The following is a 132,852-nucleotide window of genomic DNA, read 5'->3' as shown; positions in this document are numbered from 1 at the left end:
GGCCAATAAGAGGACGAATTGAGAGTCAGGGGGAGGGGAAGGGAGGTCTAGCGGCAGGGCCCCTGAACTTGAGCTTACCGGGTGGGCGACCGGGGTCTCAGCTAACTGAATCCTGAGTTTCCTGCCCTTCTTTCCCAGTGTCTAAGCAGTTTCTAGAGAGAACCCCCCTCCCAAACTGAGAGAAAGGCAGAGGGTGCCGTCTTCTGAGATGACGAAGGGGCCAGGTTGGTCCCAGGATAGACAGAGACAGCTGTGAGATGGGGGAAGGGAGAGAGACAGGTCGCAAATCCAGGGTGTGGAAATAGCCCTCCTGCCATTCTCCCCAATCTGCTCCAGCACAGGTTGCTTAAAAGATGCCATTGCTACTTTTAAAAAAACGGTTGGGGGACGGGAATGATCTGAAAAACATCCCAAAATGAAATTGGCTGGAACAGAAGTAGCCCCTCCCCTCACCCTTAGAGCTACACTTGCTCCCTAACCCAAACAACTGGGAGGTGGGTGGGGTGCTAAACCCAGAAGAGCTCAAGCACTTGTCTTCCAGAGGCTTTGGTGCCAAATCCTCCTGGCTCCAGGCCTGGACCAGGAATATGCTCAGAAAGGAAACTCAGTTTCTCACAGCTGAGACACAGGGGGATGGGCGGGGAAACACAGGCCTCCCTAGGCTCAGCGGCTTATACCAGGGTCAGTTCAGGGGCCAAATCTGCCATTCCCACTCCCAGGGACCCTGGGGAGTATACATATCCTCAACCCCTAAGCACCCTACCCAGCAGTGACAGTGGCTCATTCCAGCCTTTTCACACAGCAACAGCAAGGAGTCCTTGTCTGGGATTTTAAAGTCATTTTTATTAATCCAACAGTACAAAAGACCCCCCCACCACCACGGCATTCTGCCATCACTTTCTTCCAAAAAGTAGTGGAGTGAGAGGGCGAGAGGGAGCAGATCCAGGTAAAGACACTCCCCTAGGAGCCATTTTACAAAATGCGGAGCGGGGGAAGACAACACAAAAATAGCAACAGATAAATGGGGCAAACAGAACCACAAACCCAAGAGGTGAGCAGCAGGGTGGCGGGCGGGGGGGGTTGCCATCTACACTGTTTTAGTGTGGGGGACACTGGGAACGATGCCCAGAGGCTGCTCTCTCCTTCCGGCCTCGAAGGTGGTCAGCTCCACCAGAGCAGGGTCTTCTCTCCTCATGCCAGGAAATGAGAGAAGTGGGGGTAGGGGACCACTAGGTCTTTGCCACTATACCTCGAGCCGGGGAACCCCTAACTTCTCTGAGGAGGGCCTGCTTTCCCCACCCCATGGAGGAATGTATGCATGAACCAAAAAGGAGAACGAGCAGCGCTAAGGTCCTCATCAGGCCCCAGGCCCGTCTCTGGCAGGCAGTGCTCAAAAAATAAAAAAGGACAAATAAAGCCCAGTGTAGGCCTTTGGCTGAGAGGAATGAGAATTGCTAATCACCAGGCCCAAGATATGAAAGAATAGCAGAGAAGCAACAATCTCCAGGCTCCTCTGCCTTTTGAGTACCATGGCAATGAGGATGCCGTCACATCCCCTACCCACAGGCTGTGACAGGGCCTCACCTGGATCCTTTTGTCAGGGAAGAAATGAGGTATAAGGGCTCTGCGCCTTTTCAAGCTTTCCTTCAATCAAGCCAGGAAGGCAGGGGAATAAGGGCACCGAAAGTTGAAGAACACACGGAGTATAATGTGCAACAGATGGGCTAGGGGAGGAGGGTACCACCAAAATCCAGACTTTCAGGACAGCCCAAACTTCAAATATTCTGGTCTGTCAGATAACATATCCCAATTTTTGGCAAAAATATGGTCATTAGGAGAAAAGCACAAGAGAGGCTGAGAAAGGACCAGTGACTTTGGTATGAGGAAGATATGTCCTGACAGCATCTCTCACCTACTGTCTTGAAGCCCCAAGTCACCAAGAAACTGCCATAACCAGGAACTCTCCTGCTTCTTCAGGCTATTTGGTTCTCTGAGGGGGGAGGAGTTGGGTAAGTCTTGGAGGAAGCAAAGGAGTGGGTAGAAAAAGGGGAAAACCCCCATTTATTCCCTAAAGCTGTCTCCCAGAGCCCATAAAAGGGCTATTGCAGGGATGGCAAGACCCCAATTCCTCTGGCCAGAAACCTTTAACACTTGACTCCAAAAACTAAGGCTGGAGCTGTGGGGCTCGGTAGGGGTGTTAGGCACAGGTGTTAGGGGCATCCATCATCAGCAGAGGGAACACCCCTGCCCTCCGGATCTTCCTCCAGCCCCTTTTCTCTTGCAGCCACACTCCTGGGCCTCCAGAAACAGCCACAAAATGGCTCTGCTCAGCAGGGCTTTGGTTTCCTGGATCTCTGTAGATCTCAACATGTAAGTTTCCCAAAACAGTGAGCAATCCAGGCTCTTCTGCCTGCCCACCTCAATTCCTTTTCTGCTCCCAGGAGCAACTGTTTCTGCCCCATGGGGATGGAAAACCAGTGGAAACAAGGACCAAGAGCCAGACATCAAAAAAATCACCCTGGAAGAGCAGGGAGAGACATGTGCACTTCCCTGGGCCACTTCGCCAGCATCACCCATCGTTAGCAGCCACCAGCTGCCCCATGCCCTCGCGGATGTAGACAGACTGGATCTCCTTGGTCTTGAGGCAGAGATCACAGGCCCAGACGGCAGAAGCTTCAGTAGTCAGTAGCCCATAGGCGCTCTCAGTCATGCCTGTGCACTCACGGTGGAACCACTTCTGGCAGGAGGCCTCACACAGAATGGCATCCTGGTCATCATTCACCTCACTCCGACAGGCACCACATGGGTACACCAAGCCTGGGGGAGGCTGGGGCCCAGAGCCCCCACCTGCCTTGCCAGGGGGTGCCAAGCTGTTGGCATCTGGAGTGCCCCCACCCCGCCCACTACTGTTTGGGGGGAAACTGGGCTGGTTCCCATTAACAGCAGCAGCTGGGGAGCCTGAGTGGGGTTCCTGGGGAAAAGCAGTAGGAGCAGGTGGATTCAAGGGCTTCCCCCCATCCTCACCACCAGGGCCAGGAAAGCCAGGGTCCGGACCAGGAAAGGGACTTGTGTTAGGCGGCAGGCTGGGAAGCCCCTGACCAGGTCTCTGAAGAGGAGAAGGGCCGAAAGGAGCCCCTGGCTGAGCAAATCGTTGGGACAGAGAAGGTGGGCCCAACTCTGCTCTGGGAGGCTGTCCCATGGTGGGTGAGATCATGGGACCAAATCCCCCAACTGGGCCCGGCATCATCTGCCCGCTGGGAGGACTAAAGTTTTGACCTAGAGGCTGGTTGAAGGGTTGGCTGGGAAAATTCATGTTGCCTGGGGGTGGGTAGCCAGGGCCCTGGGGGGCCATGTTGAAAGCAGGGCCCATAGGATTGGGAGGGAAGGGGGGCGGCTGTCGACGAAGTGGCTGGGGGCCCCCTCCAACTCCAGTGCCATAGCCTGGGGGTACCTGGCCCGCCATGCCCCCCTGCACGCGGAAGCCTCCAAAGGGCACAGGACTGCCAAGGAATGGAGGGGCACCCCCCACCTTGGGGGCTCCGAAGTCATCTTCAAAAGGGTTGGATGCAACCAGGTGATCCACCATGGGAGTCGGGGGTGGTGCAAACTCCGTCAGATGTGAGTATGCAGGGCCCTAATGAGAAACAGTTGAAGGAAAGAGGGTCATGGAGGGAAACACAGAACTAAACTAAGAGAGCACTACCAACACAATACACATTTTGGAGGCTGATACTGGGCAGCTCAGGCCTAAAATCAATATGGACCACAGGCTGGGTGCAGCGGCTCACGCCTGTAATCCCAGCACTTTGGGAGGTGGAGGCGGGCAGATCACTAGGTCAGGAGATTGAGACCATCCTGGCTAACACGGCGAAACCCCGTCCCTACCAAAAATACAAAAAAATTAGCCAGGTGTGGTGGTGGGCGCCTGTAGTACCAGCTACTCGGGAGACTGAGGCAGGAGAATGGTGTGAACCCGGGAGGCAGAGCTTGCAGTGAGCCAAGATCACGCCACTGCACTCCAGCCTGGGCGACAGAGCAAGACTCTGTCTCAAAAAAAATAAAAAATAAAAAAATATATGGACCACAGGCCGGGCACAGTGGCTCACACCTGACTTTGGGAAGCCGAGGCAGGAGGATCCCTTGAGCCTAGGAGTTTGAACCCAGCCTAGGCAACACAGCAACTCTGTTACTGCCAAAAAAAAAAAAAAAGCCAAGAGAAAGAGGGTGGAGAGTGGAACCAGCATAGTGCAGTAACTGTGTTTTAAAAACGGGCAGAACTAGAATGGAATCCCAGCTCTGACCGTGAAAAACAACCTCAAGACTGTGGAGCACGTATTTAACATTTTTAACCCCCAGATTTCTCGTCGTAAAATAAGGATAATGCCTATCTCCCCCAAACTGTTAAAAGCACGTTAGCACAATCCCTGGCACTAAAAAAAGGCTCAGAAAGTGGAAGGTGTTATCATCATGAGGAAACCAGGACAGGAAACACGGAGAAGACTGGAACCCTGGGTGGTAAGAACTTTGGTCGAATCATCTCTTAGGAGAGAATACTTTCCCCTAAATTTGTTATAAGGTTCAGGGAAAGAACAAGAAACAAAACAAGAAAGACAGTTTTCTCTCTCCTCCCTGCAGCTGATGCAAGATACAAACAGATACTGGAATGGCAGAGTAGACAGTGTGCCGCCAAGGGGCTGCCGGGAACCACCCCCACCACCAACAACCATTCACCTGAGTATTTGACTTCCTTCGCTTCTTTTCTGGGCTCTTCATTTGCAGACCTGGAAGAGCGGCAAAAGGAAGACGCAGACAAGTTTCCCTGAGGTTTCCCCAACCTCTTTTCTCTCAGCCATGCTCTGAGGAACTCCTTTAACGTCAATACATACTTGCTTATTTATTCATCAAATGCTAACAAGGAGTGCAATATGAAAAATAGATTGTGAAAATGATCATACTCTCAGCTATGTCTTCCTTTAAATGAGAGATATCCCATCTTTCGATATCCTCAAGCTCCAAGTGACTACTGAATTCCATGTGGCTCCAAACTCTAGTGTCCTCAATGTGTGACACCTGTCCCCAACTCCTGAAGGATTACACCCACCCATCCTTTTCACCTGAGCCTCCCTTCAAGCCCTTCAGCCTGTGAAACGCCCCCCTCCCACCATCCCTCCCCTCTGAGGTTCCCAAGTCCTGGGCTTCTTCAGCCCCCGCCCCTCGCAGCGCTCTCACCGGCCTTGCCCTGCTTCCTCCCGGTGCTGGGCGGCGCAGGGGGCGGTGCGGGGCCGCCACCTCCCTCCAGCTTGTCCGGTGGGGGCGGCGCCGAGGCGGCCATGGAGTGGGGGACCGGGGTTAGCGGCGGCGGCGGGGGATGGAGGCGCCCTCGGGCTGCACCATCGCCCAGAAGGGGAGTCAGGGGCAGCACAGGCCCCCAAGCTGCAGCAACCTCAAAGTACGACGACAGCAAAGCGCCCAGCCGCGGCGCGAAATGCGCGCTCTCTCCAGACTCGCCGCCAGCCAGCGGCGGCAGCAACCGGAACCGGAACTCGGCGCGGCCACCACCACTAAGCCCGGCGGGGAGGGGGAGCAAGGACCGGACGAGACTCTACGCCAGAAAACAGGCGGCAGGCGAGGGGCGAGGCTTACCACGGCACCACGCGAGTGGAGAGGGTCGTTTCCGCTAGCGGCGGCCCACACCAGCTCACCGAGGGGCGGCGGAGCGCGGCCCTGCTGCCGGACCGTACCATCCCGGGCGGTGGAGCCACCGCGGAGGGGCGCGCGCGAGCCGAGGGCGCGCCCGGGAGGTCCAGGTAGCCCGGAGGCCGGCGTTGTGGCGCCGGGGAGTCCCGGCTCCTGCCTGGACGCACCCGGAGCCAGCCCCCGCCCCCCGGACACAACATCCTCATGGGGACGGTGGCGCGACACGCCCCACTCTGCCGCGCCCAAACTCCGCAGACCCCCAGCTTCCCTCGGCGGCCGCGACCTTCTGCCTCACTGCTGTGTCGCTAAGGGCCCGCGGCGTACACAATAGGTTTCCCAGGATTAAGAGGCAGAGGTAGAAGAAATAACGGACTTTAATGAAGAGTTTTCCCTTTGGTATAAGTGAGACCCGTGGAAACATCCAAACAGCAAAAGGAGTCCAGGATGAAAATGGTCAACTGTCCCTTATCCACAAGGCCAAAAGAGGGGGGCGGCTTGCTGTGGTGTGGCCACCCCGGGCCTACGCTGGGCCGGGCCTGTAGAAGGTACTCAGGAACTGCAGGTTTTGCATTTCCCATCCATGAAACTGACAGGCATTCGAGCTGACTTCTGCCTCTCAGTCTCGCGGTAAGAGACCCAAGTTTTTCTAGTCCTAGATGGAAATAAATTTCATCTGCCTCAGGTCTCTGGTATAAAAGGTGCGATCCCAGTTACCTCACAGGCCTGGGCGAGGAAAATGCCAAGAGCTGTAAAAGGGCTTGGAAAAGTCAAAAAGGTGATGTATAAATGTAATAATTGATTACCATTTTGTGCTCGAGAATAAGCCATGGAAAACAAAATAGGAAAGTAAGTCTACAGCCCTAAAATATATGCATATAAAACTTTAAAAGAATGCAGTTCCAACTCTACAGATGGTATCTGGGGATTGTCTACTGCTTTAGAGTCTCAATGTCCTTTTTCCCACCTCCACAAAATCCACCTGGGAGAGTGAACTGTACAAGAGGCCCAAATTCAGTCCCCCCCACCCCACCCTCCCAGAAAGGGAGGCAGGGCAGAGGCTCCAAGAAGGGCTACACTTTGGCTGTAGAGTACAATAGGCATGCAACATGGGAGGGCAGGCCTTATGAAATGTATATACAGACCCCTTGGGGTGAGGGGCCCCGGCCAGGAGGCACTGAGCAAGGGAGGATCCATCTCCCCCCTGGCCGGGAGGGGGGCTCTGGGGCAATCTCTAAGGGTTGCATATCCCCAGGGAGAGGGGACAGCTGCCACTCCTGCCTCTGTCATCCCAACCCAAACCGGAGAGAGTGCTGAGCAAGAAGACAGGTCCCAGAAGCCAAGAGGGTGTTGGCATCCCTGTCATTGAACTCAGGGGCCCAAGAACTCTGCATAAAATATCATCAGACCTAAGAGATAGTCAAAGGCACAAAGTTTAAACATGGGGGGGTGGGGGTGTTGAGAAGGGTCTGGGATACCCTGAAGCCCAGAAGTGTGATTTGTTCCCCCTTGTCCAAAAGGGTGACTGTTCCACTGGGCCTGTCACCACAGGACATTTTCCATGACAAGCACTCACTTTCTTGGGGAAAGGGCATCAGGTTGGCACAGGAAAGGCCCAGGTGGAGGGCCACTCTGTACATTAATACTTTGGTGATTAATGTTTGGGGAGAGGCAGGATTCTCCCCCAGGCTTCTGACTCAAACCCTCAAACCCTCTCACTTAGCTGGATATGAAACCCAGAGTCCACACTACTCCCAGCTCTGACACAAGGCCAAGCCCACAGAACACTCCCAAATGAGGTCCCAAGACTTAGGGAATAGGGTGGAAGGGATTGGAGGGCATCTTCTGGAAGAGAGCTCTGGGGCAGATCACAGTTTCCGCTCCACAGGTTGCTGTAGACACAGTTCGCTGCCCGCAGAGATGATGGGCAAGTGATTGTCCATATGGTAGCTGATGAGGTGACTGACACTCTCAAAGCGGTGATCCTTAGTCCGAACCTGGGAGGGTGGGAAGGAAGAAGATCAATTCAGGTGAAGAGTCAAATAAGACCTCAGCCTCCAAGGTGGAAGAGGGTAAAACAGACAAGAGGCTTGAAGAAGGAGAAAAAAATGGTAGGGGAGAGTGTGGCCTATCAGTCCTGATCATTGAGGTTTCTCTAGAAAGAAACAGTTGCAGAAATAGGTCAGTGAAGTGGGAAAAGGCAAAGGTGACATCAGCCCTGAAAGAGTGAAGCTGAGAGCTATATACCCTTTTCTTGACCTGGAGAAAGTTGGCATGTCTCAGAAGAGTATACACAGTGCAAAAAAAGATGTGGAGGCTGGGCATGGTGGCTCATGCCTGTAATCCCAGCACTCTGGGAGGCTATGGGAGGCAGATCACTTGAGCCCAGGAGTTCAAGAACAGCTTGGGCAACATGGCGAAACCCCATCTCAACAACAACAACAACAAAAATACAAAAATTAGCCGGGTGTGCCACCACACCCCAGCCTGGGTGACAAAGCAAAACCGTATCTCAAAAAAAATAAAAGAAAAAGAGGAAAGGAGGCTGAGATTGCTGTAGAAAACAGACAGAAGTTTGTTTCTAGACAGGGTCTCTGTCACCCAGGCTAGAGTGCAATGGCGCAGTCATGGCTCACTGTAACGTCGAACTCCTGGGCTCAAGCCTCAGCCTCCTGGGTAGGTAGGACTACAGGCATGTGTCACCATTCCTGACTAATTTTTTGTTTTTTTATTTTTCTAGAGACAAGGTCTTGCTATGTTGCCTAGGCTGGTCTCGAACTCCTGGCCTCAAGCAATCCTCCCACCTCAGCTTCCCAAAATGTTGGGATTACAGGCATGAGCCACCACACCTGGCTAAACAAGGAAAGTTCTGAAGAGCAGTGAGGCAGTGCAGATAAGAGAAAGCACGGTGGTCTGACTCCTGAGTCTGGGGAGCTGGAGAAGCCCTTGGATCTTCTTACAAAAGGAAACTTGCAGTGTCTAGCCTTTAACCATGTGACATTGGGCATCACAACCTCTTCAGGGTGGTTTCCTTATTTGTAAAAATGGGCACAGATGAGATGACTGCCTTCTAGCTCTGATAAGGCTTGGGGATTTGAGGACGGTCCAGGACCGTATTTGTTTTGTTTTGTTTTTTTAGACAGTCTCACTCTGTCACCCAGGCTGGAGTGCAGTGGTGCGATCTCAGCTCATTGCAACCTCTGCCTCCTGGTTCAAGCAATTCTCCTGCCTCAACTCCTGAATAGCTGGGACTACAGGTGCCCACCACCACACCTAGCTAATTTTTGTATTTTTAGTAGAGATGGGGTTTCACCATATTGGTCAGGCTGGTCTCAAACTCCTGACCTCAGGTGATTCACCCGCCTCAGCTTCCCAAAGTGCTGGGATTACAGGTGTGAGCCACCACGCCCAGCCCTATAGTGCCAGGACTATAAAGAATATAGTTCAGGCTAAGGGATGAGCCCCTGGAGGAAGATGCCAGACACCCTAAAGAGCAAGAGACGCCCACAGAGAGCTGCCCAGCGGGAATGTCTAGAAAGCAATGAGGGAAGGAACAGGGATACACTGTAGGATACTGTACCTTCCCTTCTGCCACCCCTCACCCACACCTCTGCCACACTCACCACACCCTCAGGGTCCACCAGTAGCAGATGCTTCGGCTGCCCACTCTGCAAGCCAGTGAGCACATACTGGCCAGGTGTGGTCGTGCTCTCCCGCACCAGGAAGTCCCCGTTAAGCTGCAGCAGTGCCTCAGCCTCCCGCCGACTCAGCTTCCCATGGAACCAGGGCTCCCCTCGGAGCTGCTCAGCCATGGACACTGACTGGGGAGGTGGAGGCACCCGAAGAGCATCTTCAAAGGGCTCTGGAAGTGTAGACGGAGGGTGAGGGAAAGTAGCGGACACAACACACACCCAAGACCCAGACTTCAGGGAAGGGAAGTCAGGAAGGAAAGAGCAGATAGGCAGGAGAAGGGCCAGACCCAAGTAGAAAGGTGGGGATGCAGAGAGGAAAGACAAGCACTCACTCATATCAAACAGGTCACGGGGTGCACTGCCATTGACAGCAGGATTGGGGAGCCCAGCACCACCCACTGCTTGCCGGACCTTGTCTAGGTTCTGGACGTTGACATAGGAGGGATCGTCAAAGAGCTCTCTGCCTGCTGAGGAAAGAGAGGTTCTACAGTGATCCCCAACCCTGCCTCCAACACTCCCTGGCTCTGTCCATCTCAGCTCCCTTCATACCTGGACAGGATGGTGGAGGTGGCATCTGTTTTCGGACTTCTGGATCTCCCCCAACAGGGTGTCCTACAGGCTGCAGGGATAAAAATAAGGTGAGACCAGAAGCCCTAAACAACCACTCCCACCCTAGGCCCAGCCCACCTCCATCCAAGCAGCTTACCAGTGTAGCTCCCAAGTGGCTAGGGGTCTGGGCACTGGGTGCAGTGGATCGAGCAGCCCCTGGAGCAGCTCCTTCCCGAAGCCTCATGTCTACCACCCCCCCCAGGGGGGGTTCCTTCCCCGGGAAGTCATTATAGTACTGATGGTCAGCTGGCTCTTCCTCCTCCTCATCCCACGCTGAGCCATCAAAGCCAGCCATCCTGAGGGACAGGACAGTGAAGGTGTAGCTATAAATGTGTGGTGGGCAGGAGGAGGGGAGGAGGGAATAGAACAGCAGCCATCTATTGGGTATTTACTATGGATTAGGCCTGAGGCTGAGTGTTTTATATACATAATCATTTCATTCTCCTGGCAACCCCATAAGGTAGGTATTGTTTCCTTCCCCAATTTTACATATGAGGAAAATGAGGGTCAGAGGTGAAAAGATTTGCCCGTCTCACAACTAAAAGGTGGCTAAGCTCAGATTTAAATTCAGGTTTGACTTTAAAGCTCGTCCCCTTGGCCAGGTGCAATGGCTCACGCCTATAATCCCAACGCTTTCAGAGGCCAAGGAGGGAGGGCTGTTTGAGCCTAGGAGTTCAAGACCAGCCAGGGCAACATAGCGAGACCTTATCTCTACCAAAATAAAACTGCTACTACTCAGCCACGTGTGGTGGCATGTACCTGTGGTCCCATCTACTCAGGAGGCTAAGGTGGGAGGATCACTCAAGCCCAGGATATGGAGGCTACATTGAGCTGTGATTGCACCACTGAACTCCAGCCTGGGCTACAGAGCAAGGCTCTGTCTCAAAATAAATAAGTAATGCTCTTGCTCTTGATCTCTGTGCTCTCTCCCAACAAGGAAGGGAAGCACTATGGTGTGTGTGTGTGTGTGTGTGTGGTGTGTGTGTGTGTGGCAGCAGGGAGGCGCTCCAGCTCCAGAACATTTTTACCTCTCCTAAATATTCGATCCCTGCTGGCTCCACTGCTTATCCCTCAAGGCCTGAGGTGGGAAAGATTGTAATCTCAGGGAAAAGAGATATCCTCCCAAACCCAAAGTCTTGATGGCTTCTAGAGGCAGGAAAACACAGAATGCCAAGTAGAGAAATGAGCAAGAAAGAGAAATGGGAATAGAAAAATCCCACCTAGCCAGAGAGAGATGTAACTTGGAGGCCCCGGACTACAGCTCCACCATGAGCAAACAAGAAAAGCTGGCCCTGCGGCAAGCAGTGCCTCAAAAGCCTTTCCTCCTGAACCACAGGAAACAGAAGAATAGCAGGAAGTGGGAAGCAGAGGCACACAGGTTATTCCCTCCCTGAACCTCTCAGCTCAAGTGTTGGAAGAACAGCCCTCCTTTCCCAATCCTGGTCTCAAAAGCTGCTCCACACTCTCCCCACCTGCTCACCTGTCATGAGGGGTGACCAGTTTGGGTGGGTTCCTGAGGTATTGTTTGAAGCGCAACTCGAAGGCCTGGCCAATGGTGCTGATGACATCCTGGGCAAGCCCTTCGGGACACTCCAGAATGTGGCAGGCTGCGGGCACAGCAGAGGCTGTCAGTGAGTTGAGCCCACTGGGAGGAGGCACAGTCGGGGGCCCTCATCTTCCTCGGCAGGAACCCCCACTTAGATCTACTTAGAGTGGGTACAGATGACCCCAGGTCCTACTCACCTCTTCAAACAGCCAGACCCACCCAGTGCTCCCCACCATGCCTCACCTCTCTGATTCACAGGGTCTTTGGCAACGTAGGCGACATACTCGGCTGTGTCCTGGGGAGGAAGGTCAGAAAATTTTACAGTTCCACTTTACTCCTGACCCCTAAAACCCAGTCCTTTTCAGATATCCCCACAGTCCTAGCACCCCCACTTCTCTAATCAATGTCTTCCCAATCCCTAGCCCCTTGCTCTTCTCCCACCACCTTTGCTCTGTTCCCCAACTCACCGGATCCCCTCCGGATGCAAATGAGATAGATTGCATGTGGTGGTTGGCGATGATCTGAGAATTAGGGCAGGGGATGGAGAAGGAAGGGAATGCCATGTGTCAGGCAGCCTCAGGGCCCAGAACCCTGGTGCCCCAGTCTCATTCTCTGGGTTCCTTATCCCATATCCTCATTTCCTCCTTCCCTACTGGTCTTCTGCTCTCAAGCCCTCTTCCTAGTTTTTGGCCTCCTAACTAGATCTCCCCTTAGCACCCCCATCAGTGTTTCTGGTCCGCTTGCCCACCTCCACCAACCTGTTTGCAGTCTGCGGCCATGAGGTTGAGGCTGCTGGTAGAGACGGTGAGAGTGATTGGCATTCCAGCAAATTTCAGGTTACTCCTCCCCAGGATAGAGCTGAGCGGGCGGCTACAGGGCTAAGGTAGGGCCCAGGGTCTTAGAAGGTGAGGGTTCCCAGCACAGACAAACCATACTCTTGTCTCCTGGCCCTCTCCCCACATGCCCCACACTTGCCTCCTCACTGTCCCTCCACATTTCCCAGCAGCATCCCTATCCCCAAGGACCCCAAGTACCTTTCTCCTCCTTGTCGCCCCCTTAGCACCCGGCACAGCCTCACACACCAGACTGATGGCCTCCCTGGGGAAAGAGGGGTACTCAGACCCAGCGCCTGCCTGCCTGCCTCCCACCCAACTGGGGCTGCCACAGAGCTGGGGGAGGGGAAAGCCAGGCCAGACTCCCAGGGCACTCCAGGCTCTTTGTCGTGGTGGATTGAATTAAGGGCCTTTAATATTTGATGACACTGAGAGGCCGCTTCCTGGCTGATTGGGTTAGGGCCTCAATGGGTATAGCCCCACCCCCTTCCAGCTACCAAATGTCCCATTCCCTTCCCAAAGGCAGCAGCAACCTTCCATCTACCCCCATTTGCTACTCCAGCTCCACCTGCCAGCCGCTTCTGCTACCTTCCCCACAACTCCCAAGGCTGGACAGGTAAGGAGGATCTGGGCCAGCGGAGCCTCCTTTCAGTAAAAGGCAGAATCACTATCCCACCTTTCTCTCAATCCCCTTTGCTACCCAAAGATCAGCCCCAACCAGCAGTACCCAAGTGACCCACTCCCCTCCGCCCTTTCCCATGGCCTCACTAATCCCAGGAATCCCACAGTCCACTCCCTCCCCACTAACCTGGTAACCTGAGTCCGGGTGTTGAAGTCCAGGGCACGCATTGACTGAAGGACCTCCACACAGCCCATGTACTAAGGGGAGGGAGGAGAGCACAGCAGGTCAGCCGCTCCCTGACCCCAGTCCCTTCACAAAGGGCCCTAGGACTTTGCCCATATGGTCCCTAAGAGAAGTAAAGAGGAAGAAGTTCTGCCCACTTCCCGTGTCTACATCCCACAACCAAGGTGAAAGACAACAGGGAACGAGGAGAGAAAGAAAAGCCAGGCTAGAAGGACCTCACGCACTGGGGAGAGAGTTTGGAGGGGACCGACAGGCACTGACTGGGATGGAGCGACAACTCCAGAAGGCGGGAGAAGAATGGAGGAAAGGATCAAGAAGTCACTCCTTCCAACACTTATTAAGAGCTTCTGCCATGGTGGGCATTGTGCTAAGCATGGCAGGGTGGGGGTGGGGGAGTCAAAAGAAGGAAGGGGGCCCAGGCAGAGCTGGAAGGGAAGGGGCTACAGAATTGGGGAAGGGATGGGAAGGGTTTAGGAAATAGAACACTGAAACAGGGTTGTTGGGGAACAGCAGGAAAAAAGAATTCCAGCCAAGCTGGAGTGAGCAGAAGAACTGGAGGGGTCTGGGAGGGAATGGAAAGGAGGATGTTCACTCACCCGAACCAAGTAGGAAACCCCGGGTCCCATGACTTTGTCGTTGGGATGCAGCCAGCCCCGCGTGGGCTTATTGACAAAGCTCCCGTGGCGGGTCCACTCCTCGCCCCCCAGCTGGCCCCCTTCCACCCGAGTCCTGCGCCCGCCGCCTCCACTCAGCTTGTTCATGTCCTGGAGGAGGGGTAGGGGGCCTGAGTCTGGCATGGCTGCCCCTACGATCCCCTCCCCATCATCGGCTGCCCTTCCTGGCTCCCCCTTAGACCCTGGGCGCCCCCCAGCCGGGTTGGCCAGCCTCAGGTTGCTCATCCGGGGGAAGAAGGAGCACAGAGTAGTGGGACTATCGTCCCCAGGCAGAGGAGGCAGGATGGGCCCCAGGGATGAAGCTGATGGGGAAGGCAGCTCCTCCGGGGGGGTGGACCCTGAAGCCCCCTCCTCCAGCGATGACAGAGACTCATTCCGGAGTGGATTGTACTTGGGCTTGGGGGGCAGAAGATCCATAGCTGAGGTGAGAGGGGGCTGCTGCCCGGCCTGGCCCCCCTGCCAGTTTGGGCAAGGGGGCCAGGCAGGGGGTATCCCCAGGCCCTTAGCCTGGTCGGACCTCCGTGGCCCAGGAGTCACAGAAGTCCTGGGGAGGGAGAGGGACAAGTGGCTTCCGCTCCCCAGCTCAGACCCAGACAGTTTCGGGCCCCATCCCCGCCCAACGTGGAGCCTCTTCTCTGGCTGAGAAGAGAACAGGCTGGACCCAGAGCTGCCTGGCTCCTCCCCAGGGGCGGAGAGCTAAAGGGAGAGACCAATCACGAGGACAGTGCTGACTCACAGGCTCAGAGGGGCTGAGCCCCCACCCCGCCCCAACCTCGGACTGGAGCAGGGGGTAGGGCTATCCAAGCTCTTCTCCCCTGCCCTACACAAACAACTAGTAATCTGGGGAGAAGGAACGTGGGGGTGGGAGGGAAGCTTGGAGGAGTTGGATGGAAAGAAAGGAGATAGGAGGTCTGGGTCACTCGAAACCGGACACAGGCAGGCCAAAGGGGGCAGGAAGTCAGGCTAGAGTAGAGGGGAATGAGGGAGGAAAGAGAGGCAGCTGCGGGTGGAAAAGGGAGGAGATCTCAGAGCTCAGCATTTCCCTTCCTGTTCTGGTTGGACACTCGAATTCCCCACCCTCCAGCCCAGGCCACCCCCAACCACTACCCCATACAGTAAGCCTGGGCCATTAGCATCCTCTGCTGAGACAGCTGTGGACTGGAGCTGGCGAAGTGGGGATGGGAAGGAAGTGGTCCCAATGGATGCAAAGCAGGGTCAAGAGGAGAAGCAAAGTTGGTGAAAAAAGGGGAATAAAGTCCAACCTGGATGGTACATCAGGAAGCTACCAGGCAAGACGGGAACAAGAGGACATGCTGGTCACGGCTTGTTCTCTAGGTATGCCATCTACCACACCAAGACTGACGGCTCATAGCCAAGCACTGTCCTCTCCCCTTTCCACAGGCCTTGTTAACACAGCACACTGTCAAGGGTGAGAATGAGGGAATCAGGTCCCCACTCCCACTCCAAACCACCCCAATTCATATCCCTCCTCTTACAGGGCCCTAAGCCCCACCAAAGAGCACAGTGTCCCTCACACCAGGGGAAGAAACAGTTCTCCAAGAGAAGTAGAAACGACAAGCTAGGAAGGGACAGAGAGATCAGAAGACACATCTGTGTCAATAAGGACAGGAGAAAAAATAAGTAAGTACAGGAGAAAGGGGTGTCAGGAGAAGATGGGTTGAAGCTGGACACAGGGAACAAGTCCCAAACTCATTCCTGCCACCCACGGCTTCCTGCCACTGCTCTTCTGGAGAATGCCATAGGCAAAGCTGGAAAGCGACCAAAAAAAAAAAAGAAAAAGAAAAAGAAAAAGCAAGTTAAAGATACATATTCCCACCGGGCACGGTGGCTCACACTCACACCTGTAATCCCAGCACTTTGGGAGGCTGAGGCGGGTGGATCACCTGAAATCAGAAGTTTGAGACCAGCCTAGTCAACATGGTGAAACCCCATCTCTACTAAAACTACAAAAATTAGCTGGGCATGGTGGTGAGCACCTGTAATCCCAGCTCGGGAGGCTGAGGCAGGAGAATCGCTTGAACCCAGGAGGTGGAGGTTGCAGTGAGCTGAGATCGCGCCATTGCACTCCAGCCTGGGTGACAAGAGCAAAACTCTGCCTCAAAAAAAAAAAAAAAATACGTATTCACTCAAGCTCATCTTGGAATTACCCTTAGATTTACTTCAGAGGATTAAAATATAGATAGATAATTATCCTGATTAACAACATTAACACTTGAAGTGTGTTAGATACTGTACTTAACTCTTAAATCTCCCCTTAGTGCTCATTCCAGAAGAGCTTTGTCACTGTCAGCCAATCCTGAGAAGGAATTTTATCACTTCTTTTCCAGCCAGCTCTCAGGCAGAGAGAATGAGGAAAGGATTCCACCATAGCCTCACACCCCCAAAACACACAAACACACACTAGGATGTCCTCATCTGTTGAGATGATGTTCTGTGGGAGCCTGCAGTATCCAGAGCCAGGGAAGGACCAACGGGTGTGGGCGTTTGGAAGAAAAGAAAGAAGTATGACTGTTGAAATGTGCATGGGGAGAAAGGAGATTGCCTACTGGAAGTCCAGGTAATTGGGTGTAGGGAAAAAGCTGTGTGTGGCTTCTCAGCCCAACTGGGAGGAGGGGAGGGGGGTGGGAAGTGGCAGGAAATGGCGAAAGCCTCAGGAATGTTTCCAGCAGGGAAGGCTGGGCAAACGGGGCCAGGAGGAATGCCCAGACAAGAACTCTGGTTAGGGGGAGGGGAAGAGACAGAGAAGCAGCAACTGAACTGTCCCTTAAAAAAAAAGAAAAAAATCAAACAACAAAAAGGGCACTATTATATACCCCCACTCCAAACCACCGGTTTTCTGGTAGAAAACTTGCTCCTGTCACACCCACATGCCACACACCAACAAATCCATGGTCCTATCCACTTATGGATAGGTAGGCCTAGAGCTACTTCTGGGATGGAGTTGGTCCTGGGAAGGGAAGGCCAGGAGATGAGGCTGGGAGTCTGACAGCAAGTCTCTCTCCCTCTTGTGCCAAACCCTAAGTTCAGGCCCTTCAAATAGTTCTACACTTGGAGGAGGTTAAGAAAGAGGAAAATGGGGCCGGGCGCGGTGGCTCACGCCTGTAATCCCAGCACTTAAGGAGGCTGAGAGGGGTGGATCACCTGAGGTCAGGAGTTCGAGGCTAGCCTAGTCAACATGGTGAAACCCCCTCTCTACTAAAAATAAAAAAATTAGCCGGGCGTGGTGGCGGGCGCCTATAATCCCAGCTACTCGGGAGGCTGAGGCAGGAGAATCACTTGAACCCAGGAGGCGGAGGTTGCGGTGAGTCGAGATCGCACAATTGCACTCCAGCCTGGGCAACAAGAGCGAAACTCCGTCTCAAAAAAAAACAAAAAGAAAGGAAAACGGCTGCCTTTAATATCACTCTTCACAGTCAGAGATGGGAACTTTGACTTCCCACCTGGGGGAGCACGAGAGTGCTCGGAAAACTGATCCCAAAGCCCAAAAAAAGACAAAGGACAGGAAAATATAAGCAGGTGGAGTTTCAGGGATTGACGACAAGGCTTTTCAGCTTATGACCCAGGTCCCACAAAGCCCGTAAAGGGGTGTGGTCCCCTAGGACGCGAACTTTAGACTTCTATACGGGGAGGCTTTCTGGACAGTCAGACACGGATTACGAACGGGGCGTGGCTTCGGAGGGGCGGAGCCCCGAAGAGGCGTGGCTTCAACAAATTCGAATCGTTCTTTGAGGTGCAGGGTTTTGCCCTTTTGGGAGATAGGCTTTTTGACAGGAGTTAGCGGAGGATCGTTGCTAGGAGGCGGAGTTTCGGGGAATGGAAGGAGTAACGAAAGGTTTCACGTAGTAGGGCTTGGAACGTGTCTGGGGGTGGGACTTACAGGAAAACTGGGCGACAGGGTGGGGTCGGAGACAAAAAATAAAAATCAAGTCGGGGTTCGGGGGAGCCCCCTGAAGTTGGGAGGTGGGACTTCCGGGGAGAGGGGTCTCAGGGGCGGGACTTATAAATGAAGACCGGAAGTGGGGTCCCGGGAGAGGGGTTCCGGAGTGGAAGAGTCAGTCACCTAAGGAGAAAAAAGTCAAGACTCACCAGGGCCTCATGGAGTCTCCGCACCGCACCGCGGGCCGATTTGGTTCCGGATCACGCCACTGCCAGCTTAGGTTACCGCTCCAACTTTCTCCCCCGGCCCTGCCTCCCTGGAGAAACTTTATTACACTCACTTCCGGCCTCACTAACCCCCTGACCCTCTACCTCAGCGTCCCTCCTTCACGCTTCCCACTTTCCCGAGTTAGCCAATGGCAGCGCGAAATCGCGCACAGAGGCAATGGTGGCCAATAAGACGCCTACTTTTGATCCACGCTCGTTCTTGAGAAACGTAAGAACTGTCCTCCAATAAGGACCCAAGAGAAGTAAATCTAAGCCAATCGGAGGCTTGAAAGTACAGCTGTCCCGCCTTGAACCAAACGGACCAATAGGAAGTGCGGGCGGCGTGTTTGAAAGCGAGGCCAAAGTGGGTGGGAGCGCGTGCTGCTGGGAGTTGCTTGGAGGTTGGCGGCGCGGGGCTGAAGGCTAGCAAACCGAGCGATCATGTCGCACAAACAAATTTACTATTCGGACAAATACGACGACGAGGAGTTTGAGTATCGGTTAGTGCTGGCGCGGGGGCAACAGCGAGGTCGTGAGCTTTGACCGCTGAGGGCACAAACAATTAGTAACAGGAACTGAGGCGATAGAATTGGCGCATGCGTACGAGATGTGAACGGCAAGGGTGTGATATTGGTGGAAGGCGTAATGCGCATGTGCGGAGGTGGGAGCCTCTCAAAACAATAAAGTGGCTGCGAATTTGGAGTCGGCCCTCAGTTGAGAGGAGGGAGTGGTGGGCGTGGTTAGAGTACTGACCACCCACACCCATGAGGGTTTCTGGATCATTCTCTGAACTTTATTGGGCAAACTTAACTTGCCTTGTAGAAACTGTTTGTTTCACAGTAATCCTGTGGAATCCAGTGAGAGAACGTAGCAAAAGCGGAGCTGGGAGTTTCCTCGCGTCCCTAATGCGAGAGTAGCGCTGAGAGAGTTGAATATTGCTTATTAACTCGTGAAAAAGACAAGGGGCGTGGTTGTCTGGCTTGTGTTAGGAAAGGGACCGCTTGGGACTGCAATGGAATAAAACTGGCTAGGAGCATTGAGAAAATACTTAATATGGGTCTAATAGATGCCCTTTATCAAAGGAAACAGTTACGGAATACTTAACAGGTTTCAGGTGTTCTGCTAAAATGCAAGGATAACACATGGTCTCTGCTGTTCACAAACTTAAAACTGTGAGTGGTACCGACGGACACCAGAAAGGTGATAACACCCTTTGCTAGGAGCCATTACAGGATGTGATGGGAGCACACGAGACTTGATAAGGAGAGGGAACTGGCGACCCGAAGGCTGGAGCTTCCTAGCTGTGCGCGGGGGTTGGGGTGGGGCTAGAAAGTCAGTCCCCTACATTTGCTAACTCCAGGACGCCCCCCACAACCCCACCCTTCGAGAATCCCTGCCGCCACCGCCTTGGAGGCTGACTTCTTTCTTTCGTTCGGTCTTCTTCCCTGGGCTTGGTGTGGGGGCGGGGGAGTGTCCTAAGGGCCAATTCAGTGTGATGACTCTTTCACCACCATTGAAAACGAAACTAGTATTAAACTACGCGTGTTTTCATTTATATGTCGGAAATGAGAACACTGGGACAGAAAGAGGGGAAGAATAGACGTTGGGGCCTACTTGAGGGAGAAGGTTGGGAGGAGGGAGAGGTTCAGGAAAAAAAAAAAAACTGTCGGGTACTATGCTTAGTACCTGGGTCATAAAAGAATCTGTACACCAAACCCCCGAGTCAGGAGCTTACCTATATAACAAACCTGCACATGTACCCTTGAACATGAAACTTAAAATACTGAGAGGAAAAAAAAAGGAAGAGGGAAAGTTGGGGAAAGCTTCCTAGAGGACAGAGCCTGAGATGAGACTCTAAGAAAAAGGTATGTGGGAGAAAGCACCTCTTGACTGAAATTGTTTAGAAGACACTGGATAGCCATCTGCCAAGGGTGGGGATGATGGAATCCTGGCACTGGATACAGCATTCGGGTTTGATAAATTTCAAGTGCATAATCTAGATTGGGAATAAAGGAAGACACAGGACTCCAAAATGTTGGCATTATGCTAATCTATATTATAATAATTAAGACCGCTTCCTGGTTTGTTACCTTGTCTCCTCAGTTGGAGAACATAAAATGAAAACTTGCTTTTCTTGTCTCTTCACCCAGCCTAGTTCAGGGCTTTAGGTCTTCAGAGAACTCGATGTGCATTGACAAATATATAATCATCTTTATACCAAGACGACTCCAGATCCTCTTTGATATAATTAACTGACTTTTCCTCAGCTGTTTTCCTCTACATCTGAACTAAACTAACTTAAAACTGTATGTGCGTATAAGAGATTTGCAGAGCTGGGAAGGAATCACCATTTCATCCCCTAGAAGATGAAACTTTTAACTTGACAGTGGCATTTTGGTTTAAGAGGGGTTTTTTGGTCTATGTATTGAAGCCAGATTTCGTGCCAGGGTGGTGTTAGAATGTGAGCTGTTTTCATATATTTGGACTAGAATTTTTTCTTTTAGGAGAATGGGGGGGAACCACTGTTACTAGCACAGAGGGAGAACTTAGTACATTTTCACTGAGCATGATGAAGACTATCTGGGTTAGTTTGAGTCACATCAGGGTAATAATTTCTTTGCCATGAAGGGAGACTTATCCTTGGTTAGAAAAGCACGGAATTTCCCAAAAAAAGTCTCAAGGTACATCCCTCCAGAGTTAGGAAGATAAGATTCAGGATAGATTTTTTTTTGTTTTAAGAGACAAGGCCTTGCTTTCTTGCCCAGACTGGAGTACATGGCTCTTCACAGGCACAACCATTGTGCACTGCAGCCCTTTTGTCTTTTTTTTTTTTTTCTTTTTGAGACGGAATCGCACTCTGTCGCCCAGATCTCAGCTTACTACAATCTCCGCCTCCTGGACTCAAGGGATTCTCTCCTGCCTCAGCCTCCCGAATAGCTGGGATTACAGGTGCATGCCACCACACCCAGCTCTTTTTTGTATTTTTAGTAGAGACGGGGTTTCACGTTGTTGGTCAGGCTGGTCTCAAACTCTTGACCTTAAGTGATCCACCCACCTCAGCCTCCCAAAATGCTGGGATTACAGGCGTGAGCCACTGCCCCTGGCCTATTTCTTCTGTATTTTAATCAAAGATTTCAAACTTCATACTGTATCTCTGTCAAACTCCTGGGTTCATATTACTCTCCTGCCTCAGCCTCCCGAGTAGCTGGGACTATAGGTATGTGCCACCATGCCTGGCTTAGATTTTAAAGGATAAGATATTTCATTTCATCCTTTGTGATGACTTGTCCACACAGTACTCCATAAAAGGCGTTTCCTCTCCACAAAATAACTTCTCTTCCTTCCTTCTAATTATTAACACTGTGTGCTCCGTGGGGCTCCCATTATATTGTAGCCAATCAACTAGAAGACTATAAGGGCCATGAAGGCAGAGAAAATGTGCCTGGAACTTAAGTGCTTATTCACTGGAATTATTCACTAATTTGTATTTTTCATATACTCTCGGAATTTATATAACATAGCCTGTATTTCTAGCTGCTGCTACCCCACAATAAAATTATATAAACTCTGACATCAGAAACTAGTTTTTCTTTCCTTTCTTGGCCTTGTAAACAGGCACTTGTCTGAGACTGTATCTGGTACTAACATAAATTCCTCACTTTCCCGTTTCTGTTACAGACATGTCATGCTGCCCAAGGACATAGCCAAGCTGGTCCCTAAAACCCATTTGATGTCTGAATCTGAATGGAGGAATCTTGGCGTTCAGCAGAGTCAGGGATGGGTCCATTATATGATCCATGAGCCAGGTCAGTGCACTGACTAAAAACAACCATATAGAACTGCTACACTGAGAGAATGAAGGAATAAGATTGTATAACCCAAATAGGGAGATAGGAAATAGTTTACTGGTTTCTTCCCCCTCTAGTCATGGATTTAAAAAAAAAAAAAAAAAAAAAGCTAGTGACCAAAAATAAGATTAAAGTATCTGGGAAGTTCAGAGACAACCTGTCACTAAAAAAAACTCCTGTAATCTTCCATTCAATCAGAGGGTATTCTTTTTAAGGCTACATATAGCCTGGTCATAGCCCCTGCCTCATTCTCCATCAGAAAACATTCTTGGATGTATTCCAAATAAGCAAAGGAAAGTATATTTATTGATAAAACACCAGACACCCAGCTGCCAGGCAAAACTTAATAAAGGACACCCTGGGGCTGTATAAACATAGCAAAAGAACTGATATTAACAATTCTGTACTTGGCAGACAGTCCAGACTTCTGGGTCTGCTTCTCAAGGCCATATGCTTAAGTCTTTATTTAGTTATAAAGATCTGAGTGGGTGATAGCTGGGGAGATGGTAGTGGAATACACTATATGTTGTACATAGAATGGTGTGCGCTTGTCTCTTAGATTTCCCTCACTCTTTCAGAACCTCACATCTTGCTGTTCCGGCGCCCACTACCCAAGAAGCCAAAGAAATGAAGCTGGCAAGCTACTTTTCAGCCTCAAGCTTTACACAGCTGTCCTTACTTCCTAACATCTTTCTGATAATATTATTATGTTGCCTTCTTGTTTCTCACTTTGATATTTAAAAGATGTTCAATACACTGTTTGAATGTGCTGGTAACTGCTTTGCTTCTTGAGTAGAGCCACCACCACCATAGCCCAGCCAGATGAGTGCTCTGTGGACCCACAGCCTCAGCTGAGTGTGACCCCAGAAGCCATGATGTGCTCTGTATCCAGAACACACTTGGCAGATGGAGGAAGCATCTGAGTTTGAGACCATGGCTGTTACAGAGATCATGTAAACTTGCTGTTTTTGTTTTTTTCCTGCCGGGTGTTGTATGTATGGTGACTTGTGGATTTATGTTTCAATGTACTGGAAACTTTCCATTTTATTCAAGAAATCTGTTCATGTTAAAAGCCTTGATTAAAGAGGAAGTTTTTATAATCTAATGCTGTAATTGTAAGGGTTTTTTTCCCCTCACTCAGGGTGAGCATCATCAATATCATGGTTCTAATTACATGCCCTTCAGTTTGATAATGAAGCTCAGCTCTTTGCTGATAATGAGGTTTATTTTAACATTCAGATAACTCATTTTTAATCTACTTTAAGCAGACTTGCTGTCAAACATCTACTGAAACATATTTCACTCTTAACTGGCCCGAGGTAGAGGTTATATAGGGACAACTTCATCTCATCCAAACAAATGAACTGCTTCCTACAGTCTGGGTACTGCCTTTAACATAGTCCCAATATTTGAATGGCACACACGGGTAAAAGGATGCTTGTGTGTCCCAATTCCTAATAGGAATAATAGGCACACCTATGACCTATTCACTGTGCCCCTCGGTTGGGGGAGGTTTTCAGCTGTTCTTAACTTTGGTTGGGCATTGGAATCACCTGGGGAGCTTTACAAGTACTGATGCCTGCCTGAGTCGTTCTTAAGGATTCTTAATTGGTCTGGAGCGTGGACTGGGGGTAAAAATTTCAGGCATCTTATGCAGGTAGATAAAGAAGTAAACTTTGAGAAAACAGGTGCAAAATGTAGCTGTTTAAGAAAACATTCCAGGCTGGGCATGATGGCTCACGCCTGTAATCTCAACACTTTGGGAAGCTAAGGAGGGCAGATCACTTGAGGTCAGGAGTTCGAAACCAGCCTGGCCAACATGGTGAAACCCCATCTCTACTAAAACTACAAAATTAGCCGGGCATGGTGGCACATGCCTATAATCCCAGCGACTCGGGAGGCCAAGGTAGGAGAATCGCTTGAACCTGGGAGGCAGAGGTTGTAGTAAGCCAAGATCACGCCATTGCGCTTCAGCCTGGGCAACAAGAGTGAAACTGTGTCTTCAAAAAAATAAAAATAAATTAGCCGGGCATGGTGTGTGCCTGTAATCCCTGCTACTCAGGAGACTGAGGCGAGAGGATCGCTTGAACCCGAGAGGCAGAGGTGGCAGTGAGCCAAAATCACACCACTGCACTCAGCCTGGGCGACAGAAGCTGTCTCAATTAAAAAAAGCATTCCACAGAATAATAACTTCCCCTTTAGTCTAACAAAGTAGTAGTACTAAGTAAGGATATTAATCTCCCTCATTTTTTCTGTCTTCCATCCACTTATTCCTAAAATAGCAGGCATCAACATCGGGAAAACTCATTAGAAATGCAAATTATTGGCCGGGCACGGTGGCTCAAGCCTGTAATCCCAGCACTTTGGGAGGCCGAGACGGGCGGATCACGAGGTCAGGAGATCGAGACCATCCTGGCTAATACGGTGAAACCCTGTCTCTACTTAAAAAATACAAAAAACTAGCCGGGCGACGAGGCGGGCGCCTGTAGTCCCAGCTACTCGGGAGGCTGAGGCAGGAGAATGGCGTAAACCCGGGAGGCGGAGCTTGCAGTGAGCTGAGATCCGGCCACTGCACTCCAGCCTGGGTGGCAGAGCAAGACTCCGTCTCAAAAAAAAAAAAAAAAAAAAAGAAATGCAAATTATTGGGCTCCAACCTAGACCTAGTGAATCCTAAACCCAGGGTTGGACACCACAATGTTTTAACACAAGCTCTCCGACTGATTCTGATGTACACTTAAGCTTGAGAATCCACTGGGAAAATACTAGAACAGACTTGGTATTCTGTTTTGGGAGGGGATCAAATATCAACTGTATTACTAATAAAGATATTGGAACATGTGGTTTAGTAGGCAAGTGGAATTCCTGTTTTGCCCCTTTTTTTTTTTCAAAGAGCTGACTTTTTATAATAGAAAGAAATGAGGGCCAAGTACGGGGACTCACACCTGTAATCCCAATACTTTAGGAGGCCAAGGCAGGGAATCACTTGAGCCCAGGAGTTCAAGACCAGCCTGTGCAACATGACCAAACTCCGTCTCTACTCAAAATACAAAAATTAGCCAGGCATGGTGGGGCGCCCCTGTGGTCCAGCTACTCTGGAGTCTGAGATGGGAGGATCTCTTGAGCCCAGGTCAAGGCTGCAGTGAATGGTGCTTGTGCCACTGCACTCCAGCCTGAGCAACAGAGACTGATTCAAAAAAGGGGGGGGGGGCTTATTACTTGAAAGAATGGTATAGACGTCTGATCACCTGAATCTACCATTCACTGTGTTTTGCGATTGTGTGGCAAATCTTCACCTTTTTGAGCCTGTTCCTCGTCTGTAAAATTAGCATGATATCTATCTTACAGGGGTTTTTTTGTTTCTTTTTGATGGAGTCTCGCTGTCGCCCAGGCTGGACTGCAGTGACACAATCTCGGCTCACTGAAAGCTCCGCCTTCCAGGTTTACGCCATTCTGCCTCAGCGCCCCGAGTAGCTGGGACTACAGGCGCCCGTCACCACGCCCGGCCAATTTTTTGTGTTTTTAGTAGAGACGGGGTGTCTCCATGTTGGTCAGGCTGGTCTCCAACTCCTGACCTCAGGTGATCTGCCCGCCTCGGCCTCCCAAAGTGCTGGGACAAGGTGTGGTTTAGCAGTCCTACAAAGAATGAATTTGGCCGGGCGCGGTGGCTCACGCCTGTAATTACAGCACTTTGGGCGGCCGAGGCGGGTGGATCATGAGGTCAGGAGATCGAGACCATCCTGGCTATCACGGTGAGAACCCGTCTCTACTAAAAATAAAATATATATACACACAAAAAAAATTAGCCGTGCGTGGTGGCGGGCGCCTGTAGTCCCAGCTACTCGGGAGGCTGAGGCAGGAAAATGGCATGAATCCGGGAGGCGGAGTTTGCAGTGAGCCGAGATCGCGCCACTGCACTCCAGCCTGGGTGACAGACCGAGACTCCGCCTCAAAAATCAACAAGAATGAATTCAGGCCCTTACCATTCAAAATGTAGTCCACAGAGCAGTGGGATCACCATCACATGGGAACTAGCTAAATGCAGATCTCAGGCCCCACCCAAACCTACTGAATCAATCTGCATATGAGAAGATCCCCAGATTATTACTGGAAAAAAGTTTAAGATGCACGTTTGGGCCAAAGGCAACTGAAATGGGGCTAAGCTCGGATGATGTCAGCATCCAGAGTAAACATGTAAGGCACCCCCTATTCGCTGCCTCATTTGCACCTACAAGACCAATAACTGGGAAAGGTGTTATATGAACTAAGCACCATCTGGAGCAAGGTGGAGGAAGAGAGTTTTTGGATTCTTTCTTGTCAAAGAATTTTAAGTAATTAGTCTTGTCTATTATACTAGAGATAAGTTAAGGTTCCACACACCAAAAGCTCACCTACTCCAGGGTCTTCGTACCCGACAGACAATGGTGATAACAGACAATGGTGATAATCTTTCTCCGTGTCCCTCCAACTTCTGCTACAAAATAAGATCCTTGCTCACTCCAGTAAAGGCCCTTAGCCTAGTGTTAGAGTCACAGTGAATGAAAATAGCTTAAACCATGGCTAACTGACCCATTAAATAAAACAAAGCAACATATGCATAACAATAATTTGAATCCAGCAACAGAAACACCCCTAGGACCTTACATCACCTCCAACCACTGCTCCTTTCGCGCCCTAAACTCCCGAGGTCCCGCCCCCGACCGTGGGCTAAGGTCCGGCCCCCGTATTTCCGGGTGAGGGGTGGCCACGTGATTGTCGCCTATAACAATCAGGCCCTGCTCTCACCCACTGGCTAAAACCTGAGAGCGACAGTTGAATACACCAATGGGACCCTGGAAGAGTCTAAGCGACAGCCAAAATCACCACTCAATGTCAGCTAAGTGTGAGTAAGGCGGGACTTTAAGTACGGAAGCTGCCCCGGGACATGAGGAAAGGAACAAGGGAAAGACCCGGTGAAGGGCAGAACAGGCAGGTGAGTCAGTAATCTGAAGCTTGGTGGGAAGAAAGGATTCAGGGCTAGAAAGGGTGCAGAAGCCTGAAGTAGAAAAAGACGGGATTTTGGTCCGGGGGTGGAGAGAGCGAATGCCTTGAAAAGGGCCAAGGCCAAGGGTAACGTAGACATTTAAAGGGGCAGATGCCCCGAAGAGACATTTAAAAGGGTACAGATGCCCAAGATAGAGCAGACACTTGAGGAGACCAGCTCAGCAAACGGAAGACACTTAAAGCGGTAGGTTCTCAAGAGAGAAGGAGTTTTTAAGACTAGAGTTAAGGTTAGAAGACATTTAAAAGGGCATGGGTTGGGATTGGGGAACGCGTTTATTAAAGAGGCAGGAATAAAGGAGTCGCTTGTCAAGGATCTGGTTAGAGAAGACTGGGGTCTTCCTCTAAGAAGGAACGTGCACGCCTGCTCTCCCCCATTGTCCTTTCTGGCTTCTCCAGGTTCCCTCGACCCAGGACCCCCTGTTCCCAGGCTATGGCCCCCAGTGCCCTGTAGACCTGGCGGGCCGCCTGTGCTTGCGACCCCTATTTGGGGGTCTGGGTGGCTACTGGAGGGCCTTGCAGAGGGGCAGAGAAGGCAGGACCATGACATCTAGGGCCTCTGAACTTTCCCCGGGGCGCAACGTGACGGCTGGCATCATCATTGTTGGAGATGAGATCCTTAAGGTGTGTCTGGGACAGAAAAGGGAGGAGGGCGCCGCGTTCTCTTGTCCTTAAGGGCCTGCTGCACATCCCTCAATGGAGGGAGATGAGGCAGGGTGGGAGCCTCCTTGCTGCAGCAGGATCCTGAAGTGGATCCAGCATATTGGAGGAAAATTAACCCTCATTCTTTGAATTACTCTACTGAAAAACTTGTAGCAAAGTCCCTACAATTTTTCAACCTGAGAGCTGATTGAAGAAAAATAAAAATAGAAAGGTCATTGAAATTTACCAAGCAGTATGGTAGAGGGCAGAGGGGCTACACAACAATGACAGGAAGCCCCTTGAGTAGAGGAGGTACAGGTGTATGTATTGTATATTTAAGAGTTTTACTCAGCCTTTTTGGAAATGACTCAAGGTACTCAGCATAGTGGATAAGTGAGCTAGAAGGAAGGTACTAGGAGGGATGAATCCCTTTTGAATGATCAGGAAAGTCTTACTAGAGGACATAGCAGATGACAAGGGTTTTTTTGTTTTTGAGACAGGATTTTGCTCTGTCACCTAGGCTGGAATGCAGTGGCACAGTCACAGCTCACTGAAGCCTCCATTTCCAGGGTCAAGCAGTCCTCCTGCCTCAGCCTCTGAAGTTGCTATGACTACAGGTGTTAGCCACCACACCTGGCTAATTTATTTTTATTTTTTTGCAGAAACAGGGTCTCACTGTGTTGCCCAGGCTGGTCTCAAACTCCTGGGCTCAAGTGATCCTCCCACACCTCGTCCTCCCAAAGTGCTGGGATTACAGGTATGAACCGCTGAGCTTGGCCAAATGTCAAGTTTTAATAGTAATCTTTTTTAATATTCTTTGTAAATTTGTCTTTTTTTTTAAGATAGCATCTCACTCTGTTGCCCAGGCTGGAGTGCATTGGTGGAATCTCAGCTGATTGCATCTCTACCTCTCGTGTTCAAGCAGTTCTCATGCCTCAGCCACCCAAGTAATTGGGATTACAGGCATGAGCCACTGCACTCAGCCTTAATAGACCCTTTTTTTTTTTTTTTTAATTTTTGGTAGGGACGGACAGGATTTCGCCATGTTGGCCAGGCTGGTCTTGAAGTCCTGACCTCAAGTGATCCACCCACCTCAGCCTCCCAAAATGTTGGGATTACAGGCATGAGCCACCGCACCCAGCCCTGACCCCCTATTTTTATTTATTTTTGTATGTGTGTGAGACAGAGTTTTGCTCCTGTTGCTGAGGCTGGAGTGCAAATGGTTGCTCACTGCAACCTCTGCCTCCTAGGTTGAAGCAATTCTCTCACCTCAGCCTCCCGAGTACCTGAGATTACAGGCACCTGCCAGCACGCCTGTCTAATTTTTGTATTTTTAGTAGAGACAGGATTTCACCATTTTGGCCAGGGTGATGACCCTTATATTTTAAGTGCCTACTAGAGCCTGGCAGTGTGCTACATATATGTGATTTTACTAATCTTCACAACAACCCTACGAAGTTGGCACTTTTTTTCTTTTTTAAAATTTTATTTTTCTGTGTGTGTTTGTTTTATAAATGGGGTTCTCACAATGTTAAACAGGCCAGCCTCAAGCAATTCTCCCACCTCAGCCTCCCAAAGTGATGGGTTTACAGGCATAAGCCATCTTGCCCAGCCTTTTTTTTTTTTTTTTTTTTTTTCTGAGGCAGAGTCTCACTCTGTCGCCCGGGCTGGAGTGCGGTGGCTGGATCTCAGCTCACTGCAAGCTCCGCCTTCCGGGTTTACGCCATTCTCCTGCCTCAGCCTCCCAAGTAGCTGGGACTACAGGCGCCCGCCACTTCGCCCGGCTAGTTTTTGTATTTTTAGTAGAGACGGGTTTTCACCGTGTTAGCCAGGATGGTCTCGATCTCCTGACCTCGTGATCCGCCCGTCTCGGCCTCCCAAAGTGCTGGGATTACAGGCTTGAGCCACCGTGCCCGGCCATTTTTTTTTTTTTTTTTTTTTTTTTTTGAGACAAAATCTCACTGTCACCCAGGCTAGAGCTAATTTTTTGTATTTTTGTGTAGAAACAGGGTTTCACCATGTTCCAGGCTGGTCTGGAACACCTAGGCTCAAGCAGTCCTCCCACCTCAGCCTCCCAAAATGCTGGGATTACAGGCATGAGCCACCACACCTGGTCGGCAAAAAAGCCCAATTAATAATTAAACTGAGGGTCAGAGAGGTTGAGAAACCTCCCCAGGGTTACATACCTAGGACGTTATAGAGATGGGATTCCAGCCTAATGCCTGATAATCTCTTACTCCAAAACACAGACCCTTTTTTTTTTCCTTTGGTGACAGGGTCCCTATCACCCAGGCTGGAGTACAGTGGCATGATCTCGGCTCACCGCAGTCTCTGCCCACCGGGCTCAAGCAGTCCACCCACTTCAGCCTCCCAAGTAGCTGGGACTACAGGCATGTGCCACCACGCCCGGCTAGTTTTTGTATTTCTTTGTAGAGATGGGGTTTTACCATATTGTGCCAATTGGTCTTGAACTTCTGAGCTCAAGCAAGCCACCCCGCTTAGCCTCCCAAAGGGCTGGAATTACAGGCATGAGCCACCACGCCCGGCCATCAGAACACAAACCCTTAACCACTAAACCCATTGTAGACAATTAGAGGGAGATGGGGCTGGAAAAGAAGATAGGGTGTACACCACAGACAGCCCCAAATAACTCTGCAAAGGAATTTGAACTTTATTCTGTATACAGTTGGAAACAACAAATGGCTTTTGAGTCCAAGAGTGATGCAATCACAGTGACGCATTAATAAAGGTTACTGAGGAGACAGAGCAGAGCACTGTGGCTGGAGGCTGGGAGCCTGGCCAGGAAGCTGTCGCCATTGTCCAGGTAAAAGGTGCTAAGGACCTGCTTGGTGGCAGTGGGGACAGAAAGAAGAAAGCAGGCCAGGCGTGGTGGCTCACACCTGTAATTCCAGCACTTTGGGAGGCTGAGGCGGGAGGATCACTTGAGACCAGGAATTCAACACCAGCCTGGGCAACATGGCAACACCCCATTTCCACAAAAAAAAATTAAAATGAGCTGAGTGTGGTGGCACGCACCTGTAGTCCCAGCTACTCGGAAGGCTGAGGTGGCCCTTGAGCCCAGGAGGTTGAGACTGCAGTGAGTTGTGATTGAGCCACTATACTCCAGCCTGGGTGACAGAGACCCAGATTTAAAAACAAACAAATGGATTTTCCCACTCTTGTGTCCAGTCCAGGCCCCTCAGCAGCCTGAGGTGGTGTCCTTCAAAGAGCAGAGCACTGCATCATCAGGTGGATGCAGCCATCATCTCCAACCCCCTGCCCTTCATCCCTACAGTACTGACGGCCTCATCCTCCCCTTCAACCCCCAGGGACACACTCAGGACACCAACACCTTCTTTCTGTGCCGGACACTGCGCTCCCTAGGGGTCCAGGTTTGCCGAGTCTCAGTTGTACCTGATGAGGTAGCCACCATTGCAGCTGAGGTCACCTCTTTCTCCAACCGCTTCACCCATGTCCTCACAGCAGGGGGCATCGGCCCCACTCATGATGATGTGACCTTTGAGGCAGTGGCACAGGCCTTTGGGGATGAGCTGAAGCCACACCCTGAGCTGGAAGCAGCCACCAAAGCCCTAGGAGGGGAAGGCTGGGAGAAGCTGTCATTGGTGCCCTCCTCTGCCCGCCTGCATTACGGCACAGATCCTCGCACTGGTCATCCCTTCAGATTCCCACTGGTCTCCGTCCGAAATGTCTACCTCTTCCCAGGCATTCCAGAGTTGCTGCAGCGGGTGCTGGAGGGGCTGAAGGGACTGTTCCAAAACCCAGCTGTTCATTTCTACTCAAAGGAGCTGTATGTGGCTGCTGATGAAGCCTCCATTGCCCCCATTCTGGCTGAGGCCCAGGCCCACTTTGGACGTAGGCTTGGCCTGGGTTCCTACCCTGACTGGGGCAGCAACTACTATCAGGTGAAGCTGACTCTAGACTCAGAGGAAGAAGGACCCCTGGAGGAATGCCTGGCCTACCTGACTACCCGTTTGCCCCAGGGATCGCTGGTCCCCTACATGCCCAACGCCGTGGAGCAGGCCAGTGAGGCTGTATACAAACTCGCTGAATCAGGTAGGGACCTTATGGAGGAGGGGCAGTATGCCCAAAGCCATTGGTGCCACCCCAGATCTCAGTAATGCAGGGGCTGTTGGGTGCTTCCTGCAAATCCCGGAGAGGGCAGAAGATAGCTTCTGTTAATTCATTATTCTTCCAATAAACGTTGATTGAGTACCTACTTTTATCAGCACTGTGCTAGGTGTTGGGGATATGGCCCAAAAGGATAACGTATGCCCTGCTCTTGTGGACCAGTGTTTTAACAAGAAAGATGGACATTAAACAGGTGATCCTGCATGGGGTGATGAAGGGAGTGATCTCCCACAGCAGGGAGATCAGCCTTGATCTGGGGTCAGAGAAGGCCAAGTGACACAAACTGAGCGATAAAGAGGATTTGGTCCAGTAGGTGGGCAAGAGCCAACAGTATGAATGATAGCCTGCAAGGAAGCGGCATGGGGTTTAGGGGACTGGAAGGAAGCCCACACCCCACACCCCCTGCTACGGAGGAATGACACTGAGGCTACCGTGAGGTGTGGCTGGGTGGCAGATGGCAGGTCAGGGGCCAACTCTGCAGGGCCTAGTGAGCAGCATGAAGGAGTTTGGACTTTATCCTCGGACAACTGGGAAGATATCGAAGGGTTTAAGCAAGGGCAGCATGCCTTCACTCCCCTTTGATAGCCATATGTGTCCATCTGATGCCCTGTTCCCTGCCTGCTTGGCAGGGTCTTCTCTGGGGGAAAAGGTGGCAGGTGCCCTACAGACCATTGAGACCGCCCTGGCTCAGTACAGCCTCACCCAGCTCTGTGTGGGCTTCAACGGGGGCAAAGACTGCACCGCCCTCCTGCACCTCTTCCATGCAGCTGTGCAGAGGTGAGCCTGCCCCCTGGGAGACAAGACCCCTGATCTGTTTCTCCAGTTCCACATCCCAGAAAGCAAGGGGAAAGGGGGTGTATAGGTGGAGTTCAAGAGGGAGATAGTCTTGGTGACCTCTCAGTTCCATTCTCCCACCATATTGAGCATATGATATGTGCCTGGCCTTGTGTATGGATGTGCAGGCCACTATCCCTGACCACAGGGAGGTCACAGTCCACTGGGGAGATGGGAGATTTACATACCTGAACCAGGGATGCGTGCTTAGATTTGAGAGGTGAAAGGTCAGAGTGGGCTTCCCAGAGGAAGTGGGTCTAATGGATGGAAAGGACAAGGAAAAGGGAGACGGGGTGGGAGTCTGTTCTAGGGGCCAAACAGAACAGTAAGCTGTTTCAGGAGAGCCATTTCCCTGTCCATGCTGGCAAGCCTGTGGATTCTTCCCCCTCCACAGGAAATTACCTGACGTTCCAAACCCCCTCCAGATCCTGTATATCCGCAGCATCTCCCCTTTCCCTGAGCTGGAACAATTTCTACAGGACACTATCAAGAGGTACTAGGGGCCTGGAGGTTTGGGCTCCAAGAGAAGCTTGACAGAGCCCACTCCCGACCCCTACTTCTGTTTCTTCCTAAGGTATAATCTGCAGATGTTGGAAGCTGAGGGCAGCATGAAGCAGGCCCTGGGTGAACTGCAGGCACGGCACCCCCAGCTGGAGGCTGTCCTGATGGGCACCCGCCGGACTGACCCCTACTCCTGTAGCCTCTGCCCTTTCAGCCCCACTGACCCAGGCTGGCCTGTGTTCATGCGCATCAACCCACTGCTGGTAATGGGGAAGAGGGTTGATCGCCTTCAGTCTCACATGCCCCATCAGTCACTGCACCCTAGCTCACTTGTAGTAGTCGGGAGGCTAGAGCCTGGAACCTAGATGAAGGGGCCTCATCATCCAAGTAAGGCAGTGCTATCTGTTCATTCATCCTTTTGACCAATATTTATTGAGCCCAAATTCAGTAGCAGGCATTATGCTTCCTACTGTGGACAGAACAGTGACTTAGACCTGTGCTGTCTAATATAGCCACTAATTATTTATTTATACTTAAATTTTAATTAATTAGAATGAAATACTTATGACTAAAAACCACTGAATTATATACTTTAAAAGGATGAATTTGACAACATGTGGATACCTCAATTTTTCAAATTAAGTACAATTAAAAATTCAGTTCTGGCTGGGCGCGTGGCTTACGCCTGTAATCTCAGCACTTTGAGAGGCCGAGGTGGGCGGATCATTTGAGGACAGGAGTTCGAGACCATCCTGGCCAACATGGTGAAACCCCGTCTCTACTAAAAATACAAAAAATTAGCCAGGCGTGGCCAGGCGCCGTGGCTCACACGTATAATCCCAGCACTTTGGGAGGCCGAGGTGGGCGGATCACAAGGTCAGGAGATCGAGACCATCCTGGCTAACAGGGTGAAACCCCGTCTCTACTAAAAATACAAAAAATTAGCCAGGCGTGGCCAGGCGCCGTGGCTCACACGTATAATCCCAGCACTTTGGGAGGCCGAGGTGGGCGGATCACAAGGTCAGGAGATCGAGACCATCCTGGCTAACAGGGTGAAACCCCGTCTCTACTAAAAATAGAAAAAATTAGTTGTGCATGGTGGCGGGTGCCTGTAGTCCCAGCTACTCAGGAGGCTGAGGCAGGAGAATGGCGTGAACCTGGGAGGCAGAGCTTCCAGTGAGCTGAGGTCGCACCACTGCACTCCAGCCTGGGCAACAGAGCAAGACTCTGTCTCAAAAAAAAAAAAAGGCCAGGCATGGTGGCATGCACCTGTAGTCCTAGCTACTCGGGAGGCTAAGGCAGGAGAATTGCTTGAACCCAGGAGGCGGAGGTTGCAGTGAGCTGAGATGGCACCACTGCACTGCAGCCTGGGCAACAGAGCAAGACTATCTCAAAAAAAAAAAAAAAAATTGCAGGCCGGGTGTAGTGGCTCATACCTGTAATCCCTGTACTTTGGGAGGCCGAGGCAGGTGGATCGCCTGAGGTCAGGAGATCAAGAGCAGCCTGACCAAGATGATGAAACCCCGTATCTACTAAAAATACAAAAATTAGCGGGACGTGGTGGCAGGCACCTGTAATCCCAGCTACTTAGGAGGCTGAGGTAGGAGAATCACTTGAGCCTGGGAGGCAGAGGTTGCAGTGAGCCTAGATGGCACCGCTATACTCCAGCCTAGGCAACAGAGTGAGACTCCGTCCAAAAAAAAATACAGTACTTTAGTACTTGTACTAGCCACATTTCAAATGACCACCATATTAGACAGTAGAGATATAGAACATTTCCATCATCACAGAAAGTTCTGGCCAGGCACAGTGGCTCACACCTGTAATTCCAGCACTTTGGGAGTCCAAGGTGGGCTGATCAATGCCTGTAGTCCTAGCTACTCAGGCTGAGGCAGGAAGATCGCTTGAGCCAGGGAATTCAAGGCTGCAGTGAGCCATGATCATGCCAGTGCACTACAGCCTGGGCAACAGAAAAGACCTGTCTAAAAAAAAAAAAAAAAATAGGGCAGGGCACGGTGGCTCACGCCTGTAATCCCAGCACTTTGGGAGGCCGAGGCAGGTGGATCATGAAGTCAGGAGATCGAGACCATCCTGGCAAACATGGTGAAACCCCTTCTCTACAAAAAATACAAAAAGTTAACCAGGCATGGTGGCTGGCGCCTGTAGTCCCAACTACTCAGGAGGCTGAGGCAGGAGAATGGCATGAACCCGGGAGGCAGAGGTTGCAGTGAGCTGAGACCGCGCCACTGCACCCCAGCCTGGGCGACAGAGCAAAACTCCGTCTCAAAAAATAAATAAATAGACAGACATGGTCTCTGCCTGTCCTCCTGGAGCTCCACCCTTGCAGTAGAGGGTGGTTCACGAATGGAAAGCAGAGAGTGGAGAAGATGAAGTCCTTATCTTTCCCTTTGCATACATAGAGCAAGCTATACCAGAGAATCAGATGGCAAGCCCTCCGTCAGAGGCCAAGGGAGCAGAAGAGCCATCGATGGGCTCCTTCCCAGGACAGCAGGGGTAGAAGTGGGAGAGGGGAGCATTTGTGACTATTCTATTACTCTGACCTCCCAGGACTGGACCTACAGAGACATCTGGGACTTTCTGCGTCAGCTGTTTGTCCCATACTGTATCCTGTATGACCGAGGGTAAGGGTATTAGGGGAAGGGAATGGGTAAGGGAGTTTTTAGGGTGCTGGAATAGGGAGGGCCAGTAGGATTGCACACCCTACCACATGCTTGCCCTCCACCCTCCCTGCTCCAGATACACATCACTGGGGAGTCGGGAGAATACTGTGCAGAACCCGGCTTTGAAGTGCCTGAGCCCAGGAGGACACCTCACGTACCGTCCAGCCTACCTACTGGAGAACGAAGAAGAGGAGCGAAACTCCCGCACATGACCTCCCACCCTAGGAGGAAGGGAAGGACACTGTTCTAGGGTATAACCTGGCAATAAACCATGCCTCTCACTGTGCCTGTTGCTCTAGCTGTGTCTTCCTGCTCCAGAGGATGGGAGAAGCAGAATTGGGTCAAATGCTGCCAGCTCTGACTGGCTGTGCTCACTTTAAGGGGCCCAGGGGTGGGGCAGAACAGGCTGGAAAGGAGCTCTCACTGATGGTTCTCAATGTCAGCCTCAGCAGGAGCCCACCAGAGGGCAGAAGCAGGAGTTGTGCCAACCACTGGGAAAAGGGCAATCAGGCAGGGCAACACCCGGGCTGGAAGAGGGGAAGCTGCCTTGGCCTGGCTGTGGAGGATGAAAGATGGAGTTGCCAGGCCCTCCCTCCCACTAACCCCACCCTCCCATCCCTGTCTAGAGGGGCTGACTCAGCCTGTTCCCAGGCCTAGAACCTTCCCTTTGCTAAACCCTGGATCCTTTGTCTCTGTAGTCATGAGGCTGAAGGGGGTGGGGACAGTGTTGATAAAAGGCACTAGAGGCAGCTCCCACACCCTTCCTCAGAACTGCTGCCCACATGCAGCCCCGGACACAGCCCCTAGCCCAAACCCTACCTTTCTTCCTCGGAGGGGCCCCTCAAGACACTGGGCTGCAGGTGCCTGTCATTAAGATGGGCACAGGGTGGGAGGGCTTCCAGCGGACCCTGAAGGAAGTCGCCTACATCCTCTTCTGCTGCTGGTGTATCAAGGAACTGCTGGATTAATGGTGGCAGGGAACTGCCTCCTCTCCCCACCAGCACCATGGCTGGCATCGCTCAGGTGGGCAGAGTAGAGTAAACAGGAGGCATAGCTGCAGCTTCTGTGGCAGAGCTTGCCTCAGCTTCTCATTCTCTTATTTAGCCCCCAGCCCAATTGCCTTCAAGACTCCTGAGGCCAGCTGTGCTTGACCAAGGATGGGCCATAAACAATGAGTAAAGAGTGAAGTGTGGATCCTGCTTTGAGCTGTGTCATCTGGCGGCCCTGCCTCATCTCTGAGCCTCCTCCATTCCCAACCCCTGCCTCTGGGGAACCTCTGGTGGGCAGGAGCTTGGACTGATCTGGCTAGGACCCCAGTAAGATTGTGGCAAGACCTGGCACTCCTCCAAGCTTGGCACAGTGGGCCCACCAGCTCAGATGGTTGATCCACTATACTCTCATAGTACCAAGAATGGACTGTCCCCTAAGATAACTGTTTGAGAATCACTGAATTATAAATATAATCCACAGGCCTTGAGGCCCAAGATTCTAAATGTCTAAAGGGGAATCAGAAAAAGTCAGCACTAGAAGGGTCTGAGAGCCAGGGTGCAGACCAGGGAGGGAAGGAGCTTGTCCTAAATAGAACCAAGACTGAAAGCCAGGTTTTCTGACTCACTGGTTCCTGAGTGGGGAGGGTGGAAGACAGTCCAGGTTCCTCTCAATCTGTGGGTAAGGAGGGGACCCAGCTTGAGTAGGGTCTTCATCTGTGAGGCCAAGGGTGTATGGAAACCCAGAGGACCCAGCCCTTTCCCAAATAGAAGACCTGCCCAGGCAGCTTCCTGCCTCTGAGGATCTTGGGGAAAGCACTGAGCTGAGGCTAGTCCCCAGCTCCTGTAGGAAGTAGAACGGCATGAGCTACAAGAGCTCCCAGCTCACATACAAAGCTACAAGAGAAAGGCACCTGTGTGGCCACATGGGTCCCCCAGGCTTATCATGGCACAGCCCTATCAGGACATAAGCAGACAGACTGAGCAGAATTGGCTCTTGACTTCCTCTTGGTAGCCACAGCTGGCATTTTCCAGGAGTTGCTCCAGTGGTGGAGGCACATCAGCCACGTGCGTCATCCTGCTCATGGGGCGCTTATGCTTACTGATGCGCCCACCCACAGCCCCCACACCTCAGAGCCAGCCATGGGACTGCTCAGTATTTCCCTGGGATCCCTACCCAGCATTCTCTGTCCCCTCTTAGGGCTCAGTTATCATCCCCCAGCCCTTTGTCACTTGGGGCACTGGTAGATAGGGCCCTCTTCCTCCCTGCCTGGGACCAGCTCTTCCTCAGCGTTCTTGTTAGTTAACTCTTGTTTTTGTTTTTTTTTTTCTAGGTTCTTTTTGTAAAGGTGATATATGCCCACAGTAAAGAACTTTAGGCCAGGCTGGGTACGATGGCTCACACCTGTAATCCCGGCACTTTGGGAAGCAGAGGCGGGCGGATCACCTGAGGTCAGGAGTTCTAGACCAGCCTGGCCAACATGGTGAAACCGCATTTCTACTAAAAATAATCAGCTGAGCAAGGTGGTGAGTGCCTGTAATCCCAGCTACTTGGGAGGCTGAGGCAGGAGAATCACTTGAACCTGGGAGGCAGAGGTTGCAGTGAGCCAAGATCATGCCACTGCACTCCAGCCTAGAGGACAAGAGTGAAACTCCATCACAAAAAAAAAAAAAAGGCTGGGTGCAGTGGCTCCCAGCACTTGGGGAGGCTGAGGCAGGTGGATCACTTGAGGTCAGGAGTTTGAGACCAGCCTGGCCAGCATGGTGAAACCCCATCTCTACTGAAAATACAAAAAAAAAAAAAAAAATTAGCCAGACGTAATGGCGCATGCCTGTAGTCCCAGCTACCTGGGAGGCTGAGGCAGGAGAATGACTTGAATCCGGGAGGTGGAGGTTGCAGTGAGCCAAGATTGCACCACTGCACTCCAGCCTGGGTGACAGAGCAAGACTTCGTCTTAAAAAAAAAAAAAAAAAAGAACTCTAATAGTTGAAAGTCTCCTGGTCTATCCCCCAGTCCCTTAGTGCTGCCCCTGGAGGCAACCATGGTTACCAGTTTCTTGGAGAACATTCCAGTCTATGCATAGACTGCATCTTCATTCATTCAACAAATATTGAGTTATTCAGTGTATACTGTATATCAGTGTGGGTCTTTGGATACAGCAGTGAACAAAACAGATCCTTGTACTTGTGAAGCTTACATTTTAGGGGGCGGACAGGACAAACTAGAAACATTTTTTAAAGTATGTATATGTTATTAGATGACAGGCACTATAGGAAAAAAAAGTGGAAATCGAGCTGGCGTTGGGAATGGGTCATAGAGAGCCTAAGAATTTGAGCTTTATGCTGAGTGAAATGAGGAACTATTGCAGGATGTTGAGCATGAAATGAGTTTTTTTATTTAAAAGGCTCAAGCTGGCTGCTGTGTTGAGAACAGAATTCAGGGGAGCAAAGGCAGAATACGAGTGACCTATTAGGAGGTAACGGCACAATATAGGCCAGACATGTTGGTGGTCTCGGACCAGGTTTATAGCAAAAGCAGTAGTGAGGGGTGGCTGGATTCTGGATATATTACTCTTCCTAGTTAGTTAACATACTCTCCACATTGTTCTGCACTTTGCTGCTTTTCCTTTGATAAACCTTGGACAGGATTCAGGATCCCACATCAACACATGGAGAGCTTGTCCATTCTTTTTTACAGCAGCCTAGTCTCTACAGTACTCTAACTTGAGCTTATTTCTTATCTCTGGCAGGTCAGTGCATCTTTTTTTTTTTTTTTTTGAGACAGATTCTTACTCTGGCACCCAGGCTGGAGTTCAATGGTGCAACCTCAGCTCACTGCAACCTCCGTCTCCCGGGTTCAAGTGATTTTCCTTTGTCAGCCTCCTGAGTAGCTGGGATTACAGGAATGCACCACCATGTCCTGCTAATTTCAATTTTTTTTTTTGAGACAGAGTCTCGCTCTGTCACCCAGGCTGGAGTGCAGGGACATGATCTCGGCTCACTGCAAGCTCTGCCTCTGGGGTTCATGCCATTCTCCTGCCTCAGCCTCCTGAGTAGCTGGGACTACAGGCGCCCGCCCCCACACCTGGCTAATTTTTTGTATTTTTAGTAGAGATGTGGTTTCACCGTGTTAGCTAGGATGGTCTTGATCTCCTGACCTCCTGATCTACCCACCTCGGCCTCCCAAAATGCTGGGATTACAGGCGTGAGCCACCACGCCCAGCCAATTTTGATATTTTTAGTAGAGACAGGGTTTCACCATGTTGGCCAGGCTGGTCTCGAACTCCTGACTTCAAGTGATCCTCCCACCTCAGCCTCCCAATGTGCTGGGATTACAAGCATGAGCCACCGTGCCCGGCCTCAGTGCATCTCTTTAGGCATCCACAAAATGCAGCTTAGTGCTCTTAGCTGGTCCATTGAGAGGCTCTTACCTGGTCCCAATGATGGGAGTAGTCAGAATTTACCTTCCCACGAATCTGGGGCTCTTTCTTCCCCCTCAGAGCCTGTACCCTATTTGGCCAGCTCCAGCCCTTCCTTCCCCGACTCAGGCCCTGGCCTACTGCCTTCTTTTCCTTTCTTAGGCCTCACTCCCCGCAAGCGGGGCAGTGCCTCGAGGTGGATCCTGGAGTCTGAGGTCTGAGCTCAAGGGCCTTTGCCAGGGGAGGGGAAGTCTGGCAGAGACCACTGGGGAAGTGGTGGGTAGAGGAAGGCAGAGTCCAGGGCTGTGGCCTGTGGTGAGATGGCTGATAGAGAGCAGCAGGGGGAGTGAGACTGCCAGTGGCCCAAGGAGAATGTGAGTGGGAAAGAGGGCTTTGACAGTGTAAAGACTGGAGAATAACAGAAACCTCAGATACCATTCAGAGAGCCCTTTTCACAATACAGAGTGCTTTGGGCACCACGGAAGTCCACTTCAGCAATTATCCCATGTTAACATGAAGGAAATAGGCCCAAAGAGGTGAAATGATTCACCCAAGGACATACACAGCACACTGCAGTAAAGGAGTCATTTAGCGAACCCAGATTTTCAGATCACCAACTCACTGCTTCTCCTAATGAGCCTGCCTTCCTCTTCTGAGCTGCTGTTGCATGCAGATGGTGGCCAAAGTGGCCTGAAGGCAGGGCCATGCAAGCAAAAGCATGGAGGGTACCACCACCCCACTCTGCACCCACTCCATGCCACTTCCCACCTCAGCCCTAAGCTCCCTGTTCTCAGCCCATTTGGAGGTTTCAGCTGCAGCCCTTTCACCTAATCTACACAGGCCAAGAGATCTTTCCTGGCCCAGGGCTGCCTACTCTGTGGCTGTTCCCCCACAAGTGTCTCTCCCCAACTAGGGCAACTCAGGTTTTGAGTGTCCAAACTACTCCCTCAGGAACTCAAGTGGAGTGAGGTGGGAGGGAGGTGAAGGAGACAGGGTACAAAATATTAGGTTGGTGCAAAAGTAATTGCGGTCTTTGCCATTAAAACCTCGCATACCCCTCGGTGCCCTCTAATGGTCACAGGGGGTGGGGGAATGGGTGGAGTAGGAATGGAGACAGGAGGGACCAGCTGGATGTGACCCCCAAGTACAACAGCAAGAGGAGAAGCCTGATATCCAGGATTCCCGGCGGATTACATCGGATACAGGACCCTCGTTGGCATGCGAGAAACAGGTGCAGGAGAGGGATCACAGCCCAAGGGTCTGAGGAGCGGTGGGCAATAAATTGGGTATCACAGCAATAATCTGGCGGTGGGGAGGCGTGGGTGGGTGGGGGTGTCCCACGTTTTCCCAACACCAACAGGCCGGCAGAAAGGAGGATGTGGCAATCATTTCACTGACAGCGCCAGAGCGCAGGCCCACCCCCAAGGGCATAGGTTTTGTTTTGTTTTGTTTTGTTTTCTGAGACGGAGTTTCGCTCTTGTTGCCCAGACTGGAGTGCAATGGCGCGATCTCAGCTCACGGCAACCTCCACCTCCCAGGTTCAAGCAATTCTCCTGCTTCAGCCTCCCGAGTAGCTGGGATTACAGGCGTGTGCCACCACGACTGGCTAATTTTTGTATTTTTACTAGAGACGGGGTTTCACCATGTTGGTCAAGCTGGTCTCCAACTCCTGACCTCAGGTGTTCCACCCGTCTCCGCCTCCCGAAGTGCTGAGATTACAGGCGAGAGCCACCGCGCCCGGCATGGGCATAGGCTCTTACTTACATCCTATTTACATCTCTCTTGCATGTGAGTTATTTTCCCCCACCCACTTTCTCAGTTACTCTCAGACTCTAGAGTGTTCGCCAGCCTTGGAGCGTACTCGTTCCTCCAGCCATTCTCCGGCCTTAGTTCCTTTCCATCATTCGCCTTCAGCCCTTCGCCTACCCCAGCTTCAAAGAAGCGACCATACCTCCTAGCTGGCTGGGTTCGAGGAGCCGGGGACCTGCGCCTCCTGGTGGCTGATCGGAGGGAGGCTGAGCGCAGAGGGGTTCTCTCGCCTTCTCCGGGACGTGGAGTTTTGGAAAATGTTCTCCTGAGCTTCCTGAAGCTAAATTTACCTCCCCCGGCCTTGGGGGGCGCAGAGATCCCGGCGGCGATTAGCGCTGCGCGGCAGCCGGCTCCAACCCAGAGGCCCGGAATAGGCGCGGAGTTATAAATAGTGCCACCCGCAGGTGTTGGGGGGAGTCGGCGGGAGGGGGGTACCCCTGGCGGCCACGGCCCCTTCAGGTGGGTTGGGCGGTCGCGGTGGGAGCGCTGGGGGGCGGGGGGCGTGGGGGGTCTGCGGTCTGAGCGCCCCCAGCGGTTTCCTGGGTGGCGGGTTTTTCGAAGGAAGCGGAGGCAGTCGAGGATCGGGGGGAGCAGCGGGGAAGAGGTGGGCGCCGGGCGCAGGCTGACGCTCCGCTTGCAGCTCAGTTTCCCACATTCCGAAACAGTCCCCCAGACCCACTCATGCAGGACCCCGCCCAGGCAAAGCCTCGCCTTTCTCGCCACCTGAAGGCCTCTTTCCCCCAGGTTCCGCAAGCATCTAACTTCTATGCTTCTACCCTTTGGCGCACGTGGCCCAGTCAGTCCGGGCACCTGGCCCTCACTCCGAGTGGCTGTTCCCAGCCCCAGGTATTCAGTCCTCCCACTCGGGGCTTTCATCCCTCTCTTAGGGTAAACACTTCCTTCTCTGAGTATTTGTCCAACTCGTGCTACTCTCCCCAAATATTAAGGTCTAGCTGGTCACCTAAAAATTTAAGTCTTAACGTGAGGATCTGGGACGCTCCCCTATCCCCAGGCGGCCCCTGCAGGCCCCTCACTTGCCCTCCAGCTCCCAGTTCCATTCTGGGCCTGGTGGCGGGGCGGGGGCGGCCGGCCCCTGGGGCCTAGCAGGGGCTTCATGGGAGGGGGCGGGGCCCCCAGTCAGCGTTTCTCTACCGCCGCTGTTTCGGTCGTTTGGCGTGGTTAGGGGGTGGGGTAAGAGGGAATTTCAAGTAGGGGTTCCCCACTCCGATTTCTGAGTAAGGAGGGGAGCTATTTGCACCAGGAGAAAAAAAGAGATATGGGAAGGTGGGCGTCACTGAGGAACTAACTGAGGGTTCCAGGACTATTGGGAATGAGGTGGGGAGTGGCAATCTAGCCGCACAAAGATAAGTCATGTTCAGCCAGACGCAGAACGCGACCCTCAGGGGGGAAGTTGGGCGAGGCAAGCCTGAGAAACTGGGCACCTTTCGAGTTTCTGTACCCAAAGGCTGGTGCCAGGGAGCCCGCCCTGATATTGCCTCTGGAAGCCCTGGCCCTGCCCTCCCCGGGCCACGTTCCCACCCCCGTCCCCCGCCCCCCGCCCCCTTTCTTTGGCTATCCCCCTTCCTCCCCAAAGCAGCCCCCTCTCCATTTCACTTGTGGCACTGCCGCCTAGCTCCTAGCACAGCCCTTCGCCAGGCCTGCACTGGAACGGCTGGAGTAGGAAGGGGAAAACCCCGGCCTGGACCCCACCGGCTCCCGGCCCCTCGGGACCAGAATCTGTCCGGCGGGGCTGAGAAGAAAACCCGGAGCAGTGACCGGCCTCGGGACCCAAGGGGGTCAGGGACGCTAGGAAAACCCGGAGCGGATTACTCGAGCCAGAGCGCCCCATGCCTGCAGCTACCTCCTCCTTCCTATAGCTCCCCTAATTCTCCAGTGAGATAATGTCTGGGGTGGGGGGCTGTTTGGTTTGGCCTGAGCCCTCAGGGGCGCCTCACACTTTCCGCCCCTGGCTGGGGCGCAGGGCAGCGGCCCCGAGGCTGAGTCACGGCCCGGCGCGGAGAGGGAGAGAGGGAGAAAGAGGGAGGGAGGGACCTGGACTCCGCCCCTCATGCGCGGGGATCCCGGGTCAGCCCGGGTGAGGGCCAGGGCCCCCCTGGCGCCGCCCATTGTGGTCCAACAGGTTGAGCTGGTGTCCCGAGGAGCCACCTGCTGGAAAGGGAGGGAGGCCCCCTGCGAAGGGGGGTTGGGAAGGGAAAGCGAGTCCGACCCGGTTCGGCCTGGCTTGTCGCGGGGGAGCCAAACCTGGCCCTAGGTAGCCTGATTTGATTCCGTTTGACACTAGTAGGAGGGGCTCTTTGGGGTACGCAGCTCCGCAGGCTCTGTCGGAAACATCCTTCACCCGCTACCTTTCTCAGTTGGGGGGCTCCCAAGTATTTATACCGGTCCTCCCCAAAACCTACACATAACACACATCCCAAAACATCCAGGCACCCCTCGCCACCTGGGTCTCTGAGCGAATCCATGTCAAGATATCCCTCCTCAGTGGAGACTCAGTTTCTCCACTTAGGGAACCCGCGGGATGGAGTTGGGGAGCAAAAGCGTGAGCGCGCCCCCTCCCCCTTCGCAGACTGGGCCCCTCCCCTCCGACAATGCCAAGGCCGCAGCGGGCACTGGCGACAGCACAGAGGCTGCTTGCCCAGGGCGCCCTTCCCTCCCCGCGGGGACCGTCACGCGTGGGGAGGGACGCAGGGCGCCCGCAGACTCAACTCCCCGGCTCCCTCCGAGAGGGGGTGGAGCGTAGGGGCCGGAGCTGAAGGCCTGGTGGCTCCCCCTCCCCCTCCCTTGTAGGTCCCTGACCTGATTATAGCCCCTCACGGGACCCCCTCCCTCAAGACCCTAAGTCCCCAATTCACTCCCACCCAGCCTATCCCTAACCTCTCATACCCTTCCCTCCTGAGGTCCTGACCCTGCAGAAGCCCCTCTTGGAGGAGAGGGAGCCCCTGTAGGGGGTGCTTGGTTCCCTGGCCGCTGCGGACACTGCCCCCTCCCCCCCTCCTCTCCAGGTTCCAGGCCAGCCCCTCGGCTCCGCCCCCTCCCTGGACGAAAGCAAGGCGAGACCCACTGGAGATGAGCGGGTATTCAGGCCAATGGGCGGACAGGGCGGTGGCGTGCAGGGGGCGGGCAGAGCAGCGGCAAAGGGCTGGATGGGGGCCTGGGGCGGAGTTTGAGTTAAGGTGGACTGGGAGAGATAGGGGCAGGAGAAAGGGGGGGAGAGAGGGACCGCGGCAGGTGAAGGGAGACAGAGAGAAGGAAAGAAGGAGGGAAAGGAGGAGGGTGGAAAAGGCTAGGAGAGCTAAGTAAGAGTTTGGAGGAAGGGGGCAAAAAAGGAGGGAGGGACCCATCTGCGCTCTGCAGGGACTGGCTGGACGAAGGGGTTGAAGTTTATGTCCTTATTGGGCGGAGGGAGGGGGACCTGGGGGGGCGGGTGAAAAACAGGAAGTGACCGAGGGTGTTGCTAAGTGTGGGGGGGGAGTTTGGGGGGTGGTAGGGGCGGGGGGAGGGAGGGGAGGGATGGGGGGAAAGCAAGCAGGAGGACAGGTGAGACAGCAGGACAGGTGAGGCGGGCCTCAGGGGGGGCGGGTGGGAGCCAGGTGAATGTACGGCTGTTGGCGGCCGAGGGGGGGCGGGCGGCAGGAGGAGGCAGAGGGCGGCGGAGGAGGAGCCCCCCAGCAGCGAGCGGCGAGCAACTGACCGCGGCCTTCTGACCAGGACCGGAGCAGGGCCCCAAGCCCCCGGGCCTGGTGGGGGACGCGCTTCTTCCCACACCCCGAGCCTCAGCAGCTCCAGCCAGCGGACCCGACGGCTGAGAGGTGAGTGTACCCCACTTTTGTCTCCTGGCTCGGGGTTCACTAGACTCGAGACTACTGCAGTGTCCTTCGTCCGTCCTGTAAGTGGGACCCCCACATACACACGCATGCAGATCAGATTCCCACCACTCCCCTTCCCTGTGCTTTCCCAACACCCCGGGTTTCTGAAATTGGTTTTAATTGGGAGGAAAGACAGAGAAGGAACTGCGGATGCCCCCCAACCCTGGGCGGAGGGTCCCCAGAAACTTTCTGTGCACTTCTCCTGGGATCAGACAGACAGGCGGCTTCGGGATGGAGAGGGGGTGAGGCGACGCTGAGCATTTCCCCAGTCTCCTTCGTGACTTTAGGGGGAGACCCCAGACCGGACCGAGTTGAGGGAATGGAAACGCTGACGGACTCTAACTAGGACAACGCGCACCCCCCCACCCCGCGCCCCCTGGCGCGGTGGGTTGGCCCCAGGCCAGTTGCATGGGGGTTGGGGGGGCGCAGGAGGAGCCGCTGCTTGGGGGAAAGTTACCGGCTGGACTACGGTTTCTTGCGCTTCCAGAGCCGCGCTCTCTCCAGCGGTAGCGGGGCTCAGCAACAACCTCCGAACCGACATAGAAGGACCTCTCTCTCCCCTGCCCCTCAATCCCACTCCCTTCCTTCAGGCTCCAGTACCGCCGCTACCTTTTCCACGCCAGCTCATGCCCCCAGAACCCGAGAGCCAGGGCGGGTGACTAGGAAGAATTCTCCTACCTACCACCCGTCCCCCCACCGGCGCCGGCGCACCTGCCCCAGCCCAGAGTGGGGGTCGCTACTGTGTTGTTGTAGAACCTACAGAGTGCGCCTGGCAGAAGGCTGCCATTCAAAGGGGTGGGGGGCGCTGCTTTCAATTTCCAGCTTTCTCTCCCTCCTCCCACCCCATCCCAAGTAAGAGAGCGACGTGTCCCGGCCAGAGCGAGGTGGGGGCGGGAGTGGGGGGGCGGCGTGGGCAGCGGGTTGTGCCCGGACACGTGCCTGCCCAGGCGCCCCGGCCCTGCTGGTGTTTAGAGAGAGGGCGGGTCCCCTGCCCCCCGCCCCGCACAACCCCCACGTATCAAAGGGCGGCTGAGACGTGGTGAGACCTCGGGGCGCCCTGGGGGGCGGGGGGGCGGGGAGCCTGGGTCCGGAGCAGGGGAGGGGCAGAGGCGCGGGTGCTAGCTGACCCACAGGAAACGAGCGCTGCTGACCTAGTTTGGGACACCGGAAGTGGGTGCTGGGGAGAGGGGGAGACCGGCAGGCTGTCCTGGCTTCCGGGCCAGGTGGAGGGTGTTCTTGAATTGACCCCCGCCCGAATGCCTTGGAGACCCCTAGCTGCAGCCGAGAACGGGAATGAGTCAGCGCAGCTATTCCTCCTTCCCCCAACTTATTCCTGGAGGAGGGAGACCGCTTATCAGGGGCGGGGGATCCAGATTGGGCTGTGAGGGGTTAAACCAGGATGGGAACTGTCTGTTCCCTAAGGGAGTATGTGTGAGTGCGGGGATGAGGCCTGGAGGATTATGGGGTTGCCTCCTGCTGCCCTACACACACCAACTGGTTTGGTCACCCCTGTACCCGCCTGGCACTGCTGGGAGAGCTGGCATGAAGTGGGCATCAGGTTGGGGAGGAGAGAGTGGGCATAAGGAGTGTTGCGCTGCACTAGAGAGGGACATACTTGTGACTATGTCTGCATGGTAGTTAGTGTTTCTCCTTAGCGGTAACTGGGGAGAAGGGCAGGGGGCTCCCCCTGGAGCAGCTGATGAAACAAGGAGAAATCTCTGTCAGTGCCTCTGTCCCTGGCCCCGGGGACCCCAGCTCCCGCAGCGTGCCTCTGTTACATGGTTGCTGTGGGCACAACACAACTAGCTGGCACCCCCAGACACTGTCCCCTCCCTTGGGTACCACACACCCCCAGCCTTGGCACAGGGGTCAAAAAGGGGTTAATACCACCAGAATGGGGCTCTGGGGAAGAAAGAAGGCAGTGCCCACTAGGCTCAGGTGTCAAGGAGACAGGCGTGCTCTAATGGGACTCTCATCACTACTCAGCCCTGGCTGATGTAGACCCCAGTATCTGGAAGACGGGTGCTGTCCCCTTCTTCTTCCCCATGGTGCCCCCTGGCACCCAGGGCCCCCAGCTCCTCCTTGGCCTAGTGCCTGCCCAGGGAGGGCGCGGCGGGCAGCGGGGGCTGGGCTAACAATGCACCATCAGGCCCTTTGTGTGCCTGCACTTGGCACCCTGGGGAAGGGTGGGGGAGGGGGCCCAGCAGGCATGGGGGGCGGAGCGCTCTGGGGTGGGGACAGTGAAGGCTGGGGGAGAGAAGCAGAGAATCAAAGCAGGTGGGGAGGAAAGGGAAGTAGGTCAGATAGGATGCCAGCCCCCCATTCCAAGCCAAGGCTGAGAAAACCAGCCCCTGATCCTATGGCTGCCTGGATGGCATCAGACTGAGGGACAGCCTAGGACTGGGCATTTCAGGTCAGAAGTCACTGCCCAGGGGACTGCTCAGATGGAGGAGGTTTGGCCTGGTACTGCCCCCTTCTTAATGGCTAAGAGACCCAATTCTTCTGGCCCAAGACCAAGGTCCCAAGATGAGTAGTGAATGGGCTCCAGGCAGGGCACTGCCCTCTGACAGAAGCCTCTGGGCCTGCTGCGGGGCTTCCTGCTTCTGTCCCGCTTGGCTCCCTGACCTTCCTGAGAGTTAAGACTGCCCTGACACCAGGCCTTAGGGCCTATGCCTGTTTTGGCCTAGGGCAGGAGAGAACAGTGGGGGAGGAAGGTGGGGACAGGCAGATGGATAGGACCCTGGCATGGGGTGTGCCCGCCCTGGCCTCTTCCCCCTCCTTGTGCTGAGTAAACTCGTGAGTAAACTTGACGTTTTGCCCGGACAGTTTGAAGTTGCCTCGCTGCCCCCTCCCCCCCACCTCTTGCCAACATAGAAGCAGCCAGGCGCCAAGGCGGGCCTGGGGGACTGGGAGGTAGGGGATAGAGCTGCTGTCATCCACCATCAAGTGTTTGGTGGGGTGGGGACAAGAAAGACCCCCACACCCAGCCAGGCCCAGGTCTTGGCAAGAATCTTGGCTGGGGCCTGCAAGCATCTGTCCCAGAGCCTTGGGGAGCCCAGGAGAAGTGACTTCAAAGCAGGTCCTCTGCCCACTTCTGACCTCCACCCCTACTAGGGAAAGGCACCCAGCTACCACCTGGCCCCCTGAATTGCCATCTTTAATATTCACTGGCACAGGGACAAAGCTACCTTTAACAAATTCCCCGGGGAGACCAGAGAGGGCTGCCCTCTTCATCCTGTCCCACAGCTTAGGATGGACATCTTAGCCCTCTCTTCCCTGAGGCCTCCAGATGCCATGGTTCTGCTCTGGAGGATAGCATTGTCATTTGCCAGCACTTGCCCTGACTACACCTGGCCTAACCCCACATATACTTCTACCATATTCACCATCAGGCCTAGCTCTGATCTCCCCAAGCCCCTTCCTTTGCCTGCTATCCTCCCCAGAACCAGTCAGCCTTCAGAGCTTCCCAGTCAGCAAATACCTATGCCAGATTCAAGGTTTGAAGGTGCCCCAGGCAAAAGAGGGCTAATGGCAGGCAAAAGAAACAGTGATCCCCCATAAATATATCAATTCGCTATCTTTTGACATCACTGATTCCTCTTCTTCCTCCTAGGCCAACAGAATGACATGGGGAAATGCCATCCCAGTCCCTGACAGGCCTCAGAGTGGGGCTCCCCCAGGCCTTTACTTTCGACCTCATGTCTCTGGCTTCAATTTCCTTCCTGTTTCCACCGTCCCCCCAACTCCTCCCCACCCATATGCCCCTTTCAACAGACATCCTCTCCTCCTTCCTTCCTCCTTTCCTCCCCCTTTGCCTGGGAGCAGGGGTCCTCTTTCCTCCACCATGGACATCCTAGCCTTTTACCTCTCCTTAAACCTAGTCCCCTTGGAGATTCATGACCAGGTCATCTGCCCTTCCCACCCATCAGCAAGGCTCTGGGGAAGAGGAGAACCCAGGGCTTCTCAAGGGGTACTACAACTCCCAAGGTACATACAAAGCAATTGTGGTGCACACTGGGAGTTGTAGTCCTTGAGCTCTCAATTTGGCTGAGTCTGGAAGTGTTTCTCGATGAGGGTGAAAACCAGAACTGGGATGGGTTGGAATGTGGGTACCCTCTGCATCCCCCCACTTTATTCTTGCTATTGCATTGCCATGGGATGCCATGTACCTATGACTGACATCCATCTCCCTTGCTGAGACATGCTACCCGTCCTCACCTTAGGGCCCCACCCAAAAGATGCCCACACCCTGCCCTGCTGTCCCTGGCAGGGGTGAAACAGAGGGGCCCCATGAACTCCCTCCCTGCCCCCTGCCCTCTAGGCTGGTTCCCTCCCTTTATGGGGATCAAAGGGCAGAGAGCAGCCCCACCCCACTCCCTCGCAGGCTGCAGGCACTAGGGCTCTCAGGAATTGCAGGGACTTTGGTGCCCAAGCAAATGCTTGGGCAGGGGGAATGCCGGGAGGTTGGCACCTGGTGGTAGGGAGAGACACTGGCCCCCACCCTGGGGTGTGGAGCCTTCATTAACTGCTCACAGGGCTGTCCCTTGCCTCCTAGGCTCTCCCTGTGTAGGCCCTGACCAGTGTGCTACCTCTTGAGGGGGCGGCTTGAGAACAGGGTCTTAGGCCTTATCTGTAGGGCCTAGGGACCTGGGCCCGTCAGACTGGCACCAAGGCACAGGGTGACCCTCCCCCACCTCAGGCCCACAGTTGGCATGGGGCGCTGGGAGCAGGGGGGTAGGAGGGAGAGGAGGGCAGGACTGCCAGCATCCTGGTGGGTAGGTGCCAACCGGGCCGGGAGCTGGTGAGGGGCAGCAGGCCAGCGGCATTGAGCCAGCAGCTGTTGGGGGAAAGGGGAGGGGATACTTTAGGGGGCATTTCTATGGTACCCCCAAGCCTAGCAGGACTTGGGATGGCCTAGTGTCTGGGGGACACTAGGGCACTCCTCATTCCAGGAATAAGGGACCCCAGGAGTTGTTTAAGTGAAACTTGGTGGCCCATCCATGTCTGGGCTCAGAGCCCTCCTGAGTTGCCCCTCAGGCCCAGGCGGGTCCCACCCAACCGGCCAGGGTGGCAGCAGCTTGCGCAAGGGATGGGGCTAGGCACTTCCCAGCAGATGCCCCCTCCCGGCTCCTTCCTCTTTCGGTGCCCACAGCTCCCCCAATCTGTCTATCCCCCTCAGGCCAGCTCTGTTCCCCCTGATCCCCCTGGCTATTGGGGGCTGGCATGAGCGCTGCCCCCTGGCCTGGTTGGCAGGGGTTGGTGCCCAGGCGAGGAACTGTGGTATGTGAGTGGGTTTGGGGTGAGGCTATGGGGAGGGCGGGGTACCGCCTTGCCCAGCCCCTGAGGGCCCCAGCCCAGTACAAGGTAGGGAGAATTCGGCCAGCTCCCAGGGGGACTGAGGAGCCTGCTGGGGTCTAGAGGGCCTCCTTGTGGTCCCCATCCCACATATTCTGAGGGGCTGGGACCCAGGCACCTGTCACCCCTGGCACTGACTGTCCAGGGTTCCCCTCCTCCCTCTTCTGGCCACTGCTGCCTCTGTCCCCTCCCCTCCCTTCTTCCTTCTCCTGGTCCCACCTCCAGTAGCCTCTCCCATTGCTCCTCCTCATCTCTGTCCTCCTGGACTGTCCCAGCTCCTACCTTTCCTACCCCTCACCTTTTTCCTCTTTTAGGACTGAGTAAGGACAGGAGCGGGTGGGTTCTGCTGGGGCTTCAGGCACCACAGGCAGAGACTCTGGGCCCTCTCCCACGCCGCCAGCCCTCCGGTAACCCCTCCCTCCAAGCTGGGGGGAGGGGGGACAGCACCCAGAGGGTTAAGGCTGTAGGGGGGAGGGGCTGGGCCAGGTCGTGGGCGGCCCCTTTGAAGGAGGGAGCTGGAGCGGGGAACAGCCACCCTACCTCCCCCCAAGCCTGGCCCTCCCCCACCTGTCCCAACCTGCTGCCCCCAGGGGCCAGGAGGAGTTGCCGCCAGGCCCCTCAGCATTCAGGTGAGTAGGCCCTGCTCTGGCTTGGGAGATCAGGCCCCAGGGGGGCTTGGAGGCCTAGAATTAGCCAAGGGTCAGAGGACTGAAAAACAGGCCAGGAAGAGGGTGCCCAGACTTCACCAGAGCGTTTAGGGAACTGAGGGCTTGAGAAGCGGGAATGTGGGGAGGCTTCAGTGTCTAAGGGGACCCGAGCGGATCGGGAGAGGCAGAAGAGCAGCCTATAGGGACTGAGTGATTGCTGGGCCAGGCCAGAAGGCTGGTCAGGCTGGCAGAGAGCCGGGCTCCGGAGATCGGGCTGGGGTGTCCTCTGGGGCTGGGGGGCTCAGGTTTCTGCTGGCGGCTTGGCGGGTGTGGGGTTACCAGCCAGCTCGGTTACCCAGCTGGAGACACTAGGCTGGGGGGAGGGGGTGGGCACAGGGCAGACCCTGGCACCTTGTGCGGTCTCCTCAGGCCCTAAGGGGAGCTGGCACTGTCCAGGCAGACCCTGCTGAGAATCCTGATGGCCAGAGTCTGTCCAAGTGGACAATTGCCTGGTCCAGGGTGGGCACCCTCCGGGGAAAGTCCAGCAGCTCCAGGGCTGGAAACTCTGACGGGCAGAGAGGCACAGGTTGTCCCTCCACCCCCACCCCACATCCGCTCTCGCTGCAAACCCCCCTCCACCACTCATTCTCCCCAACTGCCTCCCAAATTTTGGTCCCCTGCTTCATCCAAAAGTGGGGCGTGGATGCCCTAAACTCAACCATCTTTTGGCAAGACCAGGTGTTGGGCAGGCCTGGCCCCTGATTTAATTCCTCTGCCTCTCTCCACTCCTCACATGCCTGGGGAGAAAGGAAGGGATGCTCGAAGCAAGGGGCCAATGGAGAAAGTGGAGAGGTTTGAGCAAGAGAGAACCAAGGGGAAGAGAAAGGAGAGGCGGGGACAGTTCCTGGGAGGAGGCCTAGGGACACTGATGTGGTGGAGAGGGTGCGGAGTTCAAGGAGGGCTGAAGGAAGGAATGCAAAGGGTGGACTTGAGGAGGGAAGACAAGGGTCGAAGGAGGCAATGAGGGGACAGAACAAGGAGGCCAAGAGAAGGGCAAGATTGAGGGCTGGCTGATGGCAGGGAATACCCAAAGGTAGTGGTGCGAAGGCTGGGAGGGTTGCCCCCATTCCTTCCTCCGCCATCTTTTATCTCCCTCATATTTCCCTTGATGGAGACTAAGGGGCTATGGGCAAGGGCTTGTGTCATGGAAAGAAAATGTAGGGAAGCATTAAGGTCTACCTCATTTCAGGAGCCCCAGAACCAGGACTGGGGGATTTGGAGCTGGGCAGAGACTTAACCCCCACAGCACCGGGAAGCAGCCAACTCCCCTCGCCTCCTTCCCCCTTCGTGGCTTGCGGTCTCTCTTCCCCGCCTCGGCCCCCAGGAAGTGTGAGTGCTGGGGGTGGTGAGGTTAGGAGGGGAAGCGTCATATGGGGGATGGGGAAGGCATGCACAAGCTTGGAGGGGCTGGGGTGGGGAGAGAAGAGCTCCATAAATGTCAGAGCATCCCTGGGCAAAGAACCTCTTCTTTGAAACTCTTCTAGTCCTCATGTGAGAAGAGGCTCAGCCCCTTTACCTTCCCTCCCCAACTGGGCAATCCAGATGGCTTCGGCCCCTGGGCCCCAGAGGCCCTGAGAAGTGGTGGAGGAAGCTGGAGAATAAGGATTCCTGGGTCCCTGAGGACTTTGGACTGGCTGTCCAATTTCCCCACCCCCCTGGTCCAGATGCAGGCCAAAGCCCTGGCTTCGTGCAAACTTAGTTCCAAAAAAACAGGAAGAGAACCTGAGGCTGGAGTTGGGGTGGGGGTTGGAGGGAGAAAGGAGACAGAAGTAAGGGGGAGGGGTGGCCAGCCAAGGCACCAGGAGCATTAGCAAGAGCCTCAGGTTCTCCATCATCCCTGGCAGGAAGATGTTACAGCCTGGTCCTCATCCTCCCTCACCCCAAGCTGCTGCTCCTGGAGAAGCCTGGCCAGGCCCCTCTCAGGCTCCCTGGCAGAGCCTAGAGGTAGGGGCCTTGGAACCTGGGGAGGGGGGGCTCTGTGTGCCCGTGTCTCAGGCCCATATCTATTTTCTCCGCCGCTAATCCTGGTTCTGCCTGCTGCCCCCCACACTAAGCCTCACTCCCCTAATCCCCAGGGTGGGGAAAGGGGGGCCAGCTTTACTCAGCTGCCCTGTTCAGGGCCTCCTATCCCTGCCCTTCGGCTGGCGCAAGCCAGCAGTGTTGGCCCTAGTGGCCCCCAGCCCTGCACTGGACCCTGCCTGAGGTCAGCACCTGGAAAGAGTTCCCGTCTCCCTTTTCTTTCCAAGACCGGGCCAGTGGCCTCCACCTTTTGGTTCCTTGGTGCTGGACATACCCTGCCAGGTGCCCTTGAGCACTGAAGGGTAGGTGATAGGCACTCCCACCTTTACCCCCTCCCAACTTTCTCACCCTGAAGTCTTCCCCCAACCAAAGATAGGGCAGGCTTGACTCAGGGCCCAGTTTCAAGAGAGCTGCCCACCGGCTTGGCCGGTCTAGCAGGCCTGACAGTGAGGGGAGCCTGGGGGGGTGGCGGGAAAGAGGGGAGTGATGGGGCGGGGCCCCCAGTTCTTCCCCCTACCAGGCAAACAGACCAAACAGACCTTGCCCGGTTCCCTGGCACAGCTGCACCCCCAACCACCACACACGCCCATGCCCACAAGGTCTTAGCAAGAGGGGGCATGCCAGACTGGGTGGGGATGGGCCGCCTTCATGGGGCGTCAGGGGACTGGGCCCTCTGGGATGCAGAGGTGGGAAAGGTGCCCAAGGTAGGGTGGGCACCCTGGCACCAGTGCCCTACCCTGGCAGAAAGAAAGGGGATGCCTTCGCCCCACCCATCCCTCCCAGATGATGGGCCTAGGAGGGCCCCTTGGCCTGGTTGGCACCACCATAGCTCCAGGTGGCACCTATATTGGCATGGGTGCTAGAGCCTTGGGTAAGGGTTAGGGGAGTTTCCCAGAAGCTAGAGAACCTTATGAACACCCTCTCCTTCCCACGCATGTCCTCTGCCTCTCCCCCTCTTTCACTGCTACCTCTTGGCCATGGGCATTGGATTTGGGCCTAAGGAGTTAAACACCCACCCTTGCCCAATCCCTGTGTGAGTTGCGTGGTGAACGAGCCTGAGCCTGTGACCTGACAGTGAGGTCAGCCAATCAGCGCCCCCACCACACCAAGTTGCCACGGAGACTGGCCCTGGGGTGGGAGAAAGGAGGCGGGCTTAGCAGCGGGAATGGGTGGGGTGGGCAGGGAAGGAGGGAGAGGGATGGGGTGAGCCACATGCCTGCCAGTGCCCAGCTCCCAGCCAATGGACAGCGAGGACAGCCCCACCCATCCCCCTTAGGAAGGACAGGATCCACTTGGGCCCAGGAGGGTGCCTACTGCTGCTTAAGTGGCTACAGCCACTGTTGCTGCTGCTCCTCCTGCTGCTGCTGCCCACCTGGTTTTTGTTTGTTCCCAAGTCTGGGGGCCATTTGCCACTTGTACCATTTGTAAAGTACAGTCAGGAGGATTAAAGGGAGCAGGGAGAGCTCTCAGATGGCTTGGTTCCTAGGGAGAGAAGTGGTTTGAGGACTTAAGGTGGAAACAGGTGGGCTATCTAAGGGTGCCTAGGTGTGGCTTACAAGCAAAGATGGACATGCGGGTGCTGCTCACCTAAGGTTTCTGTGCAGGAGCCCTGGCCTTGCAATGAAGGGGGCAGGCAGGGAGGCAGACACAGAGAATGCAGTTCTTGTCTCCTAAAGAGAAAATTTGTGGCTTAACTCCCCCATTCATTCCCCCACCCCCCCCAAAAAAACCTTTCCCCATCAATGGCCAGGGCTGAACAGCTGCTGACGTGGCAGAGGGGACACTGACAAAATGTCAGTGGGACTTGCCCTAAGGATCAATAGGGGTAGTCTTTAATATTACATATGAGGAACAGGCCTCCTCAGGAAAGGAAGTGACTTATCCAAAGTCATGTAGCTAGTAGTAGCCTGGTTCCCTCAGGGTGATTTGAGGGAGGGAGGCTGACCTGTCCCCAAGTAGTTTTCTTAACAGAGGCCATCTGTATAGTGGAATCTGACCTCAGGCTAGGCCAAGGCCAGAACACTTATTGAATCCCCACTGCGTATCAGGCACTGTGCCATATTTGGTCTCATTTAACCCTCACCACAACCCTAGGAGTCAGGTGGAATTATCCTATATTACAGACGAGGAAGGCGGCTCGGAGATTAAATCACTTGTTTAAGGTCATGGAGCTAACTGGTGGCAGAGACAGGATTCAAACTCAAACCTGGCTGACTCCAGAGCCCAGCTCTTTCCAGGCCCCAGCACTGTCTCCAGTTGCTCCAGACCCACAAAATGTCAGGGCTGAAGGGCTGAGCCATTGGGGCCACTACTTCCACCCCGTCCTTGCACAGCTGAGGAAATGGAAGCACAGAGAGAAATGACTTTCCCAAGGTCATTCAGCAAGATAGTAGCAGAGCCAGGATTTAAAGCAGGTCTCACCCCCTTCCAGGCCGCAACCCCTGCCCACACCTCTGCCAGCCTTGGGATGGCTGGCTGCTCTGCACCCACCTCCTGTGGCTGGGCGTTGGAGGATAAAGGATAGAGAGCAGGACCAAGGCCCTCTGGAGATGTGGCTCTCCTGGAATACGGAGAGAGGGGTGGCAGTAGCTAAGGGGGAGTTGGGGGGTGGGACTGGAACTTGGCCTATTGGCAGTGGGGGAGGGGGCGGGGGCGATGCTTATCTGTGCGGGGCAGGAAGCAACCGCGCCAGCCAGTGACACCCCAGCAAAGGGTGGCTGCTCCTTGGCCCCATGGGGGAGGGGAGGATGTGGGGGGAGGGATGCTGGGAGCTGTGTTTCCCGTTTGGCCTCAAGAAGCGGGGGATCTAGAAGGGGAGATGAACCTTTGGTAGCCAGGGGATGGGCACGAGGAGGAAGAGGATGATGCTTGGAAGCTGCCTTCTCTTGTTTGCATATGTTTTACAGTGTCCTAGCCGCTTTGGAGAGAGATAACTTGAGTTAAAGCACCTGTCGGTGCCTGGCCTCCAGCAGATCTTGGTCCAGTGTGAGTCTGAACTCTCTCATTGGCCTCTCCCCAGGTTATGAGGAGGTTTCACTACAAAGACCGTTACCTCACTTTTCAAATGACTGAGGCCAGCTGCCAGTACCACCCCCGGTCCTTCAGCCAGTTCTTTATGAAGCCTGAACCAGGACCCAGGCATCTTAGCTCCCAGTCCACTGCTCCTTCCAAAGAGATGGGGAAGGGGGCAGGTGACACAGATGGACCTCTATGAAAAGGCCAGAAAGGCAGGGCTCCTGCTGCCACAGAGGCAGAATAGAATAGTGTAGTGGTTAGGAACAAGGACCGGGCCCACTGCCTGAGTTCGAACACTGTTCTGCACTTAAGTTGGAAAATCACTTCACCTGTCTGAACCTCAGTTTCCTTGTCTGTGAAACGATGATCATACTTCGGAGGGTTTTGGAAGATGAAATGAGTGTAAAGTACTCAGAAGGGTGACTGGCATGTAGTCATCCTTCAATAAGTATTGGCTAAAGTTGGTCCTCTTTCCCCAGACCCCTATGGGCTGAGCACTTTTAACCTCCCCTCTGTTTGACTCTGCAGGAGAAGATGGGGAGCCCCGAGGATGACCTGATTGGGATTCCATTCCCGGACCACAGCAGTGAGCTCCTGAGCTGCCTCAATGAGCAGCGCCAGCTGGGCCACCTATGTGACCTCACCATCCGGACGCAGGGCCTTGAATACCGCACCCACAGGGCTGTGCTAGCTGCCTGTAGCCACTACTTCAAGAAGCTATTCACTGAGGGCGGTGGCGGAGCTGTCATGGGGGCTGGGGGCAGCGGGACGACCGCTGGGGGAGCAGGGGCAGGCGTGTGTGAGCTGGACTTTGTAGGGCCAGAGGCACTAGGCGCCCTCCTTGAATTTGCCTATACAGCCACACTGACCACCAGCAGCGCCAACATGCCAGCTGTGCTCCAGGCTGCCCGCCTGCTGGAGATCCCGTGTGTCATCGCTGCTTGCATGGAGATTCTGCAGGGCAGTGGGCTAGAAGCTCCCAGCCCAGACGAGGATGACTGTGAGCGAGCCCGCCAGTATCTACAGGCCTTTGCCACAGCCACAGCCTCTGGAGTTCCCAATGGTGAAGAGAGTCCTCCACAGGTGGCCCTCCCACCACCTCCACCACCGCCACCTCGGCCTGTTGCCCGCCGCAGCCGCAAGCCCCGGAAAGCTTTCCTGCAAACCAAGGGGGCCAGAGCAAACCACCTAGTCCCTGAGGTGCCCGCAGTACCCGCCCATCCCTTGACCTATGAGGAGGAGGAGGTGGCGGGTAGAGTGGGCAGCAGTGGGGGCAGTGGGCTGGGGGACAGCTACAGCCCTCCCACAGGAACCGCCTCCCCTCCTGAGGGGCCCCAGGGCTACGAACCCTGTGAGGGTGAGGAAGAAGAAGAGGAGCTGGTATATCCCCCAGCCTATGGGCTGGCGCAGGGTGGCGGGCCCCCGCTGTCCCCAGAGGAGCTGGGCTCAGATGAGGATGCCATCGATCCTGACCTGATGGCCTACCTAAGCTCCCTGCACCAGGACAACCTGGCACCAGGCCTGGACGGCCAAGACAAGCTGGTGCGCAAACGCCGCTCCCAGATGCCTCAGGAGTGTCCTGTCTGCCACAAGATCATCCATGGGGCAGGCAAACTGCCTCGCCACATGAGGACCCACACAGGCGAGAAGCCCTTTGCCTGCGAGGTCTGCGGTGTTCGATTCACCCGGTGAGCAGCAAGTGGGGAAGGGCCTGGCAGGGGCCGTCGGTAGGGGACAGGGTGGGAGGAGAGGGGGAAGGAGTTAGGAGACCCGAGGTGGAGGTAGGTGGTCATGGAGGGACTGGGACATGAGTGGGTTACTGGAATGAGGAGAGCAGAATAAAACAAGCCAGCGGGGGGTGGGTCTGGAGCATGAAGGATTTGGTGCCCAGGAGGGCAGTGCTGGAAGCAGAAGAGTGGATAATGGCAAGGCCTAGTTAAGCTAGAGGTAAGCCAGCAGGGTATCCTGGGGCAATAGTGGGGTAACAAATGGTGAGGGACAGGGATGGGACAAGGCCAGGGTGGTATGACCAGAAGGAGCCAGGGATCCCATCCTGAACACCTCCCTGCCCCTCACCCCTGCCTGTGCCAGGAACGACAAGCTGAAGATCCACATGCGGAAGCACACGGGAGAGCGCCCCTACTCGTGCCCGCATTGCCCAGCCCGCTTCCTGCACAGCTACGACCTCAAGAACCACATGCACCTGCATACGGGGGACCGGCCCTATGAGTGCCACCTGTGCCACAAGGCTTTCGCCAAGGAGGACCACCTGCAGCGCCACCTCAAAGGCCAGAACTGCCTGGAGGTGCGCACCCGACGGCGCCGCAAGGACGATGCACCACCCCACTACCCGCCACCCTCTACCGCTGCTGCATCCCCCGCTGGCCTCGACCTCTCCAATGGCCACCTGGACACCTTCCGCCTCTCTCTAGCTCGATTCTGGGAGCAGTCAGCCCCCACCGGGCCCCCGGTCTCTACCCCGGGGCCCCCTGATGACGATGAGGAGGAAGGGGCACCCACCACCCCCCAGGCTGAAGGTGCCATGGAGTCCTCTTAAAGAGGGACGAGGGCCAGGCTGAAGCAGCACAAGGCCGGGGACACCCATGCCAAGCAGTGGGAGCACGCAGGACAGACACAGCAGGGGTCTGGGGCACGGAGCCTTGCTGGTGTCAGCATCAGCCCTTCCTCCCAGAGCCCTCATTCCAATTCCAAGCTAAGAAGGTATTGGGGCAGAGGCTCCCCAAATTGGGGTGATCCCCCAAGGAGTGATACATATATTGTGTATATATTTACAGCTCTATTGTAAAAGTGGGGTCCCTGTCCCCAGCTGCTCCTGGGGAGTAGAAGCAATAATGTATTTCTGATTTGTGGGTCCCACTTCGGCTATGCGGGTTTCTAGGGGGTGGGGGCTTGGGACCAAAGCCTTGCCCCGCCCCTATGCCCCTTGGGGGTTTTGGCTGTGTAAGGGGGTGAAGGACTGCCCCTCCCTTCCGAGACCCCTCCTTCCTGGTTTCTGTTCCTTTTTCCTGGCAGTGAATTATGCAAAGGGGGCCGGCGAAGGAAGGGTAGGTGGGGGAAAGCCAGGTGGAAGCTTGAAAGACTGGGGGACTGGGCCTGTAAGGAAGGAGCCATCCCAGTCCCCCTCCGCCCTGCTCCCGGCGCTGAGTCATGGGGTCGCGGAGAAGAAGGGGGCAGGGTGGCCCGATTGGCTCGCCCGCCCCTGGGGGCAGTGGAGAGGGGCCCCGCCCAGCTAGGGGAGCCGCTCCGTTCCACTCCCCTCCCTGTCCCTCCCTCCCCGCGGCCCTGGGCAGGGAATGTCTTGTTCCCGCCGCTCCCTCCCCGGGGCCAGAGGGCAGGGCGGGCCGGGCGGCGTCCTACCCTCTTCTCCTCCTCCCCATCTCCTCCCCGCCCAGGTGCGAGCCGGAGCCGCCGCCACCGCTGCCGCCCCTGACTCACGCCGCCCCCGGGCTGGCGCAGCGAAGGGTGTGGGACAGGGTGAGGGGTTGGAAGAGCCTTGTGGAGAGCGGGCGAGCCGGCGCCATCTGGCGGCCATGCCCTGAGCGGGCGAGCGCCCCCCGCGGCCACTGGAGCGAGCTGTCTTTACTCTCCTCAGCCACCCCAGCTGGTGAGCGGCGCCCCCCTTGTCAAGGCAGTGGGCACAGAACTTCTCGCTTGGCCGCAGGGAAAGGGGCTGCGGACCTGTGGGAAAGTGATCCCCTTCCCAGATCCTTGCCAGCTGGGCTTCCTGTCAGGCAGGGGAGAATAATCCCCTCACTCTTCTCTTAGGATTGAATCCACCCCCATTCTGTACATAGCCTCTTCTGTTGGTCTTGTTGAAATCTAGTTTCAGATTTTTAACTACCCAATTCTGCTGGGGGTGGGGGACACCCCCCCTTCCTCGCTGGGTGCTGGACCCCTTTTGCAGCCTGGGCTCTGCCTTGCACTATTTCCCCTTCCTGGCCTGACGGCTCCTCCCCCTCCTTAAAAGGGGCAGGTTCAGGGGCCCGGTGCTCTTCCTCCCTTCCATGCACCCCCATGCCCATTTGCACAGCTGCCCAGGTACCCCTAACAGTGGGGAGGGGTCACAGGGAGGGGGTAGCGGGACCAGTCCCTGTATCTATTTAAAAAGTGATGATGTAATATATTGGGGTGGCGGGGAGGTCGGGTTGTCCTGGGCCTCATCTTAGCATTTCAGGTGATGGGGGGAGCCCAGGGCTGGGGAGACCTGGGGCCCAGCCCCAGAGAGTGGGGACAATGTGGCCTCCTTTCTCCCTACTTTCGGCTTTCCCAGTCAGTGCCTTAGGGGGAGAGGCACTCCCCCCCTCCTATTCCCTTCCCCCCATCCCAACCCCCCCACCAAGGGTGTAAGCGACAGGAAGAAATAATAATAATTTAAGATTCACACTTGTGTCCACTTTTGGTTTATTTGGGGGGTGGGTGGGAAGGATCAGGAAGAGAGGGAGGTGAGAGAGGGACTGAGGGTTCTGAAGCTGGAGTGGGGGCTGCTTTGGGGGTGGAGGATGTCTCAGGTGGTCTGTGGGGCTCAGGGCTGGTGAGAATGCTAATAAGCTGATGGGCTTCAGGTAAGGGCTGCTGCCCGTGCTTCCTCTGCTGAGGCCCCTTCTCCTCATCCAGGTCACTAGTGAGGAGAGGAAGGGGGTGGCCGGATCACCCACCTTCTGTCTTCACAGGTGCATCCCTGCCCCCTGCCCTGCCCCATCTGTTCAGATCCAGCTCCTGTTCTTTATGAGGAACTCCTGCTCTCTCAGACCCACGAGGCGTACCAGCCCATGGCTGTAGATATTTTCTGATTTTAGGCTGATGCTGAGCAGGGGCAGTGACTTGCCTGAGGCCACATGGCTAGGAAGGGCAGAACCACTAGTGACCTCAGTGGTCACACCTGCTCAAGGCTCAAGCTGTCCCCTCTGCTGACCCAGCTTATCCTTTCACTGGGCCCTCTAGAACCTCTGAAAAGAAAGCTTTGCTTCCCCTTCAACCTATCCACTCATCACGACCTCCACCACCCCATTCACACTGGAATGTGCCCAGTGGACAGTTTTCTTTGCAGTCCTCCCAAGAGGAGGCAGCTTAACCTTCTCAAACCCAGCTGGCCCCTAGTGATTTTTGCAAAGCCCCTGGCTGCCACGACAGCTATACCACCAGTGCTGTGGCTGTCTCCTCAGGCCTGCCAGACACCTGCCACATCTGTTTAAGATGCCGGCTCTGGACTCCTGCTGTTTGTATGGTCCTACAACCTCCTCATTAGAGGACCCATCCAATTTTCTGGCCTCTCAATCCCTAACCTCCTTGGTCCTATTGACTGTCATCTCTGTTCCCACTCAGACGTCCTCCTCAGCGTTGGCCCTTCACTGGATTCATTCCAGAGTTCTTCCCTGGCCATGGCCCCCTCTCTGAGCCCCTCCTGTTCAGGCAGCTCTCCCTCCTGGCCACTGCCCCTGTTCTAACACGTCATCAAGACAGACCCTGGGCTGCCCCCAGGAGCCTTAGCCCCTCCTCTTCCCCAGTCATCTCAGACACTCTTACCAAAGACACCTCAATTCTCACTCCATCTTGTCCTCCTGACCTGCCCAGAAAAAGCCCTCCACCCGTGAATCCTATTCATGGCTACCACATGTGCCAGAGAAAATCACATAACCAAGCGCACTGGAGCAATCATTACAGGTTACGGCTTCCAGCATCATCTGGGCCTTTGACGCTACCTGGAAATCCCTTAACCTCCCCAGTCGGCTTCTTTGCACACTTGCCACTGTAGGTCTTTCAACCTCTACCACCCACTCCTTGAAATCTTTATTCCACTCCCAGCCGCCTGCTCTGCTCTCTCAGCAGGTGCTCTTGCCTCCTCCTCCCCAGAGAGAAGCAAGGCCACCAGGGTGGAGTGGGCTTAGCTGCTCAGGGGAAAGTATACTCTCCCCCTCTGCCTCTGCCAGCCTGCTCCTTTCTAAGGCAGGCCACCTGGTCCACCTGGCCCTGGAACCCAAACCTCCCTCCCCAACGCTCTTTTACACTGCCTAAATGCTTAAATCTTCCTGTCCTTAGATCTAGAAAACGCTTTTAGTGCTGACTCCCCTTCAAGCTACTTTCTTGCTCTGTGAAGCTAACTCTGTCTCTCTCTTCACCATCAAGCTTACATTTTTTCAAACTACAGCACTCATTAGATTAAAAGCATGATCAAACTCCTGGCAACAGTGATGCAGGAGCCACATACCATATTTCTGAGTCCTTTTATTATGTATGTATGTATGTATGTATGTATGTATGTATGTATGTATTTAGAGACGGAGTCTCTCTCTGTCACCCAGGCTGGAGTGCAGTGGCGCGATCTCGGCTCACTGCAACTTCCGCCTCCTGGGTTCAAGTGATTCTCCTGCCTCAGCCTCCCAAGTAGCTGGGATTACAGGCACCTGCCACCATGCCTAATTTTTTGTATTTTTAGTAGAGACAAGGTTTTACCATGTTGGCCAGGCTGGTCTCAAACTCCTGACCTCAAGTGATCCACCTGCCTCAGCCTCCCAAAGTGCTAGGATTATAGGCACGAGCCACCGCGCCCGGCCTTTCTGAGTCTTCTTTACCTGACAGCCCTCAACCCATCATGACAGATCCAGTTTTGGTCTTCCCGATGCCATGAAAAACATTCCCACAAGCCACTCCGGTGATTTCCTAACTGCCTGTCACCTGTCTTCACATGATCCTACTTGATTTCTTTTTTTTTTTTTTAATCTTCTCAGTTTTTGAGACTAGGTCTTGTACTATTGTCCAGGCTGGAGTACAATGGCACGATCTTGGCTCACTGCAGTCTCGGCCTCCCTGGCTCAGTGATCCCTCCCACCTTAGCCTCCTGAGTAGCTGGGACTAAAGATGTATGTCACCATGTCCAGCTAATTTTTATATTATTATTTATTTATTTATTTATTGAGACCAATCCTCCCTCTGTCGCCCACGCTAAAATGCAGTGGCACAGTCTTAGCTCAATGCAACTTCTGCCTCCCAGGTTCAAGCAATTCTCCTGCCTCAGCCTCCTGAGTAGCTGGGACTACAGGTGTGTGCCACCATGCCTGGCTAATTTTTGTAGTTTTAGTAGAGATGGGGTTTCACTATGTTAGCCAGGCTGGTGTCGAACTCCTGACTTTAAGTGATCCTCCCGCCTCAGCCTCCCAAAGTGCTGGGATTACAGGCGTGAGCCACCATGCCCTGCCAAGTTTTTGTATTTTTAGTAGAGATGGGATTTTGCCATGTTGCCCAGGCTGGTCTCAAACTCTTGGACTCAAGAGATCGGCCCACCTGGGCCTCCCAAATTGCTGAAATTACAGGTGTGAGCCACTGTGCCCATCCCCCCACTTGATTTCATAAGTTTGCCTCTCCTGCTTTCTTGAGCCTCTCCCCTCCCTGTCCCCTCCCACTCTCCTGCCATGCCCTCTGCCAGGATGATCTAGCTCATCCTCTCTCTTACAGGCTCTTGCTCAACAACCCCCCAAAAATGTACCTCCAGCCCGGAGCCCTGCCCTTTTCTAACTACCCCCCTGGGCATCTCCAGCTGGATGCCCTACAGACACCTCAAAGATCTCAAACTGGGCCAGTCGTCTTTTACCAGAACCTGTTTATCTTCGTGCCCTAACACCTGCCCAGGCCCAAGCATAGAAATCCCAGTCACACTCAGCACCTCAGTCCTGAGGCCATCACGAACTTCTCCTAGACTAAGACAAGCTCCTCTCTGACCTCCCTGCTCCTGCCCAACCTCCACTCTGCCTTCTTCGTTTATGGTCTTAAAAGACAAATATGAGCATATCACTTTCCAACCTCAGCTTTTCAAATGACAAGTTAAGGTTCTTGCCCCTCTCTTCCCACCTTGACTTCCAACCTCATCTCCCAGCATTCTCTGAGGTCTCTACCCAGTCACACCCATCCCTTGTGCTCTACCCTTCTGAATGCCTCACATTCTCCAAACCCACACAGGCCTCCCCTTGGAATGCTTTCCTCTACTTCTCAGCCTAACAAACCACCAAGTTGCACCCAAAATCCAGCCCATGGCCAGGCACCATGGCTCATGCCTATAATCCCATAATCCCAGCACTTTGGAAGGCCAAGGCGAGAGGATGGTTTGAGCTCAGGAGTTTGAGACCAGCCTGGGCAACATAGTGAGACCCCCATCTCTACAAAATAATAATAATAATAAAATAATAATAAGCCAGGCATGGTGGTGTGCCTGACGTCCCAGCTACCCAGGAGACTGAGGTGGGAGGATCACTTGAGCCCAGGAGGTTGAGGTTGCAGTAAACTGGGATTGCGCCACTGCATTCCAGCCTGGGTGACAGAGTGAGACCCTGTCTCAAAACAAAACAAAACAAAACAAAAATCCAGCTCATTTATCACCTCTTCTATGAAGCCTTCATTAATATGTCCCTTTTCCCAAATTGGCTGTTGTGTCCTCTGTGCTGTCCAGAGTGTACTTCGCTCCTTTATCAGGGTACTGTCCACCCTGTTATCTAATCGATGCCACTCTCCCCAAGGGCACGGTGAGCTCCTCCAGGGCCATGGTGCTAACACAGAGCAGCCGCTTGGCAAACCTCAGTTACTTCTCCTCCCCTCATGTCTCTCTCAAGCCCTGGCAAAGGTCCAGACACGCAGGAAGGCCTTTGTAAATGGAACAGAACCTGCTTAGGCCTCACAGTTCCCAGGTGCCAACTCCTGCTTCCTGCTTACCTGGACTCGGAAGTGGACTCCATTGAGAGGCTCCTGCCGAGTATTCTTGGAGCTGTTGCTGCAGTAACCATGCCTGCTCAGGGTCCTTCCGTTGAGCTGCAGCCAGCCATAGCTGAGGGCCCTCCTCATCGCTGGAGTCCCTGGAGAAGACTCTCATCTCAGTGGCCCGCAGACATCCTGGGGGAAGGGTGGCTACTTCCACTGCCCCTACAGACTCCAGCCACCCCATGTCACTGAAAGACTCACAGCTCCAGGTCTAGGTCGCCCTGGTAGGAGAGGGGAGATGCACACACAGAGCAGGTATTGTCCAGGAGGCGGAAGCAAGTGAGGCAGTAGCGACCTGGCGGAGGCCAGGGGAAATGGAGGTGAACCCGAGCTCACCCACCCACCCTCTGTGCTTCCTGGCTGCCAGCCCCTGCCTCCCCTCACACCCCTGGAGGAACCATCCTTGTCAAGGGGTGCACACTAGGGAACTGCTGCAATGCCACTTGCACATAAATCCTATTCATAAATACCTGGGAGAATAAAGGCAAGCATGGAGAAAATGAGCTACCTGAGGGCTCTGTGTAAACGAGAACATGCATAGTAATGAAGGGAGGGGCACAAAAGGTGAGGTACAAGAGAAGTCCATCAAGGAAGGACCACAGTGGATTGTCATATGCAAGTGGGGTAAGTCTGAGCAGGGAGAGGCACACGCCCCAGGGGGTCTCACCTTGGCAGCCCGGGGTACTGCAGGACACAAGGTTCTCCATGTCTCCCTCATCCTGGGGCTGCCCACAGCCCAGGCAGTAGGCCTGATGCAGCCAAAAGGGGCTGACAAATGGACCTAGGCAAGGGCACCTGAGAAAGGGGTCACAGACACTAAGTAGGCCAGACCAGCCAGCTTAAGCCTCCCCACTCCAGCACCAACCTCCAAATGGCAGGGAGGACTTCCTGACTTCCTGCAGTACATCCTCCATCCCTCTGACTTCAGCAGCAACCTCTCCATGTCTCTGCCTTCCTTCCTCCCTTCACTCCTCACCCCTAAGAATTCCCATCTCTCACGGCGTTAAGGGCATGCAATGGGCATCCTCTTCAACCAAATCTCTTGACACTTAGAGAGGACAGAAATCCATTCTGACTCCTGGCTCTTTTTCTTTCCCCTCTTGCCCCACCCCTATAGGAAAGACAGTGGCCTCACCGACTGGCCAGCTCTAGGAAGGCACTTCTGTGGCCCTGGTCAGCTGCCCGCCGCCTCACTGACCGGTGCAGGGCAGCCAACAGATTGGTTCGGCGGCTCAGAAGTATGTTGTACAGGTAGGAGATCCTCTCCTGGTGCGGGGAGATCAGGGATGGGGTCCCACTTGACCCTGTTTTGTCTGCCTGGAATGCCCTCTGAGCCCATCTCCACTCCCTACCTTTTCCTTCTGTCCAACTCCTATGAATCCCTCTAAGTTTGGCTCAAATGCCCTTTCCTCTGGGAAGTCTTCTGGACTTGCCCAGGTGGAGTTACCACTCTCTCCTCTGGTTTTCCATAACACTTTTATTCATTCCTAAATAAAAGTGCTTTTTAAATTACAATGTCTTATTAAAAGCTTGTCTGGCCGGGTACAGTGGCTCACGCCTGTAATCCCAGCACTTTGGGAGGCCGAGGTGGGCGGATCACCTGAGGTCGGGAGTTCAAGACCAGCCTGACCAACATGGAGAAATGCTATCTCTACTAAAAATACAAAATTAGCTGGGATGGTGGCACATGTCTCCACCAGTTACTCGGGAGGCTGAGGCAAGAGAATCACTTGAACCCGGGAGGTGGAGGGTGCGGTGAGCTGAGATCACGCCATTGCACTCCAGCCTGGGCAATAAGAGCGAAACTCCGTCTCAAAAAAAAAAAAAAAAAAAAGGAAAGAAAAAAAAGCTTGTCTGGCCTGCCTCGAGTCTGTGAGCTCCAGACTGTGTCTGGTTCATCTTGGCATCCTTGGAGACCAGCATAGAGATAGGGGAATATAGTAGATGCTCAGTAAATGATTAGTAAATGAGTAAACCAATGGTGAGGGTTTTTTGTTTGTTTGTTTTGTTTTGTTTTTTGAGATGGAGTCTTGTTCTATGGCCAGACTGGAGTGCAGTGGCGCAATCTCTGCTCACTGCAACCTCCACCTTCCGGGTTCAAGTGATTCTCCTGCCTCAGCCTCCCGAGTAGCTGGGACAACAGGCACGCGCCACCACGCCCAGCTAATTTTTGTACTTTTAGTAGAGACAGGGTTTCACCATGTTGGCCAGGATGGTCTCGATCTCTTGACCTTGTGATCTGCCCTCCTCAGCCTCCTAAAGTGCTGGGATTACAGGCGTGAGCCACTGCGCCTGGCCCCAATGGTGAGTTTTTAATTATACCTCAACATGCCAACACTGCCCCCACTATGGTTTTTGTTTTGTTTTGTTGAGACAGGGTCTCACTCCATTGCCAGGCTGGAGTGCAGTGGTGCAATCATAGCTCACTACAGCCTTGAACTCCTGGGCTCAAGCGATCCTCCCTAGTAGCTGGGACTATAGGCACACATCACCATGCCTGGCGGTTTTTTTTCCTTTTCTTTTTTTTTTTCTAGAGACAGAGGCTCACTTTGTTGCCCAAACGGTCTCTAACTCCTTGCCTCAAGCAGTCCTCCTGCCTCGGCCTTCCAAAGTGCTGGGATTACGGGTGTGAGCCATGGCACCAGCTCCACTCTCCAACTCTCCCCCATCTCTCATTCCCCACCCCCCCAACGCCCCTGTGATTATAACAAAACTTTGGAGGTAAATGCTGTCTCAGGAAGCCCCACTCCAGAGGCACCATTTCTCCCAGCCCCATCTTGGGTCCAGAAGTCTGCAGTAGGCCGGGCGCGGTGGCTCAAGCCTGTAATCCCAGCACTTTGGGAGGCCGAGACGGGCGGATCACGAGGTCAGGAGATCGAGACCATCCTGGCTAACACTGTGAAACCCCGTCTCTAGTAAAAAAAAAAAAATACAAAAAACTAGCCGGGCGAGGTGGCGGGCGCCTGTAGTCCCAGCTACTCCAGAGGCTGAGGCAGGAGAATGGCGTAAACCCGGGAGGCGGAGCTTGCAGTGAGCTGAGATCCAGCCACTGCACTCCAGCCTGGGCAACAGAGCGAGACTCCGTCTCAAAAAAAAAAAAAAAAAAAAAAAAAGTCTGCAGTCCAGGTCATTTGCTTTGGAGTTCAACCAGAGGAGAGAGGGCTGGGGCTGCTGAAGGAATTCAGTTCCCAAAGCCAAAACAGCCAGCCACTAGCTAAGCCCCTGGGGAGGGGGCAGGGCCTAGCTCCCAGCCCTGGACCCCTCACCTGCTCCCGGGATGGGTAGTAGGAGGCACAGATGACTCGCCGCAGCCGGCTGACATAGCTGCCAAACAGGGTGACGAAGAAGCATAGGCCATACATGACGCCTGGGAGCACAGCAGCCAGTCAGCCTCACCAGCAGGCACAGGTGCCAGCCCACCCCTGATGCCCCCCAAACCCTCAGCAGTCTGCACCCCTCATTTCTCGCATGGTGTCCACTCCCCCAGGGCCCTCAGGGTGTGGTTGATACCAATGACTATGTAGCCAGTGCTGTCCGGCTCCGAGGGACGAAGGAGACAACGCCGGGACAAAATACTGATGTTGCCTTGCTGCAGGACATCAAATGCTGACACCAGGTCACGATAAATATTCCCAGCATAGCCAGTCCCTTCCACAGTTATAGACACCAACACAGGACCTGGCACAAAGACACTGTGTGAGTGACACTCATGGCAGTTGCTAAGCAGAAAAGCCCACACCTTCTGGAATGAGGAAAGTGGAGCAGCGCAGGTCATAGGATGACTCAGACCCTCGGCTGGGGGCCTCTGATGCCTCAGGCACCCTCATGGTGCCCTGGGGCCTGACCTCAGTTCTGGCTCCTAGGACTGGCCCCATGGTCCAGCTGGGTGGTACTGGTGTCTGGTCTTCCTATCCAAGCCACCACATCTAAAATGACCTTAATGGTCAGTGAGTCCACCCCGCTGTCCTCCATGACCACCCAGAAGCATTTATTTATTTATTTATTTTCATTTTTTGAGACAGGGTTTCACTTTGTCACCCAGGCTGGAGTGCAGTGGTGCGATCTTGGCTCACTGTAGCCTCAACCTCCCAGGTTCGAGTGATTCTCCTGCCTCAGCCTCCCAAGTAGCTGGGACTATAGGCACGTGCCACCACGCCCGGCTAATTTTTTGTTTTTGTAGAGAGACAGGGTTTCACCATGCTGACCAGGCTGGTCTCAAACTCCTGAGCTCAAGCAATCTGCCTGCCTTAGCCTCCCAAAGTGCCAGGATTACAGGTGTGAGCCACCACGTCAGGCCCCCAGAAACATTTATTGACTGAGCACTGACTGTGTAGCAGACACTTAACCAAGTGCTTTATTGTTTGGTTTGGGGTTTTTGTTTTTGTTTTTTGGGAGCTTTTTACTTTTTTTTTTTTTTAACTTGGCTGGAGTCCAGTGGCGCTATCTCCGCTCACTGCAAGCTCCGCCTACCGGGTTTATGCCATTCTCCTGCCTCAGCCTCCCAAGTAGCTGGGACTACAGGCGCCGCCACCTCGCCTGGCTAGTTTTTCTTTTGTATTTTTTAGTAGAGACGGGGTTTCACCATGTTAGCCAGGATGGTCTCAATCTCCTGACCTCATGATCCGCCCATCTTGGCCTCCCAAAGTGCTGGGATTACAGGCTTGAGCCACCGCACCCGGCCTTTTTTTTTTTTTTTTTGAGACAGGGTATCATTCTGTAACCCAGGCTGGAGTGCAGTGGCGTGATCTCGGCTCACTGCAGCCTCTGCCTCCTGGGTTCAGGTGATTCTCCAGCCTCAGCCTCCCGAGTAGCTGGGATTATAGGCGCCCACCACCACGCCTGGCTCAATTTTTTGTATTTTTAGTAGAGACAAGGTTTCATCATGTTGGCCATGCTGGTCTTGAACTCCTGACTTTAGGCGATCTGTCTTCCTCAGCCTCCCAAAGTGCTAGGATTACAGGCATGAGCCACTGCAGCTGGCTCACGTTCTCAATTAATGGTTTACCAGACACTTGACACACATAATTTATTTTATTTTTTTCTTCTTCTTTTTTTTTAGACTTAGTTTCACTCTTGTTGCTAGGCAAGTTGCTTAACCTCTTCAGCTTCAGTTTCCTCTTTTGTTGTGCTAGGATTACAGGCATGAGGCACCCACCTGGCCCCAACACACATAATCTAATTTACTCCTTACAGTGACCCAGAGAGGTTGCTACCATTATTATTCCACTGTTCAGATGAGGAAACTGGGCTAGCACAGTTGCTCATGTCTGTAATCCCAACACTTTGGAAGGCTGAGGTGGGTGGATCACCTGAGGTCAGGAGTTTGAGACCAGCCTGAGCAATATGGTGAAACCCCGTCTCGACTAAAAATACAACTGGACATGGTGGCATGTGACTGTAGTCCCGGCTACTTGGGAGGCTGAGACAGGAGAATTGCTTGAACCTGGGAGGCAGAGGTTGAAGTGAGCCAAGATTGCACCACTGCACTCCAGCCTGGGTGACAGAGTGAGTGAGACTCCATCTCAAAAAAAAAAAATGCCGAGCATGGTGGCTCACACCTGTAATCTCAGCACTTTGGGAGGCCAAGGCAGGCAGATCATGAGGTCAAGAGATCGACACCATCCTGGCCAATATGGTGAAACCCCATCTCTACTAAAAATACAACACTAAGCTGGGCGTGGTGGCATGTGCCTGTAGTCCCAGCTACTCACAAGGCTGAGGCAGGAGAATCGCTTAAACCTGGGAGTCGGAGGTTGCATTGAGCCAAGATGGCGCCACTGCACTCCAGCCTGGTGACAGAATGAGATTCTGTCTTAAAAAAAAAAAAGAGGAAACTGCAGCTGAAGAGGTTAAGCAACTTGCCTACTAATAAAGTCACCGCCTAATAAAGGACAGAGCTGGGATTTGAACCCTGGCCAATCTGACTCTAGAGCTTGCATTTTAAACTACTCTGTATGCTATAACCTTGACCTAGACACAGGTGTTACTAGGCAGAGGATACAGTTGAAAGAGTGGCCCACTTGGGGGCTGCTGAGTAACAGTGACATGGGGACATTCAGGCAGTCACGAGGACTGAGGACAGGAAGAGGAGAAGGCTTGGGAGCAGGCAGGGAGATGCAGGAGCAGGTCGAGGGGGCTGCGGTGGGTGAGTGGGAGGAGGCTGTCGTGTAGGCACTCACTGCGGGCCACAATCTCCCCCTGCAGCTGGTGCCGGGCCAGGTCAAGCACCCAGAAGACAGCATAGTCTAGGAAGACTAGGAACAGCACAAGGAGGAGGTGTCGGATAAGGTTGAAGGTCTCCAGAATGTAAAAAAACTTCTCCCATTGGGACAAGAAGATGGAGCCTGAGCAGGAGTGGGATGGTCAGGAGGATGCTCCCCAGTTCTCCCATCCACCAGACCCCAGTTCTTGGAGAGGCCTCCTGCCCCGATCAGGCTTGGGCCTGTCTGCTCATCGGGAATATGGAAAAGAAAAGCTGTGAGGACTCCGGCAAGGATGGAAAACAGTCTTCAGGGGAGGGGGCTCCGTGGCTAGAGGGGAGGGGCCTGCCTATCATCTCCACCTGGCCCTGTGGCCCATTCCAGTCTCAGGAGCCCTCCCTCCTAGGGCATCCCTCATCCCCTTACCTGTCTCCCCACCTCACAGGCAGTCCTCCCCCTCCATATTAGCCCTTCCTGCCCACCTGGGGAAGCCCTCCCAACTTGACTTCCCTCGCTCTGTGTCCATCCCCTGATGTCCTGATGTCCAGGGTGCTCCCAGAAGCACCATCTGCCTCTCCTGTCTCTGGCTACTTTCTCCAAGGGTGTCTATGTTCTCCTTTCAGACTGCGGGCTCACCAAGGACTAGGCAGTGTCTTCCCTCAGCCTGAAAGTTCCTTAAGCTCTGGGTCTCCTCCTTCTGGCCCTGCCCCAAGCCCATCCTGAGCCCTGCCTGTGCAGGGGCTTAGGAGCAGGGCAGCGGGGCGGGGGGAAGCCCTGGCCTCCCTGAGCTGGGCTCTCCCTGTCCTCAGGGTCCTCACCCGGTGGGATGTAGCGCCTGGCCTCGTGAGCACTGAGCGGAAGCACTGTGGGCAGCCCTGCGGTGGAGCGCACAGCCTCCATGCGCAGGAATTGGCTGGTGATGTAGATATTGTCATAATGGTCCCAGTTCAGGTAACAGTACCGGTAAAATAGGGCTCTGGCAAGGGGAGGTAGAGCACATATGAGGCCCCTTACCACCCCGGGCCAGACCCCACAGGGCATCTCCCCTTCAACCCCACTTCAGCCTCCCTGGATGCTGGGGCAGCATGGGGATGAGCTGCTCCCTGCAGCCCTGGCCCTGCACACCCCGCCCCGTGCCGCCTGGTAGCGCCTCACTGGAGGTAGAGAAGCACAAGCAGCAGAGGTGTGGTGAACCCCATCAGAGCCAGGGCCTCTCGGACACGGTGCAGCTTCATGCTGACAGCCTCGTGGAGGTCCATGGCTACCTGGGACAGGCTCCGAGAGGCACTGAGATCCACGGAGAAGTGGTGGGTGGCTGTCATGTTGAACTCAAACTCCTGACGCACCCGGTTGAGCAACTGAATGACAGCTGGGGCCAGAAGGTTCAGGAGAGACGTGGGCAAGGAGAGTTAGGAGAGGGTGGAGCTGGCCCTAGGGAAGGGCCTGGCACAACCTAGGGGGTGCAGCTCACAGACCAGCTGGGAACCCCCAGTGTTTGGGTCAAGGTGGACTGAGGAGGGGACAAAGCCTCCACATATGGCCATGGCCACCACATGCTCAGCACCCAGCATGACAGAGGGCATGCAACAGATGCCCCTAAGGAATGATTTTGATGACTTGAGTGTAGACCTGAGTGTGGACAGGAGGCCCTGGTTCTGTTCCTAGCTCCTGCTCTCACAGCAGGCTGTGGTGAGGCACTGGCCCTTCGCTGGACCTCAGTCTCCTGATCTGTATTTGTACAGCATGGATATGGGCCTGGGTGATCTCTTGAGCCCCTTTCTTTCTCTTACATTCTCCTTTATGGGCTGGGAGCACTGGGGGCTGGCCATGGCCACACTGGGATGAGGGAAGGAGACCACTAGGGAGCACCATGTGTGGCAGGAGGGGGTCACTCACGGGTGCCGATGGTCTGGCGCAAGAAGGGCTGAATGTACTTAGGGATGACGCAGAACACCTGGACCACTGATGGGCAGAGTCTGCTGAGTGTCCGAAGGAGGAGCACAGCCAGGCCTGCCCCCCACCTCTGGAGACCTCTTCTCACAGGGCCTCTTTTCGATTTTCCTATTGGCCTCCACATTTGCTCAAAACCTTGTAGCACGTCCCTGTCACCCCTCTCTCCCAACACCAGTGCCTCCCTACTGCCCGCCCCCACCCCCAATACTGGTCCCACCAAGCTTATTCCTCTCTATTGCCCCCAGTGGTCCTCCTGGGCCTGTCCCCCCAACTGACCCCCACACTTCCACCCTGCCCCACCACACATAGGCTCCTCCCTGCTGGCGTGCCCTGGTTTTCTCACGGCTGGCAAGTCCACAGAGCGCCAGTTTGAAGGGCATGAGCACGTAACACAGATGGTAGGCTTGTGGTATGACCATCATGCAGCTGTCCTTGGCATCATCAAAAACCCGTGCACACTTCAGGTAAGGGTTGCCCAGTTCCGAGTTGCACACATCCCCGATGTGCAGGAGCCACTGCCATACATTCCGGAGAGCCCTGGCTGGGGACAGTTGCAGGGTTGGCACCCAGGGCTGGAATCCTACAGCCTCTTCTCAGAGGTTTGGCACCCAGGGCTGGAGAGGCCTGTGGTCAGGGACCTGGCTGTGCTGTGTCCAGTGAGCACTAGCCAGCACCCAGGAGGGGCCTGAAAAGCCCTGAACAGGGATACAGGTGAGGAGACTGAAATTTTTTTTTTTTAGATGGAGTTTCGCTCTTGTTGCCCAGGCTAGAATGCAATGGAGTGATCTTGGCTCGTTGTAACCTCCACCTCCTGGTTGTAAGTGATTCTCCCACCTCAGACTCCCTAATAGCTAGGATTATAGGCATATGTCACCACATCTGGCTAATTTTTGTATTTTTAGTAGAGATGAGGTTTTGACATGTTGGCTAGGCTGGTCTCAAACTCCTGACCTCAGGTGATCCACCTGCCTCAGCCTCCTAAAGTGCTGGGATTATAGGCGTGAGCCACCTCACTAAGCCTTTTTTTTTTTTTTGAGACAGAGTCTCACTCTGTCGCCCAGGCTGGAGTACAGTGGCACAATCTCAGCTCACTGCAACCTCTGCCTCCCGGGCTCAAGCGATTCTCCTACCTCAGCCTCTCGAGTAGCTGGGACTACAGGTGCCTGCCACCATGCCTGGCTAATTTTTTGTATTTTTTGTAGAGATGGGGTGTCACCATGTTAGCCAGGATGGTCTCGATCTCCTGACCTTCTGATCTGTCTGCCTCAGCCTCCCAAAGTGCTGGGATTACAGGCGTGAACCACCACACCCGGTCCCCCCTTTTTTTTCTTTAGAGATGGAGTCTCACTCTGTTGCCCAGGCTGGATTGGGGTGCAGTGGCACGATCATAGCTCACTGCAGCCTCAAACCCCTGGGTTCAAGAGATCCTTCCACTACAGCCTCCCCAGTAGCTGGGACTACAGACATGCGCCATTACATCTGACTAGTTTTATTTTTTATTTTTTTATAGAGATGGGGTCTTGCCATGTTGCCAAGGCTGGTCTCAAACTCCTGGGCTCAAGCAATCCTCCCACCTCAGCCTCCCAAAGTGCTGGGATTACAGGCGTGAGCCACCACACCTGGCCAAGACTGGGTGCATTTTGAGTCCCCAGGGGTAGACATGCTAATGTGCTTACCTACGTGTTTCACACCATCCATGATTGACCGAAAGAACTTGCGGACCCGGTCAGCCACCTCTTTGGTCTTTTGGGCAATAGCTTTAATCTTGTTCAGGGCACCTGATGGGTGAGGGACAGAGGCACTGTGGAGTCTCCTCCTTTAGGGGCTGGTTCTCAACATTGCCCCTTAAGCAGGGAGTGAAGAGGAAGCCACCATACCAGAGGCGGGGAGCCTGGATTCTGGGGCCTAGGAGATAGTTAATCTGGGAGTGGGGGAGGCCAGAGAGCAAGGAGAGAGGGTTTAACTGTGCCCAGAGAGTCCCTTCCAGGCCCAGATGCTCTGCAATTAGCACCAGCAGAGAAGAAGGCCAAAGGACTATAGAACATGCAGGATGAGCGGGGCAAGGAGGACCTGTGGGAGACAGTGGTGGAGGTGGGGGACTTACTGACAAGGGGCTGCTTGGCCCGCTGTAGCACTTCGGCGGTCTGGTTCAGGGCCAGCTCTGCCCCACAGGCTACAGCCTCGCTAGCCCGGGTGAAGTTGCGTAGAGTGTTGGCACAAGGACCTTGAAGCACCAACCCAAAGGCAGCCACCAACAGTAGTGTCCGGCCCTGCCCTGCGGGCGACAGCTCCGTTAGAACCAAGAACCCAGCCCCAAACACGGCAGCAAGTCCCTTCAGAATATTTCACTTAAGCCTTCAGAATATTTCCCTGAACCCCTGCCTCTCCCATAGCATCTCTCTTGCCCCAGCACCAGCTCCAGGACCTGCCCCCTATCCCTGGGTGCCAAGCTCACTGGAGAAGGCCTGAGGCAGCAGCAGGAGGACAGTGGCTCGGACCTGGCGGGAGAATCCCATGCCCAGGCTAAGGAAGGCGGCCAAAGTGAGGGTGCCCACCAGGCAGCCCCAGGGGCTGTGCCCTTCCACCAGTAGCTCCAGAAGCCCGTAGGCCGTGGCCAAAGACAAGCCCAGGGTAAAGCCTCCCACGCTGCGAACCACAGCTCTCGCCATGCTAGGCTCCTCTCCCCTCAAGGGGTGCACAACATCCTTCATGACTTTGGGCATCGCTGCTAAGGCCAAATGTCTGCCTGTCTCCAGGAGATGCCCGCTGACTTCCGTGCTCCTGGAATTTCTCACCGTATTCTAAGGTTCCAAGGGCTTTCACTGCATGTGTCTTGGAATCCCTGACCCAGTTCCGAGGACTGGAGAGGGGACAGGTAGGTCTCTAATCTCCTTCCCCACTTTTTGAAGCAGAAGGATGAAAAGGCCTAGAGATCAGGTCTAGGCTTCCCGTAAGGCAGAAGAGACAGGCAGCGCCTCTCTTCTCTCACCAGAACCTTGTGTCCAAGGAGGCCTTTCAGGAGACTTGGGATGAGTGGTGCTTCCCCAAAACAGACTCATGGACATTAAACATCATCAGAGTGGGGCAAGAAGGCAAAGAAGAAAACAGCCTCATACCAGTGAGTCACTCAGCAGAGACCCAGCATCCCTTGGCCTGCACTCTCACCCCATCTCTCCTCCTGGAACTCCCGCACACTGGCTCCCAACTCAGTGTCCCAGCCTCCACCTCTCTGGTCTAGTGCCCCCTGCCCCCCAGCCCAGCCCTTGCCTTTTCTATCCCTTACGCCCATACCATTTCCTCAGGCTCCCTCATCCTCCTCCAGGGTCCCCCAAGTTCCTACTGTTCCACATGCCAGGTTCCCCCAGCCTCTAACCACCTGCAAGCCCTGAATCCTAATGAACCCCATTCCGGGCAGAAGAGTGGGCTGTTGAGCTACCCTGTCCCCCTCTTAGTGGTGCAGAGGCTCCTGAGCTGGGGGCTGCCAGTCTCCTGTAGCCGGTTCCTATGGCGCCAGCCGGGCGAGTTTCCCGTCACTGCTTTCCTGCTGGGGGCAGGCGCTGGGGGGCTCCTGGCCATAGGTGAGTGCGGAAGCAGAAAGTCCAGGGTGGGCAGAGGCTGCACCAGGGCTAGGACCCATCTTTTGGCCCTTGGCTTGACCCTGTGCCCTTAGGTCTCTTTCAGCTCCTGGTGAACCCCATGAACATCTATGAAGAACAGAAGATGATGTTTTTGTACAGCTTGGTGGGTTAGTGCTGGGCAAAGACCAGGAACACTCAAGCGGCCTGTGGAACACAGGACCGTCCTGCATGCCCAGGAAGGAGTTGGGGCTTGTTTCTTCTGTACCCAAGCATCCCCTGTGGCTTCAACCTCCTCCTGGGCTTTAGGGGGAGGTCCAAAGGGAAGAGGATGCCAATTTAAGAAGGAAGACACCATCCTTGCCCTGAGGGAGTCTCTCCATTCTGAGGGACTCCTCATCACCCACATGATATAGTCCCACCCCATAACCCTTCAAAACTCTCATCTCTCCTGACCTGTCTGACCTCGTTTTCTGATCCTCCTAAGAAATTCAATTCATTCATTCATTCAGCACTTACTGAGAATCTGCTGAGGATTTAGCAGTGAACAAGGATGACAAGCATCGAGTCCTTTTGCTTTGGTTTTGTTTGTTTATTTTTGCTTTTGCTTTTGTTTTGAGATGGAGTCTTGCTCTGTCGCCCAGGCTGGAGTGCAGTGGCTCAATCTTAGCTCACTGCAACCTCCACCTTCCAGGTTCAAGCCATTCTCCTGCTCAGCCTCCCAAGTCGCTGGGATTACAGGCACCCGCCATCATACCCAGCTAATTTTTGTATTTTTAGTAGAGACAGGGTTTCAGTATGTTGGTCAGGCAGGTGTCAAACTCCTGACCTCAAAAGATCTACCTGCCTTGGCCTCCCAAAGTGCTGGGATTATAGGTGTGAGCCACCATGCCGAGCCCCGTTTGGATAATTTAACAGCTCAGTAGCTTCAAGAAGGACTCAGGTTCCTTCTCTCTTTTCTCTGCCATCTTCAGCCTATTGACCACTTCTCTTCAGGTCACAAGATAGCTGCAGCAACTCTGGCATCACATCTTTATACAACAATGTCAAAGATCAGAAAAAAAAAAAAAAAAAAAGAGGAAGAAACAGGTCAGGCACGATGACTCATGCCTGTAATCCCAGAACTTTGGGAGGCTGAGGTGGGTGGATCACTTGAGGTCAGGAGTTTGAGACCAGCCTGGCCAACATAGTGAAACCCTGTCTCCACTAAAAATACAAAAATTAGCCAGATGTGGTGGTGTACACCTGTAGTCCCAGCTTCTTGGGAGGCTGAGGCAAGAGGATCGCTTGAACCCAGGAGGCAGAGATTGCAGTGAGTGGAGATCGTGCTACCACACTCCAGCCTGGGCGACAAGAGCGAAAGGTCATCTCAAAAAAAAAAAAAAAAAGGAATATAAGTTCAATCCCAGGCCCAACTTCACTGTCTTGGGCTGTGTGATTTGAGGCCAGGAAAAAAGGAAAATGACGTAGGTGACAAAGTGAGACTCTGTCTCAAAAAAAAAGAGGAAGAAACATCCTTTCCTCATGTCCCTTTTTAGGAACAAGGGAAACTTGCCTATAATCCCCGCAGTAGACTTCCTCACATCTCTTTGGTCAGAACTGCGTGCAACACATGCCCTTTCCTGAACCTGTCCCAGGCAAGGGAAGTGGAATTAGCATTTCATCACCTGTTTATTGAATTAATCCTGCTGGATACCAACAGGAGACTACTTTTTCTCTGACTCACTGTATTCGAACATGTTTTTTTCCATTGATAACCTTTCACACAGCCCCTTAGATTTCCAGTTATATTTCTTTTTTTTTTTTTTTTTTTTTTTGAGATGGAGTCTCGCTCTGTCACCCAGGCTGGAGTGCAGTGGCTGGATCTCAGTTCACTGCAAGCTCTGCCTCCCAGGTTTACGCCATTCTCCTGCCTCAGCCTCCCGAGTAGCTGGGACTACAGGCGCCCGCTACCTCGCCCGGCTAGTTTTTTGTTTTTTGTTTTTTGTTTTTTGTATTTTTTAGTAGAGACGGGGTTTCACCGTGTTAGCCAGGATGATTTCGATCTCCTGACCTCGTGATCCACCCGTCTCGGCCTCCCAAAGTGCTGGGATTACAGGCTTGAGCCACCGCGCCCGGCCTCTAGTTATATTTCTTTAGAAGAACTAGTCCTACTTCAACAATTAAGACTCATTTTTAGGGAATAAAGAGGTCCAGTCCATTCTACATCAAACTTTTAACCTCATCCATTCTCAAGCATCTTCCCTCCTTATCTTGCCCTCCCCATCCCTTAGGCCTCCAACTCAGGCCTGCTCCCTGGCATGGGGTCCTGCAATGGAGAAGGGGTGTGGCCTGCTCTTTCCTTTTTTCCCTCTACTTCCTTCCCTTTCTGGTTCTTCTGATGTCAGAAGGAGATTAGAAGAATTAGAGGAAAAGGGACAAAAGTCGTAAGTCACCAATGCTGTTATAATTCCACTGTGGATGCCTGTGTGTAGCAGGCACTCACACCCTGGCTGTCCCAGTGGGCCTGATTATCATCTCCTTGGAGGCTGTGTGTGGACCTCAGCAGTGCCCAGTTTCCTGCAGAGGGCAGTTCTTTTAGCTGACCTCCAGTGAAGCCCCCCTTCAGGGGCCACCCACAGCCTCTTGCTTTTTGGATCCCTCCCTCCAGCAGACTGGAAGTGCACATGTCCGTGCCCTGCCAGGCAGAGAAAGCAGGGCACCTTCCTTTTTGTGGAGAATGGGGTCTCGCTATATTGCCCAGGCAGGTCTCAAACCCATGGGCTCAAGCTATCCTCCCGCCTCTGCCTCCCTAAGAGCTGGGATTACAGGCATGAGCCACCATGCCCCGTCAAAAGCAGGGCACCTTATGGCTGCCTCTCTCCTGCCCTGATGAGAAGCAGATACCAGTCTCCATGCTTGTATGCCCCCATCGTCCAGGGGAGGTCTACAGAGGCATTGCAGAGGCTGAGCTCTCCCAGGAGCTCTCCCTCCACTCTGTGTTCTGGTGGTAGCCCTGGAGTGGTCTCAGGAGGCAGCCCTGGAGTGGTCTCATGAGGCTCTGCACTCAGCAGGAGTCCAGTCTACAGAGACCAGGCAGGTTCCCCTTCCTGCATCACCAGTCCCTGAAGCCTGTTGGACTCCTGGAGTCTCTCACTTGACATGTGACACCCATCCTGTCCACAGACTCTCCCTCTCTGCCTGCCCATTCCAGCCACTTTTCTCTCCTTCCAGGAAATCCACATTGCCAGTCATTTTTTTTTTTTTTCCAAGACAGAGTCTCGCTCTATCTCCCAGGCTAGAGTGCAGTGGCATGATCTCGGCTCACTGCAACCTCCGCCTCCCAGGTTCAAGCAATTCTCCTGCCTCAACTTCCTGAGTAGCTGGGACTACAGGCGCCTGCCACCATGCATGGCTAAATTTTGTATTTTTAGTTGAGAGAGCCATGTTGGCCAGGCTGGTCTTGAACTCCTGACCTCAAGTGATCCACCTGCCTTAGCCTCCCAAAGTGCTGGGATTATAGGTGTGAGCCACCATGCCTGGTCCATATTGCTGGTCTTTTTATATAGACAGGGTGGGAGAGAGGAGTAAATGTCAAGTTTTGCTCTTTTGGTGAGCTCAGAGAAGACACCCGTAGCTCCATGGGGCTCTCATTAGAACGTAAGGCAACTATTTGTCAACTGTTGGCCTCAGCTCAAGTCTTTGGCCAGAAGGCCAAGACCACAGAACTAGTCCCTTTCAATGTCCTGTTCTACCATGATTGGTTTGGACAGATCCAGATTTATCCCTCAGGGGCTGGGGCAAGGCCAGGCTATTGCCCTTGCAAAAAACCCAAGTTGTGTTAGCAAGGAAGAAGGCAGAAAAAAACTGTGGGGTGGCACCCGACAGGGTTTGCCACAAACCCGTATGTCTAGGTGGAGCCAGCCACGTGAAGAACAGGGAGAAGAGTGCTTCTGGCAGGGGGAACAGCTAGGGCAAAGATCAGAGAGGAGGAATGAGCTTGGCTTGTCCAAGGAGCAGCAACGAGGTCTGTGTGGGTAGACATGGTGGGCGAAGGGCTGCATAGCATGAGATCAGGAAGCAGGCAGGAGCCACATCACAAGCTAGGTAGACCATGTTAGGGAGTTTAGATTTTACACCAAATGTGGTAGAAAGCCACTGAATGGTTTGAAGCAGGGAAGGGACATGATATGATTTATGCTTTTGCAAGATCACTCTGGCTGCCTTATAAAAACTGAAGTGTAAGGTAGCAAGAGAGGACATAGGGAGATTCATTAGGTTATAGTCCCAGTAAGAGATGATGGGGACTCTACCAGGACAGTGGAGATGGAGGAAGTGTAAGGATTTGGGATTTGCTTTGGCAATCATTGGGTGAACACTCCATCAACACAGGAATCTTCTAGCTCCCCTAACCAGCTTATAATGCTCCTTTGGCCTGGAATGCCATCTGCACCTCCTAACAACACTTACTCACCTTCCAGGCCCAGCTGACACATCCTCTCTTTGTCCAGCCTTCTCAGCCCCACCCCTCCCTGCAGAAACACCTACTCCCTCCTTGGCTCCCACAGCGCTCTATAAGCACCTCCCTTGTGCACTTAGCACATCGTGTTGTAGTCATTTATTTACTCATCTGTCTCTTTCTCTGGATTATGAGCTTCCAGAAGTTCACTGTCTCCTTGCAGAGACCACAGGGAGACACATGTGAAACTGCTAAAACATACCAGGCAGTACATGACTAAGGGCTAAAATTAGAGGCAGGGACTGCGAGTGCTGTAGGTATCTGAGCACCGGGAGTACTGAGGTGGGCTCTGATCTCTCTTCTGACCACTCTGAGCATAAGTGCGTTTCCAGAGTTTTTCTCTTGCTCTCTCTGCTCCCTCAGCACCTAGGGTCAGTGTGACTGTGGCCCAGAAAACCTTGACTCCTTTCCCTAACACAAACACACACAAGTCAATCATTTGTGGCTTTTTACGTTCTAGCCATCCCTCTATGCCTTTTCAGAGACTGGCATATAGCTGAACTCTGTGAGTGGCTGCTGAATGAATGAATGAGTGGCCTAGCAGGTCTATCAGAGTCTGTGTAAATGGGGATAAGGGCAGGATGGTGGTGGTTCCAGAATGGGGTGTTGCAGGTGGGTGTTCTGGTAAACATGAGGAAGGGAGGCAGCTTCCTCACTTTGCCTCACCACCTCTTGGGCTCTCCTGACAGGCTTGGGAGCCATGGGCTGGGGGACCTCCCCTCACATCCGCTGTGCTAGCCTCCTGCTAGTACCCAAGATGCTGGGCAAGGAAGGCAGGCTCTTTGTCCTGGGATACGCCTTGGCTGCCATCTACGTGGGTGAGTATGTGGGGGCCAGTGAGTTACACTGAAGCAGTGACCCTGGGTGGGCCATCCAATGGGAGCCAGGCTGGGTGAAGGAGAAAAGGCAAGGGTGTCATCCCAGCTGCTCTAATTTGCTGTGTCCCTGAGGGAGCTCCTCCCCATATCTGGGCCTCCTCAGTTTATAAGAGTGAAAAAATTGGCCAGGCACAGTGGTTCATGCCCGTAATCCCAGCACTTTGGGAGGCTGAGGTGGGTGGATCTCCTGAGGTCAGGAGTTCAAGACCAGCCATGGTGAAACCCCATCTCTACTAAAAATGCAAAAATTCGCCAGGTGTGTGGTGCACACCTATAATCCCAGCTATTCAGGAGGCTGAGACAAGAGAATCGCTTGAATCTGGGAGGCGGAGCCTGCAGTGAGCTGAGATCACACCATTGCACTCCAGCCTGGGTGACAGAGGGAGACTCCGTCTCAAAAAAAAAAAAAAGAAAAAAAGGTGAAAAAAATCAAGGGTTGAACTAGATGACCTTACATAGGCTTCTCGGCCCCACCACTGTATAGTTCTAGGAGATGGGCACCATGTGCAGAGGGGAGCTGAGCGGGTTTGAGAAAGTGCTGGTTATACAGGGAGGTGACCCACCAGGGCCTCTTTCTCCAGGGCCAGTGGCCAATCTGCGGCACAATCTCAACGACGTGATCGCATCGCTGGGCTGCACCGTGGAGCTGCAGATCAACAACACCCGTGCAGCTTGGCGCATCTCCACAGCCCCCTTACGGGCCGTGTTCAAGGACCTGCTGGTCAGGAATCTGCACAGGCAGGGCCTGGGGGGGTCCCTCTCCCTGAAGCCAAGTTTACTTGAGCTGGGAGTTGTCACCCTGGATTTACAGTTCTCCAGTGGGGATACTACTGGCATTTTTTGCAGAACGATTCCCAAACATTGCAGAATATGCCCTGGTCCTGGGACATTAAATGCCAGGAGAGCCCCTGAGCCATTGGGACATGCTCTATACACATTTCCCAATACCTGAGTGGTCAGTACTCTGGACAGCTGAACTAGAATATCTAGGAAATTTGAGGGCCTTGGCCTTGAGTAGCTGAGAAGTTTTGAAGACAAGAGGATTCAAGAGTTGGGTATTGGAGGGCTGGAGACTGGGGTTTGAGAGAATTGGAGAGCTGGAGAGTTGGGGAGATGGGGGCTGAGGGGTTTGGAAGTTGGGGCCTTCAGATGGCATAATGATCTCAGAGATTAGTGGTGAAGGGTAAGGTCTAAGGACCTGGGGAACCACTGACCAGGAAGGGTTTGGGATGGGAGGACCGAGGAAGAGCTGAGAGTCCCGGCGGTACGCAGAGCCAGGACATGTGGGATCAGACAAGACAGCTGCGGAGAGGAGGGGGCTCCCAAGGGTAATGGACAGCCAGGAATTTGAGGTGAGAGGCTGTGTCTCAGGGCCTAGGCTCCCTGCCAGCCTGGGGTGAGAGCCCAAAGCTCGGCTACTGGGGGAGGACAGGCCCTCAGGCAGCAGAAGCTCTAAAGCCTCAGCCCTCGCCCTTTCCTCCCTCCATCTCCAATCCCAGAGCAGCAAAGAATTGCTGAGAGCAGAGACTCGGAACATCTCCACCACCTTTGAGGACCTGGATGCCCAGGTGAATAGCGAGACAGGCTACACACCTGAGGATGCCGTGGACTCAGGGGAGACAGCCCAGGGCAGGGAGGCCCACCAAGCCCCAGCCTCCAGCCTCCACCTGTCGACACAGAAGATGTATGAGCTGAAGACCAAGCTGCGTTGCTCCTGTGAGGGGTATCCCTGGGGAGTGGAGGGTAGGGTGGGATGCGGGGCCAGTGTTGTGGATCAAGATGTGGGGACCTCAGACACCCCTGCTCCTTCCTACAGATGTGGTAAACCAGGCCATACTCAGCTGCCGTCGCTGGTTTGACCACAAGCATGAACAGTGCAGGAAGCACATCTGGGTCCCACTCCTCACCCACCTGCTCTGCCTGCCTATGAAGTTCAAGTTCTTCTGTGGCATTGCCAAGGGTCTGCACAGTTGCAAAGGGGTGGGGAGCATCAGGGGTAGGGAGCTGAGTCCTTGGGACCCATGGTAGGTGACAAGCAGGAAAGCAACAGATGAGGAGGAGGGTTTTGGCCCTGAGGCCACAGCATCCTCAGAGTCCAGTCCATCTGCTGAATAGCTCTGTGACCCAGGGTGAGTTACAGCAAAGCTGTGAGCTGTGGCTCTTCATCTGAAAGATGGGCATGGGCAGAATAACAGTAGTTCTTGCATTAAGGGCTTTTTTTTTTTTTTTTTTGGTGAGATGGGGTGTTTCACTCTTGTCACCCAGACTGGAGTGCAGTGGCACGATCTCAGCTCACTGCAACTTCTGCCTCCCGGGTTCAAGCGATTCTCCTGCCTCAGCCTCCCAAGTAGCTGGGATTACAGGTGGCCGCAACCATGCCCAGCTAATTTTTGTATGTTTAGTAGAGATGGGGTTTCACCATGTTGACCAAGCTGGTCTTGAACTGCTAACCTCAGGTGATCCACCCACCTCAGCCTCCCAAAGTGCTGGGATTACAGGTGTGAGCTATCGCACCCAGCCACATTAAGGGCTTTTGAGGATTTACGGGGCTAACATATGTGAAGGCGGTGGCAGAGCTGGCACACAGAGGAGCTGCTCTGTAAATGCTGGCTCTCCTTACTGATGCTTGTTATGGTTGAGGATAGGTTGACAAAAAAATGGGGGAACTCAGGCCTGGTTCCTGGAAGGCAGGGTCCAAAGAGAGCAGAGAGGGGAAGACTCGGTGTTGGTATGGTAGCAAGCCACGGGCAGAGAGACAAAAAAGTAGGAGGAGGAGGACCACAGAAGGACAGGCAGACCAGGCCTGCCCCTGGAGGACAGGCCCAGGGAGGCCCCTGACCCCGCCCACTGTCCACCAGTGATGGAGGTTTGGTGCCGCAATCGCATCCCAGTGGAAGGCAACTTTGGGCAGACCTACGACACCCTCAACCAGTCTATTCGTGGCCTGGATGAGGAATTTTCAGCCAATATTGACTTCAAGGTAGAAGGCAAGGGCGAGGGTTGGTGGGGGGTAGATAGGGAGTGGGAGCAGGGCATGAGGGAATAGGGCTAGAGGAAGGACAAGTGAGAGAGCACAGGGAAGAGGTGACCGGGGTGAGGAAGGGGGACAAGGAGGGGAATGTCGCTGGTGTTGAGGAGGCCCTCTGTTTCTCATCTCCACCCCCAAACACCTAAGACGGGCAGGGGAGGGGAAAGGTGGTGAGGAAGGGACAGTGCCAAACCTGTGGTTTGTACACACTTGGCCTGGGGCGGAGCTATCAGCCAGATACGAGATGATGTCAGCTGATGTAGGTGCAGGGGAGCAAGACTGTGTCCAGGAGGGTAGTGAGCAGAAGGAAGTGACAACTCCTGGAGGTCCTGGAAGGGTCCCGGGGACACAAGTGGGGTACTGGGGGACAGATGTCATGAAGAGGTAGGACCTGGGTCCGGCGAGGCGGCCGCATGCTGAGTTTGCTCATGTGCCCTCCACCAGGAACAGAAGCAGGCTGGGGTGCTGGGACTCAACGCGAGCTGGGAGCGAGTGAGCACTGAGGTGCGGGACTACATGCACCGCCAAGAGGCCCGGCTGGAGTGGGCCCTGGGGCTGCTGCACGTGCTGCTCTCCTGCACTTTCCTGCTGGTCCTGCACACGTGAGCCATGGTCCCCACCACAGCAGCCCTCCTCTGCCCAGGACTAGAGCCCTGCCCTGAAGCAGGCTGTAAGGATGGAACCCTAGTGCCTATTTCCACCTCTGAATCTGAGTATTATTTACCTTTGTCTTTATTAAGTTTGTTTACACAAAGTCAAAGGAAATGTGGACATTTTGTCAGAAGAACATTACCCATGTTCCCACTGCCTTAAAAGGCCAACCGTCTTCATTCATCCACCTCCTTCCAGCCTTTATCCCAATACTAATTTTTTTTTTTTTACATTTAGCTTTGACTTTTGATTTTTTCTTGCCCTTCATATTCCCCTTGGCTCTGACTTTGTGCCATTTTTATCTTTCCATTTTGCGTTCATCTTCTCCTGCCTGCTGCGTTGGCAGCGACTTTCCCTCCATTTAGAAGAAAGTCCTCAACCCCACCCAGCCCAGTGACCAGCTGGACTGCCCCGGGGCCTTGCTCTGCTCTAGCTCCCCTGCTGGTCTCTGGACCTTCTATTTCCCATCTCCACTCCTAAACACCTGAGATGGGCAGGGCTTAGGTGAGGGCCACCACAGGACTGTTGCTCTGTCTGCCCGTGTGGGGCCTAGAGTAACTGCAAGTGAGTGGCTGTGTGTGTATCTAGGGCCCTGTGGGAAGATAAAGATGAAGGAGCTCTATTCCTGCCCTCGATAAGCTCATGGTCACCGGACATGATGGCTCACTCCTGTAATCCCAACATTTAGGGAGGCCGAGGTGGGAGGATGGCTTGAATTGAGGTGTTTGAGACCAGCCTGAGTAACACAGTGAGACCTCGTCTCTATAAAAAATGAACAAAATTAGCTGGGTATGGGGCACATGCCTGTAGTCCCAGCTACTTGGGAGGCTGAGGCAGGAGAATCACTGGGAGGTCGAGGCCGCAGTGAGCTGTGACTGTGCCACTCCATTCTGCATTCCAGCCTGGCGTCAGAGTGAGAGCTTGTATCAAAAAAAAAAAAAAAAAAAAAAAAAAGCTAATGGTCTAGTTGGGATGATGAGATACCCACAAGACAGAGATGGTTCAAGGGCCATTCTATGGATTGGCTTTTGGGATGTGTGTGGGAGCTGAGAAGGTGCCCCTAGAAGGGCCATAACTGGGCTCCAAATGGCTGCAGATGGGGAGCGATGGTCAAGGAAAGAAGGGTGTCCCTTGGGTAAGGCTTCTGGTATCCGTGGGGTACAGAGGGCAGAGGCTGGCCTGGAGGACTGAAGTGGGCATGACCAGAACAGTCTGGAAAGCCCTGCAGGAAGACCTGGAACTGGCAGTGATGGCAAGATGGCCTCAGGAAGTCTGGAGGCAGGGAGGCCAGGCTGGGTCAGAGGTTAGGGAGCCTGGCCAGGGTAAAGCATGGCAGGAAGATGGCTTGAGGTGGAGGGGGAAGGGGAAAGGTGCAGCAAGGCTCAGAGCCAGCTTGTGGAGGGAAGGAAGGACGCACAGAGTCAAAAGGTATTTCCAGGCTTTCAAGCTGGGTGAGGTCATGCACTGAAAGGACAGCTGGCGGGAGGGCAGGCCCTGGCTCAGGAAGCCCAGGCACCGCCTCTGTGAGCCTCTCCACAAGAGGGCGCTCACAGTATGTCTTTGCACTTAACAGTAGTTTTAAAGGCAATGATGTGGATTTTTACAGGGCCCCAGAAGCAAGAGCATTGAAATTAATTTTGCACGCTTTACAGAGTTTATTTAATGTACTTTTACAGTTTTAAACACATTTGCAGTAATTAACATTTTTTCCTTAGCAAACTGAAGCATTATGTGGGGCTTTGGGAAATACGTGGGAGATAGCTACATATGCAGGCATGCATCCATACACACATGCACCATGCTCAAGGGTAGGCAGGGAGGGCCAGGGTGTATTGGGGAGGATAGAGATGGTGGTTTGGGATGAGTTTTGCCCCAGCACACCTCCAGGAGATATGCTGCAGGCAAAGCCAAGAGGCAAGAACTTGTGAGTCACAGTGGATTAGGTGATTCCTGAAACCTCCAGGAGTTTCCTGTCTCTGTGACTCTGCTCGATATTCATCCTGCAAGATGCATGCCTGTCCCTATCTCAGACGCACACATGCAACTCCCTCCCAGACAGGCTGGCCATGCCCTCCTCTAAGCCCCCACCTCATCCCCTACTCACTTCTGCTATATCTCACCCATCGTGTAGGGGGATATCTTCCTCTACACAACTGGAAGGCAGGGACAGAGTCTTCTCCTTATTATCACCATCGCCTAGCAGTGCCTAGGACATAGATGGTGCTCAATGAATGCTGGCTGGTTGGCTGAAAGACTGTGCCTCAAGGAAGCCCATGTTTGGGGATGGATGAGGAGAACCTGGAGGAGACAGAGACATCCCCGCCCATCCACCCACAGGTCTTTCTCCTACATGGACAGCTATAACCATGACATTCGTTTTGACAACATCTACATCAGCACCTACTTCTGCCAGATCGATGACCGCAGGAAGAAGCTGGTGAGTGGGTGTGGCACTGCCCAGGGAAGCCTTGCTGCTATGTGCCCTGTGTGGGTTCATGTCCCAGGAAGGCAGAGGGGAAAGGGCAGAGGGCCCTTGGGCTTCCTAACTGTGTGGATATTTGTTTTCCAGGGCAAACGGACTCTGCTGCCACTCCGCAAAGCTGAGGAGAAAACCGTCATCTTCCCCTGCAAGCCCACCATCCAGGCCTCAGAAATGAGCAACATGGTGAGGACAGCATGGGGTGCGGGCTCCTGGGTGCAAAGACAGGCCTGAAGGTGAGGGTGGAGGGTAAAAGGCACCAGAGAGTGCTCCGTGTCCAGACAGGTGGCGCTGCCCAGCTCTGTTCCTCCTGCTCCTTGGCCAGGTGAGGGAGCTCCTGGAGACACTGCCCATTCTGCTGCTGCTGGTGGTGCTATGCGGCTTGGACTGGGCTCTCTACTCCATCTTCGACACCATCCGCCACCACTCCTTCCTGCAGTACTCCTTCCGCAGTGAGCCCATCCCCCAGACACATTCCAGGCCCAAGAGACACTCTCTGGAGAACTCCAATGCCTGCACAGGCACCCCATCCTAGTTCTTCCAACTGTGCCTCCTCCTTCTGCCTCTTTTTTTTTTTTTGAGACAAAGAGTCTCGCTCTGTCACCCAGGCTGGAGGAGTGCAATGGCACGATCTCAGCTCACTGCAATCTCCACCTCCCAGATTCAAGCAATTCTCCTGCCTCAGCCTCTTAAGTAGCTGAGATTACAGGTATAAGCCACCACGGCCAGCTAATTTTTCTATGTTTAGTAGAGATGGAGTTTCACCATGTTGGCCAGGCTGGTCTTGAACTCCTCACCTGACCTCAAGTGATCCACCCGCCTTGGCCGCCCAAAGTGCTGAGATTACAGGCGTGCACCACGGTGCCGGCCATGCTTCTGCCTCTTCTTTTCCCCTTTCTATGATTCAGCCCCTCCCTGTCCTCCTCAAGGTCAAATATCAGCCCTGCAACCTGACAGCTCTTACAGCAGAGGAGGGGGGCTCTTTACCCCTTTACACTTACAACAGGGAGCAGGGAGGGGTTAGGATTCATCGAAGTGACAGAAAGACCCAGGCAGCTGAGAAGCATTTCTGTGTCTTGACCCCTCCCCGACATCCACCCCACATCCTGCCCCACCTCCTTAACATTCCTGATTTCCCCACCTGCCCTGACTTCCCTACCCGCCCTCCTGGCTGCAGGCAGTCATAAACTGGAGGTGAAGGTCGGGGGAGACTCCATGCTAGCCCGGCTTCTTCGAAAAACCATTGGGGCCCTAAACACCTCCTCAGAGACAGTGATGGAATCAAACAACATGCGTGAGTGATGCTGAAAGTTTGGATCAGAGGAATTGAGGGCGGTGGGGCAAGGGTCAAAAGCCACCAAGGTAAAGAGTTGGGGGCCTGGGCGTGGAGAGATGGGGGTTGGAGCATTTGAGCTGGGGAAATCGGAGCAGGGAACACATCTGGGTAGGCTTGAATAAGGGGAGCATGACAAGCTTGGGTCAGAGGAGTCTGGAGGCCAGGGTCTTGGGGCTAGAGGGCCCCAGCCCTCCAGAGCAGCAGTCTCCAACAGGACGTTCAGCCAAGATGGAGATTTGCAAGATCTGTGCCACATTTTGCCCAGTGGCTACAGTACTGACAGGGCAGTTCTGCAGTGAGGGGCAGGCCGGAAGAGACCAGGGGAATCAGAGGCCCCGCCTACACCTCCCACTGGGATGGGAAGTCCAACCCAGGGGTGCCCTGCCCCTTGGCTGGTCCTGACCAGACCCCTGGTCTGCCCCTCCCCTAGCCTGCCTGCCCCAGCCTGTGGGCCTGGATGCCAGGGCCTACTGGAGAGCTGCATTACCAATTGGCCTGTTAGTGTGTCTCTGCCTGTTACAGGCTTTTGGCTACCGACTCCGGAGGGTCATCGCTGCCTTCTACTTCCCCAAGGTTTGCCCCACCCCAGATCTCTCCACCCCTACACACCTGCATGCGCGCGTGCGCACACACACACACACACACACACACACCCCTCCCCAGCTGCACCCAGCTCCCTACCAACTCCATCTTTGGGGGATGCCTTCCTCCTCACTGTCAATATCATTGACCCCCTCCCTGCCCCCAGCGAGAGAAGAAGAGGATCCTGTTCTTCTACAATGACCTACTGAGGAAGAGAGCAGCCTTCACCAAACTCAGGAGGGCCGCTATCCTGAGACGGGCGCGACAGCAGAAGGCTCCAGTAAGTCCAGGCGTGAGTGCTGCTGCCGGCTCCTGGCTGGGTTTAAGTATAGTGGGGCAAGGGGCAGCTCCCTTCAGTCTACCTAGCACCCACCAATGGTCACAGGCCTACTCCAGCCTGGTGAGTTCTTTTTATTTTTTGAGATGGAATCTCACTGTGTCACCCAGGCTGGAGTGCAGTGGCACAATCTCGGCTCACTGCAACCTCTGCCTCCTGGGTTCAAGCGATTCTCCTGTCTCAGCCCCCTATTCCACAAGTAGCCAGGATTACAGGCGCACGCCACCACTCCCAGATAATTTTTTTGTATCTTTAGTAGAGACAGGGTTTCACCATGTTGGCCAGGCTAGTCTCAAACTCCTGACCTCAGGTGATCTGCCCACCTCAGCCTTTCAAAGTGCTGGATTACAGGCGTGAGCCACCACACCCAGCCAAGCCTGGTGAGATCTGATGCAACACATGCTGAGGGCCCCAACCATCCAGCTCCTAAGGTCAGGGCTGTGCCCGTTTCTCAACCCCAGGATTCAGCCCAGCCTAAGACACTCAGTGGACCATTAGGAAGCAGGCAGAAAAGGAGAATGAGATTTAATAGCCTGCTCAAAGAAAAGCAAGAAGGCTGCACAGAAACAGGAGGCCCAAGGCAAAACCATAGGTTCTACCAGAGGGCTGCAGACCAGCAGCTCAGTGCAGTTCAGGGGATGGGAGGAGACAGGTGGGCTGGGAGTCAGGAAGGCCTCAGGCAGGGGCACATGGTAAGGCACATGGAATCTGAGGGAGCAGACTCCAGTCCAAACTCCCTCATTACGTTGTGTCACCTTGGCCAAGGTCTTCACTGAGCCTCAGTTTCTCCCTCTGAAGAATGGCAAGACTAGAGAGATCTTAAGGCCTGCTCACTGGAGATCAGCCTAGAGTGGTGGTCAGGTGTGGGACTCCAGTGCCAGAGGGCCTAAGTGTGAATCCCAGCTCCTTCCCTCATTACTATGACACCGGTGTGACCTTGAGCACATGACTTACCTGCTGTGCCTGCTTTTGCCTTCCGTAAAATGGGGTTAACTACTCCATCTGGTTGTTGTAAGGATTAAATGAGTTGTACTCACATGGTGCTGGCATGCAGCAAGTTCCATATGTGACCCTGGGCAGTGATCACATCTCCAAGAATCAGTTTTCTCACCTGAAAAAGAGATGATAATAACACTATCTGCCTTATATGATAATTGAATTTTTTTTTTTTTTTTTTTTTGAGAAGGAGTCTTGCTCTGTTGCCCAGGCTGGAGTGCAGTGGCCAGATCTCAGCTCACTGCAAGCTCCACCTCCTGGGTTTACGCCATTCTCCTGCCTCAGCCTCCTGAGTAGCTGGGACTACAGGCGCCCGCCACCTCGCCTGGCTAGTTTTTTGTATTTTTAGTAGAGACGGGGTTTCACCGTGTTAGCCAGGATGGTCTCGATCTCCTGACCTTATGATCCGCCCGTCTCGGCCTCCCAAAGTGCTGGGATTACAGGCATGAGCCACCGCGCCCGGCCATTTTTTTTTTTTTTTAAACAGAGTCTCGCTCTGTCACCCAGGCTGGAGTGCAGTGGCGTAATCTCGGCTCATTGCAAGCTCTGCTCCCAGGTTCACGCCACTCTCCTGCCTCAACCTCCCAAGTAGCTGGGACTACAGGCACCTGCTGCCACGCCCAGCTAATTTTTTATATTTTTAGTAGAGACAGGGTTTCACCGTGTTAGCCAGGATGGTCTTGATCTCCTGACCTCATGATCCGCCCACCTCAGCCTCCAAAGTGCTGGGATTACAGGCGTGAGCCACTGCGACCGTTTTTTTTTTTTTTTGAGACTAAGCCTCACTCTGTCGCCCAGGCTGGAGTGCAGTGGCATGATCTTGGCTCACTGCAACCTCCTCCTCCCCAGTTCAAGCGATTCTTGTGCCTCAGCTTCCCGAGTAGCTGGGATTACAGGCACGCACCACTACGCCTGGCTAATTTAGAATTGAAATAATTTACGTACAGTATCTTAGTATAGGACCTGATATTATAAGCAATGAGTGGCAGCCATTCTTATTTAATCAGTCCTAACAAAGTTCATAAAAGTGAGGCTGTGTTTGCTTAGCTTTTTCCCTAGTACCTGGATAGCCCCAGCCCCCATGACACACAATAGGGGCCAAATGAATGTGTTGTGAAAAAATGAAATCCAAAAAACAAAAAAGAACATGCTGGGATTCCTTGACAGGGTCGTGAAGCAAACTGAATGTGAATGCACAGATGGAAATGTGCGGGACAGCCATTCCAAGAAGAATGTGCAAAGACTCAGAATCCAAAGGGAATGCCAAGTGCCAGGGCTGGTCTCAGGAGAAACTGGCTCAGAAGAGACAGCTCTCAGGGAGGGCTAAAGTGGGAAAGAGGCTAGAAAGGGACCAGGTGATGGAAGGCTCTGAAGGCCAAGCCCAGGAGTTCTTCTGCCTGTCTGGCAGGCAGCAGGGCCTCTGGAGTTTCTTGGGCAAAGAGTGTCTGCTTTCTGGGTAAGGTGGCTTATGAAGAATCCCTGACAACTGTGTGGAGACATGTCGTGAGGGATGGCAGGGAGCATAGTGAACGAGGTTTGTTGTTTGGAATCAGGGTCCCTGGGGTCCAGCCAAGTTGGATTGTTTACTATCTGTGTGACTTTAAGAGTCACTTCACCTTTCTTCTCTGTAAAGTGGGGATAGCAACAGTGATAGTCGATCTGGCCTGCTCACTTCTCAGCCTCACTGTGAGAGTCAAATAAGATGATTTACAGAAAAGTGCAAATGAGAGTTGTGGCTGATATCTGCTGGGAGAGAACCTGGAGGGTGTATCCTCCCATTCTCTATCACAGAGTTGGGGAGGGAGGCACCCTAGCCCTACAGGGGTTTCCTTTGTCCAACCCAGCTTCCTCCAAGATGCAGGCATTGTCAAACCTGGCGACTTCAGTCAGGAAACGCTGTCCAGGTCCCCTTCTTTCCCGCCTCGCTCCCCGGCTGGCGCTAACGCCCACCTCCCAACAGCGCCACCCGCTGGCGGATATCCTGCACCGCGGCTGTCCGCTCCTGCGTCGCTGGCTGCGCCGGCGCTGCGTGGTGTGCCAGGCACCCGAGACGCCCGAGTCCTACGTGTGCCGGACGCTGGACTGTGAGGCCGTGTACTGCTGGTCGTGCTGGGACGACATGCGGCAGCGGTGCCCGGTCTGCACGCCCCGCGAGGAGCTCTCCTCCTCCGCCTTTAGTGACAGCAACGACGACACTGCCTACGCGGGGTGAAGAGGCGTCCTGCTCACTCTTCCGTACCGTCCTTCCCGGTTAATAAAATGCCCTGTACGCTTCACGTGGGTCGGGGACTCGGGTGAGCCGCGCGCTGCCTCGCCTGCAGTCGGGAGAGCCTGTCAGCCCGACCTCTCCAGAGCCATGCCGCGCACAGCGGGCAGAGTGGCCGCGAAGCTACTAGGGAGGGGTCCAGACCTGGGGCCTGGTGAAGGCGCGCCGCCCAAGCCGGTCGGACCGGACCCTGGTTCCCATCCCGCACAGTTGCGGGAAGGCTGTAGCGCCGAGCAGCGCGAGCAGCGCTGGCGTAGTGGGCGGGGTCCCAGCTCCCGAGGCACCCGGCGCGCAATGGGTATGGCCTTGCCGAGGGCGGAGCTTGGCTTGGGGCCAAGTGGGAGGGGTCGGGCCGGGGCGGGGCCTGGTGGCTGCGCGGAGCTGTTGGGTGCTCCGAGGCGACCCGGCCGCCGGCCGCTCCTCAGTGCGCTGTTCCGCACTTGCTGCCCTCGCCCGGCCCCAGGCGCCGCTGCCATGCGGCTGGCGCTGCTCTGGGCCCTGGGGCTCCTGGGCGCGGGCAGCCCTCTGCCTTCCTGGCCGCTCCCAAATATAGGTGAGTCCTCGGCCTGTAGTGGGTCAGGGGGCGGACTGGGAGGAAGGTGCAGGAAAGTCGGAAGGCATTAGGGTAATGGGGCCGGACGGAGACACTGGGAGAGCCCAGCCGAAGCGCGGCACGACCTGGTCCGTTGTCCTGGGCCTAGGGCCCGGTGACTTGGCGATGGAGTGGAGAGGGGAGGAGAGGGGATGCCGGCGCCCCCTTCCTCCTGCCTGGTCATCCTCTGCGCGGTCCCTGCGGACACTTTCAGGCTCAGGTACCAGGTACCGAGGGGCCTGTCCAGCGCCACTTCAAGATCGTGGTGAGAGGGTAGCTGCTCCCCAGGACTGGCATCTTCGCTGCTCTGGGGCCTAGCTTACCGTTCCACCCGGTGCCAGGGCGCTGAGCGGGCATGGCTTGTAGGGTTTAGTGAAGAGGATTCTCTCTAGCCTGTATTCCAGGCCTGGGGCCGCCAGGCACTCCTCACCCTGGTGCTGTTGCCACCAGTGCCTGGCCGAGCGGGAGGGGCCCGAGAGGAGCCAGGAGAAGGGAGAATTGGCCAGGAAAGAGGCTGGGACACCAACTCCTCCTTGGAACTTTCACTTCCCGCTGCTGTCTTGGGCCGGGACCGAGAGGGCAGGCGCGGGTGGAGTGTCCGGAGGAGAGAGGGCCATTGTGTGTTGGGGGGGTGGGGGGGTGCTCGGGGAGGAAGCAGAGGCTGTAGGCAGCGGGTGTGCCTGACTGGGCATGAGGGTGTTTAGGGAGGTGGGGTGTTTGCACTGCTCACCCAGAAATGGGCGTTTCTGGCATCTCCGATGTGAGCGAAGGGGAGGGTGAGCGGGCACCCGGCCACAAGGCTTAGCTCAGTCTCGAGAGGGGGCGTTCCTGAAGTGGGGGGAGAGTGATTGGGAGGGAGTGGGAACAGAGGAGGGTCCCTGTGAGAACCTGGGATTGGCCGGAAGGGGACAAGGAGGGCCACAGGCTGAGCAAGCCAAAAGTCTTTCTTGAGGACTTGTGAATGGGTGGGTGGAAAGTCATAAATTAGAGAGACACCCCCTCCTTCCAGTATTCTCCTTTAAGTCTCAGCATGCAATGCAGAAGTCCCTCAGGTGCCTAAGGACCTTGATCGGCTGGGAACTGGTGGGTCTGAGGGCACCTGCCACCCCCAGCCGTGCTGTCGATTTCCTCAGTACTGTCTTCGGGTGTCCTGGGACCTGCAGGTGGCACCGAGGAGCAGCAGGCAATGTCAGAGAAGGCCCCGAGGGGGCCCTTGGAGCCCCAGGACCTTCAGGACGATCTCCCGATTAGCCTCAAAAAGGTGCTTCAGGTGAACTCCCACTCCCCTCTAATAAATAAACGAATCCACACACACCCCTGCATAGTCAGGTGTCTCAAGGCCAAAGCTTGGCTGAGGAGCTGGTGGGTAGAGCTCGCTGTAGTGGGTCTATCCCAGGCCCAGCTGCCTCTCCCACCACACCCCAGCACCTGGCTTCACTTATCTCCCTCTCCCTCTGCACGCACATCTGTCTGCCTCAGCCCCACCCAACCCATCCATCTCCACTGGGGAAATTGTGAAGCCAAACTTGCTTTCTTCATCTCATGTTGTTGGTTTTTTCAGTGGGGGGATTTGGAAAGAGTCAGGACCTTACCAAACCACCCCCCCACCCCATTCTAAAGCTGAGTCAGAGGAAGGGCTGGGGCTTGTGCTGGGTCCTACACGGTGCTTCCTCTCTGGGCAGGAAGCCGAGAAGGGGCGGCTCAGATACCTTCCTTGACCTCCCCACACAACCCCCCAGAACAATGCCGCACGCCAGGCAGGGCTTCCTGGCCCCTCCCCTGGGATCCCCCCACCAGTGATCTAATCGCTGGTGCTCTTCTGAGGGCCTTAGGTTTTCTGGTTAGAGAGGCTGGGAGTTGTGGGCAGGTCTAGGGAGGTGACCTGCCCTCTGGTGCCCACAGACCAGTCTGCCTGAGCCCCTGAGGATCAAGTTGGAGCTGGATGGTGACAGTCATATCCTGGAGCTGCTACAGAATAGGTAATAGTGATGGTGGCAACAACAGTGACCACATGGCCAACAACTTGTATAGCATTTATTATGTGCCAGGTACTAAGTGCTTGTGCTCATTTAATCCTCATAACAACCCTGTAAGGGAGATACTATCATGTATTATTGTCCTCATTTTATACATGAGGAAGTCAAGGCACAGAGAGATTAAATAACTTGCCCCAGGTGACACAGCTAGTATGTGGTGAAAACCAGATTGGAATTCAAATAAACTAACAGAGTCAGCGGCCCACCCAGTATACTTTGCTGCCCTGGTGTCAGGGAGTGGAAAAGTTGGCTGGGGGGTGTTGCCTGGTCCCCAGCCCCACCACCACCTTCAGGCCTCTGCTTGTCAATGCACAACCTGGGAAGTGGCTTGAGCACTGCCTTCTTTTCCTTCACTCCACAGGGAGTTGGTCCCAGGCCGCCCAACCCTGGTGTGGTACCAGCCCGATGGCACTCGGGTGGTCAGCGAGGGACACACTCTGGTGAGTGAGGCCCTCTTGTGCTGTTTTTGGCTTAGGGGAAAGAGGAAGGGGGTAACTGCAAGGTGAGAAGACACTGCATATTTTTACTGTCAAGCTAGACTCCTCAGTTCCAGTCCTGGTCTGCTCTCTGAGACAACACTAATGTTGTTCCTGTGCTGCAGGAGAACTGCTGCTACCAGGGAAGAGTGCAGGGATATGAAGGCTCCTGGGTGTCCGTCTGCACCTGCTCTGGGCTCAGGTATACTGGGCGGATTTGATGACAGTAAAGAAAGTAAGGAGACCCAGGCATGGAGCTGAAATGTTTTCTGACTTCCTTTCTTTTTTCTTAGAGGCTTGGTGGTCCTGTCCCCAGAGAGAAGCTATACCCTGGAGCAGGGGCCTGGGGACGTTCAAGGTCCTCCCATTATTTCCCGAATCCAAGATCTCCACCTGCCAGGCCACACCTGTGTCCTGAGCTGGCGGGAACCTGTACACACTCAGACTCCACCAAAGCACCCCCTGGGACAGCGCCACATTCGCCGGGTGAGGATGAATGGCAGGGGAGTGGGCTTCGGTTGTCTTGAGGGCTGACCCCCAGACACTCAGAACTATGTGTTCACAGTAACAACAGCTCCTGCGAATGGAGCACTTTCCACATGTTGGGAACTTTGTGAACATTAGCCCGTGTACTCCTCCCATACCTAGGAGGTACGTGCTATCAATAGCTCTATTTTAAAATGAAGAAACCTTACAAAAAGTATTCAGGCATGGTGGCATGCGCCTGTAGTTTCAGCCACTCAGGAGGCTGAAGTGGAAGAATCGCTTGAGCCCAGAAGGCGGAGGTTACAGTGAGTCGAAATCGAGCCACTACACACCAGCCTGGGTGACGGAGTGAGACCTCATCTCAAAAAATAAAATGAAAATGAGGCCGGGCGCGGTGGCTCAAGCCTGTAATCCCAGCACTTTGGGAGGCCGAGATGGGTGGATCACGAGTTCAGGAGATCGAGACCATCCTGGCGAACACGGTGAAACCCCATCTCTACTAAAAAATACAAAAAACTAGCTGGGCGAGGTGGCGGGCGCCTGTAGTCCCAGCTACTCGGGAGGCTGAGGCAGGAGAATGGCGTAAACCTGGGAGGCGGAGCTTGCAGTGAGCTGAGATCCAGCCACTGCACTCCAGCCTGGGAGACAGAGCAAGACTCCGTCTCAAATAAAAAAAAAAAAAAAAAAAAAAAGAAAATGAAATGAAATGAAAAAAAATAAAATAAAATCTAGCTGAGACAGGTTAGGTGGTTTGCCTGAGGCCATACAACCAATAAATGGCCTATCCATATTAGTTGTATTTGGCTCAAACTCTTCATCTGTCTTATGATCCCATTTGCAGAGAGCTCTCACTTGGTTATAGATAATACACAGTTACCAGTGATAAAGCAATATAAACCCAATTTCCTAATTTGTAAAATGAAGATAATAAAACTACTTGCTGCAGAGAGTTGCTGGGAAGATTAAATGAGTCACTATAGATGTGAAGTGCTTAAAACTGTGCCAGGCATATGGTAAGTGACAAGAGTTGATGTTGGGATTTTTTCAAATTATTATTATTACTTTTTTTTTTGAGACGGAGTCTCGCTCTGTCGCCCAGGCTGGAGTGCAGTGGCCGGATCTCAGCTCACTGCAAGCTCCACCTCCCGGGTTTACGCCATTCTCCTGCCTCAGCCTCCCGAGTAGCTGGGACTACAGGCGCCCGCCACCTCGCCCGGCTAGTTTTTTGTAATTTTTAGTAGAGACTGGGTTTCACCATATTAGCCAGGATGGTCTCGATCTCCTGACCCCGAGGTCAGGAGATCGAGACCATCTCGGCCTCCCAAAGTGCTGGGATTACAGGCTTGAGCCACCGCGCCCGGCCATCAAATTAATATTATTATTATTATTATTATTATTTGAGACAGAGTCTCGCTCTGTCACCCAGGCTGGAGTGCAGTGGTGCGATCTCGGCTCACTGCAAGCTCCGCCTCCCAGGTTCACGCCATTCTCCTGCCTCAGCCTCCCAAGTAGCTGGGACTACAGGCGCCCACTACTATGCCCGGCTAATTTTTTGTATTTTTTAGTAGAGACAGGGTTTCACCGTGCTAGCCAGGATAGTCTGGCTCTCCTGACCTCGTGATCCGCCCACCTCGACCTCCCAAAGTGCTGGGATTACAGGCCTGAGCCACCACGCCTGGCTAAATTATTATTTTTTAAAAATTTGAAAAAAAACCACTGAGTTTGGAGCCAGAAAAGCATGGGTCTAATCCGACCTTCATTATCTACTTCCTGGTCCTCCTTGGCAAGTTCCTGGGCCCTCTGGCCCTCAGTGGCTCATCTGTAAAATGGGCTCTTCACCCTCCTGTTTCACCCACAGAGTAGGAGTGGCTGCCTCTTGGTCAGCCCTGCACAGCTGTTGGCTGCGAGCGGCAGGTTTGCCTGATACTTCTTTTTGTCCATAGTGGAGGCGGGATGTGGTAACAGAGACCAAGACTGTGGAGCTGGTGATTGTGGCTGATCACTCTGAGGTGAGCCAGCTGGCCCCTGCGCATCCTCCTCCCCCCACATTGCCCTGCCGCCTTTCATGTCACCTCTCTTGGCCTACAGGTCCAGAAATACCGGGATTTCCAGCACCTGCTGAACCGCACACTGGAAGTGGCCCTCTTGCTGGACACAGTGAGTGCTGGACAGGGCAACCCCCACCCCAGGCCCCTGACCATGACAGCCCCTCTTCTGAGCCCCAGCTCTCTTTCAGTTCTTCCGGCCTCTGAATGTACGAGTGGCACTAGTGGGCCTGGAGGCCTGGACCCAGCGTGACCTGGTGGAAATCAGCCCAAACCCGGCTGTCACCCTCGAAAACTTTCTCCACTGGCGCAGGGCACATTTGCTGCCTCGATTGCCTCACGACAGTGCCCAGCTGGTGACGTAAGGCCCAGACCCAGCCAGAGAGGCCAGTCCTGTCCTGGCCAAATTCACACCCCTTCAGCACCCTACCTCAGCCCCTGAAGCTCTGACCACCGTGGCTTCTGCCCTGAACTTTGGCCTCTCTGTCCCACAGTGGTACTTCATTCTCTGGGCCTATGGTGGGCATGGCCATTCAGAACTCCATCTGTTCTCCTGACTTCTCAGGAGGTGTGAACATGGTGAGTTATTTCCAGGTCTCCTCCTCATTCCCAATTCAGTTCCTCCCAAGTGTGGTGGCATTTATTCACTGAAATCCCCCTACAAAGTTGCCCAACCCCAAAGCTATGGGTATAGAGGGTGGAGGTGCGTGATGTGGCCTTTGCAGTCAGGGAGCCCTCGCTTGTGGTCAGCTCGTCACAGTGTACACAGTCATCCTCTGTGCAGTCTTCCCATTTCTTGGAGGAGGGTAGAAGGCAGCTGAGGCCCAAAGAACAGAGGTGATCTCCAAGGGCCCACAGTGAGGGAGGGGGACAGAGCTGAGCTAGAGCCCAGGTTTCTGCCATCCAGGCCTGGGTTCTCCTACTTTAGAAGCAATTCAGGAGGGAAGCAGTGCCTGCTGAGTGCCCATGAGGTCAGACATGGAGGGAACAGAAGCAGAGAGGGTGATCTGGGCATTGTGGTGGAGGCAGGCTGGGACTGGACCTGCGGTATCCCTCCCCAATGACAGGACCACTCCACCAGCATCCTGGGAGTCGCCTCCTCTATGGCCCATGAGTTGGGCCACAGCCTGGGCCTGGACCATGATTTGCCTGGGAATAGCTGCCCCTGTCCAGGTCCAGCCCCAGCCAAGACCTGCATCATGGAGGCCTCCACAGAGTGAGTAGCTGCAGGATGGAGAGAGCAGGGGGGCAAGGGGCAGGGAGAGGCCCCCAGCCCCAACCTTCCTTGCCACCCTCCCCAGCTTCCTGCCAGGCCTGAACTTCAGCAACTGCAGCCGACAGGCTCTGGAGAAAGCCCTCCTGGATGGAATGGGCAGCTGCCTCTTTGAACGGCTGCCTAGCCTGCCTCCTATGGCTGCTTTCTGTGGAAATATGTTTGTGGAGCTGGGCGAGCAGTGTGACTGTGGCTTCCCAGATGTGAGCCCCTTTCCCAAAGCCTCGCCCCACTCACTTCTGTGCCTTCACCCTGGCTCATTAGCCCTCTCCCAGGCTCCTGAGCTCCTCTTGGGTTCTGACGGGACTTCCCACCCCTCTCCTACTTGCCATGTCTGTGGGGACAGCACATGGGTTGTTCGTCTCTAGCCCTTGCTTGCTGTGTAGTTCTGGGCATCCTTCTGGTTTTGGCCTGTGGGAGGAGGAGGGATTGGAGGGAGGCTCACAGGCCCCACCTGCTCTGATGCCTGGCCCCCGTGCTCCTGCCCACAGGACTGCGCCGATCCCTGCTGTGATTCCTCAACCTGCCAGCTGAGGCCAGGGGCACAGTGTGCATCCGACGGACCCTGTTGTCAAAATTGCCAGGTGGGTAGAGACTAGACTGGCCACCCAGAGCTCACCTGCCGGGGCCAAGGTGGAAAGGGTCATTCTGACCCCCTAGCTGGATTTGCCCAGTGCCCACACTGATGCTCATCCACCCTTGACAGCTACGTCCATCTGGCTGGCAGTGTCGTCCTACCAGAGGGGATTGTGACTTGCCTGAATTCTGCCCAGGAGACAGCTCCCAGTGTCCCCCTGATATCAGCCTAGGGGACGGCGAGCCCTGCGCTGGTGGGCAAGCTGTGTGCATGCATGGGCGTTGTGCCTCCTATGCCCAGCAGTGCCAGTCACTTTGGGGACCTGGAGCCCAGCCCGCTGCGCCACTTTGCCTCCAGACAGCCAATACCCGGGGAAATGCCTTTGGGAGCTGTGGGCGCAACCCCAGTGGCAGCTACGTGTCCTGTACCCCTAGGTAAGTGAGGAAACCTGGCTCCTCCTTTGGGTTTCTGGGAGTCTTGGCCCTGCTTCTGCTAACCTGTGTGCCCTTCCCCCTCCCCCCCAGAGATGCCATTTGCGGGCAACTCCAGTGCCAGACAGGTAGGACCCAGCCTCTGCTGGGCTCCATCCAGGATCTACTCTGGGAGACAATAGATGTGAATGGGACTGAGCTGAACTGCAGCTGGGTGCACCTGGACCTGGGCAGTGATGTGGCCCAGCCCCTCCTGACTCTGCCTGGCACAGCCTGTGGCCCTGGCCTGGTGAGCAGCCTGGGTGGGCAAGACCAGGTGTGAGAAGGGACATTTGGACCACAGTGAAGTGCCCAGACTTCACCGTTCACCAATGTCAAAGGCAGGGACTCCAAGGGAAGTCAGTTTCTTACTTCAGATGGAGCAAAGTCCTACCAACCCACTACGCGCCGGTTTCACCATGTGTAAACGCAGGGTGTGACCTCAACCTTGTTGGCCTCCCAGTCCCATTAAAACTCTGTAGGAATCTGATCCAGGCTTTTCTCTCCCTGGGTCAGGTGTGCATAGACCATCGATGCCAGCGTGTGGATCTCCTGGGGGCACAGGAATGTCGAAGCAAATGCCATGGACATGGGGTGAGCTGGGATGGGGGAAGTGGAAGGGAAGCAGAGAGCCTCTAGAGAGGAAAAGGATGCTGGGCTTTGGAAACAGATATATCTGGGTTCTAATCCTTGCTCTACTACTTCCTAGTTGTGTGACCTCAGGCTGGTTACTAACTTTGCTGAGCTCAGTTTCCCCACCTATCAAATGGTTATAATAATAGTATCCCCATCCAGGGCACATGAGGTGAGTATGAAAGCATCTAGCACAGGCTGGGCACGGTGGCTCATGCCTGTAATCACAGTTTTGTTTGTTTGTTTGTTTTGTTTTGAGACAGAGTCTCGCTCTGTTGCCTAGGCTGGAGTGCACTGGTGCGATCTCAGCTCACTGCAACCTCCGCCTCCCAGGCTCAATTGTTTCTCTTGCCTCAGCCTCCCTACTAGCTGGGATTACAGGCACCCGCCACCACACCCAGCTAATTTTTTATTTTGTTTTTTTGTTTTTGTTTTTTTTTTTTGAGACGGAGTCTCACTCTGTCGCCCAGGCTGGAGTGCAGTGGTGCGATCTCGGCTCACTGCAAGCTCCGCCTCCCAGGTTCATGCCATTCTCCTGCCTCAGCCTCCTGAGTAGCTGGGACTACAGGCGCCCGCCACCGCGCCCTGCTAATTTTTTGTATTTTTAGTAGAGACGGGGTTTCACCGTGGTCTCGATCTCCTGACCTTGTGATCCGCCCGCCTCGGCCTCCTAAAGTGCTGGGATTACAGGCGTGAGCCACTGCGCCCGGCCTTAATTTTTTATTTTCAGTAGAGATGGGTTTCACCATGTTGGCCAGGCTAGTCTCAAACTTCTGACCTCAAGTGATCTGCCCGCCTTGGCCTCCCAAAGTGCAGAGATTACAGGGGTGAGCCACTGCACCCAGCCAAATCACAGTACTTTGGGAGGCCACGGCAGGAGGATCACTTGAGGCCAGGAGTTCAAAACCAGCCTGGTCAACATAGTGAGACCTCGTCTCTATCAAGGAAAAATTTAAAAATTAGGCCTGCTGGTGCACACCTGTGCTCCCAGCTACTTGGGAGGCCAAGGCAGGAGGATTGCTTCAGCCCAGGAGTTCGGGGCTGCAGTGAGCCATAATTGCACCACTGCACTCCAGCCTGGGCAACAGAGTGAGACTCCATCTTACTTGCTGTCTAAAATAAAATAAAACAAAACAAAACAAACACAAAGAAAGCAAGCATGTACCACAGTGCCCAGCACACAGAAGATGTTCAGTAAGTGTTAGTTTGATCTAATTTGCTCTGGTGTGGATAAAGACCCTCCAGGCTCTCTCTACACATCATACCCAGCACAACCCCTAGTTGTAGAAATGTGAGATCTTGAAAAGCTAGAGACAAGGAAATAGTTCCAGAGTGCAGTGTTCCTCATTGCTCACCTTACACCTCCTAGGTCTGTGACAGCAACAGGCACTGCTACTGTGAGGAGGGCTGGGCACCCCCTGACTGCACCACTCAGCTCAAAGGTGGCATGGGGTTGGGGGACAGGGGCGGCTGGGAGGGCAAAGTGGCTCATGCTTTATCTTTCCCCCTCGGCCCTCTCTTTCTGACCCCCCTTTTCTGCTGGTTCCCTGAGTCTGCCCCTTGACCCCTTCACTCTCCCTGATCACTTGACTTCACTCCCTGCCCCCTGCGCCTTCATGGCTCTAGAGTTCTTAGCCCTGCCCTCCTTTAAACCTGACTTCCGCCCACAGCAACCAGCTCCCTGACCACAGGGCTGCTCCTCAGCCTCCTGGTGTTATTGGTCCTGGTGATGCTTGGTGCCAGCTACTGGTACCGTGCCCGCCTGCACCAGCGACTCTGCCAGCTCAAGGGACCCACCTGCCAGTACAGGTATGAGCATCACCTCCCTGCTACCACTTCCTTTAACTGGGGACAATGCTGAAGGCTGCCTCACCTCTGCAGCCCCTGCAACCTGGTTCTGAGCCCCAAGCCCCTTGGACCTTAAACTTGCTGACTGCCATACCCCACACCTCCCTTCCCTATATGCACCCACAGCTTTTTACCTCACAGCTGTGCCCCTGTGGGGTGGCTGGAGTGCAAGGGCCATTTCTCCTCAGGAGCTCCTGTGCTGGATAAGTGGGGTCTTCCCTCAAGCTAATAAATAACGCCCCCCACCGGCCCCACCACAATTTTACCTATACTGCACATAAGTGCCTGCAAAGAAAGGGTTAACCCCACTCAAGGATGGCATAAGGTAGAGAACAGGGTCTGAGGCTGGGCCCTCTCCCTTCTTGCCTTTCCGCATGCATAGGGCAGCCCAGTCTGGTCCCCCTGAGCGGCCAGGACCTCCGCAGAGGGCCCTGCTGGCACGAGGCACTAAGGTGAGTCCCAGTTGCCAGAGGAAAGGGACTCCACCTTGGCCAGGCATCCAGCTTGGACCCTGGGGGGTGCACATTAAAGGCTCCAGACTCAGAGAAAGGCTAGCACTGCCCAAGAGTCAGTCAGAGGAGTCAGGGCCAGCCCTGCCCTGCCCTCCCCTCCCCTCGCTACAGGCAGAGAAGCTGAGTCCAGAAGAGTGGGGAGGGCAGCCAGCTGGAGCAGGGGCTGCTGGGCTCCATCCACTGGCCAAGAGGTGGCTTTGAGAGGTGGGTCTATCTGTGCCCCCAGCAGTGACCCCAGGAGGGCACAAGGGCAGTGGTGCTCAGAATGGCCTTCCCTGGGCCCAGGTCACCATGTTAGAAGGGCTGGTGAGCACCCCCGCCCTGAGCCCTCTGCTTGGATGATGGGAGTGTGTGCACACCTCCTCCCCACTTGCTCCCCACCTGCATGCACCTACATAACTGCATGCACAGCACCCACTGCCCTGGGCCCCTGCCAGCCCTCCCTGGGCACTGACCCTTCTCTGCCCACTCTGTCTCTCTGCTTCCTCTTCCCCCTCTGTGCCCATCTGCCCCTCCTGCCCTCTCAGCAGGCTAGTGCTCTCGGCTTCCCGGCCCCCCCTTCCAGGCCGCTGCCGCCTGACCCTGTGCCCAAGAGACTCCAGGTAAATCTGGGCCAGGACCCGCCCTGAGCCAAGGCAGGTGGGAGGCTTGGTACCCAACTGCAGTTCTCATCCCTGCTCCCTGCCAGTGGTGCTCTTCATTAGGTGATCGGGGTGCCCCTCAGCCTTCAGACACTCTGAGCCCCAGAAGCAGCAAAGGGTGAGCCTCCTGCCTTGGTTTCTACCACCATCTGGTGGTCAGTGGCGGGACTGCAGTCGGCCAGGGACTCCGCGGTTGACCTACACCTTCCTCCCCTGAGACATCAGCTGGCATGCCTCCAAACCCTCTGCGCATGCCCTCATTCTCTCCTGCCCCCTGGCTGACTTTGCATGTTGACTTGAACCCCTCTGGGGAATCTCTATGCATGTCCACAGCCCCTGGTTATGCTCTCACAGCCACTGCCCCTCTCTCTGTTCAGGCTGAGCTGGCTGGCCGACCCAATCCCCCTACCCGCCCTCTGCCCGCTGACCCGATGGTGAGAAGCCCGAAGGTAACGGTGGGGGGAGAGAAGGGCACGGCCTCTCCCCCCATCTAGGGCTGTGGTGCTGGTAGCCATGACGGTGGTGGCCGTGGCGAGATGCCCCCTCAGTGCATGAGGGCACATATCCAGGTGGTGCCTTTAATAGTGACAGGTTTGTTTGCAGACAAGGGTGACCGATGGTGCTGCCCCCAAGCTGGTGTTCCCCAGCACCAGTGCGTTGGGGGTGGGCAACATGACACCCCTCCCCCCACCTAAGCCGGCCTCCTGCCTTCTCTCCCTCAGTCTCAGGGGCCAGCCAAGCCCCCACCCCCAAGGAAGCCACTGCCTGCCGACCCCCAGGGCCGGTGCCCATCCGGTGACCTGCCAGGCCCAGGAGCTGGAATCCCGCCCCTAGCGCTACCCTCCAGGTAGGAGGAGCCCTGGGGATGGGTGGGCAGGGCGAGTGACCTGGGGGAAGGGGGTGGGCAGGGCGAGTGACCTGGGGGAAGGGGGTCTCTGACCCTTTTTTCTCGGCTTCCCGCACTCCAGACCAGCGCCACCGCCTCCGACAGTGTCCTCGCTCTACCTCTGACCTCTCTGGAGGTTCCGCTGCCTCCAAACCGGACTCAGGACTTCAAGAGGCGGACGTGCCCTCTGGAGTCCCCTACCATGACTGAAGGCGCCAGAGGCTGGATGCGATGTCTTAAGGCTCCGGGCACCACCACGCGCTGTCAAGCAGCACTCTAGGGACCGGCGGCGTAGCTGCAGCTGGGGTTTGGGGAGCGGCTGGGGGTTGGAAGGGGTTGAGGGAGGTACGCACAGCCTGTCTCTGCTCAGCTGCAATAAACGTGACATCTTGGGAGCGTTACGCAGTCTGTCTGCTTCTAGAAGCCGGGTCGCTCCTGCTGCGGTTCCAGGTCTGGCCGCCAGGAGACGCTGCTGCCTCAGATGAGGGCGGGCTGTGTGGGGCGGGAGTACCAGAATGGGTCGGCGTGTGTCCCGGGATGCTCGCGGCTTCCCTCTGCCCAGACTGGGGTGGCTTTCGGCGCAATCTGTCAAGCCATTGGACCTGCCGTCCTGACTCTGACCACTGGCTGGGAAAAGTGGATCTGGCTGGTGTTCTCAGAGCCCAGGAGCCAGGGCGGAGCGGGGCGGCGGCTGCTCCCACGATCCCAAGGCCGCGCACCTGCCTCCTCCCCTTCAGCCGCCGCCACCTGAGGGATCCGGAACAAAGGTGCTTTGTACAGGCCGCAACCACCTCATTACTTCGTCTTCGGGACTGGGGCCGCGTGGGCTCCCAGCCCGGATCGAAGGTGTGGAGCGGCAAGGGACAGACACCAATCCCAAAGTGAGCATCTAGTGCGCCACCTAAGGCTCTTTAGGGAATGTGGTCCCAGAAGCTGTGTTGTCCCTTCCGCTTGCACTATCCCTAGATTTGCAAAGAAAACGGGGCAGTATATGAAGGTGGTTGGATAGGCTAAGGTTATGTACCCTTATTTAAAATCTTCCAAACTTCTAATAAGGCAGTCTACCCAGGACTAAAGCAGACACGACAGGGATGACCTCCCTAAAAATACTGCTGTTGGAATACGTCCTTCCTCCCCGCCCCCTCGCTGTGAGGTGCAGCCTCAGCGGAAGCTTTGGCGAACCCGGCGTGCGCTGCGGTGCACAGAGGGTTAACTGGAGTTGGCGCTGGATGGAGAGGAGGAGACGCGCTCCCATTGGCGGAAAGTTATCCAGGGCGGGGTCTGTGAATCTCCGCACCCCACCCCCCTTTCCATAAACCCCCTCTTCACTTTGTACCTTTCTCGCCTCGACTGTGAAGCGGGCCGGGACCTGCCAGGCCAGACCAAACCGGACCTCGGGGGCGATGCGGCTGCTGCCCCTGCTGCAGACTGTCCTCTGGGCCGCGTTTCTCGGCTCCCCTCTGCGCGGGGGCTCCAGCGTCCGCCACGTCGTCTACTGGAACTCCAGTAACCCCAGGTAGCCGGGCCGAACCGGGCGAGCGCCTAGCCAAGTCTGCGCGCTCCCGGGCCTTGCGCGCGCCCGCCACCCGCTCTGTGCGCGGCGCCGCCTGAAACTGGCCTAGCGTCAGGGCTCCTTTGTTTGAGCCGGCGGGGGAGGGGGGAGGGGGGAGGGGGGAGGGGGGGAGGGGGGAGGGGGGGGGGGAGGGAGGAGAGGCGAGGCGCGCCCTGGGTCTCCCCACAGCCCGCATGTGTTAGGGGGCAGGCAGAAGACCCCAGCCCCAAGGGTTGTCTAGGGGGTCTTGGAGCATGGAGCTGGTGGGGGGCTTTGCCCGCACTCCGGGCTCCGCCCCCCTCGCTGCTCTCCTGGCATCCCCAGCCTCCCGCCGGCTAGAGCTGGGGCTGGCGAACTTGAGATCAAGGGAGGGGGCTTCACTCTTGTGAAAGAGCGTGGGTTACTGTCCTGCCCCCTGGGTCTCACTCTGGCTCTTGCTCTGTTTCCTGATCTCATTTGCTATCTCTGCTTTCATCTCTGTCTTTATTGGTCCTTCTGTTTCTTTCCAGTGTCAGCCCTGCCCTTCTAGCCGAATTACCTCTGGGCAAGTCTCGTGACCCTCCTAACCTCATATATCTCACCTGTATAATGGGCTAATAATACCTAGTACCCTGGGAAGTCCGGCGGGGTAAGTGAGGTCATGTATGTGAAAGAAGCTCAGGCTGTACAGATATAAACTATTATTTCTTTCTCTCTCCTGAGCTGCCTGCCCTTGAACCTCAGTATATTTTACTGTTTCCAACCCCCTCCCCAAGTCTCCATGTCTCTTCTGTTTCCCAGCTGTTTTTCTTTCTGATTTTCTACTTGAGACAATCTGTGACTCTATTCATTTCTTCACTCACTAACATTTATTTATAAAACACACACTGGCCGGGCGCGGTGGCTCAAGCCTGTAATCCCAGCACTTTGGGAGGCCGAGACGGGCGGATCACGAGGTCAGGAGATCGAGACCATCCTGGCTAACACGGTGAAACCCCGTCTCTACTAAAAAAAAAAAAAAAAAAAAACTAGCGGGCGAGGTGGCGGGCGCCTGTAGTCCCAGCTACTAGGGAGGCTGAGGCAGGAGAATGGCTTAAACCCGGGAGGCGGAGCTTGCAGTGAGCTGAGTTCGGGCCACTGCACTCCAGCCTGGGTGACAGAGCGAGACTCTGTCTCAACAACAAAAAAAAAAAAAAAAAACACATACTGTGTGTGCCCGGCCCTGTGATAGGTTGCAGGGGATTAACTATATAGATGAGAAGATCAAGACCCTGCCCTCTGGGATTCCACAGACTCTGGAGAACAGGCGCAGTCAGCAGAGCCTGCGTAAAGACAGGTCATTACAATATCAAGTGATAAGAGCTTTTGTTGTCCTTGGACTCTGAATTCCTCTATCTCTGTCACAGACCAATGCTTCTGAATCGCGTGGAGGACCTGTTAAAAATTCAGGTTTCTCACTCCCCAGTCTTAAGGTTTCTGGCTCATTCATTCAATCCACAAATATTTATTGAACACTGTCTTGTGCTGGGCACTTTTTCAGGCACGGGGAATGCGGTAGAACAAAACTTACCAAGGCCCTGTCCTTGCTCAGCTTGCGTTCTAGTAAGTCTGGACTGGCTAAGCCCAGGAAGCTTCATTTTGAATCAGAACTGATACAGGTGGGCCTTGGACCACCCATTGGAAGCTTTTCCTACGTCACGCTTCGCTGTGTTTGTGGTGTGGGGGGGTGGTTCATGCAGCATTTGGTACTGTGGGGAGCAGCCTGTTCCAGCCCTTCCCACCTGTGCTGGCTTCCCCAGGCAGCTCCCAAGAGGTGGGGAAGGGAGTGCTGAGAAGACTGAAGACTAGGTAGTATGTGGACTCCCCCCATGCCTGGCACTTGCTCCTCCTGGCCAAAAAAGGGAGGCACCTAGCACCCACTCCTTCATTCTTTTTTTTTTTTTTTTTTTTGTTAATTTTTAGAATTTAGAGACAGGGTCTTGCTCTGTCACCCAGGCTGTAGTGCGGTAACATGGTAATAGCTTGCTACAGGAACTCATGGGCACAAAGGATCCTCCCGCCTCAGCCTCCCAAGTAGCTGGGACTACAGGATTGCACCACCACACATGGCATGCATGCATTTATTTATTTCTTCATTCATTCATTCATTCATTCATTCATTTATTTATTTATGGTAGAGACAGTCTCACCATGTTGCCCAGGCTGGTCTTGAACTCCTGGCCTCAAGCAATCCTCCCACCTCAGCCTCCCAAAGTGCTGGGATTCAGATACTAGCCACCACACCTGGCCTCCCTCATTCTTTTTTTACCATGATGTTCTTTTCACCCTTGGGTTGAAGTCTAAAGGACAGTGTTCCTCACTTTGTATCTGTGTTTGAGGAGACCTTTCCCAACCCCTGTCTCCTCCTCTGTATCTGCAGCTGCACTGTGTGCAACTGTACCTCCTGCCTCTGCCCAGCTTCTTCACAGCATCCATCCACCTGACATTGATCAAGCCTGGTGCTGTACCACGTTGAGTGTTGGGCACTGGGGCTAGAGAGGTGTGTGGCAGCTCCACCCTGAAAGATAGGGTGTGGTGACCCTCCTTCTGGCATCTAAGCTGTGTGGTTATGGGCACTGCAGGTCTTAGCCTCTCGGAACCTGTGAATCAATCATCTCATCCATTTCTTGCACTCTCTTTGTCTCTCAAGAGTTGTCAGTCTGGGGACCTTGGGTCTTCCTGAGCTTCTCCGTCGCCCATGGGTGGGGGAGAGGCTGGCAGGGGCCTCTGAGAAGGGGTGTCTCTGGCCTCCATGGCCATGGTGTGGTGCCCTCCCCTCCTCAGCCCACCCCTGTCTTATGCCTGCAGGCTGCTTCGAGGAGATGCCGTGGTGGAGCTGGGCCTCAACGATTACCTAGACATTGTCTGCCCCCACTATGAAGGCCCAGGGCCCCCTGAGGGCCCCGAGACGTTTGCTTTATACATGGTGGACTGGCCAGGCTATGAGTCCTGCCAGGCAGAGGGCCCCCGGGCCTTCAAGCGCTGGGTGTGCTCCCTGCCCTTCGGCCACGTCCAATTCTCAGAGAAGATTCAGCGCTTCACACCCTTCTCCCTCGGCTTTGAGTTCTTACCTGGAGAGACTTACTACTACATCTGTGAGTGGCCAAGGGCACACTGGATACCTCTTGGAAGGGTAGGGAGGGGGAAGGAGAGACCTGGGAAGAGGAGGGGGCTGGGTCTCTAATGTACACTGGGTTGGGGCCGGGGCTGAACTCAGGACTGAGGAGGGAAATGTCTAGTAAGGCGAAAGTAGGAGGAGCTAGAAAAGGGGGCCAGGGAGAAGAGAGGCCTGGATGGGGCCTAATACATGGGTGTGGCCCCAAAGTAAGGAAACGCTTTCCAGGGACCTGGAGAGAAGAAAAGCTGGAAACGCTTTCCAGGGACCTGGAGAGAAGAAAAGCTGGGAGGGTCTGAAACAGTTTGAGGCATACAAAGGGGTGACTCCCTGTGCTAACTTCTTCCCAATTTCCCACTACCCAGCGGTGCCCACTCCAGAGAGTTCTGGCCAGTGCTTGAGGCTCCAGGTGTCTGTCTGCTGCAAGGAGAGGAGTAAGTGGGTTGGGGGCATGGACCCTACTGGCTAATGTGGGGCCTTGGGAAGGAAGGAAGGAGTGAGAAGAATCTAGGAGCATCAGACTCCAGGGATCCTGGGGAAGCTTCAAGCTGTGGTCTCTTCTCCCCATTTAGCCTTGTGGGAGCTTCTATTGCACCATCCTCTCCCCACTTCTGTTTTGTTTTGTTTTTAGATGGAGTCTGTCTCTGTTGTCCAGGCTGGAGTGCAGTGGCACGATCTTGGCTTACTGCAAGCTCTGCCTCCCAGATTCATGCCATTCTCCTGCCTCACCCTGCTGAGTAGCTGGGACTACAGGCACCCGCCACCACACACAGCTAATTTTTTGTATTTTTAGTAGAGACAGGGTTTCACCGTGTTAGCCAGGATGGTCTCGATCTCCTGACCTCATGATCTGCCCACCTCGGCCTCCCAAAGTGCTGGGATTACAGGCGTGAGCCACCGCCCCAGCTCCCCCACTTCTTTTTTAAGAGACAGGGTCTTGCTGTGTTGCCCAGGCTGGAATGCAGTGGCACGATCATACTTCACTGCAGCCTCAAACTCCTGGGTTCAAGCGATTCTCCTGCCTCAGTTTCCTGAGTAGCTGGGATTACAGGCACCCGCAACCACAACTCACAGCTGGCTAAATTACTTTTTATTTTTTGTAGAGATAGGAGCTCACTGTGTTGCCCAGGCTGGTCTTGAACTCCTGACCTCAAGAGATCTCCTGCCTCCCAAAGCACTGGGATTACAGGTGTGAGCCACCATGTCTTGTGTGGCCTCACTGCACACTTTTTTTTTTTTTTTTTTTTGAGACAGAGTCTCGCTCTGGCTCTGTCGCCCATGGCTGGATTACAGTGGTGCGATCTCAGCTTACTCCAACCTCACCTCCGGGTGCAAGCAATTCTCCTGCCTCAGTCTGCCGAGTAGCTAGGACTACAGGCATGCGCCACCTAGCTATTTTTTTTTTTTTTTTTTTTTATTAGAGGCAGAGTTTCACTATGTTGGCCAGGCTAGTCTCAAACTCCTGACCTCAAGTGATCCGCTCGCCTCAGCCTTCCAAAGTGCTGGGATTACAGGCATGAGCCATCACACTGACCTACTGTACACTTTTTTAAGCTGGCCAAGAGAATGGCGTGTCCAGGGGCAAGGCCCTTCAAGGCCTTAGCTGAGTTGGTTGCCTCTACTGGCAATTTTGGGGAGGCTTGGAAGTTGGGGCTTAGAAAGGATGAGGTCATAGATCTTGGGAAGGGATTGGCTGGTTTGGGAGACCCTGGAGGATGGTAAAGGAGGGAACTGCTAATGGGAAGGGGAGGAAGGAGGCTGGTAAAGTGGGAGGACTGATCAGTGCTACCCCCTCCCCCTCACAGAGTCTGAGTCAGCCCATCCTGTTGGGAGCCCTGGAGAGAGTGGCACATCAGGGTGGCGAAGGGGGGACACTCCCAGCCCCCTCTGTCTCTTGCTATTACTGCTGCTCCTGATTCTTCGTCTTCTGCGAATTCTGTGAACCAAGCAGACCTTCCCTCTTACCCCAAGGAGCCAGAGCCCTCCCAAGATCCCCTGAAGGAGGGGGATCCTTGCTGCCTGCACTGGGGGTACCCATTCAGACCGACAAGATGGAGCACAAGGGAGATCAGAGGGTCTGAGGTGACCCTTGCAGGTGCCTGTCCCCTCATCGCAGGCTAAACAAGAGCAGCAGACAGCCCTGGACACTCTGAAGCAGAGGCAAGACAAACACAGGTGCTTTGCAGGCTGCTCTGAGGGTCTCAGCCCATCCCCCAGGAAGACTGGGATTTGGTACGATCAAATCTTCAAGCCAGCTGGGGGCCAAGGCTGAAGACCTGGGGACAGGTGGATTGCTGGACCAGGGCAAAGAAGAAGCCCTGCCATCTGTGCCCTGTGGGCCTTTTCCCTGGGGCAGCACCTTGCCCTCCCCACGGGGTCACTCACTTGTCTTCTGTGAAGACGGACTCTTCATGAGGTTGAATTTCATGCCAGTTTGTATTTTTATAAGTATCTAGACCAAACCTTCAATAAAGCACCCGTCTTTTTGTTGCTCTCCCCAACCTACTGCCCTCAGGCCCCTTCCCTGATAGCAGGACTCCCTGTGGCCTGTACTCTCAGCTTAGCTTGGCCTGACCTCCATGCCAGCTGTGCTCAGGCCATCCATGCCAGGCCTCAGTGGGCACCCCTCTGGGCAATGTGGGGTGGGTGCCAGCAGCAGCTGTGGAGCTTGGCACCCTCTCTCACCTCCCCAACCAGCTTCCTGTGCTGAGGAGGGGCAGATGCTCCTGACAGCCCATCCGCTTGGGGCCCTGCCCAAGTCCTGGTAGCACCAAGCCGGGTGCCCAGCAAAAGCAAGGGGTAGTATTAATAGAAAGACAGCATCTGGGTTTCAGAATGCCTGGGTCCCTGAGAGTTGGTCATCCCTCCCCCTCCCCAAGGGCACTCCGGGCGGTGCCTGGCCTAGAACTGGGAAGGTGGGGTCAGATCAAAGCCTCCTTCCCCAGCGGCCTCTTTGTTCCTAGCTTTTATAAGGAGGAGGAGGTGGGGCTGAGGAGGGAGGGCCCCCTCTGCTCTCAGCCCACACTGTCTCTTCCACCTCTGGTAGGCGAGGCTATGTATGATCCCCACAAGGCGAAGTGGGGCCCTCTTTCTGAATGGTGTCCTGGATGGTGCCTGGGTAAGGGGCGCTGCTTCCCCTGCAGCTGTACTTTACCCGCCCCGGTGCCCCGCAGCCTTCACCGGCACGGTGCCAGCCCGCCTGGCACCGAGCCAGCGATCGATAGGTGGATGTTGTGCTGATTAGCTCGGCCTGGCTGCGGCAGCGAGAGGCAGCGTGTGAACACGGTTACCGGGGCGCGGGGGAGACGGCGGTGGCGGGAGGGAGACAAGAGGGAGGGCGCGAGGGGTCCAGAGATCGACACAGAGGTGCTAGGGTTTGCGAACCCCTCCCCCACCCTTTGCACACCTAGGTCAGATCCCGGTCTCTCTCGGAGCGGGCGGGGGTCCTCTCCCCCACCACCATGCACCGATTTCGGCTGCCATCGTTCATGTTAATTCTATTGCTCTGGCTGAGGCCTTGGGTGGAGGGCAACACTGCGGGCAGAGCAGACTCCAGTCAGTCCCCTCCCCCATTCGAGGCCACCTTTCAGAAAACGCCTCTTGTAGGTAGGTGCATGTATCAGGGCCTTCACCCCAAACCTTGATCTTTAGCGGGGGCGAGGGTCTGGGGCTCGAAGGAGAGGGTGTAGTCGGCTGAAGGAGAAGCTATGGGCTAGGTCTTCAGGTCCTGGGTTCAAGTTCCATCTTTACAGTCATCCAGGAGAGTGTCTATACGTTGCCATGGAAACCGGCTTACTGCTACCTCCGTCCCTCCCAAGTGAAGCCATAGGCGGAGTAGATTGGGAGCGACTGGTTAGCAGCCCTTGCCCTGGATTGAGAACTGTGGGGGTCTCACCCGGCTCCCAGCGGCCCCAGGCCACCCCTCTTTTCGCGGAACCAGGCGGGCGCGCTCGCTCTCGCGGCTGGGGCTGGCGAGCGGATGCGCCGCTGATAAGAACGCATGTGCGAAAGAGACGCGGGGCCCAGTCAGCTTTCCCCGCACTCAGACGCACGCCCTAAATGTCGGGCGCTCCCACTTGACGCGGACACACGCCCCTGCCGGCCGCCCAGCCCCTTGCAGGTGCAAGAGCTGATGCCTCAGCTACCACCGGAGCAGGGCTGGGGAGGTGGTGGGGGCGGGGGGAGTCATAAGCTTAGGCCCGCCCAGCCACAGGCGCTCAGGCCAAGCCGGCCTTCCCTACACACACTTTGCTCATAGCATGCGCAGGCGGCTGATTCAGTCCCGGGGCGCGTCCCCATGGAAAGCCAGGACTGAGTCCACTCATGGGGCCGAGACGGGCTGCAGGCGCTGGGAGGTCTTCCCCACGAGAAGCCCTCGAGGCGTGTTCCAGGGCGCGGTTCCAGGAGGCTGGGCAGGCCTGAAAGTTTTGGGGCGTAACCGATCTCCCCTAAACTCAGTAGCGCTAGGCGTCTCAGGGTGGGGCCCTCAATTTGCTGGGCCTGCCCTAGTCTCTCCCAAATAGATGCGAAAACTCCACTCATCTTTACCTCGCCCTCTTTCCCTGTTTGAGAGCCTGAGAGTCTCTGCGACCGGGAATCCTGCTCCACACTTTCTGGGGTTGCAAATCTCCCTTTTCTTCTCCAGATTTAACACTGAAGTTTTGTTCTTTTTCTGTCACCTGCCCCCTTTTTCTTCTTCCTTTTTATTAGTTCCTTCTTTCCTTTCTTTATTTTTCATTCATTCAGCACATTGTGAGCTTCCAGCGCGCCTTTCAGTAGGCCAGACGCTAGCTGGGGTCGTCGGGGGATCCCCAGCGGTGACGCAATTGAAAAGGGTGCACTCTGGCTTCCAAATAGCCAATAGAATCCCGGGGCCTGGGCCATGAGGTCATCAGCGGTGATGCCCATTGGTTCAGGTCTGGAAGTGGGGAAGGGGTCCCCATAGCAACCGACGGTGCGTCCGAGTGCAACCTGGAGAGTAATGTTTGCCTGAGCTGCTGTGGCAGCTTGGGATGGGGTGGGGAAGCTGGAGTGGAGCTCAGCTTCCCAGGTCCTGCAGCCCTAGCCCAAGCAAGCTCATCTCTCTTGAGATCCTTTTTGTCTTTCAAAGTAATGGTTAGCACCACTTAACGCAGAAAGATTAGGAATAGGTTGGTTATTGGCGACAGCATTGGGGTACTGGGTGCAGAGCTGCTGCCACCAGGAATGTCAGTACTGAGATCCTGTGTTCATCTGCATATCGTCTGCATCTCATTTGCATTCTCTTCATTTAAGGTCAAATTGGGCAGACATCTCCACATCCCCAGCCCTGTCGCCTGTTTCTGGAATCTATCACTGAGTGGCTCTGTAATCTGTCCCTCAGTTTTCCACCTTCATATCACACCTCTCCTCGAGTTCTCCAGTGTCTGTTGGGGACGGATGGGGCAAAGCCAGCTACAGAAGAAAGGATAAGGAGTTTGTTCTCCCTCTGGATGTTTGGTGACAGATGGAGAGTGCTGGTCTATACTGCTTGGAGACTAAATTGGCAAAGCCAGTGGTGGGGGGAGGTGCCCCGGCTGGGTGGAGGGTCTCCAGGGCCAAATCACCCACATGCCTGGTGGGGTGCTGGAACTAGGGATGCCTGGTTCCAGCAAGGGGCAGGCCCGCCCACCTGTCTGGTGCCAAAGCAGCTTCCTTTCTCCAATTAAACACTAATGAGGTGTCATTAACCCTTACCTTGCCTGCCAATCCTCAAGTCGAACTCAAATTCGTGGTCTCACACTGAGGGAAGGGGAGGAAAGGAGGGCTTCTGGAGAGCTGAGTGGTGGTGAGGGGACCAAGAGAAAAGAAGGCAGGATCACAGGCCTGAGTAGCATGCACGGTTATCCTTTGCAGGCTTCTGAAGGATCCTAGAAATGGGTATCCCACTGTCAGAAGGCATTTATTCTTTTGTTCCTTGATTCAACAATTATTAAGCACCTCACCTACTCCTACTAAGTAAATACTAGGCTGCATACTAGATGCTGGGGATACACACTTGCCTAAGACAAGATCGCTTCCCTTAAGGGATCTTCAGATTACCCAAGGAGAGAGACTCGCCAATGAGTAATTATAATGCAAAGTGAAAATGCTAATATAGAGCTATATACGAAGTGTTATGGGAACATGGGGAAAACAGGTCGTCAGAGAAGGCTTTGATTTTGAAGGACAAAGTTTATGGCAGAGAGGGGATGTGTAGAATAATGTCTGTGAGTTTGACACAATGTGGGTCTATGTTTGGATGTGTTTTCAGGAGTGCCGGTGTCTGCCCTCCCAGAGCGGCATGTTTTGCATCCGTATGTGTGTGTGTGAGTGTGTATGTGTGTTGTGTCTGGAATCCCTTCTCCTGAAACACATTGTGGTTTTATTACAGATCAATGTTTGCTGTGAAGCTCTTCAGCAGATTGGCCTGAACCTGCCCAGCCCAGGGGAGGGGAAGTGGAGACTGATGTTGGCTCCTCGGGAAAGGGTGGGCAGGCACCATCTTCACACCTGGGGGCCCAGACCCCTGGCTCCCCAAGTGGCAGCAGGCTGACCAAGGAAGGCAAAGGGTTGGGTCCTAGGCTTTGTAGGATGTGCCCAGGCTGTAGTCCTCTCTGTCCCTAATTCCTCAGAGGAGACACTGGGGTTACCGCTACCACTCCCCACCAAGATCACAGGCCCCCTCCCCCAACCTGTTCTTCTTCTGTCTGTGGAGGAGCAGGCCAGCTCAGACCTGTTTGCTGGCTCTCCCACAGGGGGCAGATCCTTTCCAGGGGACACAGAGGGCTGGGAATGCTGGGGCCTACTGGGTGGCTGCCAGATAGTCCACCCTGGCCCTCCAAGGCTCTCTCCATCCTGGATTCTCCCCACCCACTCTGGGGTGCCACTCTTCCGGTTTTTGCTCAGACACAACCATTTTTGCCAAGGAAGGCTTCAACCACTAGGCAGAGGGTGGGGGCCAGAGCTCTGGCAGGGAAGACTTGTTGGGGGTGGTGGTCGTGATGCTACTCAGAGACCTCTGCTCCAATCTCTCTGCCTCCTTGCAACCACTGTCTTCCTTTCTTTCTTTTTTAAGAGACAGGGTTTCACTCTGTTGCTCGGGCTGAAGGGCAATGGTGTGATCACTGCTCACGGCAGCCTCAAACTTCTGGACTCAAGTCATCCTCCTGCCTCAGCCTCCCAAAGTGCTAGGATTGATTACACGTGTGAGCCACTGCATGGGCATTGCAGCCACTTTCATTTTTTTTTTTTTTTGAGATGGAGTCTCGCTGCGTTGCTCAGGCTGGAGTGCAGTGGCGCGATCTCAGCTCACTGCAAGCTCTGCCTCCTAGTTCACACCATTCTCCTGCCTCAGCCTCCTGAGTAGCTGGGACTACAGGCACGTGCCACCACGCCCAGCTAATTTTTTGTATTTTTAGTAGAGACAGGGTTTCACCATGTTAGCCAGGATGGTCTCGATCTCCTGACCTCCTGATCCGCCCCCCTCGGCCTCCCAATCACACCTGGGATTACAGGCGTGAGCCACCGCGCCCAGCCACTGCAGTCACTTTCTAGAAAGCTAAACTTTGGTGAAAGTCTGGATCTAGGAAGACTTTTAAGGCTTAAGGAAAGTCTCTGGGGTCTGAGGAGAAGGTCAAGGACCCCTTCTTCCACACTGTCGGGAATAGAGACTTCCTCTTTTGACTGTAACCTCCTCATCTCATTCCATCTAATCTTTTTCTACCCCTTGCATACTTTCCAAGCCCTAGGTCACATCTGTCACTATGATAGCTATTAGAAAGCTTGGAAATGAGGGAGAACAAATGGAAAAGAGTCTGGGCTGGTCTTGGTGGGCAGGCCTCAGTAGATAACCTCTTAATTATAAGAAACCCTCCATTAATCCAGTGCCTCTGGGATCCTAAACACTGTGCTAAGTGCTTCCCAGGGATTATAGATCTTAATCCTCATAACGACCAGCTCCCTGAGGTGGGGCATTATTATCCCCATTTTACAGATGAGGAAGCAGTCTCAGAGAAGTTAAGTGACTAGCATAGTTAGCAAGTGGTAGAACTGGAATTCGAATCCAAGCCCAGGCTGTTCATTGCTAAGCCAATACTGCCTCCCTCTCAGCTTCTCTCGAAATAGCATTCAGAGGACTCATACACAACTCTAGTGTAACACCCCAGAGCTGCCTCCCCACTCCAGGCTTCATGGCTTGCTGGACTCATTAGAGGGATCAGGGCATGACCAGAATCAGAGGTGATTACACCCCAATGCCACCCACCAAGCCCTGCATCCTAATTTTCTGTGAACTGGACCACATACCAGTGCCCATGTTCTCTGCTGTCAGGCATGTATGCAGTCCCATGTCAACTCATGGATGTTAGAGCATCCTCAGAGCCATGCCGACACACACACTTGCTGGCACCCAGTTAGGACTGCACCAACAGCCTGCCTGGGCTGGGCTCACACACATGGGCCCTGTGCAAGGTGCAGAACCTGTGAATATTTCATGCCTGGAGCTGGCAGCTGCCTCTCTTGCTCACACGTGTGCCTGATCTTCCCTCTCACACGATCCTTGTTTATTTGTTTAATGAATTATTTATCCATGGCCCCTGCTTCCCTCCTGACCTCCCCCTTCCCCAGGCCCTAGCCTCCATGATTTATTGAACACAGCTCAGCTCTGTGGTTGCCACCTACTGTCCCAGAAGCTGCCTTGGGCCACACAGCCTGAGAGCTCCCTCTGTCCCACACCTGCTCAGCTCCCTGCTTCCTTGGCCCCTGAGGGATGGAGGAGAGTGAGGCATCATGTCAGAGTCCTCCCAGGAGCTGAGCTCAGTGCCCTGGGAGAGATCATGGCAGCCAGCAGTGTGCTAGTAAGCCCAAGTGTCACAGCCTGCAGGTAAGGAGGAGGAGGCCTGAAGCCCTGAAGACAGGACCAGCCCCATGGAGGGAGCTCCAACCTCCACAGAGGCCCTCATCCAACAGAGGGGTAGTTCAGGGCCCAGGCCTTACACACCAGTTTTTCACACTATAGGTTGTGATCCCCTGGGAATGGTAAAGTCAAGAAGTCAATTTTATGGGCCTCAACCAGCTTTTTATTTTACTGTTTTTAATTTTAAAACTAGAACAGAGGAAAATATCATAGTGCATCCTCTGTAGTAAGGGTAAGTATTGTTTCATAAAACTTATTATTTCAGTTGAGTATGTGTGTGTATGAGAGTGTGTGTGTGTGTGTGTGTGTGTTACTGAACTGCAATACAAAATATAATCCTACTGTGGTGGATCACAGTCAGGAACAATTTGAGTTACAGTTACATGCAAACGTCTAGGCCCCATCAATAGAGGCCTGGGTCCTTCCATGACTCACATGCCACAGAGAGAGGCCTGGGCCTTTAGATTAGGCCCCCGGCATGTGGACAGTGGCTCAGATCTTTTTTTTTTTTTTTTTTTTTGAGACGGAGTCTCGCTCTGTCGCCCAGGCTGGAGTGCAGTGGCCGGTTCTCAGCTCACTGCAAGCTCCAACTCCCGGGTTTACGCCATTCTCCTGCCTCAGCCTCCCAAGTAGCTGGGACTACATTAGCTGGGACTACAGGCGCCCGCCACCTCGCCCGGCTAGTTTTTTGTATTTTTTAGTAGAGACGGGGTTTCACCGTGTTAGCCAGGATGGTCTTGATCTCCTGACCTTGTGATCCGCCCGTCTCGGCCTCCCAAAGTGCTGGGATTACAGGCTTGAGCCACCGCGCCTGGCCAGTGGCTCAGATCTTATACACAGGGACTCAGTCCCTACAGAAGCCCAGACCTTATGAATAGAGGCCGATAGACAGACATAGGCATTATAGATAGAAGCACATATACTGTAGACAGAATTGCCATATATGGTGGTATAGTTTATGCATAGCACAAAGGAGCCATCCAAGGGGAAGGGGACATCAGCCCAAGCTCCCTCACTAAGACAGGGAGCCACATAGAGCCACCTCTCACTGCAGGAGGCAGCACCTTTGTTTTTGCACAAAGGCACCACTTGCCAAGAGATGCACCCTAGGGACTGAGCCTGCAAAGAAGGGTCCTTTTTCTAATTCACACAAAGGCCCAAATCAGCTAGCAGCCCTATGGATAGAGGCCCAGGTAGACAAAGCACTAGATCCCATAGACACAGGCCTAGCTAGGACCTCTAGAGAGTATCTCAACTTCAAAACCAGAGGCTTCAACCCCATAGAGAGAGCTGCTTAAATCCTGTAGAGAGGGCTCCAGATTCTAAGAGAAGGGCTCAGTTATTATTGGAGGGTGGGTGTGGGGGTGCAGATTCTAAAGAGTACCCAGACCCTAAAGAAAAAGGCCCACATTCTTAAGCAGAACCTAGATTCGATAAACAGGGATATAACTTGTCTAAAATGGAATTTAAAGTCCCAGACCAAACAAGCAAGTTCCTGTTCACTATCAATACGGGCAGTGTCTCTGCCAACTGTGGGCCCCTACAGAGAGAAGCTGACCTTGTGGAACAGGGAATATGATTTGAGTGGAGGGGGCTGGGATTTGTGGCACCTGGAGTAAGCAGGTTAGCATCATTTGGGTGAAAAAAATCTCTCTGGGGATGAGGAGCCTGGAAGGAGGGAGAGCTGTTTGCAAAGTTCCCCACTCCCATCCCAAGGGGCCTAATTTGTTTGCTGGCTCCTGAGAAGGAAGAAGAGATCTCCTGGGGTGGAGAGGAGCCCAGAGAAGACAGAGCCTACTCTCACCTGGCAGCAGTCACACACACAGCCTATTCTGGATAGCACCGCCCCTACCCCCAGCCTAGCACCTGAGGCTGACTTATGGTCAAGACCCTGTCCTGCCACAGATAAGCAGATGCGGAGGTGGGGGGTTGCCTGCATGTTCCCTTCCCTGAAGGATAGAAGCAAAGTAGCAGCATGCCTGTCTCCCTGGACACAGGTGGTTGGCTTGCGTTCTGATAACCCAGTTAGGCCTGGTTCTGCCTCGTCTGGGCCTCTCCAAAAGAGAAGAGATAAGGGGCGGATAGCCCTAGGTCTGGTTTCTGAACCTTTTTCCTGAACTTCCACTTCCTAGGAAGAGAGGAGAGCAAGGAACTGTGTGTGTCGGGATGCATATGGATTTGTGTGTGTGTTGTGTGGATGGATATAGGTGTGTGCTCAGGTGTCTTTGTGCCTGGGTGTCTCCAGATCTCTAGCAGTCTGACTATGCCCTTTCCTATATGTGTCTGGAAGGTGCACCTGTGTGTCCGCATGTCTGTGTCAGGCATCTGTGTCTGAAGAGGCTCTGCCTTTGGGTTACTGTGTCTTTTTTCCTGAATGTGTGTGTGTGATGTGTGTGCTTGGGTGTCACTGTGAGGACAATGACTGTGGTGAGAGCTGGAACACAAGGTGCTCTGCCCTCTGACTCAGGATCAGCGTCTCTGAGAGTAGGAGTGAGAATGCCTGGGGACACCCCTGGCTGCCCCGGGAGGGGCCCTGCCTAAGTGCCAGTAAGGAATCCTCTGTAGGTGTCCAGGGAACCTTGCTTTGCCCCAGCTGACTCTCTCCTTGAACCCTCCTGCGCCTTGGGTTCTGGACCGCTGAAGGCTCTTACAGCACCTAGTATTGACATTCTGGGGGGCTGAGCTCTTTTACTCTGCCTCCAAGAAAACAAGCCTCATGCTCAGCCGGGGGCTTCAGGTCACCAGCTGTCAGGGCCTTGGTGCCAGCTGAGGACTTCTCCACCACCCTTCTGTGCCCACCTGAGTCCTCATGCACACGGGAAAAGGGGGCATGGACGCAGCAGAGGGCCACAGTGTTCAGAAGGGAAGGGAGTCCAGCCCTACTTAATAAGAGGTGGTGGATCCCCAGCTTCTTCTCAAGTCTGCTTCTTTCCCCCATTCCCAGAGATGAATGGGCTTCCCTGAGGTCGAGATCCTTATCCTGGGTTCCCAAATCCTTCTGGGAAATTCAGCCTGGGGAGCAAAAGGCCCAGGACCAGTTGTAGTAAACTGAACCCAAGAGGGAGAGGCGAGGCATGCGCTGGTCTTTCCCGAAGGGGTAGCACGGTCCCCAGCTCCCACGCGTCGCGCGCTCCCGGCCGGAGCGGGATGGGACCTGTCGGGGGCGCGCCAGGGGCGGGGCTTCGGGGGCGCGCCCAGGAGGGCGGAGGGAAGGGCTGGGGGCGTGGCCTAAGGCTGGGGGCTGGCGGCGGCGGCAGCAGGGAGCTGGGAAGCGCAGAAGCCGGGAGCGCGGGGCTCAGTCGGGGGGCGGCGGCGGCGGCGGCTCCGGGGATGGCGGCGGCTCCGCTGCTGCTGCTGCTGCTGCTCGTGCCTGTGCCGCTGCTGCCGCTGCTGGCCCAAGGGCCCGGAGGGGCGCTGGGAAACCGGCATGCGGTGTACTGGAACAGCTCCAACCAGCAGTGAGTCGGGGACCCTGGGAGTCCGCGCGTCCGGTGTCAGTGAGATGGGGAGCCGGTGGGCCCGAGAAGTCCTGGGGGATCCCGGGGTGGGAGTCCTGGGAGACCAGAGCTGGGGGCTGGGAGGGGACAGAGAGGGGGACGCACTCTGTGGGCGTCTAGGAAACTCGGGGGTGTCTGAAGAGGCTGTTGGGCTATAGTAAGGAGCGCTCGGGCCGTGCGGAGGAGGCTGCTGGAGGGGTCCCCCACCCCATCTTGGCTTCTCTCCGCACCCGCCGCTGGAATAGCATGCCCCTGTCCCATAGTCCCCCCAGTTGGGCTGGGGTTTGAGGGTAGCGGTGTGCTGGGGATAGGCCGCTGCATTTTTGGGCCCAGGGATGACCTGTTTTTGGCCATGAGGGCTTCCGGGGTTCTGTCTAGGACTCCTGCTTTTAAAAGTGGGGTCCAGAGCTGAGGCAGAGAGTCCGACCGAGCACCTCCCTAGAAGGAAGGCGAATGGGTTGTCTTGGTTGTGTGGATAAGCCCGGCTGGGGTGAGCTAGGGCTGGGTCGCCGAGTTGGGGGCCCCTGGGAATGCTGCTTGGTTAGGATGGGAACGTGGGGTACCGGCGAGAGGGAAGGAGGCAGAGAGATGTCGGTGTGTCACACACGCACACACACGCCCGGGCTGGGGACGGCGAATGGCTCCAAATGTGAGCGGGCGTGCGCGGCTGTCAGTGTGCGTGTGTGTCTGAGTGTGTGATTTGTGTGTCTGCGTCGGCGATCGTCTGGGGGTGGGAGCGGGCGGCGGGTCGGGGAAGGGGCTGCGGTCGCTGTCCGCGCGGCAGGCTGCGTCTGGGCTGGGGTGGCTGTTGGCGCCGCTGCGGTCTGGGCGGGTGTCAGGGCGGCCGTGTGGTTTCCCAGGGTGTGTGGCGCGGCGGCCGGGTGCTGGCTGCGGGGCCGGGTCCTCATTCTGCTCAGTCCTTGCTGCCCTTGTCTTCTCCTCCCCGCCACGCCGCCGTGTGTATCACCCTGGCCACCTTAGTGTGTGTCTGTGTTGGTAGGAGGGATCCCTGGGGACGCGGGGGTCACTGTCACACCTGCCCGGGCGGTGGCGGCAGCACTGCCTCTGGTTCCCCACCCCAGGGACCGACCAGGGAGCAAATGGCCAGACCCCAGGGGAGGGGACCGGGAGGGCCGGGCGGCCGCGACCCCCCAACCTTTCGGAGGAGGGGCTGCCGCTCGCCGCTCCGCTCTTTGTTGTTTGGGGCTCCGCGCCTCCGTTTGGGGCTCCGCGCCTCCCCCTCTCTCCCTCCTCGCGCCCGGAGTGTCAGACTGGGGGTGGGGATGAGCCAACGACGCCCCCCTCTCGCTTCCCATGGAAACCTCGGGGGTGGGGACGTGGCCCCTCCCCCCCGGAGCGGGACTCCCAAGAACTCCGGGGGGCGCTGGGGGCTGACTTTCCAGCTCTATCTAGCTCAGCCCCCTCCCCCAGACTCACACGTCCGCCCCCCACCCCGCTAGAGTCTGGCGGGGAGTGGAGAGCTCGCAGGTGAGGGGCCCCGGGTTCCCCGCCACCCTTGGAGCACCTCAGCGTTCTTAGGGGAAGCCAGAGCAGGGGAGGATGCGGGAATAGGTTTGGTGGGGGGAGGTGTTGATCAGGTTCCCCTCCCCCGCATACACCTGGGCGCAGGTGAAAGCTCAGGGAGCGGGTGGGGGAGCCCGGGTTCCGGGAGCCTCCCTTCTGTCCTCTCTACTCCGTGCGGGCCTGGGCCGGCAGAGGTAGGAGGGGGCGCACACTGGGCCGGGAGGCTGCCGCCGCCCCCGCCTCGCTTCCCGGGCCTTTGTTGCCGCTGCGCCGGGGCTCCCCGGCTCCCTCACTGCGGCAGCCGCGGCCCCATAAATCGTGAGAGCGACGTGCTCCGGAGCTGAGAGTGGAGAGGGCCGGGTAGCTGGGGGCGGGGCCGACCGAGCCACGGGCTCCCGCGCCCCCTCCCCCTAGTCACGTGAGCTGGGCTCCTGGCTCCCACCTCCCGTCACGTGCGGAGGGTCTCTGCCCCTTGGGGTCACGTGGGGAGGGTCTTGCGACCCCGCCTCCTGGGGGGTCACGTGGGAGGGTGCTGATGGGACACGTGCGTCCGCCTCCTTTGACAGACCTGGGGACAGTGCCCTGCACACCGGCCACGACCTAGCCCTCTGCCCCCGACTCAGTACTTCCGTTTAGTCCCGTGGAATAGGAGAGACCTGTTCCCAATCTGGCCCAGAAACTAGGGGTGGGGAGACTGTATTGGAGGGATGCATTAGAGTGTGAGGTCGAGGAGTCCCCTAAGCCGGGAATCGAACTTGGTGAGGCGGGTTGGGACGGCCGATGGCCAAATATATGCCCCCTGGCCTGTGTTTCATTTCTTTGCAGAGCTGAGCAAGGATGTTGGTATTCGCCCCTGTCTCAAGGAGCCTCAGGAACATCTTTCTATATGGCTGTCTCTCTACCTATCTCTGAAATGCTTCTGTTGGTGATCTGTGTTTCATTCATACATTCATTCAACAAATATTTATTGAGGCTCTACTACGTCCCTGATGGTCTTTCTCTGTGTTTTCTTCCAATTTCTGAGTCTCAGCCCTGCACCCTTCCCTGTCTCTGCTTCTCTCCTTCGCGTCTCTGTCTCCGTCTCCGCTGTCTGTGGGCCTCTCTGGCCTGCCTGTCTCTCCTGTTCTCCAAGACTCTCGGTTCTCGTTCTCTTCCCTGCCTCTCTCGGTTTCTGGCTTCTCTGTCGCGCCGTGTCTCCCTTCCTTTCCCCTTTTAGTGAATCCGGCCTCTGCTAAGCTCCCCTCTCGGTGTGTGTCTCCCCCTCACTCCGTCTCTGTGTCTCGCTTTCGGCGGGTCTCTCGCTCCTCTCCGCCGCTGCAGATCAATAAACCTTCGCCGCCGCCGCCGCTGTCGCAGGGAGGAGGGGCGGAGGTGTCGGGCGCGCTGATTCTCCCCTACCCGACGCGGCCCAGGGAAGCCTTGCGCCCAGACCCGGGCTGACCAGACTGGGACGGGCGGGGCGCCGAGGCCCAGGGCGCCTGAGGGGCGCAGGGGTTCAGCGTGCAACCGCCGCCCCCCGAGCGTTCCCGCCACCACCGCCACCACCCTCAAAGCCCGGGCGCGCGGACCCCACGCCGCGCACACGTGGTCCGGCCTCGCCTGCTGGAGCGGGCGGCGCGCGGTCTCGGGGACGCGCGTTAGAGGGAAGAGGAACCCGGGTCTACGTTCTTCCTCCATCCCTTTAACTCTGCAGCCCGGCATCTAAGGCCGAGGCTGCGGGTGGCGGATGGCGAGGATTTGACAAGTTCAGGGGCCCCTGGGATACCTTCCCTACTCTCTGGTCTTGTTAGACACCCTGTTGACTGCCCTAATTGCTCCGGGCTGGGGGAGAAGTTTGCTCTTTCCCTGCTCCGCCCCCCTGGCCCCTCCGCTGACACTCCAGGTTAAGTGAGGCCAGGCGCGGGCCGGCAGGGCACTGAAAGAGACAGAGAGGTGTCGGGATGCGCCTCAGAAGCGGTGAGAGGCGGGAGAGACCGAAATAACGGGGTGAGAGGGCACCCCCTCCAAATGGAGTGTGTCGGCATTCGCCTTGCTGCAAGAGAGGCGAGAGGCTATAGGGGATGAAGTGGAGTAAGAAGAGAGAACAGTACGAAGGAGCAGAGCACAACCGGGTCCCCAGGTCCCAGGCCACCCCCACCCTTCCGCAGGAGGTGCGGCCCTGGAGGCGGGGTTAGCTGCGGAGCTTCGCAGGGGCCCAGCGGCACCTCTCTCTTCACACTACTAGGGAGAGGGAGGGAGGATGACAGTTTCAATTAAAGTGCCCAAGCCATGCAGACACGTTGGGTCTCCAAAGAGTTGTGTCTGGGAATTCCTTGGCTCCCACCCCGTTTGTCCCCGTGCCCTCTGTGTACCAACTGGGCCCAGCCACCCCACCGGCAGGTCTTTCTCTCACATACCCAGCTTTGGGGGGATTTCGGGGGCTGTTCCTGCCACACAGTGCAGGAGTACTTAACAGATAGCTTCTCTTCACCTATGGTCGCCCTGCAATCTTTTTTATAAGGCTAGTCCTGCCCTGTTGAGGAAATGGAATTACCTGTAGGAATACCTTGGGTGTTGGCTTCCTCCCTGCTGGAATGGGGTGTGTTGTAGGGGGAACTGGGCGGTACAGCAGGGAGGGGCTGCTTCAGAGTGGGACTGGAAACATGGGTGAGGCTCAGAGACAGATCCCAGTGTGGCTGTGCAGCTGCTCCAGACCTGGCACCCTCACTGCTGGCGGCCCCCTCCCCAAGGCCTGAGGGGAGGAACAGACTATGGGGTTGGCAATGGACAGGCAAGCCTAGGATGGCAGCTTGGAGCCAGGCCTGGTCTAACCCGTTATCCTGCTCCCAGTGCCCCAGGCCGAGACTCCTGCCCACCTGAGTGCCAGGGCAAGGGAGGGGCCTGAGTGACCCATTACTCCCATGGGAACAGAGTGGGGCTGATGGCATTCCTGATGACCCCAGGAGGCTGTGCCAATTCTAACTGGGGTACCTAAACATCAGCTCTCTGCCTGCCTCACTGCCAGGCTTGGAATGGGTTGCTGGTGGAGGGGACAGCATAGGCAAAGCCAAGGAAGTGGGGTCAGTGAGGAGGGACCCTCAAGGCCCCACCGCATGCAGAAGGCTCCACGCTCATTTCTTTAATGCATCTAATTACTGTTTGGGGAACTGGGTGGTGCCTGGTGACACAGAGAGCCAGTCTCTCCCCTCAGGGAGCTCACAGGGACTAGGACCCCATGATTTGACATTTTGCCAAGAACCCCATGCCTTCCTGTGTCCACCACTCTCCTGGCACTGCCAAGATATGTGTATTCTTACCCTAAAGAAATTAGGGAAAACCCCTGCCCCCTCTCCATTCAGAGGTTTCTCCATCCCCACACCGCTCAGTTCCGCCATCGAGGATGTTAAGACCAACACTTTGATGGTGACTAGCAAGGCAGGTGGGGATTACAAGGGACCCAGCATCTGCTTCTGTGTCCCAAAGAGGGATCAGGGAAATAAGAGGCGCAGCCATCTTGTCTAGGCCCTGTGCCCACTGCTCTGCCCAGCATCATTAAGGGGGGCCGTTGTGCCAGGTTGAGGAAGGAGGTGCACATTGCACAATGAGACAGAAGTTTGGGCTGGTTGGCATGATGCCACGTGTAGTCTTGGTGCTGAGTCCCTTAGCGCCCTCATGTGTTTAAAGTTCCTGGGAGCCTAATTGTCCTTGGCCTCAGGGTGGGGTCTCTGTCACGGGACTCAAGGTACAGAAGCCAGTGATACTGTAGTATGGGGAGTGCAGGGAGAGACCCCCAGATTGGTGGGGTCAACCAATACTGGCATGCGGGCCAGCACACATACAGCCCAGCTTTTCTGTGTGTCTGCCTCCTATGAGTGGGCGGTGGACATATTTGTGTGTGTGCCATAGAACTTATGCATGTATATGCATGAAACCGCCAAACATGCGTCTGTAAGGGCAGGTCCTGTTGGACTGGCCCCGGGGGTGGACTGGCAGCCGCAGGGAGCATGGTGGGAGAAGCGATTGAGGGTGTGTGTGTCCCTCGGAAGGGATCCCTCCCACGTTCACCCTTGGCTTCCATCCCTCCCATCCCTCCTCCCGGCTGCTGAATTATGGGGGATGGACGGAGGAAATCCGGGCCTGGGTCTGCGAGTCGCTGGGGCCTGCGCCGTTTCTGTGGCAACCAAAGCGTAAGCTCCCTTCTTCCCTCCGCCCCTCTCCCTCGCCTCCTTTTCTTTGGAGGCAGGCCGGGCTTCCCTGCGCCTTTGCTACCCTCTGGTGGCCAACAGGAGAAGGACAGACCAAGAAGGAGGGCATGGAAGGAGAGTTAGGGGAGCGGCGGCACTAGGGCCGCGGGGGCAGAGACAGGGCTGAGCCGCGAGGAAGCTCGGAGGAAAAGTCTGGAGGCTACGCGGACCCTGGGGAGGGGCTGCGGAGCGGTCAGATGGAAAGCGGCTTTGCTCTGGGGTTTCTTCTCTCTGAGCCGCTTCCTCTTCCCCACAGCCTGCGGCGAGAGGGCTACACCGTGCAGGTGAATGTGAACGACTATCTGGATATTTACTGCCCGCACTATAACAGCTCGGGGGTGGGCCCCGGGGCGGGTCCGGGGCCCGGAGGCGGGGCAGAGCAGTACGTGCTGTACATGGTGAGCCGCAACGGCTACCGCACCTGCAACGCCAGCCAGGGCTTCAAGCGCTGGGAGTGCAACCGGCCGCACGCCCCGCACAGCCCCATCAAGTTCTCGGAGAAGTTCCAGCGCTACAGCGCCTTCTCGCTAGGCTACGAGTTCCACGCCGGCCACGAGTACTACTACATCTGTGAGTGATGGCGGCCAGGCGGGCGGGTCTGAACGCGAGAGTCTGAGTGACAGCCGGGGGTTGGAGCCCCGAGGCTCCGGGGCGGGGCCGGCTCGGCGGGCTCCAGGTCTCGCGGCTGAGAGACCCGGGAGAAGGCGTGGGCACGGGGCGCCTCAGGGGTTCAGCTTAGACAAGGTCGTGGGGCCAAGAGAGGAGTTTGGTGACAGTCCCAAGTTTGGGCTGCGGAGAATCGCTGTTTCTGTGAGGGACATTCCGGGGTTGGAACATCAGGGATCCCAGTTTCTTAAGGGATGGGATCAAAGGGGCTTCTGGGGCCGACAGCAGAGCTACAGTGACCTGTGTCCAAAGGGTAGGGGAGCTCCTGAAGGAGACCGCCCGACGGGGACAGTTTGAAGGGGGTGAGAAATAGAGCCATCGAGGGAGGGCACAGGGCACGAATTGGGCGAAAGTGACTCAGGGCCCTGTCTCCTCCCCAGCCACGCCCACTCACAACCTGCACTGGAAGTGTCTGAGGATGAAGGTGTTCGTCTGCTGCGCCTCCAGTGAGTAGACTCGGCTCCGAGCCGCGCCCCCATCCTCAGCTCCCTGCTTTGGGGCTCCCCTGGCTTCCTGGGGGTGGGGGTGGAGGGCACAGGTGAAGGGGGCTTGCTCCCCAGCCGTAGCAAGGGGAGGGAATCCTGGCCCTGACTCTCCCCTCCTCTCTCCCCACCCGCACCCCACCCCGCAGCATCGCACTCCGGGGAGAAGCCGGTCCCCACTCTCCCCCAGTTCACCATGGGCCCCAATGTGAAGATCAACGTGCTGGGTGAGTCTGCGCAGCGCCCTCTGGTGGCCACTGCTGGAACCGCAGCCCCCCACCCCGGTGCCTGCTCACCTCGCATGCCTTTCCCAGGGGCACTGATCCTTCCTACCCCGTGGGTGATCACGTCCCTGGCTCCACTGCTGCTGCCGCTGCCGCGTGCCCCTGCCCTGGCGCGCAACCCAGCCCTCACCAGTCTGTCTATTCCTCTGTCCACAGAAGACTTTGAGGGAGAGAACCCTCAGGTGCCCAAGCTTGAGAAGAGCATCAGCGGAACCAGCCCCAAACGGGAACACCTGCCCCTGGCCGTGGGCATTGCCTTCTTCCTCATGACCTTCTTGGCCTCCTAGCTCTGCCCCCTCCCCTGGCGGGGAGAGATGGGGCGGGGCTTGGAAGGAGCAGGGAGCCTTTGGCTTCTCCAAGGGAAGCCTAGCAATGGGGCCTAGACCCCTCCTCCAGTGGCTAGAAGTGGGGCCTGCACCATACATCTGTGCCTGCCCCCTCTACCCCTTACCCCCAGGTAGGGCACTGTAGTGGACCAAGCACAGGGACAGCCATGGGTCCCAGGTGGCCTTGTGGCTCTGGTAATGTTTGGTACCAAACTTGGGGGCCAAAAAGGGCAGTGCTCAGGACTCCCTGGCCCCTGGTACCTTCCCCTGACTCCTTGTGCCCTCTCCCTTTGTCCCCCCAGAGAGACATATGCCCCCAGAGAGAGCAAATCGAAGCATGGGAGGCACCCCCATTGCTCTCCAGGGGCAGAACATGGGGAGGGGACTAGATGGGCAAGGAGCAGCACTGCCTGCTGTCTCCTTCCCCTGTTTACAGCAATAAGCACGTCCTCCTCCCCCACTCCCACTTCCAGGATTGTGGTTTGGATTGAAACCAAGTTTACAAGTAGTCACCCCTGGGGGGGCGGGCAGTGGACAAGGATGGCAAGGGGTGGGCATTGGGGTGCCAGGCAGGCATGTACAGACTCTATATCTCTATATATAATGTACAGACAGACAGAGTCCCTTCCCTCCTTAACCCCCTGACCTTTCTTGACTTCCCCTTCCAGCTTCAGACCCCTTCCCCACCAGGCTAGGTCCCCCACACCTGGGGGACCCCCTGGCCCCTCTTTTGTCTTCTGTGAAGACAGGACCTATGCAACGCACAGACACTTTTGGAGACCGTAAAACAACAGCGCCCCTCCCTTCCAGCCCTGAGCCGGGAACCATCTCCCAGGACCTTGCCCTGCTCACCCTATGTGGTCCCACCCATCCTCCTGGGCCTTTTTCAAGTGCTTTGGCTGTGACTTTCATACTCTGCTCTTAGTCTAAAAAAATAAACTGGAGATAAAAATAACTGAGTGTGTGTGATTTCAAGGGGCCATCACCCTTCTGTTACACTTGTTAAACCCCACAGGTCACAGGGCCTGGGTAGGTGGGACTCTGGGGCCAAAGAGTCACAACAAGGTGTTCAGACCTTGTTCTGGGGCTCATCTTCTTTATAAAGGCGACGCTGCATGGAAAGAGTAACAGGGGCCTCCTGGCAGGGCCTGGTTGACTTTGGGCAAATCACTCAACCTCTCTGATTCTCAGGTATCCCACCAGAAAAACTGGTTGTGGTATCTCTCTGTCAGGGTTGGTGTAGGGATTAAATGACGTAAGGAGTTAAA

The 132,852-nt window shown here is 55.0% G+C and overlaps 13 protein-coding genes and 2 long non-coding RNA genes across 53 annotated transcripts in view; 9 read left to right on the top strand and 6 right to left on the bottom strand.

The window, feature by feature from the left end:
• The window catches only part of PBXIP1 (PBX homeobox interacting protein 1), a 12,033-nt gene extending 11,935 nt beyond the window's left edge, over nt 1-98 (bottom strand). For both annotated transcript variants that reach the window (XM_033197275.1, XM_033197280.1), the window contains exon 1: nt 1-98. This exon is cut by the window's left edge and continues 133 nt beyond it. The gene's annotated coding sequence lies outside the window, so the exon portion shown is untranslated.
• Nucleotides 99-823: 725 nt separating this feature from the next.
• Nucleotides 824-5,769, bottom strand: PYGO2 (pygopus family PHD finger 2). 3 transcript variants are annotated; one of them, XM_033197295.1, is made up of 3 exons: nt 5,644-5,769; nt 4,732-4,781; nt 824-3,634 (listed from the first exon to the last, which is right to left on the bottom strand). In XM_033197295.1, the coding sequence occupies exons 2-3, from the start codon at nt 4,771-4,773 to the stop codon at nt 2,570-2,572; spliced, it is 1,107 nt and encodes a 368-aa protein (XP_033053186.1). In that variant the 5' UTR covers nt 4,774-4,781; nt 5,644-5,769; the 3' UTR covers nt 824-2,569. The 3 variants fall into 3 exon arrangements, with proteins under 3 accessions (XP_033053186.1, XP_033053185.1, XP_033053187.1); XM_033197294.1 differs by lacking the exon at nt 5,644-5,769 and adding an exon at nt 5,230-5,535; XM_033197296.1 differs by lacking the exon at nt 5,644-5,769 and adding an exon at nt 5,230-5,359 and having other exon boundaries at nt 4,732-4,867.
• LOC117075164 (translation initiation factor IF-2) lies at nt 5,326-6,531 on the top strand. Its single transcript, XM_033197297.1, is given in 2 exon segments — nt 5,326-5,881; nt 5,884-6,531. Coding segments are annotated over 2 exon segments (636 nt in total). The 5' UTR covers nt 5,326-5,368; the 3' UTR covers nt 6,007-6,531.
• SHC1 (SHC adaptor protein 1) lies at nt 6,054-18,255 on the bottom strand. Of its 9 annotated transcripts, none has more exons than XM_033197287.1 (13): nt 18,021-18,255; nt 13,836-14,003; nt 13,183-13,253; nt 12,576-12,639; nt 12,300-12,419; nt 12,009-12,062; nt 11,785-11,836; nt 11,476-11,602; nt 10,093-10,291; nt 9,936-10,005; nt 9,719-9,853; nt 9,318-9,556; nt 6,054-7,691 (listed from the first exon to the last, which is right to left on the bottom strand). In XM_033197287.1, the coding sequence occupies exons 2-13, from the start codon at nt 13,998-14,000 to the stop codon at nt 7,563-7,565; spliced, it is 1,425 nt and encodes a 474-aa protein (XP_033053178.1). In that variant the 5' UTR covers nt 14,001-14,003; nt 18,021-18,255; the 3' UTR covers nt 6,054-7,562. The 9 variants fall into 9 exon arrangements, with proteins under 9 accessions (XP_033053178.1, XP_033053179.1, XP_033053180.1 ...); XM_033197288.1 differs by having other exon boundaries at nt 9,719-9,850; nt 18,021-18,193; XM_033197286.1 differs by lacking the exon at nt 6,054-7,691 and adding an exon at nt 15,176-15,333 and having other exon boundaries at nt 9,144-9,556; nt 9,719-9,850; nt 18,021-18,213.
• A 163-nt stretch (nt 18,256-18,418) lies between these two features.
• CKS1B (CDC28 protein kinase regulatory subunit 1B) lies at nt 18,419-23,030 on the top strand. Its single transcript, XM_033197298.1, has 3 exons — nt 18,419-18,577; nt 21,756-21,883; nt 22,504-23,030. Exons 1-3 carry the CDS (start codon nt 18,519-18,521, stop codon nt 22,554-22,556), a joined length of 240 nt encoding a protein of 79 aa, XP_033053189.1. The 5' UTR covers nt 18,419-18,518; the 3' UTR covers nt 22,557-23,030.
• Nucleotides 23,031-26,682: 3,652 nt separating this feature from the next.
• FLAD1 (flavin adenine dinucleotide synthetase 1) lies at nt 26,683-36,055 on the top strand. 3 transcript variants are annotated; one of them, XM_033197290.1, is made up of 8 exons: nt 26,683-26,894; nt 27,362-27,586; nt 30,934-31,678; nt 32,383-32,530; nt 32,982-33,080; nt 33,162-33,351; nt 35,657-35,730; nt 35,846-36,055. In XM_033197290.1, the coding sequence occupies exons 1-8, from the start codon at nt 26,847-26,849 to the stop codon at nt 35,979-35,981; spliced, it is 1,665 nt and encodes a 554-aa protein (XP_033053181.1). In that variant the 5' UTR covers nt 26,683-26,846; the 3' UTR covers nt 35,982-36,055. The 3 variants fall into 3 exon arrangements, with proteins under 3 accessions (XP_033053181.1, XP_033053184.1, XP_033053182.1); XM_033197291.1 differs by lacking the exon at nt 26,683-26,894 and adding an exon at nt 26,901-27,149; XM_033197293.1 differs by lacking the exons at nt 27,362-27,586; nt 32,383-32,530; nt 32,982-33,080; ... (1 more) ...; nt 35,657-35,730; nt 35,846-36,055 and having other exon boundaries at nt 26,766-26,894; nt 30,934-31,842.
• On the top strand, nt 36,053-37,825 carry LENEP (lens epithelial protein). Its single transcript, XM_033197299.1, has one exon. The coding sequence runs from the start codon at nt 36,552-36,554 to the stop codon at nt 36,735-36,737; it is 186 nt and encodes a 61-aa protein (XP_033053190.1). The 5' UTR covers nt 36,053-36,551; the 3' UTR covers nt 36,738-37,825.
• A 7,603-nt stretch (nt 37,826-45,428) lies between these two features.
• ZBTB7B (zinc finger and BTB domain containing 7B) lies at nt 45,429-61,368 on the top strand. Of its 12 annotated transcripts, none has more exons than XM_033197258.1 (6): nt 45,445-45,541; nt 45,713-45,813; nt 53,122-53,261; nt 53,777-53,876; nt 57,495-58,654; nt 59,058-61,341. In XM_033197258.1, the coding sequence occupies exons 4-6, from the start codon at nt 53,781-53,783 to the stop codon at nt 59,521-59,523; spliced, it is 1,722 nt and encodes a 573-aa protein (XP_033053149.1). In that variant the 5' UTR covers nt 45,445-45,541; nt 45,713-45,813; nt 53,122-53,261; nt 53,777-53,780; the 3' UTR covers nt 59,524-61,341. The 12 variants fall into 12 exon arrangements, with proteins under 12 accessions (XP_033053148.1, XP_033053149.1, XP_033053158.1 ...); XM_033197259.1 differs by having other exon boundaries at nt 45,538-45,558; nt 59,058-59,819; XM_033197257.1 differs by lacking the exon at nt 53,777-53,876 and having other exon boundaries at nt 45,429-45,558.
• DCST2 (DC-STAMP domain containing 2) lies at nt 61,341-76,770 on the bottom strand. The gene is given in 16 exon segments (XM_033197255.1): nt 61,341-61,605; nt 65,685-65,727; nt 65,730-65,824; nt 65,931-66,024; nt 66,397-66,524; nt 66,865-66,995; nt 68,996-69,096; nt 69,240-69,407; nt 71,909-72,073; nt 72,748-72,905; nt 73,085-73,298; nt 73,826-73,891; nt 74,226-74,423; nt 75,559-75,660; nt 75,987-76,157; nt 76,338-76,770. Coding segments are annotated over 16 exon segments (2,319 nt in total). The 5' UTR covers nt 76,606-76,770; the 3' UTR covers nt 61,341-61,388.
• Nucleotides 76,771-76,786: 16 nt separating this feature from the next.
• Nucleotides 76,787-94,516, top strand: DCST1 (DC-STAMP domain containing 1). 2 transcript variants are annotated; one of them, XR_004433864.1, is made up of 16 exons: nt 76,787-77,000; nt 77,335-77,460; nt 77,553-77,627; nt 82,645-82,773; nt 83,415-83,554; nt 84,333-84,549; nt 84,650-84,793; nt 85,692-85,813; nt 86,306-86,463; nt 88,850-88,949; nt 89,082-89,177; nt 89,317-89,443; nt 90,169-90,285; nt 90,850-90,900; nt 91,076-91,189; nt 94,203-94,516. XR_004433864.1 is itself a non-coding variant. In XM_033197269.1 (16 exons), the coding sequence occupies exons 1-16, from the start codon at nt 76,940-76,942 to the stop codon at nt 94,452-94,454; spliced, it is 2,121 nt and encodes a 706-aa protein (XP_033053160.1). In that variant the 5' UTR covers nt 76,787-76,939; the 3' UTR covers nt 94,455-94,516. The 2 variants fall into 2 exon arrangements, 1 of the variants encoding a protein (XP_033053160.1); XM_033197269.1 differs by having other exon boundaries at nt 90,758-90,900.
• Nucleotides 88,153-89,090, bottom strand: LOC117075156. The gene is made up of 2 exons (XR_004433865.1): nt 88,617-89,090; nt 88,153-88,512 (listed from the first exon to the last, which is right to left on the bottom strand). It is a non-coding gene; the product is annotated as an uncharacterized LOC117075156 (long non-coding RNA).
• Nucleotides 94,517-94,850: 334 nt separating the features above from the next.
• Nucleotides 94,851-107,384, top strand: ADAM15 (ADAM metallopeptidase domain 15). 13 transcript variants are annotated; one of them, XM_033197242.1, is made up of 23 exons: nt 94,854-95,061; nt 96,264-96,370; nt 97,003-97,079; nt 97,498-97,576; nt 97,738-97,814; nt 97,906-98,098; nt 100,042-100,107; nt 100,187-100,255; nt 100,335-100,504; nt 100,638-100,722; nt 101,211-101,359; nt 101,445-101,619; nt 101,908-102,000; nt 102,123-102,427; nt 102,518-102,713; nt 102,980-103,057; nt 104,466-104,538; nt 104,767-104,905; nt 105,327-105,396; nt 105,987-106,058; nt 106,475-106,546; nt 106,820-106,944; nt 107,066-107,384. In XM_033197242.1, the coding sequence occupies exons 1-23, from the start codon at nt 94,983-94,985 to the stop codon at nt 107,106-107,108; spliced, it is 2,592 nt and encodes an 863-aa protein (XP_033053133.1). In that variant the 5' UTR covers nt 94,854-94,982; the 3' UTR covers nt 107,109-107,384. The 13 variants fall into 13 exon arrangements, with proteins under 13 accessions (XP_033053145.1, XP_033053144.1, XP_033053139.1 ...); XM_033197241.1 differs by having other exon boundaries at nt 105,984-106,058; XM_033197244.1 differs by lacking the exon at nt 105,987-106,058.
• On the bottom strand, nt 106,740-107,097 carry LOC117075158. The gene is made up of 2 exons (XR_004433866.1): nt 107,016-107,097; nt 106,740-106,984 (listed from the first exon to the last, which is right to left on the bottom strand). It is a non-coding gene; the product is annotated as an uncharacterized LOC117075158 (long non-coding RNA).
• Nucleotides 107,385-107,530: 146 nt separating the features above from the next.
• On the top strand, nt 107,531-114,169 carry EFNA4 (ephrin A4). The gene is made up of 4 exons (XM_033197272.1): nt 107,531-108,499; nt 111,362-111,648; nt 112,034-112,102; nt 113,474-114,169. The coding sequence occupies exons 1-4, from the start codon at nt 108,387-108,389 to the stop codon at nt 113,608-113,610; spliced, it is 606 nt and encodes a 201-aa protein (XP_033053163.1). The 5' UTR covers nt 107,531-108,386; the 3' UTR covers nt 113,611-114,169.
• Nucleotides 114,170-123,799: 9,630 nt separating this feature from the next.
• Nucleotides 123,800-132,539, top strand: EFNA3 (ephrin A3). 2 transcript variants are annotated; one of them, XM_033197270.1, is made up of 5 exons: nt 123,800-124,040; nt 130,083-130,396; nt 130,873-130,938; nt 131,124-131,201; nt 131,415-132,539. In XM_033197270.1, exons 1-5 carry the CDS (start codon nt 123,913-123,915, stop codon nt 131,543-131,545), a joined length of 717 nt encoding a protein of 238 aa, XP_033053161.1. In that variant the 5' UTR covers nt 123,800-123,912; the 3' UTR covers nt 131,546-132,539. The 2 variants fall into 2 exon arrangements, with proteins under 2 accessions (XP_033053161.1, XP_033053162.1); XM_033197271.1 differs by lacking the exon at nt 131,124-131,201.
• Nucleotides 132,540-132,852: the final 313 nt, after the last annotated feature.

The sequence above is a fragment of the Trachypithecus francoisi genome, unplaced genomic scaffold (genome assembly GCF_009764315.1).
Source record: "Trachypithecus francoisi isolate TF-2019V2 unplaced genomic scaffold, Tfra_2.0 Lachesis_group5, whole genome shotgun sequence".
Lineage (NCBI taxonomy): Eukaryota > Metazoa > Chordata > Mammalia > Primates > Cercopithecidae > Trachypithecus > Trachypithecus francoisi.
The sequence above is the reverse complement of the archived record's forward strand: the minus strand, read 5'-3'. Positions and strand labels throughout refer to the sequence as shown.

Coding starts and splice junctions, on each gene's coding strand:
- PYGO2 (XM_033197294.1), bottom strand. CDS start 5,332: ATGGCCGCCTCGGCGCCGCCCCCACCGGACAAGCTGGAGGGAGGTGGC. Junction 4,782..5,229: donor GAGGAAGCAGGGCAAGGCCG/GTGAGAGCGCTG, acceptor CCGCTCTTCCAG/GTCTGCAAATGAAGAGCCCA. Junction 3,635..4,731: donor GAAGGAAGTCAAATACTCAG/GTGAATGGTTGT, acceptor GTTTCTCATTAG/GGCCCTGCATACTCACATCT.
- SHC1 (XM_033197281.1), bottom strand. CDS start 14,330: ATGGATCTTCTGCCCCCCAAGCCCAAGTACAATCCACTCCGGAATGAG. Junction 12,063..12,299: donor TGGCCGCAGACTGCAAACAG/GTTGGTGGAGGT, acceptor CCTAATTCTCAG/ATCATCGCCAACCACCACAT. Junction 11,603..11,784: donor AGACCCTGTGAATCAGAGAG/GTGAGGCATGGT, acceptor CTGTGCCCGCAG/CCTGCCACATTCTGGAGTGT.
- CKS1B (XM_033197298.1), top strand. CDS start 18,519: ATGTCGCACAAACAAATTTACTATTCGGACAAATACGACGACGAGGAG. Junction 18,578..21,755: donor GACGAGGAGTTTGAGTATCG/GTTAGTGCTGGC, acceptor TTTCTGTTACAG/ACATGTCATGCTGCCCAAGG. Junction 21,884..22,503: donor TTATATGATCCATGAGCCAG/GTCAGTGCACTG, acceptor TCACTCTTTCAG/AACCTCACATCTTGCTGTTC.
- FLAD1 (XM_033197290.1), top strand. CDS start 26,847: ATGAGGAAAGGAACAAGGGAAAGACCCGGTGAAGGGCAGAACAGGCAG. Junction 31,679..32,382: donor ATACAAACTCGCTGAATCAG/GTAGGGACCTTA, acceptor CCTGCTTGGCAG/GGTCTTCTCTGGGGGAAAAG. Junction 35,731..35,845: donor TGTATCCTGTATGACCGAGG/GTAAGGGTATTA, acceptor TCCCTGCTCCAG/ATACACATCACTGGGGAGTC.
- LENEP (XM_033197299.1), top strand. CDS start 36,552: ATGCAGCCCCGGACACAGCCCCTAGCCCAAACCCTACCTTTCTTCCTC.
- ZBTB7B (XM_033197257.1), top strand. CDS start 45,515: ATGGGGGGAAAGCAAGCAGGAGGACAGGTGAGACAGCAGGACAG. Junction 53,262..57,494: donor CGCCTCGGCCCCCAGGAAGT/GTGAGTGCTGGG, acceptor TTGACTCTGCAG/GAGAAGATGGGGAGCCCCGA. Junction 58,655..59,057: donor TGCGGTGTTCGATTCACCCG/GTGAGCAGCAAG, acceptor TGCCTGTGCCAG/GAACGACAAGCTGAAGATCC.
- DCST1 (XM_033197269.1), top strand. CDS start 76,940: ATGGACATTAAACATCATCAGAGTGGGGCAAGAAGGCAAAGAAGAAAA. Junction 82,774..83,414: donor CTTGGCTGCCATCTACGTGG/GTGAGTATGTGG, acceptor CTCTTTCTCCAG/GGCCAGTGGCCAATCTGCGG. Junction 84,794..85,691: donor CTTCTGTGGCATTGCCAAGG/GTCTGCACAGTT, acceptor ACTGTCCACCAG/TGATGGAGGTTTGGTGCCGC.
- ADAM15 (XM_033197241.1), top strand. CDS start 94,983: ATGCGGCTGGCGCTGCTCTGGGCCCTGGGGCTCCTGGGCGCGGGCAGC. Junction 101,620..101,907: donor GTGACTGTGGCTTCCCAGAT/GTGAGCCCCTTT, acceptor TCCTGCCCACAG/GACTGCGCCGATCCCTGCTG. Junction 105,397..105,983: donor TGCTGGCACGAGGCACTAAG/GTGAGTCCCAGT, acceptor CTGCCCTCTCAG/CAGGCTAGTGCTCTCGGCTT.
- EFNA4 (XM_033197272.1), top strand. CDS start 108,387: ATGCGGCTGCTGCCCCTGCTGCAGACTGTCCTCTGGGCCGCGTTTCTC. Junction 108,500..111,361: donor TGGAACTCCAGTAACCCCAG/GTAGCCGGGCCG, acceptor TTATGCCTGCAG/GCTGCTTCGAGGAGATGCCG. Junction 111,649..112,033: donor AGAGACTTACTACTACATCT/GTGAGTGGCCAA, acceptor CCCACTACCCAG/CGGTGCCCACTCCAGAGAGT.
- EFNA3 (XM_033197270.1), top strand. CDS start 123,913: ATGGCGGCGGCTCCGCTGCTGCTGCTGCTGCTGCTCGTGCCTGTGCCG. Junction 124,041..130,082: donor TGGAACAGCTCCAACCAGCA/GTGAGTCGGGGA, acceptor TCTTCCCCACAG/CCTGCGGCGAGAGGGCTACA. Junction 130,397..130,872: donor CCACGAGTACTACTACATCT/GTGAGTGATGGC, acceptor TCTCCTCCCCAG/CCACGCCCACTCACAACCTG.